The sequence below is a fragment of the Glycine max genome, chromosome 14 (genome assembly GCF_000004515.6).
Source record: "Glycine max cultivar Williams 82 chromosome 14, Glycine_max_v4.0, whole genome shotgun sequence".
NCBI lineage: Eukaryota > Viridiplantae > Streptophyta > Magnoliopsida > Fabales > Fabaceae > Glycine > Glycine max.
In genome coordinates, this window is record NC_038250.2 from 1202604 (window position 1) to 1323945 (window position 121342).

The window sequence follows — 121342 nt, forward strand, 5'->3', positions numbered from 1 at the left end:
GGTGAAAGTAGAGGGAGCACAAGAGTAATGCATGCTGTTGTTATAATTAAGTTTTAAAGTTGAGTGTGTGGATAAAGCTAGAAAGCTTAAGGGGCTAAGCTGGGTTTACATGCTGGTCTCAATGTGGCAACTGGAGCAATAGTCATCACAAAAAGTTAAGTGCGTCAAGAGGGATAACAGTCTCTATTGTCAACTCATGTTATCTGCAAATGCCTTAATTATGTGAGTGTGGAAGAGACCAAAATTTATTAGTATTGATTTTTTTTATATATATGAATATATTTTTCATATACTGTGGTTATTAATTCTTTTGGATATTGTAATGTGATAATAATTTTTTTTTATATATTTTTCATATAACTCATGACATGTATAAATTTTTTATACATAATATATATTTTTCATATATGAAAATTCTTAAAATATAAATTGATGAAATTAATTTATGTATTTATATCTGATTTTGACTTATTAGTAATTAATTTATTAACATCAATCTATTGAATAATTAATTTATTAACATGAATTTTTTATATTAATGTTAATTGATTGTATTTAATTGTTCATTATATTTATTTGAATTAAAAATAAAATAATTTTATTTAATATTTTTCAAAGAAAATAAATATAAGATCTTCACATCGAGCAAAATATATATATATATATATATATATATATATATATATATATATATATATATATATATATATATATATATATATATTAGATTTAATATTTACCTATTTAGCTCCTTACACCATTTACATGAAAAGATTAGAGTAATAATTTTCCCAACATAACAAGCCCTTTCTCATCTCGTCCTAAAAAATATTTATACTACGGAGTTCTTCTTTCAATTGCAACCCGATTTTATAATTGAGATGTTTTACCCTTATAATATCCAGAGGGAAAAAAAGAAAGAAGATAAAAAAACATAGGAATATAAAAATCATAGTCACAACAAAAGCTCAATTTAAATTAAATGTTTTTTTTTTTTAATTTCTTTGAAGCCATTATTTGTCTTTAGGAAAGAAAAAGGATAATTTGGTCATTTCATTGGCTATTGTCCTTTTTCCAACGGTCATCTAAATCTCCTCAATTCAAAAACTTGCTTCTCTTCTCTGTCTTCCCTCTATCAACATTTGAATCCAAAACTCTCATTCTTTCTGTGTTTATCACTCTCTCTCTCTGTGTATAGCTTCATTGCTAAATTTCTTCCAAAACTCTCTCTCTATCAACGTTTGCTTGCTCAGCGAAACCATAACCATGAGACAAAGCAGTAACTCAGAAACTGCAGAGACTCATTTCTCTGGCACCATTTCATCCTCATCCCTCAGAAAATTTCTTCCCAGATCACTCTCTTCCAAACACAAACCCATTTCAAACCCTAAAATCTCAAATTTAGATGCAGAGAACACTCCCCCCACCGATCCCAACATCCAGATCAACCATGAACAATCGTTGCCTTCCACAACCAAACAATCACAGTCCAAAACCTCAATTTCTCAGAACAACCTCAAACAATCGAAATTCCCTCTTCAATCCGACCCATCAGTCAAGGTAAGCGCCAATTTTTCTCTCTTTTTGGGCTTATTTTTTTTAACATTGAAGTTATTATCTGTGAGTCTGAAGATGGGTATGTCGTATAAAAAATTTCTGCTTCTTATTTTCTTACAATATGGTTCTGAAACAGGTTGTAGTACGGATCAGACCTACGAATAACAATGGAATAGAGGGAGATCGAACTGTTAAGAAGGTTTCTTCTGACACTTTGTGTGTTGGGGATAGGCAATTTACCTTTGATTCAGTTTTTGATTCGAACTCCAATCAGGTAAATAACTTCTCTTCATTGTGCTACTTGTGATTTATATTCTTTATCTTTCAATAATTTTCCATGATAGGATTAAGGTAATTTACTTACTACTTATATGACTTGCTTTTATAAATGAAACAAGTAGTATTTTTTTTAACTTTAAATAATTTTCTATGATAGGATTATGATACTTACTATTTATATGACTTGCTCACTTGCTTTTGTGAATGGAACAACTAATAGTTCATTTTATTTGCTTCCATATGCTGTTAAGAGAAGATAAGTGTGATTTAAATAAGCTGTTGTTTGTTCAGGAAGATATTTTTCAGTCAGTTGGTGTCCCTTTGGTTAAGAATGCTTTAGCTGGTTACAACACTTCAATTCTGTCATATGGCCAGGTACTTCTTGATGTTTGCTATATTATTTTAACCTTTTAGTGAGAAAAAGAATGGCATTCTTGATCGACAATTAATTGTTGGGGATTTTTTATTTATTTTCTTTTAATTCTTTGCTAGTCTGGAAGTGGAAAAACTTATACAATGTGGGGTCCCCCAAGTGCCATGTTTGAGGAGCCCTCGCCCAAAAGTCACAAGGGAATTGTTCCTCGGATCTTCCAAATGTTGTTTTCTGAGCTTGAGAGAGTACGTTTTACTTCCTGCTTTAACCACTGAATCTATTTTCTATAATGTTTTTGACTATTTATTTATTTATTTTTCAATTACTATATTAGGAGCAGCATGTGTCTGACGGGAAACAATTCAATTACCAATGTCGATGTTCTTTCCTTGAGGTAATTCTTCATAAAACTTCCCATTTTGGCTTCCTTATTTGTATGATAATGATCTTGTTTCTTTTTCATTTGTTGTTTGAAACAGATATACAACCAACAAATTGGGGATTTACTTGATCCAACCCAGCGGAACCTTGAGGCATGCATAAGCCATCCTTTTGTGCTGCAATTTATCATAAAACATTATCGACTAATACACTAGTTTTCCATTGCTGCATGCTTATTATGGCTGGTCTAAATTATTGCAGATGAAAGATGATTCCAAAAATGCATTGTATATAGAGAATCTGACCGAGGAATATGTCACTAGCTATGATGATGTAACACAAATTCTGATTAAGGTAGGGACTATTGATGCATCAAAGCAAATATATTGTTGAATATTAGATGTCTACATAGTATTTATACTTTATCAGCTTAGCTAATTAGGTCTTTATATGCTGTGTAGGGCCTTTCAAGCAGAAAAGTTGGAGCAACAAGCTTAAATTCTAAGAGCTCTAGATCACATATAATTTTCACTTTTGTGATTGAATCTTGGTGTAAGGTATTGCCCGCTATAAATGTATTTAAAGTGACTAGCTATGGAAGACTAATGTCTTTTTTTTTTTCTTATTTAAGATTGAAACAGATTTATATTGTTAATTTTCTCTTAGTTAATTGCTACCTCTGGTTTTCTTTGACTGGTGCTGCAGGGAATATCATCAAATGGTTTCAGTAGTTCAAAATCTAGCAGAATTAGCCTTATTGATCTTGCTGGACAGGACAGGAACAAAGTTGAGGATGCAGGCAAGCAATGTCTAAAGGAAGACAAGAATGTAAAGAAGTCCTTATCTCAGCTTGGGTAAGATGCCATGCCATGACTAGATACCAATGTCTAAAGTTGGTAGTTTTTCAGTTATCCCATTATTTATTAAAATTGTCCTGGCAACACATACGTGGCTTCTCTTGATTTCCATTCCTGCCTCATGCCATTTACTATTTTTTATTTTTTATTTGTGATTTTAATCGTTTATTGCATTTTTTTGTCTCTTCCGTGCAAAATGCACAGGACCGCATCTAGTGTTGGTTGAAAGCAATATCTTGGTCTTATTTATTTATTTAATTCTTTGTAACCACTATTTTATTTCACTGCTGTAGGCAATTAGTAGATGCCCTGACTAAAGAAACTCACTCAGGAAAAGCAGAAGAAATTTCAAACAGGAATTCCTGTTTAACTCGTTTACTACAAGATTCACTCGGTGGAAATGCCAAACTCTCATTAATCTGTTCCATCTCCCCTGATAACAAGTAATTTACCTGGACCGAGGAGCATTACTTATTCATATGTATGCCTGACATCTTGTATTTTGTTTCTAGTGGTAAAGATTGTATTTTTTGATTGTAGGAATAATGGTGAAACGCTGCGCACTCTCAGGTTTGGACAGCGAGTAAGAACCATTAGAAATGAACCTGTTATCAATGAAATAAAGGAGGAGGATGTTAATGATTTAAGTGATCAAATCCGGAAACTGAAGGTATTATTTATCTTCAGGACTTCAGTGACATAGTTTTTAATGGGTTGATACAGATCTGACATCAAAGAATTATTTGTGTTTGCTTTGGTGCAGGAAGAACTTATTAGAGCAAAGGCTGAGGTTCATAGCTCAGATGGGAGTAAAAATGGATACCTCCAAGTACGCAATGTACGGGACAGCCTTAATCAGTTGCGAGTCAGCTTAAACCGCTCTCTACTCCTACCTTGCATTGATAATGACACTGATGAAGAGGTAAATGTGGACGAGGAAGACATAAGACAATTACGCCAGCAGATTGATGAATTGTATCATTCGTGTGAAGAGAACCCTAAAAAGATATCAGTCAGTGAAGATTGTGTCCAGTATTATTCTGTTGCAGAAAATTGTGACACAGATATGACCAGTGGTGATGAAATTGAAAAAGAGGAAGTATGTTATGGAGACGCAATGAGTAAGCTATGTCCCGAGGAAAGTGAGGGATCAACTACCACCTTGTATGCATCAGCAGATGACTTTGCATGCACAGCTAATGCCTCATGGACAATTAAATCTGCATTCAGAGATAGCATTTCAGTTAGCTCATGTAGTCGGTCTCCAATACTTGGAGAACCACAGTTGTCTGAGTCTCCAAAAATCAAGAATGTCCAGAGGAAAAGTGTGGTTTATTCACCAAGTTGTCTTGGAAGTTGGAACAATGTGGCAGAGGAGAATATGAATTCCAGTAATGATATATTAAGGCAATCATTTAAAGAGGGTGAGCAGATGCGATCGTCACTACGGTCAAGCAAGGTTTTTCAAGGTCCTACCGAATCCTTGGCAGCAAGCCTTCAGAGGGGATTGCAGATAATTGATTATCACCAGCGAAACTCAGCATTAAACAAATCTTCAACTTCCTTCTCTTTTGAGTGCTTAACCTTGACACCTTGTCCAGAAGACAAGGATGATTCTTGTGATCAAATGATGCAACAGAAGAAATATTCTGTCGATGAAAGAACTGCTAGCTTGCTTTGCGAATCTTGCCTTAAAAGAATATACGACCAAGATTCTACTGAGGTTCAAGATAGCATAAAGTCAAGGGTTGAAACAGCTGAAGCAGAGAATCCGGATGGACTGACAGATAAGGTTCCAAAAGTATGTCTTATAGACGATTTCCAGAAAGTTCTGTGATTAATTTTCTTGTAAAACTGGTTTATCTTTGTTTTTTTTTTTTTTTTGCTTAAAGGATTTACAGAGTATAATGGATAAAGCAATCACGAGAGAAAAGGAACTAGAGAAAGTTTGCAAGAAGCAAGCTGCTAGAATTGAAGAACTAAATCAATTGGTATAAGGAGTCATGTCCCTCGTGAATTATGTCTGTGGTGAGAATTTTACATTATTGACAATTTAGTTTGGTTTGTCCAGGTGGAGAAATTTAAAGGAGAAATGGAAGCAAAATCTTCCATCATTGTGTATGATCCAGAAAGCAATAAACAGACTAGGCATGAAGAAGAGTATAACTCATTGAAAGATGAAGACAAGGTCAACTGTTAGTTTTGTACAAAATTTACAATATAAAGTCCTATCCATTTGAATGTTTTGAACTTGCCCTTTTAACGCACCTTCTATGTTGTTTGCAGCTTCCAAGGGGAACTTCCTTAGACAGGCATTTACCAGATATTATAGAGGAAAATTGTGAAATTAAAAAAGTCCAGGAAGAAGTAACTCAAAGAGACGGCTGTTTCAATGCAACTGAGAAGGAAGAACTTCTTAAGGAGATTCAGAATCTAAGAAGCAGGCTGCAATTATGTAGTGATGCACCAGTTAAAAAGTCCACCGACAAACTAAGATCATCTTTATCATTAATGTCAAGATCCATTCAACTCCAAAAAAGTGGTGTATTTTCTCTTGATAATGGTGGAGATGAGCTAGAGAAAGAGAGGGAGAGATGGACAGAAATGGAAAGTGAGTGGATTTGTCTTACTGATGAATTAAGAGTTGATCTTGAGTCCATTCGTCAGAGGGCAGAGAGGGTAGAGATGGAACTGAGTTTAGAGAAGAAGTGCACTGAAGAGTTAGACGATGCACTAAAAAGAGCGGTTCTCGGACATGGTAGAATGGTGGAACACTATGCTGACCTCCAAGAAAAGTATAATGATTTGGCTGCAAAGCACAATGCTATAATGGAAGGAATAGCCGAGGTGAAGAAAGCAGCTGCAAAGGCTGGAAAAAGGGGACATGCTCGCTTTGCCAAATCTCTTGCTGCTGAGCTTTCTGCACTGAGGGTGGAGAGAGAAAGGGAAGCAAAATTCTTGAAAAAGGAGAACATGAATCTCAAGATTCAACTTAGAGAAACTGCAGAGGCGGTTCATGCTGCTGGAGAACTACTTGTCAGACTAAGAGAAGCTGAGCATGCAGCGTCTGCTGCAGAGGTAAAAATCCCATCAATTTTTTCAAATGCATCTGATAAATGAACTAACTTGGTGCATTATCTCCCTAAAATCAATAGATATTAGATAGGACTTGTGGAAAACGATTTTGTGATGATCCATTTCGGACAATTCTAATTTTCTCTTGATTTTTATATTTCTTATACAGGAGAATTTCAGAAAAGTGCAACAAGATAATGAAAAGCTAAAAAAGCAAATGGATAAGCTGAAAAGAAAACACAAGATGGAGATTGTTACCATGAAACAGTACCTTGCAGAGAGCAAATTACCAGAGTCTGCACTGCAGCCACTATTTAGAGAGGATTCTGATGATGTTCACAAGGATGCAACTTCCCATGATGATCAGGCATGGAGAGTAGAGTTTGGAGCAATCTATCAACAGCATTATTAATTCGACATTAGTTGGATTGATTAACAATTGATGAGTTTAACAATCAAACTTCCAAAAGTTTGTCTAGCATCAGATCCTTCTTGGATCAATACACCCCATTTATATTCTTTGTATTGTTTTAAAATTCATTCTATTTTTTAAGCTGTGGGAGCACTTGGTTTGTGGAGTTCCAATTCTTTTCTGTTTGTACTGACAGTAGGTAAAAGTAATAACATCGAATTATTTGTTCTTTACCGCTTGAGTTTTGCTGGCAAATACAGAAGCTACAGAATTTTTGATGAAATATTTGAGGAAATATTGTTTAGAACGGATAGTCGGATACAAACCCAACTCACACAAATCTGTACTCAAAAAACAAGGCAACTCACAAATATGGTATACTTTTAAATATTGTGAAGGCTATGGTTAAGTTAAGGATACAAAAAAAAATAAATACTGTATTAATGTTTTTTGTTATATTGAGAATGAGTATATTTTAGGCAAGGGAATGAATTTTTTTTATGCTAATTAGTTTTATATTTTAAATAATTAATTGTTAAAGATAAAATGGGAAAATAAAAGTTTTTGGAAAAATAATTCAATAGCTTTCAGTCATAACTTAATTTTTATTTATAATAAAATATTTTCATATTAATCTCGTTTAAATACATTAGTTATAAATAAAAATCATTTCAAAAGCAGGAGGTAGCTTCCTAATATTATACATTTAAAAATTATTCATGTCTTCTATTATCAACGAAGAGACTTATTCGATATAAAATATTCATTTAATATCTAAATATTTTTAAATAATTAGTTGATGACATTGATTATGTCAAGCTTTCGATTCCAGACATAGGATTTCACAAATATCCTTCCAACAATTTGAATTGGTATTTTCAGTACATCTAAAAATAGGAATAAAAAAGAAGCTCTAAGCGATAGTATGGAGTGCTCTCTCTATCCCAAAATAATAATTATTTTAGTTTGCTTTACATAAACTAAAAAAATAATAATTTTGTAAATTAATCTTATATTATTATTAATTTATTTATAAATTTGATTGTCTATCATTAATATTATAAAAAATAAAATAAAAAATAATTAATATCATATTAAAAAATTAAAATAATAATTATTTTCTTTTAGATGATAATTATAAATATAACGAGGCAGCATTTGATTAAAATTACTTAATTTTTAAATATTTTTATCTCAAAATGTTACTTTATGGTTTAAACTTAAAAAGAGTGAAAAAGGTGGAAGGAAACGACGTCGTGGAGTACGTTGCAAATGGATAACATCACTCACAGAATCAAAAGACACAGAAGAGAGGTTCAATGTCTTCATCGTCTTCATCATCTATGGCGACGCCGAATTCTGACGCAACCACTCAGACTCAAGATTCCGACACTGTTCCCTATTCCAATTCTCCCAATGCCCTCGTCCCCGCCGCTCCCGCCGTTTGTCTCCTCCGCTTCGCCACCGACTCCGCCGCCGGCGCTCTCATGGGCTCCGTCTTTGGATACGGTTCTTCTCTTCTCTTCTCTCCTCTCCGTATTATCGCATTACGCTGTCGTTTCATAGACTAATTACCGTTTAAGCCTAATTTCTTCGTTCAACTATTTAATCGAAGATTTACTGTTTCTGTCGATAGTATGTTGTGGATACAGTGCTTGAATTCTTCTTCGTTGAGTGGATTGGCTTGTGAATTATCTGTTGATCCTTTTTAGCAATGATTTGTAGTGACAACACGATTGCTGCTTAGGTTAGTGTAACTGAGAAGTGAATGTGTTTGACTCGGTTTACAGGAGCACGTGTATGGCGTTAGGTTGAATTCAATTATGTATAGCTTTTTCAATTAATTAGTTTCGTTTTCTCATTAATGTAGGTTAGTCATGTCCAGTGTGTATTTGAGTGAAAAATAAGCTGGCACGAGGATTCTTTTGGTGAAAAAAATCTTTGAGAAATTTGTCTTTTGATGGCTTAATTACCACTTGTATTTTTCTGATTTTGCTTAAGGATGCATGTTCTGGTGTGTTTCAGGTGCTGGATTGTTTAAGAAGAAAGGTTTTAAAGGATCCTTTGTAGAAGCAGGATCTTATGCAAAGGTACATTGAGAATCTCGCTGCCTTTTTTTCCTGCTTGTTTTACATTGGCTACTTGGTTCATATGTCATTATTTTTTGCTTCAATTTAGTTTGTAAGTAATTTTGTAGTTCTTTATGTCATTAGACATTTGCAGTTTTGTCTGGAGTTCATAGTTTGGTTGTTTGCATCTTGAAAAGACTTAGAGGAAAAGATGATGGTATGAATATTTAATTATAAAATGTGTCACTTTTGCTTTTTAGTGATCTTCCTCTGGTAATGTGAATTCTTTTGCATCTGCAGTCATTAATGCAGGTGTAGCTGGATGTTGCACTGGTCTTGCTCTAAGTTTTCCAGGTATCTTTTATTTATTTATTTATTTAAATAAATTGATAAGTTTGTCCTTTTTTTGAAACTTGTAAGAAAAAATTAGGATAAAGCACTTGTCAATCTAACTATTCTGAATAGGTCCTATTGGCATTCTTGATCTCTCTTTAAAAGCATAATCATATGATCTAAATGCAAAGATAATTTTGTCAATATTCAGTATGGTGTAATTTTTTTTTTTTGAGATGTATTACTCTTGAATCCTCTGTCTCCATCCCTCAAACCATCACCTAATATGGAGGAGGGGGGACAAATTTGCTGATGCAGAATGCCTTCCAATAATTGCTATTGTTAAAATTCAATTCATTGTTTAGCTAAATACACGTGTGAATTTCATTTTGTGTACTTTTTTGTTATTAGGACTTATATTCTAGTATTTTACAGGTGCACCACAAGCTCTTCTGCAGAGCTGTCTCACTTTTGGGGCATTTTCTTTTATCATGGAAGGGCTAAACAAGCAGCAACCTGCACTTGCAGTTCCCATATCCTGGAAAAAACCTGTGCAACACAATGCAAGTCCGCCTTTGGTACTGCCCCTTCAACTCCCTCTTCCAGACAAACTAAAAGATGCCTTTTCCTTTTTTTCCTATTCTTTGAAGAAGCGCAGCAAGGGACCTTATCCTACATCTCGATAAGAAATTGGGGTATCATGATTTTCTAGCATCATGTAGATAAGATGTGCACTCTTTACCTTTTATTTTGTAGGTTCCTTGTAGCGTTTAACAACATTTCTTTTTTGATGAACTTAAGGGTAACAACATATTGTCCAAGGACATGATTGTTTACTTGTTCCTGAGTATCGGTGTGGCATCTTAATTGTCCAAGGACATGATTGTTTACATGTTCCTGAGTATCGATATGGCATCTTAATTCTACCACATTCTACCTTGGTGGTTTGTTGAACTTGGACTATGATGGTTGATTTAGCTTGACCCGTGCACTTACTAATATAATCACTGTTAGTAGGTGACGGCGATTTTTGTTTGAAAGCTAAACTCTGCAATTTTGGAATGTTTCTGGTTATACATGTTATATTTACAGATTTACCATTTTTAATTAGAAAATTATCTTCCTGGAAATCTAGTTCAAGAGCATTTAAGCACCGAATCCTTACTTGAATATCCATCTATTCGGACAACAGCCCATAGCTTATCAAACTTGGTACGAATGCAACATGCTAACGTGATTGAAATGTAGATAACTGAAATCTAATTAATAGTGTCAACTACATGTACTCAGCCGAATTGCAAATAATTAACCAGTCAAATTGATTCCTGGGTAAAACCTAACCTGTCACTAAATACGTATGAAGAAATCTCTATCCGAGCTATTATTTAATTTTAGCATACATTGCTATATGGTGTGTTTGTATTTATGACCGATAAAATTTTCATTTCAAATAACATGTATAAAAACAAATACATTATTAGACAATAATTTATAAACGAAAATTTAAAACTCTACGTTAATGTTCCCTCTTCACAATTGGTTAGAAATATTTTATAAATACAATTTTACTTTTAAAACATCACGTGACATTAATTGTTCTTATTTAACTAAGCTACAAGGTGTCGAATTTCAGTAAATGCACTTATAAATTATTTTTTATTGTTAATGATTAAAACTCCATAGTTTAACAGATTATAAATACATGATAAAATATTTACAATGCATAATATTTTAATAGATGATACTATATAATCAATAACACAAACAACCGAGTGCATAGATTATTTGATACTTATCTCTAGTTTGAATCTAAAAATGTAATTGCATTAAAATATGGTAAAGAAAATTTTGTAATCCTTGATCATTTTATTTAAGTCAATTCGAATAAAATATGGCGTTTATGTTTGGATTGGTGAGGAGTACAGGAACCATTGCAGTTGACAATCAAAGACCATTTTCTGCAGTTTGGGGGCTTTGGTGTTAAGTTATAGAAAATAGATTTGTATTTGGCGGATAATATGGTATGTGGTAACTGGTATGTTGGGTTTTATGGAAGAAGTCTGATGTTACAGAGCTGTTAGAGATGTTTGTTTGTTTGTAAACTTTTGCCCAAGTTGTCCACATCTTGTGGGGCTCTTGGTGTTTGTTTTTAAAATTATTATTAAATTGAAGAAGAGTAAACATTGGTGGATTGGTGGATCACGAGTTATATAAGGGAATTTGACATAATACTTTAACCCAAAATTTTAAGACTTAAATTTATGAATCTTCTCCTCACTTCATTACATTGAATAAAGTTAGTGTTTGGCACGTAACAAACAAATCCAATTTTTTTTTAGGGAACGAATTTTCATTTAGGAAAATGGACTAAATATATCATAACTTACTATAAACTATTTAAATGTATAGAGATGTACCGTCAACAAGTTGTAAGCAGTGTTAACAACACTACTCAGAATCAGTTCGAGTCTGGAGTTATAATTAGTCAGTTTATTTTGCAGTTTTTTACCAAATTATCAATTTTATTTTGTAAGGAGACAAACGAATTTTACAGCTCATTACCTTGTTAGGGTAGCAAATTCGTATGTTGATCCCCATATATGTGTTGATTTACCAATGGTTGTTGCTGAATAGATCCATTTGGAAATAATATAAGAATCTTTTCATAAAAAAAATTTAAATGTAATATCGTTTTCACTAATAATGCAGCGTTCCCCCCCCCCCCCCCCCTAATAATGCAACTTTATTTATTTAACATTAAATTACATGAACATATATCAAATTTAAATAATTAAAATGTTCGTAAGTTTTAATAGTGATTGTATATGGATAGAGAAAATATAAATTATAATACCAGGGGTACTTATCAAATTAACTCCATAAGCTTGTACTGTATTAGTCACTTAATGGATCAATTATATAGAAACAAGATTTTTTTTCCTTTTCGTTAACAATCACCTCAAATCATTATTAATAAAAGGGTGATATATTTGTAAAACTTTTTTATACCTAAAATAAAGTCACTTTATGTCATACTCGGCAGGTAATTTGTAATTTCATGGAAAATTATGTAAATGAGGTTGATGGTTTGTTCTATCTATAAGATTAGAAAAACTTTTATTCAACTTTTTTTTTTATGTCAATTCACCTATTTTTATTTTTCAAAAGGACCCGCGTCTTTTCTAGACATGTTTTTTTGCTATATGTCTTTTCTAAACATTAATATACATAATAATGGAAGTAGTAATATTATTTTTATAAACTCTATGATTTAGTAAAATCTTACGCTTACTTAATTAAATAAGAGTGAGACACATGAAATTTTATCTCGAAAGTTTTAAAAAATGTTAATTATCAAAGAATATGTTGGTATTATTCCTTTCCTAGCGCTACTTTTTCGATTTACTAAAATGGAAATGAATGGTTAGATATGGTATAAGAATAAAAAGGTTTTTATTAACACCTGTGGATTTAAATGGCAAGAAGTCTGGTTTATCTTGAGTAACGTATCAGGTTTTTTTAAAAGGATTATAACGAGAAATTAAAAAACAATAAAAAGTAAAAATAACAAGTTTAACTAACTAGAATTTTACTCTGCTTTTAACTTACTACACGTGGATTTTAATTTACGCGTACATATAATATTGACATAAATATAAAGATAAAAGGGATAGAAACTCTTCGCCTAATTCATACATTCCAATATACATTAGAACTTATTTTGCCTCCCATCTTTCCCAAATCAACCAACAAATGTGACATTAAATAAAATCAATAATCAAGGCTAATTGCACTTTCAGACCTCCAATGTCTAGCTTTCTCAAATCCGTTGGTATAGTTCTCAAAATCATCAATTGTTTGGTCAATCTCTTCCTGAGTATTCATCACAAAAGGTCCAAATTGCACCACAGGTTCACCCAATGGTTCACCTCCAACCAAAATGAACCTAAGGACCTTAGAAGATTTGTTCCATGCCTCTAGGCCATCCCCAGGACCAAGAAGAAGTATATGGTGAGAGGTTACAGGTTGAGACTTTTGGTTTCCAAATACACCCTCTCCTTCCAATATGTAGACGAAGGCATTCCAAGACTTTGGTATAAGTTGTTGCAAGTGAGCACCAGGTTTAAGAGTAAAATCCAAGTACATGGTTGGTGTCCTTGTGTAGATTGGAGACTTTATTCCAAGAGCTTCCCCTGCTATAACTCTAACTTTGATACCATCTATCATAGTTTCAGCTATGTCCTTGCTCAACATTTCTTGGTACCTTGGCTCAATCCTTTAAGATAATAGTACAAAGACATATTAAACCAAAGTTTTAGAGTCTAAATGAAGAAACTACTTTACCAATTTAACGTAAACTTCAAGGTAAACAATAAATGCTTCTTAAAGGATAACAAATAGTACTTCCAAGAAGGCACTAATGGAAAAGTTGAATTCATTTATAGTGGGGCATCCATAACCAGACAAATTTTGAACTAGCATTGGCAACATGTTATCGTTGCTCTTATTATTGAAGTTTACACCATCACTATAGGATATATGGGTGAGAGGCACATTCTTTATGCTGGCCATTTAAGGCCCTTTTGCACACTTGCATCTTTTGATGCCCTATTTAAGAGCACTTCTAGGAAATGGTACATGATGGCGAATCATGAGGAAAAAGTCACATGTGAAAGTGAGGAAGGCATATCTTAATTCAGAAAGTTTTAAAAGATTTGACTGTTTCTTTGTGAAGAGTGGAGTTCCTTTCGGTCTCCTTGATATTTGGTGATGAGCATTATCCAAAATTATCCCCCAAACCAATGATGATGATGATCTTCAGTGACGCAGAAAGTACGTCATCTAATATGGCTAAGATTGCGATTTGAGTATTTCATAAAATAAAAAAAACTCTTGGTCACTCTTATTTGGAACTTTTTACATTAAAAAATTAAAATACTAGGTATAAATGAATTATAGGATATCTATAAAATTTTATTTAATATATTTAGTTTTGTGCTCACTCTAAAAGTGCGTCATCCTGAAGCAACAAATAGTAACTTGTGTTTTTTCATTCATTTAAAATGATTTTTTCGATATATATATATATATATATATATATATATATATATATATTTGATGCTTATCCAAATACACTTATAAAAAAAGACTTATGACCTTTTGTAAGTTCAACAAGTACTTAATTAAGGTGTTTACTATTTATGAATTTTTGTAAGGGCAATTAGTATTTAATTAAGTTGTTTATTCAAAAGTGTCTCTAACATTGGTACAGAAGAATTGTCCCCTTACATTTTATGTTTTGAAGCAAGATTGATCCACAGCTGAAGACCCTTTTGGGTTCCTTGAGCTGCAGGCATTTCTGAGTGAACTAACCCTCTCCCTGCAGTCATCCATTGCAAGTCACCAGCTTCAATTGTTCCCTTATGTCCTTCAAAATCTTCGTGCGTTACAGCTCCCTGAATTGCGCAAAAAAGTTGCATTCAGGTGAGGCTAGCACATCAGCACAAGCATATGTGACCAATATAGCACGTACACAACTTTAGATACATTACATTACACTCAAGATGGTAGTTGGCATTCTAGAAAAACAAACAAGATATCAACATGTGGGGTCACTCTTGTCTTTGTGCTTATAACCAACTACTATTTACAATCAGGACACAATCTTAAATGGTTTGGTTTTAGTGGTCCTAATCTTAATTGGTAACGAATCATTAATTTGTGACTTACATGTTGCCACACCACCAGCACAAAGATTAACACCATATTGAGCTGATACTTAGCTCAATTAAAACTATGAGCTAATATAGAATAAAGAAATCATAAAGCGAAATAGTATTTAGTTTACTTTTAATTTTTCGTTTTTCAACTTTGTTGATTTGTATAATGGTCATTATTATATTATATGCCTTTGACTTTATAACACGGATTGCAACAAAAAATAAAATAACTCAAAACGTGGTTTCTCTAATGTTGGAACACAGTTTTATATTATAATCAGTGATCAAAGGAGGAAAAGCCATGAACTAAATCAATAAATATTTGCTCTACCTGCAACATGTATGTGACCGTCTCAAATCCTGTTTAAAAAAAAAACCACCACAAGGAAGGAACAAGTCAGAAACTAAGCAAATCAGATCATTGAAGAACATAAATGACACAGAAGATCCAATTGGCAAACCTCTATGTGGATGATCAGGAAACCCAGCAGGAGCAGTCACTGCAATATTTCAGAATTTCATATTCTTAGAATACAATACAAGATTCACCACAATATTTTTCGTAATCCAAATTAAAAAACAGAGGAAAATACAGAGATGCCCACCTGAGAATTCATCCAAGACAAGGAAAGGATCAAAGTACTTGAGTTCAAATCTGAACATATATACCCACAAAACCAATCAATTCAAAAAGCTCAACTTTTAAACAACTTGCAATGCTATACAAATATAAAGTTAATCTACACCTTTCAAGCTTAGGATCAAAATTAACCTTAGTTAAATATAATCATAACTATGCATAATGGCTAAGGCTAAGATTAACTGTGTTATCATTGATCTCTCTTTAAGTCTTACCTCCCTATGCTTCTTCTAACAACGGCTCCAACACCCTCATGCTGAGGTCTGGCCAAGAACTTTCTGGCTACAAGACGAGGTTCACTAATGCAACTGAAAATATCTTGGTCCGGCATTTTATGAAACAAGTGCAAAAGAGAAAGAAAAAATAAGTTTATGGAATGATGGAAATGTGAGGAGCAAGACAAAGATTGTTGAAGGTATATATAGGAAAGTGGGGGGTGTGGCGTGAGAAAGAGAGGAAGAGGTTCACTCTTGGAAAGTCAAACTCAAAACGTTGAGGTGTTGGCTGCCAATGAAGACCCACATAACATAGCATAGAATAGAATAAGAGTTTGCTTGAGCTGAAGGTTCTTTTTCTCTCCTTGTTCCTATGAACGTCAGCATAACGCACTCATGATGTGTGATGTGGTGTGCTATGTCTCATAGGACTTGGGAATTTTTTGAATTCATATAGTATCTTGCTTGTTACATGACTACCACCTGTCATGTTGAATTGTGTGGTTTTCTCTTCAAATCAAATTTAAGGCTCATAAATATTATATAAAGGCAGAAGAGAAAAAATAAAAAAAAAATCTTGGGTCCTAGCTGGATTTGTGCCTCTTCATCATCACTTGACAATTGACATCACCCACATTTCACAATCGGTTAATTAAAGTCTTGACTTGTTTTTAACAACCTTTGCTCTTCATCATTTTGTTCTACTTTACAATTTTCGGGGAAATGGGTATGGCCTCTTTTGTTTGTCTATTTACTCTTTCTTATAATTCTTTTTTAATTTTTTAATTAAATTTAAATGGTTCAAAAGTTGAGTACTTTTTTTCTTTTTCTTTTTTTGTAGTTTTATTCTTTGTCCTATACTCGGTGTCAAAGTATTAAAATTATTCTTTACGAATCTCTTTGTTCCATTATGGTTAAGGTTAAGGTTAAGACCTTAAGTTTGACAGAAACAAATAGGTAAATTAGTTGAACTACGCATAAAACACTTAATAATAACAAAAAGAAATTATGAGTTAAATTTAATACTCAAAATGAAAAATCTTCATTCAAAAATAAAAATGGAAACATCATTAGTTGATTTAATAATTAAGCTGCTATTAATTATAAATAAATATGTTGAACTTTGGAGCATAAATTTAATTTAATAATATTTCATATCATTTATACTAAACAATATCTGGAGACATTTTAAATGATTCGATTATACTTAAATGTGATTTGAGAATAAGATTTTTTTATGCGAGGAGCGACTTTATCATATAAATATATTTTAAAAAAACTGTTAAACCATATTTATAGAAAAAATATAATCGTAACTAATGTGAAATAATTTAAATTTCTGATGTATCCTTGTTCTATATGCAGTACAAAAAATGATGCAAAAAGTTACTTGTGTGGTTAAAATATAACTTTTGTTGGTATCGGTGATATTCATTTTCAAGTTGATCCTTATATTAAAAAGGTTCTCAAATCAATCCCCATGTGAAAAAAAAAGGTTGATTTATGACTAAATTAAGATGCAAGACGAAGTAAAGTGAGCTATGGGTCAAGAAATAGTGGTCCAAAGCGTGTTTGGTGTAGGCGATTACATATAGACCCATTTTTAAGGAGACACAAAAATAGTATAAATGATTATCGAAATAAAAATTTATATAATTATATTTTTAATTAATAGTTTTTAAATAATAATAATAGAATGATAGAAGATAATATGACAAGTGTATATGTGTATATTATAATATCTATACGTTTTAGAATATATTATACTCCTATTTTAGAATATATTTTTCTCCTCTTTCTCTCTCTTATTTATTTTTGTTGGAGTCAATAGTCAAATATAAACAGGGTTACAAGATGTGAAAACTGAAAACTACAACCTTCAAGCTCAAGGCTGAGAATAAAGAAGAGATCGATCAAGAGAAGAAGTACAGAGGGAAAATAACATGTCTATATGCTCAATGGTTTTATGCTAAATAACAACAATATGAGAGTGAACAAAACTATAATTTATATCACAATTGATGATTAAAAAATATTTTTTTATCAGTCGATTAAAAAATATATTTCAGTTTACTACATTAATCTCTTATATTTCAAACAACAATAAATTTCATGGTTATCTTCATAATCAAATTCAAATCTAGTACTTTAAAATTTTGGAACAAATTGAGTTTAAGTTTAAGGTTTAAAATAGCAATCATGTGCCATTGTTTCATACATTATATATTTAATTATTACAGACTCCTTGTTTGATTTATAGATTATAATTTTTTTTTCCTATACTTGATGTTTAATGTTCAAAACATGTTTTCTTTCCCAGAAAAAACATGTTGCTTAGAAACAACTTTTTGGTCATTTAGTAAAACGGAACAGAAAGAAAGAAATTGATATTCATACTGAATCTTAAAATGTTGCTCTTCATAATTGTTTTTTCAAACATTATACTATTTCTATTTAGAATTATGCAGATCTAGATAATTTAGACTTGAAAGTTCAAAATTTAGAGAATAAAAAACTAAATAGGAATGGTGAAGAAAAATATAATTTGGTTTAAAACAATTTAAATGGAGATGATCATTATAATGAATTTATATATTTTGATGACGTGAGTCTTAAAAAAATGAATTCTTTCTTCTTCTTTTTATGAAACCTAGCCAGCATATTTTATTAGACATTTTTTTACCTAAGAACATGAAATAATCTTATAAGTGACTTACGAGATTAATCACTAAAAATGGTCTAAGAAAATACATCAATTGTAAATGGTCTTAAGGATATTAAAAGAAAAATGCGCATGATTTTAAATAATTACGTGACCTCTAACTAACTTATAATTTTAGTCAAATGAGAAATTTTCTTATTATGAGAAATAAGAACTACAAATACAAATCACTAAATAATATTTAAATATTAAAAAATGTAAATGATTTTTTTTAAAATGGTCGTGTAACCGCTAACTAACATATAATCGATCCTAATTAAATAAGAACTATTGTTATTGTGAGAAATAAAAATTACAAATATAAGTCAATAGATCACATTAGAATAATCAATATTAAAAGAAAAATGAACATAATTTTTTTATGTGTATATTGACTTTTTTTAGTCTGAATCATCTATATAATTATATGAATTTATTTCTGACAACAAGAAAATTATTTTAGCTTATACATTACACACGATAAATTTTTATTTTTATATAATTAAAATTTATAGTTAATAAATATTCTTTAATATATAAATCGATCATATTATAAATAAAATTATTATAAACAAATCTTTTGAATATATTAACCATATCTTGGATTTAGATGAATCATTTAAAATTGATATAATTAAGGTTACGTTTAACTATATACACACATGTAATGACATATTGAGCCACATATCAATCTTTTTTTTTTTATAGGAATTATAAACTGAGAACATAGGTATAGGCCAAATTAAAAATAACATCACATATCATGAATGGAGAACAATAGGATGGACTTAATGAAGAACTATCTCACATGTAATTAAGGACATTTAAAAGCTAGTTTTAGTTGAAAACAAGTGTCTTGTACAGGGATAAAAGTTAAAATTTAGCATAATAAATATGAATAGAAAATATATAATTTTAAACATATATGTAAAATTGCTTTTAAAATTAATAAAGAAAAAAATAAAATAATAATCATGAAAAAAATAAACTTAAATATCTTTTTAATTCTTATAATTTAATTTTTTTATTATTTTGTTTTTGTAATTTTTTTTTATTTTTACTTATTATAAGTTATGTTTATTTTATTTCTCGTCTTTATAATATTTTAGATATCACTTTCTTCATTACCCAAAGCATTATCTAAAGTGATTTAAAGACTAAAAATAAAACAAACTTAATTTGAAAGAACTAAAAACATAAAAATAATTTTGTATGGACAAAAAACAAAAAATACTAAATTAAAAGGATTAAAAAAATATTTAAAATGAAAAAATATGGATAATCTCATTTGTTTCTGAATAAAAAAAATTCCAAACATTTAGCAAAACGCCATTAAGAGGAAAAAAGAGTACATGTAATCACGTTGAAATGTCTAAATATTATATAAATTTGTTAATGCTGGTACTTATCTAGAAAACACATGTTTATGGATTATATTTGGCTTTTTCTTTGAAAAACTCATGAAATTAAGTTTTAAGCAAAATAATACCTTCTGTTACTTTTGTTCGAATTATGATCTTGGAAGACTTAAGTGAATAAAAAATAGATTATACATTGTGTAAAACAATTTTACTTTTACATATCGTCACAATTATAACTTTATTAATTTTTATGGTAATTATCTTAAATAAAAATTTGTGATTAAATAATAATAATATAAAATTATTTTAGATTCTCGGCGTGTAACCATTAACTAAACATGTGTTTAAATGTTAGTTTGTGGTAAAGGATTTCACTGGTAATCTTAATTATTAACGAGATTTTAACATCATTCTCGCTTTAAAAACCAAATCACTGAATTTGTACACGCAATTATCACTTGTTAGAGGGATTTTTGTGTTTTGCTATTGGCAGAGACACCATTATTGGGGCATAAGCATGATAACAAATACTAATGTTTGAGTCACATCTTTCATCATCAACCGCTCAGCACCTCATGTGGGAGGAATTAATCAACACGTTGAAAAATGGTTTTTATGAAAAATATGGCAACTACGAAATTCGATGAAAACCACAATTGGAGATCAATGGAAAATCCCAGTCACCTTCAATTATGCTTCCATTCCATCCAAGGTAAGTACAACAAAATAAAGAAAAAGAGAGGAAACAAAATGTTGAATAAAGTGATCACTTGATCGCGGCGTGCGTGTATTGTTCATGATGACAAACACGGTCTAAGACTAAGTCCCACAGTCTACACTCTACACGCAAATAAGGGTTTATTCCAATGTTAAATATGCAAATTAAAAGAGTTTTAATTTGTTCAAAAACTCAATTGCGTTGAGTCAAGAGAGTTTGGGAGGTATGTTCCCACTGAATCAATTAATTTCAGTTTGTATTTAATCATTTGTTAATATAAATCTTAGAATATGAGTTTTTGGCCTAATTCAACCCCAAAGATTAGCTTGTCACCACCAATGGTGGGTGTTTCTGTGACTCTCAACACGTCCCTTCGAGTCAGGGCTTGTAACCACAAAGCGAGAACTAGCGGCTATCCACCACACCATCGGATAGAATCTGGATCTGATACCATCTTAGAATTTGAGTTTTTGACTTAATTCAACCCCAAAAATTAGCTCAAGAAGTGAGAGTTGTTCCTCACTTATAAAGTTTAATACGACTTTGTTAGCCGACATGGGACTTAGATTATTTCCAACAATAAATCTGTTTATTTAATCATTCAATGATATATTGACCCTTTATTGAAACAATTAAACTTGCTAAATAATTGTTGTGATAGTTAAAAAAGTTCCTCCGCATAAAATACCTGTAGTCTGAAAAGAATTAGTATTATCTGTTTTCTTTGCATCTCCTTAATTGGAACCTTCAGATTGCATTTATTAGTTGAAATTTGAAACTTGTTTCATTCTTCTTCTTTATGTGGCAGTGGCACCAGCCGTGACAAACTGGTAAGCAATGTTTTTGGGTGCGAGAAAAATGACATCATTAGAACAAAAGCATGACGCGTCCACAATCGAACTCATAAATTCAAAAATGCCATGGACTAGTAAAGTTCACATTCTGATGAGTAATTGAGAAAAATAGTTATACAATAAAGTGTAAAAAGAGAAAAATGTAATAGTAAAATCTCTCAAGGTAGAAAGCTGCAAAAGAGGAAAGTGTATATGTTGATATACGAAGAAACGATTAATGTAATATTTGCATCTATCAAAAAATGATAGTGTAAACAATATTTTAGTAATAAAAATTTCATAATGAAAATTAATAGAACTTTAAAAGAAAATTTTAAAATGAAATAAAATATCATATACTTGAAGTTGTAAAATATATATTAACATAAAAAAGAAACACCACATAACATTTTTATCTTAATCCATCACACCATTAAAATTAAGTAAAATTTACATATATTTATATGTTTAGTAAATAACTCGTGTTATTCATGCAGGTAATGTTACTTAGAATTTAATGTTTATGTACTGACCGTGAAGGTGTAACATTGTTTTACACTTCATTTCATCATAAATTATTATTTGAATTATTTTAAAAATCAATAAACTTATCATACATGATTAATTATGATTGAATGATTCTGTAAAACTTTTTACACTATTAATGCATAACTTATTTTCTCAATTACTCATCAGAATATAATATATTTTCATAATTTTTCAATCAATGCATATCTCTTTTCTCAATCCCATGTCATATATTATTATCATTGTTAGTGCATATATCAATTTTTCATAATTTTTTTTATAATATACTTTCAGTCCTATTTTTTTTTGTCCACTGCATGTTATTTTTAGCCTTTTATATATTACTACCAACGTTTTTTTTTATAATTCTTATAACAAATTTAGTTACACATTTTATCTCTCTCAAAGCTTTTACTTTGCTTGCAACTCCTTAAGAAGAGAAACAACCTTAATGTGTAGACAAGAGGTGAATGGTAACTTGGTAAATTAAAAATACTTTAGTATAATTTTAATCAAAAAATATATTTTAAAATCTTTTAAAGAATATTCTTTAATGATATTAAGTTAAATACACTAAAATTAACCTCATTAAACATTATCTACATATCATGTTCTTTTCAAATCCATACATTATTTATGAAATAATATTAACAATATCTATAACCGTTACTAATATTATTTTTTTCAATAGTAGCAGTTAATTATATCTTTTGATGCCTGAAATATTTTTTGCATATCTCAGCATGAGCTGAGAGTACCAGTTGGCACAAGTATCTGCAAAAATTAGACTATATTAAAATATCTATATAAAATGATAAGCACAAGTATTAGCTATCATTATCATGATTGCCCTACTAGGAATCAGTCACTAAGGAGAGCTGCAAGAAAAACGGAAAGAAAACATCTAACGTGATCCCTGACTATATGAATTATGAAGCTTGTGCCAACAAAATCATGCCCAACTCAAATTGAAAGTGCAATTTAGGAGTAATCCACACATACTTTATGTCTTCTTAATTGGGCATATATATGTTTCTCAAATCCACAATAGTTCATATAAAAGGAGAAACAATAGTGAATTATGCCACTTGTTTAACATAACCCATCACAATTGGCCATTATTGCTTCCAATGCTTTGTGGAAGCAGGGTTTGTAATAAGGAACACAATGATTATTGCTATGGTAACAAAGAGAGAGCGTAATGACACCCCTCAAGGAGACTCCTTTAAGTGGGTGTAAGATATACAATCTTCTTAGTTTCTGAGTTTATTAGTATAATTTAGAGAAATCTCAATAGAAATTGGCACAATTTTAAATTTACTCATTAATAGCAACTTCAATTAATCCGAAAAGATGATGCCAAATCTTCTACGGTAGTGTAGTTAGTGCCTGTTGAAATCACGAATTCAAAATCCAGCTAAAGATCCACCATTTTGTTTAGTATTGTCAAATCGGGGAGACCGACCCATTTTGTGCCACTCATTGTGAGTAAAGTCAAATATAATTTGTTAGGTGCATGTATCGTTACCTTACCATACGCATGTTACAAGTACTCGTTTGATAACCCAGGTTCAAACGTTACTAAATATGCTCTAAATTTAAATTATTTTTTAAAGACACATTTATTCTACATGAAAGATCATTTTTCTCGAATCAGATCATATTACTACGTGCTCTGAAAATCAAACTTTTTCAAAACTCAAACACAAGAGACACTGATTAAACAATAACAACTATGCACCACATTATCTATGGGCGTAGTGGTTCTCTAATTTTAACTTGTTGACATTCACATACATATTTTTAATAATTTATTTTATTTAATACACAACATAAACTAAATTGCAATATTAGATCTAATGTAAATTACTATTATTTAAGATTTTTTTTTTCAAAATGAGATTTAAGTAAAACTTAGTAGTTCTACAAACTTTTTCACATCTTCAAACTTACTAATCGAGCCAGCTCAAAATTGGTTCCGGTTGAATTGGATATTCGATATCGCTATTTGTTAATGACATTTAGAATCAGAAGGGAGAGTAAAAATTGTTTATATTGAAACAATCAAGCCATGTATATGCTCTGGATAGTTTTCGGGAAAATTGTTAATCTAATGCGAAATGCACCCCGACAAGTATTAAATATAAATATATCTTGCAGCAAAAGATACAAAATACACATCTAAAAAGAATTCATAGATATATACCACGCAGGCTTTTGTGCTCATAGTATCCAACCCGAGAAGCAATTGAGGAACTAAGAATGGACAAGCGTAGCTACAACAAATAAGATTGAAAGAATTTGCTCCTTCTAAGAAGAACAAAAAAAAATGTGGATTGTTCATCTAGTCTGAAGCCAAAAGCTTCATGCCACTCAAACCTAGAAGAGATGTGGAAAATAGAGGGTTGAGACCACCAAAAGCAACCTTTTCTCCATTTTTTTTTCTTAGAAGGAAGTTTAGAGATGATTTTACTCAAAGCAGAAGAAGAGAAGCTATAAACACAGCCAGAGTGGACAAGAAGAAGCAGACAGTGACCTTAGGCTGTGAATTTCCCTGTGGAAATTTGGTTCTGGCATTCGGGCTGGAAGCTGGGGCTATTTTAGCAACAGGAGGCAAAGGTGACTCTGCCACTTCAGATTCTGTCAAGGGTGGAAGCGGAGCCTCTGCTGGAGGCAAGAATTCTTTGGTAATGAGTCCAAAAAGACCACCTGGTTGAACAGGTTCCATGTAAGTAGGTTTGTTGTCACCCAAACCTAAGCATTTGTTCCCTGCAGTAGAACGGAGAAAAATTATTTCAGTAAAAACTGTTTATATTGAAACAATCAACCCATGGTACAGCAGAATTTGCTAGCACTTACTTCTGTATCTGTCAGCAGTTTTAGGGAAGTCTGTGATGATACCATCAATTTGTGCTCCCTCAATATACGAGTTGATCTCAACAGTTGGATCTGAGAAGAAATCCCATGCTTGAGACACAAACTCATTGCTGAATGTTTCTACAAAAACTGAGAGGTTAGCATTTTTTAGCTTTGGCACAATATTTGTATAGGCCGTCAGGAATTTATTATTATTAGGAATTACGGAGTCCTTGTTGACAACAACAGAACTAGCAAAGCTCTTTATATCCTCAACAGCTGCATTAGCTGCATCTCCAACAGTCTCGTCAATCTTGTACACTAGCTCATAACTGGTTTTCTCCTTGAATTTCAGCAGTACAGAACTATTAGTGGATTGAATATAAACCTTTTGGGATCCTGGTTTATCATAACCTGCTTTGCTTAAAGCACCAATGACAGCATCAATCACACTTAATCCTTGCTTGTCTGCAAGATAGGCTGCATTCTGATAAGAAGAACAACAACACAATATACATGTTAGTAAATACAAGATGAAAGAAAAGGAAAAAAAAATCATTTACACACAAGGAACATGCCAAATAATTCTTTACTTGGTTGAAATAAATCAGGGTGAATAGAGTCAGTGAAGAAATATTCGATGTGAAATTCACACGATTTTTGGCAGGTGAGTCATTTTGTTTTTGGTTTCAAAAGAGAAAGTTGTCAGCTGCATGAAGCACAAGTAGAACTCCAAAGAGTTTAAAACAGTATATTTCATAATTTTTGGCCAAGTTATACAGAAATTTAGAAGTAAAGTATGGCCAACAAAAACAAGTGAGAAACAGGTCTTGTAACAATTTGATAGAAATAATGCATGATAGTCTTAATATTTCTTATTTCTATTTCCCCTATTATTCCAAGGTGAAATCAATCATAGGAATTATTAAATAACTTAAGCGACCCTAAGCCATTCTCACAAAAATTTGTCCTAATTCTTCAAAAAAAATTATATGTTCAAATAACAGCCGGTAGAATGAATACTATAAAGAATGAATAGGCATGGAAGCACACACCTCAACAATGATAGCAACACCTGATAGAGAAGTCTGATTTTTTGTCAAGGACAAGAAATCTGATAATGCCAACAATGTCCCAGCATTCTTAGATCTTGGATTCCTGAACAATCTGTATTTTGCAAAAGGGTTCAATATTGAGGCTGCAGGGAAAATAGAGAACAGAAAAATATGTCAAATATTTGTTGTAACACTTATCATAGGCAGCCAAGTGAAAGGCACCAAAAGATATGAGGGAAAATTTTGCCATGGTAATTTATCAGTGAGACATTAATTGTCCTATAAAGTGAAATTGTAAGCTAATTTCCCCATTATTCCCAAAACACGACTTGTTTCAATGTTCATATATCTCATTCTGAATTTTGGCTACTTGAAGTATCAGTCAACTAAGCTTTGACAAAGTAGGGATACCAAATTATAGATTCCATTAGGCTTTTTGCTTCGTGGGTTTGGTTCATGTCCCCCCATGTGTTGTTTTTATGTTCCTCTTCTTTTTGGTTAATATATTTCCAGTGTGCCGTAAGCATGCTGTTTTGTTTAAAAAATAATAGGCTAAATTGTGATTTTAGTCCCCTTAGTTTCGCAAATCCATGATTTTGGTCCCCTCAATCTTAATTGTAACATTTGGTCTTCGTAGTCTTATGAATTGGTGATTTTAGTCCTGATAGATTATTAACAAATAATTATGATTAATTGAGTTATTAAGTTAATTATAAATTAATCAAAAACCATTAATTATTAAAAAAATTGAATAAAAAATTATTAATCCTAATTTTCTGCAACACGGTTCTTCCTCTTCTCTGCAAACACCTCTTCTACCTACTCCACCACCAGCAGTAACACCACATTAGGATTAATAGTCTTTTATTTAAGTTTTTTAATGATTAATAGTTTTTATTTAATTTATAATTAATTTAATATCTTTAATAATCATAATTATTAGTTAATAATCTTTCAGGGGACCAAAATCATGGATGTGAAAAACTAGGAGAACCAAAATTGCAATTCAGCCAAATAATAATTAAGCTTTGACAAGTCTGGATTAACTCCATGCAAATACAGAAATGTAGAAGAACAATAGACCTTATTGAATAGCTAACAACTACAGAACTATCTGACTTACGGGTCAAGATTTTTATATCATTCCATGTCAAGTTGAATGCAAATATGCCACTGCCAGATTTGATCTCAGGGATAGTCATGGCAAATTTGCTGAAGCTTGATTGGGCGACTGTTGTACTCTCTATAAGATCAATGGAGTTTAAGCAAAATGGTGTTCCGTCCTTAGACATTTGAACAGGACAGTCTAGAACATCCACACCATCAGATATGGCCTTATTATATGCTAAGTCGGTACAAGCAGGATAATCTCCACTTGCTCCATATTTTGAGATAACCAAAGTTTTATCTGAAACATGATAAAAAAAGTGAGAGAAACAGGTCAAACAATTATGCAAGCTATGCTTCCATCGAATGATAAAAATCATACAGTCAAACAACTAGAAATCGCTAAGAACAACATGAGAATACATATTCCAAAATCAAAACTAAAAGTTACCTTTTTTCGTAGCATTGGTGCCTAGGTGAGCAAAGCAACCTGCATTATAAGAAGACAACATAGTATCTACTTAAATAGAGAAAAAAAAGATCGTAAACACAAACATACAAACATGTTCTGAGATTACAATTTATAAGTATGCAGTAGAACCCATAAGCGACTAATATCAAGTACATGCTTATGTCTTATGCTTATATGATGTAAAAGCATTTTAAAATTGAGAAAGAAAATTCTAGTTAGGATAGCTAATAAGCATGCAATGCCTAGAAGGCAAACATCGCTATGTGCTTTCATGCAGTAAGGAAACTGAACACCATGACAAAATCTTTTACTATAGTTGATTAAAGAGTATATAACTGGACCATATGATCTGCCTAAAGGAGTCTGCCCTAAGCTGAATTTAGTTTACCGTGGAAGCTTGAAAGCGGGAGGTGGTGAGAGATTGGCTAAAAGTACATATTTTTAGTAACTTTATTCATGCACTTGGACCAGCGTTCGGACATGAGATCCTTTAGTCAAAGTCAACATAAATCCCATCATATCCTTCCATTGATTAAGGGTTGCATAACAATCTTAGTGGCATACTCATGCAAAGTGAAAGTATCTGCTTACTAAGATTGGATAGTAAGGATAAATTAGCTTCTAAATATATCAGTTTTGGGCAGATTGATCACTAAAGTCCAGGATTATGCAACATCTGGCATGTTGATTCACAAGATAAATCGTAGCTTTGAGGAGATTAAAACAATTTCACTGAAGATTAAAATTGAGGATTTTCCCCATGAAGTTTAAACAAGATATCCATGGCCACTCTAAAATTGAAAAGGCATGCAAATGCAAGAGGCACGGTTAAGGTAATTCACTCAAACACTATGAGCATGAGACTAGGAAGACATTAGGATAGTTTTATTTAATGGAACCTTACAGCTGCATCAACTCCATTCCGAGGGACAAATGCTGTATATAGTGAAAAACTGAAAATATATGTAAGGATATGTTTGGTTGGAAGAGTTTGAAGGGGAAGTGATGACAGCAGATTTTTCATTTATAAAATGTTTACAAAAACGAATAAGTGATGATTGGCAAGTTACACTGTAATCTGATTATATCCCCCAGTTCTATTATTTTAAGAAATTCTCAAATAATTAGAATGTTTACATAAAACAAATATTGTCTCCCTTCTAAACTCTTCCATTCACTTCTAAACTCTTCCATCCAAGCATACCCTACGTCTACGTAAACAAGATTTTGAGAAAATCAAATGCATTCTAATTGTGGCAGGCTATTCTGACATGGCGGAATAAACAAATAAACAGCTTACCTATAGCTTCAAATGGAGTTATGGGAAAATCAGACAGCACACCATCAACAGAGAAGTCACCATTGTCTACAAATTGGAGGTACTCGGCAAGAGGATCATAACTGTAATTGAAGCTAGATGGAACATCATTCACAAAATCTGATGCAAAAACTTCCAGCCCTGCTTTATGTGCATCTGAGACCAAAGATGTATGTGATTGTAGATAAAGAGTTGCATCTACGGGCCATATGTATCCCTTTGGAACAAGAATTCCAGAAGCAAATGTCTTGATAAATGTTAGATTTTTTAAAAGCGAACCATAAGTCTGATTGGTTGATGGATCTACGTCACTCTGTCTCATAAACCTGAAGACCAATTTTGTTGTTTTTGGGTTGAAACGTGATGCTATACTTCTCAGAAAACCAACCTCAGGTGATGAGATATAACTGAAAACTACGCTTCTAGAAACTGAAAGCACAAAGCTTCTCATACTCAAATTGTGTTGTGCGTAGAATGCATCATGCTTTAAAATATAAGAGAAAACAAGAGTTAGTTTTAAAACAAACAAGGAGACTGAATCATGAGAATGGATTATGCATTCATTCTATTTACCTGAATATTCAACCATATTCCTTTTGGTTTTTGATCTAATTTAACTAAATCATCAACAGTAAGAATTCCAAAACCGTTTCCATCAAACAGGGTGGATCGAGAGTATACTCCCTGAGTTACTGTCCAGAAACAAGAAACTGTCAGCAACTATATAAAGAAACAACTTCCCTATCCAAAAAGAAAAAAGAAACAGCTTCAAAGCTCATTCGCAAGCTGAGACAGAAAAGGGTTTAAAAAGATCCTGATTAGAAGCTAAACCTTAAATCAACAACACACATATACACCGTAGAAAAGAATCACTCAGTCCATCAAATACTGAAAGTTTATAACTATTAGCAATAGAACTACATGTTTGAAATAAACTAAACTCACAGATGACACTAGATAGGTCCTTCAGGGTATAATCCAGAGGAAAATAGCCACTGGTGGGCACACCATTAACTGAGTAACTTGTGGTTTTATTTGGGTAAATGGTTGCAATGTAAGTAGAATTTGCAAGATTTATATCTGGCTGGCAAATCCCAACTCCATCTTTTGTTAATTGCACATCACACCATATATAGACATCTGGCCCAGTCGATATTACTGCCAAATTATAGGCAGCACCACTGGAATCAGGAAGTATCCCCGAAAATCCACCACGTGCTACAACCAACGGCGCACCTCCTACAAAACAAGTATACAAGTAAGTTTCAAGACACCTAACACGGTGAAAGTGGCAACAGTCTCTGATATTATATCAAGAATCGTATTCAGTCAGAGATTGGCCTTTAGATTACATGGAAAAAATTGTTCATGTTGAAGATCCTAACTAATCAACTAATGATATGGCAAAAAAGAGTGTATAAATAGGGGACAACCCTCATTTCTTAAGCTAGCTGTTAAGATTGACTATGAGAAAACCCAAATTCTAAATTCTAAAACAGGTATCAGAATCCTAGCGATTACTGTTGAATCTATCGGGTCACCCGTTAAGTCATGCAAACTTCACATCGAAGATGTCTAGTCCTTAGCGTGGGGAAGGGTAGTTAGCTTTTGAGGTTGAGTTAGACTAAAACTCAAATTCTAAGAGTTGCATCCGCAAACAGTTCATTCAGCCAAACAACAAATAACAAATGTTTCCTTTTCACATATGATATTCTCAGACTAGACTCTCGAGAAACGTCAAACTCCTTCTAAGCACTGCATATAATATCTCCATAGACCATAAACTAGCTCGAAGCTAAGCTAAGCCATCCATCCAAATCCGAACTCAGCTCAAAGTAACAAACGAAAGCAAAGTTTACACAAAAAAGAAACGCATAGATAGTAGTAAAACACGAGACATTACCGCCGAGAGTGTTCCAGGTAGATCTCTGAGCAGAGACGAGAAAAAGGAGCGAGTGAAGAAGAAGCAGAGCGAGTGGCGCAGAGAGAGCGCGTGAGTTCGACATCCCGGCAACCTTGGCAGATTAAGAGCAGGAACAACCTCAAAACTTTTAGAGAGAGAGAAAGTGTGTGTGTGTGAGACAATGAGGTCTTAACTCAGGGGAAGAACTTTTTCTCAAGTGGCACCTTTCTTGCATTCTATCATTGTGATCTGTTGTGTATTTACATATATCTATAGACTATAGTATTCACTGATTAAATATTTTCATTAATAAAATTCGAAATCTAAGGGTAAATTCGTGGAAAGCAATGACTAATCAGTGTTGTTGGTGGTATTAATATTGTAGTGTTGTGTTGGTAGTATTATTTAATATTCTATAAATATATATGGGACCAAGTGGACAAGCTGGCTTGAGTGATGTGCGGAGTGGGGTCCACAACATGGTTGTCAAACTCTGGCAAGGGATACGTGGCGGGCTCTGATTGGTGCTGAGGAAACGCGCAAAACTGCAAGGTTCTGAGTGGGTCTCCACCCTCCACCGTGCCAGCGTGATTTGATGCTGCTTCTAACTGGGTCTCCACTTTCTCAAAGTCCACCATGTTTAGAATAGATAGAGTTACCCTTCACCACTTTTTATTGTTACATTCAAATCTAACCATAGATAACAACATATATCTCGTTTCTGGTCATTAATTTCAATTATGATGTCCAGTTGCATAAATTCAATTATCTGTTTTTTTTTTGCTTTAATAGAAAAGATCTCTATCCTTTTATGACATATTGACGTTGAAAACTGTTTTTGAGGCCATCAGTTTTTCAAAAGCCCAAATATTACTTAATTATTTTAGATTTGTCTCATTATTTTTTATTCAGCAGTGATATGCATATAATAATTTTTTATAATCTATTACATCATTTATTTTTCTTCTCTTCCGATTTTTCCCTTTGCATGCGCTGAATTAAATATATATATATATATATATATATATATATATATATATATATATATATATATATATATATATTTTAGTCCTTAAACTAAAGAAGAAGAAAAAAGAGCAAGGCACAAAGTATACGTAGCACCACTTTCTGAATTGTAATCCTCCCTGTCCACGTGGTTTCAATATATAAAATTGCTTTGAATTAAATAAAATTGTAACTAAACATAAATGAAATTGTTATTTTTCGAAATAATTCAAAACAAAAAAAAGAATACACTCTTTTATAAATTTAATTCAATTAATTGAATTATTTTTATAAAATCGGTTCATTTAACCAAATTAATTTTCAATTAAATATTTTTTATTTTAAAAAATAATTCAAAAATCTAATTGAGACTGGTCGACCTAATTTTTGTACACCCTACTATTATTGGAATTAGCAAACCTTTTATACTCTTTTTGATAAACTTTTCTCTTAACTAAATAAATTACAAATCTCAATAAAAAAAATTAATCAGTTTTTCTTAGTGGATTATACGCATAAATTGGATAAATAAGTTTAATCAAAATTAATTAATTTTATAATCTTTTTAATTTTGATTTATTATTTTAATTAGAATTTAAGCATTTTCTAAATAATTAGGACTTCGTAATAACCATTTTGCATGCTGCACTGTATGTGTTGATGATCATGAAAGTTTTTTAAATTTAAAATTTAAATAAACTTTTAAACTGATTAGAATAAATAAAGGAAAACTTTAAGGTCGTCAAAGAATTGATTGGTTGAGTGAAATAAGATAAAATCTTGCATTTGATATGTTGTATGTTTGAATCTCACTTATTTCCTCTTATAAACATGTAAATACCTCTTATAAACTTCGGAGACTTTCTCTATCTTAGATTGGGACTCTATTCCTCCAAAATTTCCTCTGCAAGAAAATAAAATAAAATATGAAAGTCTAAATAACAACCATTAATTTCGGATACACTTTCTTTCGAGTATTATTATTATACAAGTTTTAAATGTTAATGATAATAATTTTGGATGTATTTTCTTTTTTATTATTGTGGGAGCATTTTAAATAAAATATAAAAGTGCAAAATTAAAAAAATACCAACCCACAAACTTTTTTTATAAACAAACTATACGACTTTGTGTAAAAAGAGATACGTAAGAACAGACTGAGCATGTCAAGCTAAAAAGATAAATAAATAAAATAAGTTTAAGCCTTTTTCTTAATAAAATTTCCTTTGTAAGATGATTATTATCAAAATTAAAAATAACAATCATATTAAAATGTTAAAATAAATATGCCTTCTAAAAAATAAAAAATACATCAATAAATAAGATTAACAATTTTTATAGGAAAGCGAGCAAGACAGTTAAGGGTAATCATTTTTACAATGAATATTATAGGGTGCTAACATCTAGGTTTGAGGATTTTTTTCACACATACATACATACATATATATATATATATATATATATATATATATATATATATATATATATATATATATATATATATATATAAAATTATGGTGGCGATTTCCTATTTTATATATTTTTACGGATTCTACGTATAAATGAATGAATGCTGAATGTTTTTTCAGTTAAGCATTTGGAATTATGCTGAGGAAGCTGAAACCTCTGATGTTTCGGGTACGCACACAAGGACATAGTGGAATAGATATGAATGAAACTGTATAAACTTGTGTACTGTATCAGATAACAAGACTAAGACCTATTGGATCAAATAAAGCATATAGGAATGGGATTGATTTATGAAAATAAAAATTGAACAGTTGACTGAAAATAGAATGAAGTATACATGTATGCTATGCCCCTCGTAATAATTTGCTGAAGTCTAAAGAATGCTGATTACATTTGTAATACATTTTGAGTATGGCATAAATGCACCTAAGATGAAAAACATGGATTGTATAAGAAGGAAATTATTTAAGGGTAGGGAATTATCAGAAAAAGACATTGAGAATAAGGAATCTAATTCGATCCTTGTTACTTGTTAGTGTTCTAAGACAGAAACTTACAAGTTAAACAAACTAGAGTTATGGCAACTTAAAAGAGTATACTTTTCAATGAAATGCTGTCATTGAATTATTGATATTGCATACTGGGCCAGACTAGGAATTTTCCTTGTTCCTATGGACGAATTCTCTGCAACTCTTGGGGTACTTTTTGTACTCAAGTTATATTAATATATTCCTTTTGCTTTCCAAAAACAAATGTAGAAGTTTCAAGATGAAAAATCAAACCTAAATCCCATTGACTTCCAAGTCAATTCTACTAATGCTGTTAGAAACAATCTTAATATATATATATATATATATATAGCGTTATAGATGGGGTAGAAAATGGATGTTTATATGATATATAATAAAGAAAAAGAAACTCTAAAATAGATGAAAAATCAAACCATTCAAATACCTATATCTCATCTTTGCAGACAATAACCTCCAAGTCGATGTAACTTAGTGGCAGTATTGGGAATTAGTGACACATTATAGAGTAGAAAATGGGAAATATTAGCGCAGTGAAAGGATTGGAAAAATAAATAATGTTTGTTTGCGTGAGGGATGGGCTCTTGCATCTAGTGTTTTTAATCTGGCTATAAATATTCATCTTTGATTGCTTACCCTTTCAAATAAACTTTCCTTAAGTTAGAATGGAGTCAATGTCATGGATGGGGTGGTTGTTTCTGTGTTGGCATTTGTTACTCTTTCATTTTTCATCCTCCAATTCCTTATGCCATCCCCATGACAGTTTTGCCTTGCTCCACTATAAGATCTCCTTCACTAGTATAAATACTACTACTAGTTATTATAATTATGCTTGTAATCATGTTTATCAGAAGACTGCAACATGGGATTGTTGCTTATGGCTTGTAATCACTCAACCTTGCTTTCAATGACTTCTCCAACTCTCAATTCTCATTTATCTTTGCTGAGTTTGTGAGCCTCACACACCTCAACTTGTCCTCTTCTCACTTTAAAGGTGAAATTAGAATCACTTGATCTCTCTTTTAATTACACCAGTTAAAGTGGAAAGAAAGCAGTTGGATGAGTTTTAAGGCAGCTTGTCTTGGATGAAACAGATATGTCTTCAATTTCAATAGGGATCAGGCCACTAAATTTGTCTTCCTCTTTGGTTACTCTTAGTCTTGCAGGAACTGGACTAAGGGGAAGCTTGACAGATGACATCCTCTGTTTACCAAATCTTCAACACCTACACCTGTCGTTTAATGACTACCTTCAAGGGCAGCTTCTCTCAAAACCTGTTGACAACACCAATGGACCAATTCTCAAGGAACTACCAACTCTATTACCTTGATATTAGTTTCAACTCAAACATTGGTGGCATCTCTTGGTCAATTTGCAATGCAAGTTTGCTTCAGAGTCTCAGCTTGTCCCACAACAAATTGACAGGCATTATTCCCCGATGCCTTTCAAACTTATCATCCCTTCAAGTATTAGATTTACAGATGAACAAATTTTATGGCACTTTACCTTGTACCTTTTCGAAGAAAAGTTTGCTCGGTACTTTGAATTTCAATGGCAACCAATTTGAAGGTCTTTTGCCCAAATCTTTGTCCAATTGCACAGATCTGGAATTTTTAAATCTTGGCAACAATCAAATTGAGGATACATTTCCCCCTTGGCTTCAAACTCTACCATATTTGGAAATATTGGTTTTGCAAGCCAATAAGTTGCACGGTCCCATTCCCAGTTTAAAAGACCAAGCATCCATTTCGAAGTTTAGTTAGTTTTTATATCTCATCCAACAAATTCATTGGCCCAATACCAAAAGCCTACATACAAAATTTTGAAGCCATGAAGAATGTCGTCCAAGATGAAGTGGGTAACAGTTTTCAGGAATACATGGAAACACCTATAATGAATGCAACACATACTAATTCTGTGACTGTAACAATGAAAGCCATTAGTATGACACTCAACAAAATTCCAACAAACTTTGTAAGCATTGATTTATCAGGAAACAAATTTGAAGGAGAAATTCCGAATGTTATGGGAGAGCTTCATGCACTCAGAGGGCTCAACCTTTCCCATAACAGACTAAGCGGTCCTATTCCCCAATCCATGGGAAATTTGACAAACTTGGAATCATTGGATCTCTCCTAAAATATTCTCATTGGTAGGATTCCTACAGAATTAACCGATTTCAACTTTCTTGAAGTACTCAATCTTTCCCATAACCATCTTGTGGGAGAAATACCTCAAGGAAAACAGTTCAATACTTTTTTGAATGATTCTTATGAGGGAAATTTGGGGTTATGTGGAGTTCAATTGTCAATGAAATGCAACAATGACCGTGAACAACATTCTCCGTCTTCACCGACCTTGTGGAGAGAAGAGAAATTTGGATTTGGTTGGAAACCAGTGGCTAGAGGATATGGATGTGGAATGGTATTTGGAGGGGGCATGGGATGTTGTGTGTTATTAATAGGAAAGCCTCAATGGCTTGTAAGAATGGTTGGAGGTCAACTTAATAAAAAGGTGAAAAAGAAGACAAGGATGAGAACTCATGAAAATTGTAGCAGAATGAATTAGTGGATATCTGGCATGGCTGGAGAATGTCTTGTTGCTCACTTTCCTGTTCAATTCCATTTCTGCCTTCTTGGAAAACAAAAACTTAAGGGCAAAAAGCTTATCACATTGCATTGCAGGGGAGATCTGATTCAAATTTTTGTAATATGAATGTCATATTTTTCATTTGGTTTAATTTGTTTGCCTTCGATCTTGCAATTTTGTTCTATTTTATACATATAATTGTCGATATTGGTTATATATTACTAGTGGTTGTTGTATACTTTTAAAACTGCTTATACGTACCGATCATTGCTAGAATATTTGTGTCTTAACATTATGGGTTTGTCTCATTTTGTTCAAGTATTTCATTTCACATCTTCATCTTCTAATATAGTCTATTTGGTTTTCTATACTTGCTTCTAGTGTTGTTTTTCAGCTAAGTACATTATCTATGTACTCACCTTTTCTAATTGATTTTCTAGTTTTACATTAACAAAACCATTAACACAAAAGGCTTAGTAAAGATCTCCATGAAAATTATTTTGTGATCTAACAAGAAGAATTAGCTGCTAGAAGGCAGATAAGTGCTTAGACAAAAGAAAAGTTCGATGGACGGTTGGACTGTATAACATAGGTTGGAACTTAGAAGATCTGAGAGCACAGATTTTATCAAAACCAATCTACCTGCCAACGAGAACTTTGGATTTCCACGTATTCTAAGCTTTGATGTAGCTTTGTCCAGAATCCCTTTGAAGGAGTCTCTAGCCACCCTGTCATTGATGCATAAGAACTCCCAAATATTTTCCCTAAGTTATGCACCCTGCCAAAACTGAATTCAGTGCTAATCTGATCTCTAATTCTCCAGTAAACATACTTGGAGAAAAAAAGATCTTTATCTTATCCCTGCTAATCACTTGACCCCAGCTAGAGCAGAAACTGCTAAATCTCTCTAATGTGACTCCCAAGTTACTTGTTGCCTTGCTATTGATTCTTTTTTGTTCTTTTGGGGCCTTTAATGTTTGATAGTATGATGGAATTCTCTTGAACTCTTGTTTGAAACTTGAAATCTAAACCTGCCATTATGAGATTGTTAAGAACATATTTACTTCGGATGTTTTCATCCCACGTATAGCTTGTTGTCTTTGTTTAATGAAGTTAGATCATCAATTGCGTTTGAGTGTCTTAGAAAAACACACATTACTTCTACTCATCTCATACTAATTTGGAAATGTTGTGAAGGATGCATTACTATCTATATTTTTAAAAATTATTTATTACTATTACTATGGTGTCTCATTTGTTGAGTTTCACAGCACAGAACCAAGAACCAAACATTTTATTAAGCATATTTCAAGTTTCAGAAGTAAGGAATAATAGACGTCTGGATATTTTGTAGGCATGGAGGGAAAAGAGTAATGATATTTTGTATTCTTGTACATTAAACACCTTTGCAACATCTACAACATCAGACACTAATACACCACACTCGTCTACTTGCAAACTTTTGGGTAAAACACGTTGATTAAAATGAACTGCACCTTTATTTGAGGGACATCAGATGCTGTCTTAAAACTTGGAAGCTTCTTAAGTGTTAAAATGAAACGCCAGAAAGCAATTGAAGACTGAGAGGTTCTTAATTGAAATCTAACATATGACTCTCAGAGCCTCTTCATTTCACCCTCCCCATTCTGGCTTCTACCTCTGCCCACTTGATCCCTGCTACCTCCACTTCTTTTGTTTTCCTATGCTCTACGTGTGCCCAAATGAACCTTGCCTGCAAGATGCTTGATAGAATTCATGCTGTGAAGATGTTCCAACATTTGGAGGAATCAAATGATAGGCCCAATGAAATTGGCTTCCTCTCTCTTCTCTCAGCATGTGGGCATGCAGGGCTTGTTGAAGAAGGGAATTATGTGTTTGCTAGAATGCTGAGTTATTCTGTGAAACCTAATTTAAAGCACAGCAATTGTATGGTAGATCTTTTAGGAAGATCAGGTAATCTACAACAAGCAGAAGCTCTGGTCCTATCCATGCTCATTTCTCCATATGGCGGTGTCTGGGGAAATTTTTTTAGCCGTTGTAGAACTTACAATCAAGTTGAGAAGGGAATAAGAATTGCAATGTATGCTATTGACTCTGAACCAGAAAATGACGGCTATCATATAATACTGGCTAATATGTATAGGTCCATTGGGAGGTGGGAAGAAGAAGAAAATGTGAGAAGGACAATGAAAGAGAGGTGCTCGGTGGATAATAAAGTTGGTTGGAGTCTGCTCTGAGCTAAAACTTCCCTTCTCTCAAGCCTAAGCTTTCAAAAGGTTAAAGAAAACTATTGGAAGTTTATCAAATACCAGTAGACTTAATTCTCAAGTTTGCTCCTTTCATGAGCTTCTAATTGAGACATTGGGCTAAGGTGTGCCCAAATGAACCTTGTCTTCCTGCAAGAAGTTCAATGAAAATATACTGTTAGGGATGTGCAGCAATCTACTGTGGAGATATTCCAACATTTGGCAGTTTACCAAGTGCCAACAGGCTTAATGTTTTCAAGTTTGACCTTTTCATAAGCTACTCATGAGCTTGTTTTTGACAAATTGCACAAAGGAAGATGATGTATTCTTATCACGATATACTGTTTGCATTATACTAAAACCCCACAAAAACAACCCTATTAAGTGTTCATGGATGCTTTAATACTACAACTAATAAAAGTTTATGCCGCAGCTTGCAGATAGGAGAGAGAGGGTTGGCAGGAGGGAGAGGAGACCGTGGTATTTGCTGAAGTACATTTTTCGATTTCTTTGAAATTTGATGCTTTGTTGATTTAAGACCTATGCTCCAATCCAAAAGTATGAGGCAACCTGTATAAAGGATTTATAATTTTTTCTCAACAATCTGTTATTTCCCTCACAATGTTGACAACTCGTGAAAGCATTGAGACATTAAACAGTGTTAAATTGGTTGTGCTTAAAACACATCCTTGGATCATATTATTCTTTATCTTACACTCCAAGCTATTGGGATCCTGATTCATCATACTTCCACCCGTTACATTCATTAGTCACTTGTTCACTTTATCGAATACATGATAATGAGTAGTGCTGTACCATCACGAGGAGCTTCGCGAATACTACAATTCCAACGGTGACAAATATCACGGGCATGTTGGTGGTGTCAACAATCATGTCCTTTCTCGTTGTTCTTCTTATCTTCCTTTTTCTTCTACGTGATTCTGTTGTTTTCTCTGAAACTCAAAATAAAGGAATGAAGCTAGTGGACGAAATTCATGCAGGAAAGAATGAGTTTGGAGACTGTAATTTCTTATTGTTCTTTATCCAAATATTGAGTTCAATTCATAGGATGCAATAATGACAATAATACACTAATTGCGGAGAAGAGAGCTACAAAAGTTTTGATTAATGTCATTAATTGTAATGACAATAACATAAAAATTGCAAAAATGAGTGTCACGACATTTAAGCAGCTCGACCCAGAGTACATTTGGTTTTTTAGTGACAATTTCAATGAATATAGAGTGTAATGGCACCAATTATAGAAAGCTTTGATGTTAAATGAGAGTTATTGGAAGAATTGTAGAAAAGAATGACACGTAGCAAAACATGTGATGTAAAAAAAAAATTATATAAACATGTAAGCATATTATATTTTGCAACTCTAAATTTATATATGATAAATAGATAAATAGTCGAGTCTTAGAAATAAGTTACATATGTTTGGATAATAGTAATCAAAATCAAGTCTTATAATTATAACATGTGTTTTATTTTAATGCAATAAAATGTATAAGATATTAATTAAAAACTATATTTAAACTATTTAATAATTTAAAATCAATTATGTCTAACTTTTTTTTATAGAAATTATATGTAACTGTAAAACAAACATCATTCACCTTTTTTTTGTTTTCAGCAAAGTTAACAAAAGATTTCTGATAAGAAAAACAATGAGTTTTAATATTCTTAAGGTTTAATTTTTATGTATTATGAGTAAAAAAAATTGATACTATCCATCAATAAGAATTATTGTTAATTTAATTTTTAAAATAATTATTATAAAAGTTATTCCATTCAATTTTTTTAGGACTACGGTTCATCCACTATTTACTCTTTAATTTTTTTTTTATAAAAGTATAACAGAATTACGATAAAATTGGCGATGCTATAAATTGAAAAGGTAGTGATTTGCTTGAATAAAAAATTGGACACGAGATCTGATGGAATATAAATATAGCAAGAACCGTGACAAAAAGAAAATGTAATAATATAATGTTGCGTAATGCCTTGTTCACTTTGTCCCAAACCGAATCACAGCTGTGATGATGAACATGCCCGCCACAATGACGCTTGTTTTTTGCTGAGATCACAAAGTCGGTTCCACAAAACACCAAACAAGCTATACACCCAGAGAACGACGTGTGCGAAGCGTAGAGCGAGTTCAACATACTCTCGCGGTTAACCCACGCGCGCAATCTGAAACCAAACCAAAAATAAAAACAAGACAGTCATAACATAGGACTTGGGAGTCACACGGTCGGTTCTCTTCTCTGTCACTTTGCCTACCCACTAAGAAAAATCGATCCTTTCTTCTCTTCCTTGCGCATCTCTTCTCTTCATTCAATTCAATTTTGTTGTTAGTGAAATAATAATGAGGGGTAGTTGAGCATTCAAACAACCCATACCCTCATTTTTATGTGTGGGTATGTTCTCATTATTATTTTCATTCACTCATTAACTTCAACAAATGCATACAATTACTACAATGTTGTATCTGCTTCTGCGTGGTTCTCACTCAAGTTCTTCTCTTTCTTCCCTTCTTCCTCGATCTCAATCTTCCCAACCGGATTTTGCTCTGTGGGGGGAGGGGTAAATAACTCAATACCAATGAGACTTGCTATACTTTCGTTGAAAAACCATTGGATAGATGTGGAATGCGTCATACCCTTTTTCTGTGTTTGATGGAATTGAGTTTCTGGCCATTTTTTAATGATGGGATTTTTTTTCAATAACTTATCTAACGAACTCTCTTATTTTATTTTAATCTTTAGTGTATTATATCGTTGTTCTGTTTTTTTTTTTCCTTTTTAAGCTTATCTTTTGTTTGTGTTCTCTATCAGGATACCGTCGGACAGGTCGGTGACTCCGGGAGCTAAACCACTTCTTGTTTGGGATTTGTAGTAGATTTGGCCTAATATTTGAATTAGACCGTGTAGAATTGCATCTGGCAATAGGTTGTTGAGTAGTACGCATAACGCATTGTTTTGTGTTACAAATATTCTTAAGCTTTTCTGGGGAATTTTTTTAGTTTGGGGGATACAATACAATTTGTAGCTTTGGTTAGTGATTCTCCAAGATGTCAAAATTTGAGGGTGTTATTGTCTCCGATCAATGGCTTCAAAGCCAGTTCACGCAGGTTGAGCTTCGCAGCCTGAAATCCAAAGTAGGTTCATTTCATTGCTTCCTTGTAATCGACATTTTAGTCCAATTTCATTACTCTCTTAAATTTGTTGTCTTTCATGCTTTGTGTGTGTGTGTGTGTTTTTTTACCTTATATGACCCTTCTTTCTGTTGTTGTAGTTTGTCTCTTTAAAGAATCAGAATGGTAAAGTTACATTTGGAGATTTGCCGCCTTTAATGGTGAAGCTAAATGCATTCAGAGACATGTACGCTGAGGATGAGATTAGGGGGATCTTGGGTGAATCAGGCACTGATTTTACCAATGACATTGATTTTGAAGCTTTCTTAAAGGTTAGTAATTTGGTGTCTTTGACTCTTTCTTTTTTTAATGTTACTACATTAGGTAACTTTTTTCCATGTTGTGAACTTATAATAATGGGATATTATGTGTAAGTTTGTTGTATTAATGAAACAGCTTAAGCGCCATATGACAACATTAAATGTTATGTTATGTAGCCTTCCAATTTATTACATTTTTCATGCAGGCATATTTGAATTTGCAAAGCCAAGCTACCACAAAACAAGGTGGTAGGAGGCACTCCTCATCGTTCCTCAAGGAAACTGTGACCACCCTTCTTCACACGATCAGTGAATCAGAAAAGGCCTGCTATGTTGCCCACATAAACAGCTACCTTGGTGATGATCCATTTTTGAAGGAATATCTTCCTTTGGACCCAGCTACAAATGATATATTTGATCTTGCAAAAGATGGTGTTCTTCTGTGGTATATATGCAGGGTCTGCTTATTGTTGCATTTTACTTATGTCTGTATGAGCCTTTAATGTATATTGGCTTTGATATATGTCGTGTTTAATACAGTAAACTTATCAATGTTGCTGTGCCTGGGACTATAGATGAGCGAGCCATCAATTGCAAACGGAATCCTAGTCTTTGGGAGGTAAATGAGAACCATACTCTATGCCTCAATTCCGCCAAGGCTATTGGCTGCACAGTGGTTAACATTGGCGCACAGGACTTAGTTGAAGGAAGAGTGAGTTTTAGCAATACGCACTCCCCCTATTCCTCTATAGACATTTACTTAGGTTCTTAATTTTTATTCTTTGTGACATTATTGTTTGGGTGTTTATGTTGCAGCCTCATCTTGTTCTAGGGTTGATTTCCCAAATCATAAAGGTAAATATTTGAACTGGACATATCATTCATTTATTGTTAGTTTAGTGGTTGATTTTGCTAATATGTTTACTTCATTTTTCTTAATGGCCTAATATATCTTTTGGCTTCAGAAATGATTACTTAGTCATTGTTCTCCTTTCGTCTCAATCTCTTGGTAATTTCAGATTCAGCTGCTGGCTGATCTCAACCTTAAGAAGACACCTCAGCTTGTGGAATTGGTTGATGACAGCGAGGTAACAAGATATGCATTTTTTTCTTCTTTAATTTTTATTTCCAATTAAATCAAATTTTCATGTTTTATTCTTTGCACATTGTGTTTCAGGATAACTGATGTATTTTGCATTTCATTGTTGTCTTAGGAGATCGAAGAGCTTCTTAATTTGTCTCCTGAAAAGGTTCTACTAAAATGGATGAATTTTCATCTCCAGAGAGCAGGTTACGAGAAAACTGTCAGAAATTTTTCTTCTGATGTTAAGGTATATGAGTATTGATAAGTATAAATTTGTACAATGAGTATTGATAAGTAAAAATATATCTATTATATGAGGTACAAACATTGCATAAATGAGTATCATTGGGCCCCTATATTCAAAACAATCTGGGTAATTTTAGTGGATTTTTTATGTTCAAAGGGCTTTTACAAAAAATTCAGTTCCCTGTTGGAACTTGGGTGTCTCCCAGACCTACTTGTTAAAATTTGGATGCTAAAATTTGGTCTTGAAAATATTAATTACTACTGTTCTCCTCCCCCTAAAAAATCTGCATTGTAAATTTTGGATTTTTTACTTATTAACCTTAAACTGAACCTGCTAAGGCTTCTCTGCTCACAACAAATAATGGTTGTTTGTACCTTGTATAATACATATTTTTTGTAACAAATTGTTGGTGTATTCTTAAAAGGTAACTGTCACATATATTATTCTTATGATGGGTAAATGGGCAACTTGACCATAAATATATTCATGTCCATACATATACACACATGCACATGTACACCACACTTTGACAGCTAGTTGCTTTTAGTACATATATACTTGAATAACAATCCCATTTATCCCACTTCATGGAATGGGAGTATCTAAGGTGTAATGCATGACCTAGAGTGGAAATGTGACCTTCACCATGTCATATTGCTTAATATATTTTAAGAGGTTGTTCACTCAGGAAAAAATCCAATTCCAATTTTTCTTATGTTTGTTCCTGCAGAATTGCAATTTCTTTAACTCCCAACTTCTAAGCCAATAGTGTCATAACTCATGAGAGTTTTGCCTCTACAATTTGAAATTGAATCAAGCTATTAACAAACCATTATCCTAATGTGTTCACACCCATTTATTTACAGGATGGAGAGGCCTATGCTTATCTGCTTAATGTCCTTGCTCCTGAACATTGCAGTCCGGCCACCTTGGATACCAAGGATGCCAGTGAAAGGGCAAATCTGGTTCTTGATCACGCAGAGAGAATGGGCTGCAAAAGATACTTGACCCCAAGGGATGTTGCAGAGGGTACTTCAAATTTGAATCTTGCTTTTGTTGCACAATTGTTTCATCATAGGTATGAAATGAATTGCATAGTTAATTTTATGCAGACTATTTGATAATTTAAATAAATATTCATATGCATTTTAATTTCTGAATCTGTTTAAGTGCTGTAGTTATTCAATTAGTGCCCTACACAATGCAGGAGTGGTCTATCTACAGACACTAAAAAGATGTCCTATGCTGAGATGATGACTGATGATGTGCAAACATCTAGAGAAGAGAGATGCTTCCGACTGTGGATCAATAGTCTTGGAATTTCTACACATGTAAATAATCTGTTTGAGGATGTCAGAAATGGGTATGTGTTCCTTTTCTTAAACTGCATTTATTATTTTGGGCAAAATTTAAAGCCTTATATATCTGTAAAAGTGTAAGTTTTTAATTTTCTGGATCTCAAAACATAATGACCAAATGATCCACCTGGCTCATGTTTATCCACTGATTGGGAAAAATTAAATGAATGTGATATCAAAATTTAATTTATTAATTCACTAAGTTCTTATGTGTTTGATTTCTTTTACTTTATGCATGTAGATGGATACTTTTAGAAGTGTTAGACAAGATATTTCCAAGATCAGTTAACTGGAAACATGCAACAAGACCTCCAATTAGAATGCCATTCAGAAAAGTAGAGAACTGCAATCAGGTCATAAAAATTGGTAAACAACTGAGATTCTCACTAGTCAATCTAGCGGGTAATGACATTGTGCAAGGAAATAAGAAGCTCATTCTTGGTAATCTCGTCATCTCACTATAGCTTCCACACAAATGTTATGGATATGATTTGCTTTTTTTTCTAAATTTTTTATGACTGCTTTCCCACCTATTTGTTTTGGCTTTCAATTTTATCTAAAATATTTTTTTCAGCTTTATTGTGGCAGCTCATGCGATTCACAATGCTTCAACTGTTGAAAAATTTGAGATCTCATTCCCAAGGAAAGGAGATCACTGATGCTGATATCCTGAAATGGGTGAACAGAAAAGTGAAGAGCACTGGCAGAACTTCTCACATAGAGAGCTTCAAGGTTTTTTCCAAAAGAAATTCTCTGTTTTATTTGCTGTTAACAATTCCCAACAACTGTAAACTATAAAATAATGATTTATCCGTGACAAATTTTTGTATCAAATTTTTTGCACAGGATAAGAGCCTGTCATGTGGACTCTTTTTCCTTGAGCTTCTGAGTGCTGTTGAGCCTAGGATTGTCAATTGGAACCTTGTCACCAAGGGTGAAAGCAGTATGATTCTTTATAGGGATATTAAACAGATCCTTTGTATAACATGTAATAACTTGCTACTTTTTTCGTCCCTCCTAAATTGGCTTAATTTGTTGTTATTGTAGATGATGAGAAGAGGTTGAATGCCACTTATATAATCAGTGTTGCACGGAAGCTCGGTTGTTCCATATTTTTGTTACCTGAGGATATTATGGAGGTATGTTGCCTCTTGCCACCTGAGAGTTTCATTCATGTTTGCTACAAAACTGTATACACATTAGTCTTCTTTGAATAAACTTCATAAGTACTTATAAGAGAAACAAGCAAGGTAAAATAATTTAAATTTCTCCCGTAATTTAAAATCAAACTATACACTTCAACTTTTATAAAAAGTTTTTTTATTTAAGTTCTCCAAAAGCTAAGTGCATGAATTGATTTAAACTTATGGGTGAAATTTAATTCATTCTATCTTATTTTCTCATGTAAAATGGCAATGATACCAAAAAATTAAGTTGACACATTCTGGATATAGTTTGTTTATGATGTGATTGATTCTTTGTTGATCTCATGGCAGGTTAATCAGAAGATGATTCTCACTCTTGCAGCCAGTATAATGTATTGGAGCCTGCAACAACAGACTGAGGACATGGATTCATTCCCTTCACCTGCCGGCACTGCTACTACCACCACGCCTGAAGCATCCCCGGCACCTTCGGTATGTGGTGAAGATGAAAGTTCCTCTATTGGCGGCGAATTCTCCAACTTGAGTGTTGATGATGCCACCTCTGACACCACAGCAACTTCTTCGCAACCCGAGTCTGACAGTGTTTCTGCGGGAGATGAGCTGTTATGAGTCATCTAGTTGGCATGAGATGAGTGTTAAATGTTTTTGTTAGAGAATATAACGAGTAATGACCTTGCAAAGCTTAAGAAACGCCTTCAAAAAAGTTAGGGATGTAAACATACCTTTAGAATAGTATATGTGAATAGTCTGTACAAAAATATCTTGTTCTTTGGAGAGAAATGCTTATTCAGAGGGATCAGAATGAATAAAGCTTAGAGGGGAAGAAAGAAATGAATGTGATCAATTCACACTACTCCCTTATATTGCCTTTAAGTAGGTTCCACTACTGTATTTGTATTTTGTCATTCGTTACGTTATGATGGCCAACAATGGTGACCATTTACCGTCTCAGATAAACAGAAAATTTATAATTAGTTCTCATTCATTCTTACACGGAATTATAAGGTTTAGGCTGATAAAACCATGGGAAAAAGATTAAATGCTGTGTGAATGTCTCAAAGCCTTGACAACTTTTTTCTGTCGATAGATTCGTTAAACGAGGTGGATTTGTTGATTTTTTTTTTTATTTTTTTTGCGGTACAGGTTAGGTTTGTAATCTACCAATGTTTTGACTAATCCCAATTAATCTGTCAGAGAACACCTGTGAATATGTTTTTCTTTTTCTTTTGGGATTTATTAGTAATTATGATATAAATAGTCTTTCATGATTTTTGTGTTTGAATTGTATTAGAAATATTTTAGGATACGATGGTTATAAAGTAATATAAGTTTTAATTTTACAAAATTTTTTAGTATATCAGATAATATTATTGTCTTATCTTATTTTGTTTAATACAAACTAAATAAGCAATAATGGTAATAATAATAATGATATTAATATGGTGATATCGACTTGGACTGTGATAGTATTAATAATGATGGTTGTAGTAACAATAATGATGATGATAATGGAATGGTAATAATAGAAATGATGAAAGTAATATAATAATAACAATAATAATGAGGACAATAAAAATTATGATGAGGAGATGGTGGAGATCATGTGATGAAAATTACTAGTAAAAAGAATGATGAAATATATAAATTCATTTCAATAAATTGGGTTAAAAATTATAATCTATTTTCACAAATAACAAAAATTGAAAACAGATTAACAAAAGAACCTACTAAATATACATTATTCTCAATTTTACTTTTCCAATTTCAATGTCTCGTGCATTAATCAGAGAGCATCACGGTGCATCATATTATACCCCGTATTATTTGTACAAGACGTAAATTTTTTGTTTACAGTTTATTTTTTAATTTTATTTTTCGACAAGTAAACGATTGTTGCATATTCTTGCACGTTTTGCACTTACTAATTTTTTTTTTATGTATGAATATTTATCTATATAGAAAAACAAGTGAAATATAGTCACTACATTCTTTTGTTCTTAGTTTATTAATTTCTGTCTTACCTATGTGATTTCTTTTTAATCTCGTGACGTGCAGGAAAACTGACAAATGGTTAAACTTTTAAGTTAGAGGAATTATTTAGTAGTTTAATATTATCATAATTTTAACTACTGACTAATTTCTATATGACATACACCAATTCAAAACGTTGATGTCCTATTCCTATATCAAAATACACACACACCTTTCCTTCATTTCTATTTCTATACGAGGAATACTAATACTAATATCTGAAATTTTACCATAATCCTTTAGACTATTCGTGATCATAGTTTATTTTGGATTTGAGATTTAATTATTAATTGCTTAAAATTTCAGATATTGATTAAAGAATGTTTAATATAATACTGAGATATTAAATATTTTTCATTTTTAGTATAATAAATATTTTTTTCTAGATTTGTTGGCATTCTCATGATAAGGGAAGTTATATATTAACATAGAGTGCAGATCTTCTAAAGTAAAATAGTACAATATTTGATGAAGTAATTAAATTGTTGGCTAGTTTAATACTTAAACTATAAACCTGACCATACCAGATCCCCATTCTTTATACATACCTATATGTATTCCATTTTTATTGACCTTATTATTTCTTCTATTTTCCTATTGTTATTGAGCTTTTGTGAATAAACAATCAGTATGTGAATCACTTGTAATTTGCTATATAATTTAAAGGGTAATAATAATTGTGAAATATTTGTAAAGTGTATTTTTCTCTTCAACATGACCGTATCTTGCTACTTAACAATAGGAGAGGGAGGATTCACTTTTGATGCAAGCATTAATGAATTGCAAAAGAAAACCTATTCAACGCGTGCTAATTTCGGTTACAGTTTACTAAATAGAAGGCTTCTTTTTCATTTTTTTTTTACCATCTGTATGTATGTTGGCTCTTATGGAAAACATTATAACCGGAAATAAATAAATAAAAAATCCATGTGACGTCTCATAATTCATCCATCACGTTTCTTATAATTGGTAATGACCAGAGCTTCTTTCTTTTCTACAGGATCATACATAAGACCATGATTGCATGAAAAAACCCTCTCATCAATTTATTTTTTTTATAATATAGTAAAACCAAGATATAATTTTCTTGTATCAACTTATTTAACCAAAATACTTATGGAACGAACAAGGGTTGAATACAACAATTGTAACAACATGGGGTAATGCCCACAATGGAAGATGATCCAATTGAAACGTCATTATCCAACAACAATACATACAGATCCAGCCAGAGAAAATACTGAAAGATTTATGAGAGCTGAAATCATCTCCTCTCCAGCGTCCAACTAGTGATTCGCATTCTTAAGAGTTGCATCTGTTTATACAGAAAGTTATTCACCCTCACTCAATATAGGTACTATGAGCGGTTTCATCTGTGCTAGATATACAATCGCCCACCTGATATAGCAAATGAAGAACCAAAGTAAGCAAAAAAAGAAAGAAAGCTTAATGGAAAATAAAACAGGACATGGCTATTTACCAGTTAGAATTACTATTGAACCAAAGGAAAATGTAATCATAAATTAATGAACCAAAGTTAGTCAACTCAAGACAGGCGTGTTTAGAACTATGAAAATTACATCACCAGGCGAAATAAAATGAACTTAATTGATAAAGACTATAGAAGATTTTGGTACTCCCCCTTTTCCAAAAAATAAAATAATGTAATTCAGCAAAGCATGTGTTCATTCCATTAAAAGGCCATTTCCCCTCCTCCCTTAATTATGCTGGACATACTGTCAGAGAGCAAATAAGTAGTTATATCAGAGAAATGATAACTTTGCAAGCATTTGACATCTTGATTCAGAAACTACTCACAAGTTTTGATGCATTTCCACTTAACATCACTACAATTATATTACAGTCAATTTACGCATCAAGCACAAGCCAAAGCTTCCCATCATATATCCTTTGGTCTCCTTGTGAAATATGGCGGTAAACAGTCCTATCTTAGGACCAAAGTAAAGCACCAAAGGCATGGGTATGCCCAGGCATGATTGCTTAAACATATCCTGATTTTGAAAAGTTCATCTATTCCTCTTCAATTACTTTTGTATGGTACTGTTACACAGGACACATAATAATTCAACTAAAAGGTACTCCAAATTCATGCGGCAGTATCATGGTCATGGAGAGTAAAAGGACAGGTACACAAACAGCTTCAACAGAACTGATTATGGACACATTCAGCCAGAAAAGTTATTCATTTAGGAAATAAAATGAAAACTTTGATTTTAGTGTATTCCTTTTCTAATTAATTGATCAACAGCTTGCTGGGGCAACAAGCTCAGGAACAAAACTTGTACAGTGCAGCAATTCCGTATTCTAACTCCATGAAAATTAAAAGAACTTGCAAACCAAAGGTGTACTTACATCATCCAGCAGCATGTTGTTGCAGTAAGAACCAAAGTTAGGTGAAATCTGCAACAAAGTAATAAGATATTTAGTTCACACAGAGAACAATAATTTTGAGAGAGGAAACATTATCATGGAAAGAGATGGATGAGAGACACAACAAAATTCAAGGAAGTCATTATTCAAGAATACAAATAAACTTTGACACAAACTAAAATATAAATACATCACATCACATTGTAAAACTCATCAAGGCATTCATAGCAGAATCAACTATCAATTAAATAGAGCAGCACATCCACAAAGATGTTTGGCAATAACACATTTTTCCAGATCTATGAGTTATGTGAGATTATGAATTTCTTATTTGTAATCTGTGTAAGATTAGCAACAGCAATTATTAAATTACTTCATAAGTCCCAGAAAGAAATGAAGAAGCAAGCATAGCATACAGATTAGCGGAAGGTCCTCTGTTGAAACAAATTCTGGTACAAAGGGACGCCACAATTCCAATCACTGCGAAAATTAGCGTGGTTACAGAGAACCCCATAACGGATCCTAATTCCTGCGATACACAAACAAAATTTGAGAACGTGAGAGTGAAAACGAAACGACACAACACAACCCTTAGTTCCGTAATGCGTCGTCGTATTAGTGATCTGAAGCTTCTTAGCAATTTGGTTTCATTTGAATTTGATCACCTCGCATGGCCACTGATTTATTGAACATTATTTGGGTTTCTTGGGCCACGTTTATCAGCTTTTGCTATTTACACTCACCATTTACTATTAAATAAACAAAAGTTGCAAACGCGGGCAAATGAAGTACATCGATCATACATTCATACTCACTCTTGTATGTACCCAAAAAAAAGTATGACGCGCTCATACTACAATGTTGCCTAAGGTTGTGCTTTCCAAGAAGGAAGAATTGAAATTGCACATGAAGGTCTAAACCAAAACATTTTCCAGTTAAAAATTAAATTTTCTTGATTTAACTTACTATTCCAAATTTTCAAGAATAGAATCTAATGTTTCAAAAAATAGTTTTTACTCTACAAAAATTTGGATGAAATTTTTTTATCTGCATGAATTAAAAACATCTGACTTAAGTTTCTAGAACTTTTGGCATGTGTTAAGGATTTTCAACTTATGAATCCTAATCAATTGAGTTAAATTTTTTATTTTAAATCTCAATTCACTCTTATATATTAAAATACAGAATTTTTTTTATAAAATGAAATTTTTAGGTGCATTGAATCTCAATTAAGACTCTGCGTAGTTTGATTGATTTATTTTTTAAAAGAAAACTATATATCATAAAATAATACTCAACCCGATTTATTATACTAGTTAAGATTAACAATAGCATTTGAGGAAAAAAAAATTATATGTATAATACCAAGAACGTTAATTGACGCATTAAGAGATAATAGATTAATAGAAATTTTTAATATAAACAATTATATTCAAATTTTATATACTAATAAGTTTTCAATAATTTTTTCAAATACTTTAAATTTGACTAAAATTTAAAAATAAAATATAAAAATACCATCATTTTAAAACATTTAAAATCAAAGGAAATTTATAGAAAAAATATTTCAAGACACTTCATAACATCAATTAAATTGATATAGTGTGTATGTCTGTGTTTTTTTTATAGTAATTAAATTGATATAGTGTGTTAATAACTGATTTTATTAATGATTTTTTTTACTAGAATTTTTTATTATTAATGATTAATACTCTTTACTTTCTTTCTTCTTTATTGAAACATGCGAGCAAGAGACAAAAGTGGAGTGAAAAAACGACGTCGCCGTTTTCCGTAACGATGAACCGTTATTAAGCAACGACGTCCCTTCATGTGATTCGAATCCAACCAAGTAAACAAAATCCACTCAAAATTGGAGGGTAATCAGCTTCAATTTCTTTCCATTTTCATTTTGCCCTAATACCCTAATTAAAAATAAAAATAAAAAAACCCACAGTGAGTGAGAGAGAGAACAAAAAATAAAAATGGTGATGCTTCATCCCCTCACAAACCCCAACCCAAACGAGCTTCTCTCGCTCTCATGCTCTTCTATATTCCACCACCATGCATTCACAACTTCCGTTTCCTTCAAGCCCAGAACAACAAAAATTGCTCCTCAACGCCTAAGTCGTCGTTTCGGTTCGGTGAGATGCTCCTACGCTTACGTAGATAACGCCAAAATTAAGGTTGTCGGCATCGGCGGTGGCGGCAACAATGCCGTTAATCGCATGATCGGAAGTGGTTTGCAGGTGGGTCAATTGAGTATCGTCATTGCCACCCAATTTGGAACATCGATAATTAGTTATTATCAATATCATTTTTTTTCAATGGTTTCTATTTGTAGCGACTCCAATGCTTTGCTTCTTGTGTTTGGAGGTTATACTACTTTAAAATAGTTATTAGAATAACAGTTCTATTTACTCTTCTCTTTTTTTTTTTTTTTATCTTGACTGCGCATTTTGGATTCACTTATTTAATCCAATGTTAGTTTTTAGCCGTTGGCGTTATTCTCTAAGATACCATTTGTGTTTGGACAAAACTTAGATATAGTTATTTAGGAGATTTTGCCCAGTTAGAATTAGAGTTTCACCTCGATAGTTTGCATAATAAATGCTTATATTGGATGTCGGCATAGGTTGCCAAGGTGAAACTCCAATTCTGATTGGAGAACAACACAAAAGCACCTAAAGAAATGCATCTAGTTTTTCGCCTTTGTGTTTTGCTGCCACCGAGTGAATAATGCAGATGTTATTGTTGAATTCTGCTGCATTTTCATTTCAATCAGGGTGTAGACTTCTATGCGATAAATACCGATGCTCAGGCACTATTAAATTCTGCTGCTGAGAACCCTATTAAAATTGGAGAAGTTCTGACTCGTGGATTAGGTCAGGCACTCTACTTGCATAGTTTTTACTATGATGTGATTTGTTTTTGTGGCTACAGTCTTGTTTCTTTGCTGAATTTGTTGACAAATTGAGGGGTGGCCTTTGATTCAAATTACTTGATAGAGATGCAGGTACAGGTGGGAATCCACTTTTGGGGGAACAAGCTGCGGAGGAATCCAGAGATGCTATTGCTGATGCTCTTAAAGGATCAGATTTGGTATTTATAACGGCTGGGATGGGTGGGGGAACCGGGTCTGGTGCTGCCCCAGTTGTAGCCCAAATATCAAAAGAGGCAGGTTACTTGACTGTAGGTGTTGTTACCTATCCCTTCAGTTTTGAAGGACGTAAGAGATGCTTGCAGGCAGGTGTCCTTTTTCTCGTTATTTGGGAATGTGACTACTGAATTAGTTTTACTCTTAATTAATACTACCTTCTTTCTTTAATATGTTGAAAAATATCACTTATCTTCTTCCTTTGCAGTTTATTTTATCCTGGTTAAAAGTGTGTTTGGAAATTCATTTTTTGACATTGTGTTGATGAAATGAATGAATTTTCCAAAACACACCATATAGTTTGTTATCCAAGTTATGTGTCATGCAGTATATATAATTTATTGTCTGAAATTTATTTTATGTAGCAGATAAGAGTCTGTGGTTCATCTGAAACTTGTAGTTTGTCGTTTGAAATCTAGAAAATAAGTCTCTAGTTTGCATTTGGTTTTCTTCAGGCCTTTGAAGCCATCGAAAGGCTGCAGAAAAATGTTGACACACTTATAGTTATTCCAAATGATCGTCTGCTTGACATAGCTGATGAGCAGATGCCTCTTCAGGATGCTTTCCGTCTTGCAGATGATGTTCTACGGCAAGGCGTACAGGGAATATCAGACATTATAACAGTGAGTTGATTGGCAAACTGTGTATTCATATTTTTTTATTCAGACACTAGAACATGATTTAAGTTCCTTGTTGATCCCATAAGATCAGTAACTTGCAAAGGGAAAAGGGAAACATAAAAAGCTTGAACTATTCTCCCCCTGCTTGTTCTTTAGTGCTTTTGAGTGGTCACTGGCTCACTTCTCCTTCATAATTGGGCATTGTGGCTTTGCATTTATGTCAAGGGTATGTCCATGGATTTTTTTCTCAACACAGTAAACTGGTGTGCCTTCTTGCAGGTACCTGGACTTGTCAATGTAGATTTTGCTGATGTAAAAGCTGTGATGAAAGACTCTGGGACTGCAATGCTTGGTGTAGGTGTTTCATCCGGTAAAAACCGAGCAGAAGAAGCAGCAGAACAGGCTACTTTGGCTCCTTTAATTGGATCATCTATTCAGTCAGCTACTGGGGTAGTGTATAATATTACTGGAGGAAAGGACATAACCCTGCAGGAAGTGAACAGGGTTTCTCAGGTATTTAAAGATTGTCACCACTTTCTTAAGAAACATTTTGTTTTTCCTTTGATGTTGTAAATTTGTTGCAAACTAACCATATAATGTTTCTTGATTTTGTGTTTATGATTTCAAGTAGAGTGCTGCAGTTTTTTGTTATGTTGATATTTTTGCATTCATTTTACCTTAACATGTTAAAAAAATTATTAAGTATTCCTCTGGAATTCATCTAGTCACAAGAATTTCAGATAGCTACCCAACCTTTCACTGGAAGAGAAAGAAAAAAGGAAAATATCAATATTTCCCTCAGGGGTCTGTTTTTCTTTTCAGTTTGTGCTGTATTCCGCCTTTTGCTGTATGGTGGTATACTTACTGGGTTCACTCCTACCTTTTCTTCGTATTTGCCTTGTCCTTAACACGTGTAATTTTTATAGGTGGTGACTAGTTTGGCTGATCCTTCTGCTAATATTATATTTGGAGCTGTTGTTGATGATCGCTACACTGGGGAGATTCACGTGACTATAATTGCAACTGGCTTCTCACAGTCTTTTCAGAAGAAGTTGCTAACAGATCCAAGGGCTGCAAAGCTGCTTGACAAAGTGGCTGAGGGCCAAGAAAGCAAGGCAGTCCCTCCTCCCCCCAAGTCCTCAATCAAGGTTGAATCTAGACCATCCCCGCGAAAGCTCTTTTTGTAGTTGCATGGTTCTTTTACCCTTTTCTTTTTTCCAATTATTATATTGTAAGTCATTCTGTAGTACAATGATCTTGATGCTTAATTTAGTGAGATATCATTCTCTTGATGTTCTTTCCCCTCCAATGTGCACTATTATTTTCAAATTTAAAAGCAGCTTAGTTTGAGAATATGTTGTGATTTTATTTTCATTTTATTTTGTTTTTTCAAGGATTTGCATAACAAGTTGTAATAAAAAAAATTACCATTTTCTAGACATTTTTTAAAAAGTTTAATGTTTATGCACTAAATCACCGTTTAAATTACTTTAAAATAATTATTTTAAAAATCAATAAATTTATCATATATGGTAAATTGTAATTGAATGACTGTAATTTTTTTTTTTTACACTATCAATGTATAACATTTTTTCTCTTTTTTAAAACAAGAAATAAAGCAATCAAAATGGCATTTTTGTAATTGCAAATGAAAGAAAAATAAAAACAAAATGCATCCTTGAATCGTTTTTGCCAGATTAAGATAACAATGAATTATAAATTGAATTGAATATGAATACCCTCTTGTTCTCCCTTACTTTAGGATTTTCCCTTCTTCCCTTGGAAAAACACGAGGGAAGGTTATAAATATGTGATATTGCATGATGATCATGCATTGAGGAATTCTTATAGCTAATGTGTGAAGACCTGGTAATAGAATGCATTTAACTAAACTAGATGTCGTCGAAGGATAAAGTTATTATTTTTATAAAGAAAACGTTATATTGATTCTTTGAATTATCAATGATTCTTTGAATGATCAATGCATTTGAGAAAAATAATCTAGAAACCATTACAAATAAAGTTTTGAATAGTTGAAAGAAAATTTAATAAAATATTAAAAACAAAACTACAAATTTAAGTTAAATAATAAGATTAAAAGGAGTAGAGTAACTAGTAGGATTTATTTAGTGAATTTTTCGAAATTACATCATCAAAGAAAAAATTGCTTAAATTGTGTAAAATGAAAGGGAAAAAAAGAAATGTTATGATGGGATTTAAGAAATTTAACTTAAACCTCGTTGTGGTTGCACATTAAAGTTTTTATTTTATTTTTTATAACTGGGTTGCACATTAAAGTTGCACGATATTAATGCAAATCACGTACATAATACTTGAGCACAATCTAACAGAGAAATGTGTGAAAACTCAACCACATTGATACTCCAGCCAGTAGCATTCACTTTCATATTTGTAAAAGAGAAAAACACACGATATATAAAACACCAAGTATGCCAATTACAATACATCGCCTTTCACGACCTCAACAAATTCCATTGCATTGGAAAAGTACCAAGAGAAATGGGGAAACCTGATTATGATTCTTTAGTGCACACGGCAGAAACAAAGATGAAAAGCAGACTCAAGCCAAGTTGGGTATTTATACATTACAAATATTTGACCAATAGCCAAATAACAACAATCAAAGCCACTATACCAACCACTGATAATAGCATGCACATGCAGGAGCAACCACCCTTGGTTCGCTTATTTAAAACCGCTAAGTTCTTCTGCACCCGCTGTTTTCACAACAGAAACATAAAAGATAAGCAGCAAGTAAATGTCAATAATATTAACATGATTTAACCTCGATATGACCAAACAAGAGATTTGGTCCCAATAAAGTTTATGATAAGAGTGTTACCCTAAGCCGAGAATCTGTGACATCTACATGTTGGTCTAAGTCATCCTGGCAGACAAAGACAAAAAGAAAAGATTCAGTTTTAGAAGGGAGACAACAAAGCCTTGAACCACTAGCTGAGGTTGACTACATAGATTACACAACATCATTCAGCTCGGATCAAAACCAAAGCTTCAGGAAGAACAAAAATTAATGCACAAAGGGAACATACAATTAGTCTAGTGTGTAGATCCAGCTCTTCATTAACTGCCAATGCAATATGTTTGGTGCTTGCCACGGTCTCTTCCAATTGCTCAAGGCCATCGTCTTGTTCTGCTTGTATAGCAATGCACTATAAGATCCAAAGAACAGATTAAAAGCAATATATTTTCAAACAATCCAATCAAGTGACCTTTCATAATTTGCCGCTGAAGTCCAACAAGTCCATTGTTGTCCAGGCCAACCATTCTGGTCATTGCATCTGGTTTTCTTTCTGGCCCAAGCAAACTATCCCTATTTGCAAAGTTTGACATGTTCAACGTGGAAGCCATCTGATTAACTTTTGATCTCAAATTTGAAAGCATGTCCTTGCGCCGATTCATCTCCTTCTCAGATCTGCATCAAGTCAGCAAAATACACTTCATAAAACAATAGTGCAAACTTCATCATACACCTTCACAGCTGAATTGAAAACATTGCCTCTTTTATTTTAAACCACATAGCTTAATAAACAGCATGACCTTTTTCAATCAGCATAATCAACAATTACACACTCACATGGGCTGCTTGCCGGGAAGCTTTGACAAAAGGGACTGCAAGCTATCAAGCCTGGTCCCCAATATTGTAATCTTTCTCCTTATAGCAGATGAATGATGCTGGGTTTCTGGTCCAGATGCAGGAAATGAACTCTGCTCAGAAATCATGCCACTGATATCATCAGCAAGTTTCAGTGCTTCATTATATTCCTTCACCCATGAGTCTGAAGAAGATGCCATTGGCCTGAAAGAAAGAAGAAAGTGAAAAAAAAAAAAACAAACAAATATGATGTTTACATGGGAGAAATGAAGAAATAGCACAGCAATTAACAGGTGGACAAAACTTGGATGCAGTTTTTTAGGTACTTTTGGTGTTATTCTCCAATCATAATTGAATTTTTACCTTAGAAATCATAATGCACATGTTACCAAGGTGAAACTCTAATTTTAATAGAACACCGAAAGCATCTAAAGAATTGCCCGGTAATAAATAAAGTAGAAAGGCCTAGAAATCTTCAAAACGGTATGGGACATGATTATCGCAAGATAAATTCTAGTTGCTTAGTACAACCCAACCCATACACAAATTTACCAGTACCCCTGTTCAAATTAAACTACTTATCTCAACAAAGCTTTTCTCCATTTAAACCAGAATTGCTGTTAACAGCAAGTACGAAAAAAGAATTGATGGTGATTACTAATTTACAACAATTCAAGTATGAAAGAACAGCATGAAGAACCCTTAAAGCTCATGGTCGCACAGGGTAATAATAAACCATGGAGTCATCATGAGATGCTGAGAAAATCGACCATCTTTTTAACATGAGCTAATTTCAGAATCAGGCATACACAAAACGCACAATTCAAAGAAACGAAGAAGCAGAGTGCAGTTCAGAAGGAGAATTGTGTTGATCACTGAAAGTAATTGGAATTAGAGTAAAGAGGGGAAACGATCGGAGAAGAAATTACACTCTTTTTTGGGAAGCTACCACTGCTGTGACTGTGAGGAAGAGAAAAGGGGTGATGGACGCGATGTCGTTTAAGGAAGGTGCCGATGGCGATGGATGGGATGAGGCGTACGGCGCCACCCACCAATCGTCACCGTCGTTTACCTTGCGGGATTATGGAAGATGAAAGGTTTCGAATAATTCATTCACCACGACGTCATTTTCGGTGTCATTTTCTCGAGCATTTTCTTTATCTTAGGAACTAGAAACACATAAAAAAAATTAAAAATAAATGTTAACTTTTTCTGTACATCATCTTTTAGTGTTTTTGTTTTTCATTTTGTTACGTTAAATTTAAAAAAATATATATTTTGATTTTTAAGTTTTAAAAATCAAGTATTTAATTTAATTTATTACATTCAAATATATTTCAAATTTATAATTATAATTATCATCATCACCGGTAAATCATTATCATTACCATTAAACTTGTGACTTTTTTTCATTCACCATCTAATTCACTTTATATTTTTAAATTAATATGCATAATCCTTATCTAGCAGCAGTATTACGCAGAAGAGAAATGTAAAATATATATATATATATATATATATATATATATATATATATATATATATATATATAAATAACAGTTATAGATTTTTAGCTTTTCCGGGGTAGAATAATTTTGAGACTTGGGAGGCTTTGTAAGGGTGGGGATCTATATTGATCTTGAACACATATCCTGTGTCAAGTATGTCTTCTAATAAAATGTTTTGCATTCAAAAGAAAACAATTGTTGGATAATGTATGAATGTATTAAAAGATGTTATGATTTTAATTTGTTGGTTGAATTAAGAATTTAACTAAAATAGATTGAGTTTAATTCTTTGACAAGTAATCTCTTTAAATTAACATTAATGTTTGTTAAGGCAAATAATTTTAATTTGTGTCATTAATAATGTTTGTAGCAATATATTATAGAATAACACTTAAATTTAAAGTAATAAGACATGCGTAACTCTTAAATGCCCTAGTTAAAGCATGAGTGACTAGTTAAATTGGTCTGTCTTTTAACGAAACTAACTTAAAAGTTAGGTGTTGTAATTTGAAATGATAACGTGAAATTTAAAGATATGGCCAGAATGACTCCATACTGCATCCATTACTTGCTTGCAATGAGTCTCATGTTGAATATCCAGACAAGTTGATGCATGCATAACAATTGATTCTTCTTCACGGACAGGAAAATTAGTTGTCCAAAATTGTCTCTGAGGCATACCATACTTGAAGCCTCCTTGATCACCAAGGAACGTTGCGTTTGTATTGCATTTCAAGTTATCGCCCAAAAGGGAGGTTCCATTGAGTTGCTTTTGACTAAGTTCCTCTCCTTGCCATAGTGTGTTCTCCATTTGTAACTTTCTTCCAATCATGTAACATCTCTCTTCCCGTCTCCACAATCTGCCTCTAGATGTCCATCCCATCTTCATAGTTTTTCATTCCATCCTTGCTCGTTGCTCCAAACAATCATCGCAAAATCTTCAACCTGACGCTTTTCTAGCTTCATCATTATCGAGATTGTAACCTCGTATTAACATTAGTACTATGATTCCTTATATCCACTAAAATTAATCATAACATTATGTTCAAAATTCCACAAAAATACATGCATCAAGAAGTTCAAATTATAAATTCATCTTAATATAAGGCAATCAATCTCAGTTTCAAACACGTTTACAAGATTTCTCATTATAAACAACTTTAAATTATTCCACCTATGTCCAATAAGTAAAAAAGCATAAGAAAAAAAATGTTAAATAGTCATTTTTATTCCTAAATGTGTAATCCACTAACAAATTTGTCCCTAAAAGATTAAAATTCAAAATTTAGTCATCGAAACTGTAAAAAATGCAACAAATTTATTCGAGCCAGTAATATCTACAGTAGCCATAGTAGAACCGAAAGCGTCTTAAAATTGTTGTAACAATAATTTATGGCAAACTGAAAAAATTATTGGCTGAGTTACGGACAATGTCGCTTTCTTTAAGACGTTTCGTGGCACTGCCAAAAATTGTGCAAGCAGACTATCAACCACGACGTCCCCAGGATAAAACAGCCTATATCACTGTATAAGATTCTCACTGCACTTAGGAAACCTTTTTTAGAATTACACCCTCTTGTATGACTTGAAAAGTCACTCTAAAATATGGGAGGGAGAAAGAAAAGTTGAGGAAATGTTTTTCAACTGGGACAAGAAAAAAAGAATAAATAAGCTCTCTATAAGTGTTTATCCTAAGTAATATGGGACTTTAAGTTTTTTTTTTTTTTTTCAAACTTTCATTTGTTCTAACAATTACACACGCGTGTGTGTATTGAGTTACGGTTTCCTCACCACTTAAAATTACCATCTTTGAGTTACGGTTTCCTCACCACTTAAAATTACCATCTTCTAATTTCTTTTGCATTTTTTTATATTTCTTTTGTCTTTTTTATTGCATCACATTAATTACTCACGTCTCTTCTATTTTCTTTTCTGAATGCCTAAGAGATGACTACCATTTTCTCCCCATGTATTTGTTACTTGTACTCTACGTTTTGTACCTTGTATTGAAGCTAAATAGAAGAAAAGAAGAGTTTGTGTTTGGAACTATATACACACTTGGAAAGTAGTTATAGTTTTATTATGGGTGTTTTCTGATTTTTTCATTCATGTGCATGGTCAAGTCATTAATTAGTTCCGTATGGTTTGTTCAATTTTTCTATTAATATACAAGTACGAATGATATAGAAGTAAAGATTTTAGTGTATATTTTATGATCTTTTTTAATTACTGCAACTTAAACTATTAATCATTACTTATGTTCTTCATTCAATTATCAAAAGAAAAATTCAATTATTGTGTCATTATATATGCTCGTGTAGAAGTTGCTATAAAGGTTGGATAAACATTTGATCGTGTTGTCATTTTCTTTATACTAGTGCTTATACAGCGAGAGGGGCATGTCGACAGACAAAATCCCTGTATATAGTTCTATAATTTAATTCGATGATTGAGCTTATTTTATGTCAATTTATTGGTAACTTTGTCTTATTATTTTAGCGTTACTCATCCATAAGAAATTCAAATTTTATTAGATTCAATTTCAATTAGTTTGATATCTTTTTCAAATCATGGATACAAGCTAAGTACAGGCTATGTAATAAGGTTTGTGATTCATTTCACCTCTCATCTTCTTAATTTGGTTTAAATAATTCCAAACAATTCGTCAGTGATTTTTTTTCTTTATTACCATTTCGTAGTTTTGATGTTAATATTTTTTTACCACATCAATTAATAATTTTTTCTGATTAATATAAAAATAATTTGAATTTAACTGTCATGTATTATCAGTGTAATTTTTACACTTTTATATAATTAAAAAAACCAAAATATTTTATTTTTACACTATTATATAATTAAGAAATCAATATGTCTTTTAACGTAATTATTTTAAGGTCAAACTTAGCGTATATAATAATACGTAATTGAATGACAATTTTTTTTACACTTTCAGTATATTATAATAATTAAATTCTTAATATTATTGAATAATTTGTATTATCTTAATACTGTCCACTAACTTTTTTAGACTACCACACTAATTCTTTTAGTAATATAATAATAATATGATTTTTAAGGGATAATAACAATATAATTAAAAATCTATTTGTATGAGAATTTAAGTCAATTTGTTGTCAAATTAAATAGTTTTATTGTGATATATCTACATTTCTTAATTTTTCATCAATAAAACTTCACATAATTGTTTGATAATCATGTTTTAAAGCGTGTTTGGTTGTGCTTCCTTTACATGCCATTTTAATAATTTCACATCAAAATACATTAAAAAAAACATGAAAATTACTGCGTGTTAGAGGTCACTTTGGGATGGATCATAATTGTGATAAAAATCATCATGAATGTGAAACAACATTAAATTACTTCAATTTTTCACATTTTCACCCGGATAATGGTTGTCCATCGTGATTTTATCGTCAAAGCTCACTTATCAACATTTGATTCTTGGTTGCATTTCAAAAAAAAATTTGACAGCTGCTTTTTCAATTTCTAGTTGCATGTGTAAAAAGAAATTAAGTTTTTTTTTATTGTCAATTATTTTGATTAGAAATACAATTTTGAACAATGACTTTAATAACCTAAACATTTATTAATTATTACATCAAATTTTATAAATATTGGTTTACCTTATTTCAAACAATAAATATTGGTTTACCTTATTTCAAATATTTATTATTTATTTTAAAAAAGATATTATAATTTTTTTTTTTATTGTAATAGAAAAAAATATCATCAACATGGTGCAATATGACTAGCATCATTAGGGTTTCAATCTCATGTCACCAAAGAACATCTATTGAGAAATATCAACAATTAATCCTAATTCTTGGTCATAAATTGATTTTTTTTAAGTAGAGAAATTAATCTTGATTCTCGACCGAGAGGTATCCAAATTAAAAAAAAAAAAGGTAGAGAGGGAATTAAAAAGAGATCTGGTGCAGAACTCTATTAAAAAAAAGATGAAAAGTGAGTAATTTGGAAATATATTAGAAAATAAAGAGGGTGATTGTAAAAAGGGAAAAGATTGAAGCACAAGAGAAGAGAAGAGAAGAGAGGAGAGGGGGGGAGAAGGGGTTGCAGAGAGAGAGAGAGAGAGATGTCATCATCTTCAGACCTGGACAGGCAAATAGAGCAGTTGAAGAGGTGTGAGCCTCTTAAGGAGTCTGAAGTGAAGGCGCTTTGCCTCAAAGCCATGGAAATCCTTGTCGAAGAGAGCAACGTTCAAAGGGTCGACGCCCCTGTCACCGTTCGTCACTCTTTTCCCTTTTTCCTCTTTCTGGGTTTCGATTTACTTATGATTTCAGCTCTCACACTCAACAAAATTACCTCGTTGGATTTTAGTTCAATACGATTAGTTAGTTGATAACTACTTTACTTGGGACTTCAATCTATATAGGGCTTGCTATAAATGTCGTATATAGTGATGAGAGAAAGGTTAGGTGTCATTCTTTCATGGGGATTTGGTGTTTTTTGTGTCTCTTTATTTTGACCTATTTACAAAATTCGTTGTTTTGTGCTTTGTTCTGTGTTCAGAGTGTCATGGGGCACACAAAAAGTTTTTTTTTTCATTTTTTTTTTCTGTTACTGTGCATTTGGGGTCTACTCTGCTGTGTTCATTCTTCTTTATGATTCTGCTTCTGGTTTTTGTTGTTTTCAACTGATTAGTTTTGTTGGTTGTCTTGGTCTTTGTGTAGATATGTGGTGATATTCACGGTCAGTTTTATGACATGAAGGAGCTTTTCAAAGTAGGAGGGGATTGCCCCAAAACTAACTATTTGTTTCTGGGGGATTTTGTTGATAGAGGGTTTTACTCGGTTGAAACGTTTCTGCTTCTGCTCGCTCTTAAGGTGATAATTTATTCTTCTTCTCTTATAAAACTGCAAGTTAGAAGCATCTTCTGTGGTTTATGTGTTTATTTTATGCTCTTTTTTTTTTTCTGTATGTTAGATCTGTTTTGGCTGCCTTTTGACATTTTAAAAAAACGTCCCAGTCAGTTTAACCTATGATTATCACAGAAGTGTGGTTGGTCTCCGAGCCATGGGCTTGGTGGTCACTGCATTTATTGTTTTTGTGTTAACTTTTTCAATTTTTTTTCTTTTTTGAGAACACATTTTGCTACTGCTGGAATGAAATTCTACAAGTTTTTTCTATGGGATAGTGTGAGTAATGTAAGGATGCTTTGTTATTGGTGATGCTTTATTAATCTGTTCTGGTACTAAGGTTTTGTCAATAAAAAGTAGAATAAAATTTTGAATTTTGTTCTTTTGGCTGTTGTTTGGTGGATTTGAATACACTGAAATTTATTCAGCAGTTTTGTCCTTTCAATCTCGTCAGACAGGATTTTATTTGCTTGCTCTAGGGACTCGTTTGTTTATAATATGAAGGACTACTCTTTCCTTTTGAGCTTATGTTCTTTTGTCTATGCTGTTTTCTTTAATCTATTTTCTGAGAGGATTTACTGTCCTCATTCTTTCTACTTTGTCTCTTGATGAATTCTTTTTCTTATGATTTTTCTAAAAGAACTAAAGAAGAAAAACAAAAGATAAAGTTTTTTCTGACTTTTGACTACTAGGTTCTGTCAGATGTTGACTACTCATTCTTTTTGTGCTCTTAATGATGTTTCTTTCATTTTATTCGTTATTGTTGTAACTAATTAATGGCATACAATCAGGTGAGGTATCCGGATCGGATAACACTCATTAGGGGAAACCATGAAAGCCGTCAGATCACCCAGGTTAGTCTATCAGCTAAATTAGAAAAAAGAAATAAGTCCTTTTCGTAATCATGATCAAGAAAAGTGGGAAAGACACTAAAAATTTTCCCAACATTTTATGACTCCAGAATACTTATTCAATTTCCATCACTTGACAGGTGTATGGATTCTATGATGAGTGCCTTCGAAAATATGGTTCAGTCAATGTCTGGAGATATTGTACCGATATATTCGACTACTTAAGGTTTGCTAATATCTGATAGATCACCAGATTTGAGTCTTGCATCGGGAGCTACTTCTCCTTAAGAGTTTCTTGATTTGCTGTAAAAATTCTGAAATGGTTTTCTCACTGCAAATTGTGTTTTCCATGCCATGCCATTGCTAATTCCTCTTTCGTTACTTGTAGTGTCTGTTTGTTTTACGGGCACAGGGACTGCTTGTTTTGTTTTTCTTTGAAATTATTGTTCTGGAAAAAAAATTCTGGATTACTTTTCTTTATTATTCTTTCAAGTGTCTAATTCATGCTTGAAATTACTTGCAGAATGTAAACATTCCCTTTCTATTTTAAGAGGGAAAGGGGTTTGGGTGGACTTGAGCTGGGTTAAAATAGGAAGGATGCTTTATGTCTCTTGTCTTCATTTATTTTGAAAGGGAAAGAAGTTTGAGAGGGTGCTTTTAAAATCCATTGATTGGTTATTTTGACAACCTTGTCTAATAAATGTATAGACTGAAAATGCTAGCAAATATTTAATACTCTTTTCGAAACACTCCTTCCATTATTAAGTAAATTATGTGTATTATATAATGGGATTCAATTCAATAATAAAGAGAGCAGTGTTGTCAATCTTACCTGTAGGATCGTATGATCTAGTTTTGTGGCTATTCTGTGCTCTTGATTAGATGTAGAATTGTACGAGTGGGATTACAGTGCCAGGTCACAAGCTTTTGGAATGATCTATCCTCAACGAGTTGCAGAGTGTGCCGTGAAATTGTGGGCTAGGTTTTATGAACTGGTGGGGAAAAGATTATATATTTGCCCTAATCTCTCCCCCTTTTCTTCATGTGACACTCCAATCAAGCGATCTCCCTCTATTCGAACTTGTCTCTGCCATCTATTCTCTATTTGAAGCTCGTTTTGGCTTGGCTTACCTGAAATTGAGAATTTTCCCTGTTTTCTCTGTTTGTGTTCGACCTTGGTAACCATACTTATCTTCAGTCTCTGTTCTTGTTTGGAACCCATTTTGACTTGGGTTGGAGTGTTTCTCTGTTCTGATCTTTGTAGTGGCTAGTGATTCAGTGTTGAGTGGTTCTGTTCTCTGCTTCTCGTTAGAGCATTTCTGATTCAATCCGATCATCTTCCCTGTCCACAATTTTTTGGCTTATAAAAGTAGTGTGAATTGGGCTTGATTTGGGCCTTCATTTAATGTATGTCTTTTTAATCTTTGGACTGGCTTCTAAGTCCAGTACGCCATCTGCTCCCCCCTCCCCCGAAATCATTATCAAATATAAAACGAGATGCATTATTAATAAAAAATTACTACAAAATAAATATCTGAATTGTTATCTAAGTCTTGTGGTATTATTATGCGTCTTAATTAATTATGCATCTTGTGGTATTATTACGCTCTTATATTTTTGGTAGGATTTTTTAATCCGTATACAATCACATGGTTTATGATCTTTCATTGCTTCTCGATCCTCGATAGAATCTCTATTTTAACAACATTGAGGAGTGTCGAAAAAAGTGTTAAAATGCTAGTGTTTCTTGTGCATAGAAATAACCAAAAATTAAGAGACAAGAGGTATAAATGGAAACATTCTTGTGTCAAGTTGCTTGTAAGACAACCTAGCTGCATTTACAGATTTAATTGGTATAGCTTGACTCTTCCGCTAATAGTGTCGTATGTCGATAACGACAAACTGCAGCTTGTCCGCTCTAATTGAAAACAAGATTTTCAGTGTTCATGGTGGTCTTTCTCCTGCCATTTCAACACTGGATCAGGTCAGGAAATTTACCCTAATTTGTTTGTTTTTGTTTAGATTGTACACTAGCAATATTTTTTTATATGATTTATTGTTGATATCTAGATACGAACTATTGATCGGAAGCAAGAAGTACCTCATGATGGTGCCATGTGTGACCTTCTATGGTCAGATCCTGAAGATATTGTGGATAACTGGGGTCTTAGTCCCCGCGGTGCTGGTTACTTATTTGGTGGCAGTGTTGTTACTTCCTTTAACCACTCAAATAACATTGACTATATATGTCGTGCACATCAGTTGGTAATGGAAGGATATAAATGGATGTTCAATAACCAGATAGTTACTGTCTGGTCAGCTCCAAATTATTGCTACAGGTACCTGATCCACTAATTTATTAAAATGTTTTTTCTTATTTGTGTTCTATGTTTTTAGTAAGACACGTTTCATCTTTGTCATAGATGTGGCAATGTAGCTGCAATTCTGGAGTTGGATGGAAATCTTAATAAGCAGTTCCGGGTGTTTGAAGCTGCTCCACAGGTTTGTAGGCAAAGTCACCTGATATTTATTTCCATTATGAATTCCCTACGCAGAGTGTGCTATACCAATTTTCACAAGTTGTAGCAATATGAGCTTCAATCTCTCTATATTGTCAAATTCATTGATTCATGTGATTAAGAATATGCTTTCATGTGACCTTGGGTTCAGTACTATAAGAATGTGTTTTATCCTACTTTGTTTACTTATCAGTTTGTTTTCATTTGGATTGCACTATCTTTGCATGTTTAAGCTAACAATTGGTGTTCCTTGTTCTTCGTTAACATATGATCTCGTGGAAATTTAATTGTGAAATTTGTCAATTGATTTTCAATTTTTTTAATTTTAATGGAATGTAGGAATCAAGAGGAACACCTGCTAAGAAACCAGCACCAGATTACTTTTTATGAAGTGGATTTCTTTGTTTCTATAATCTACATGCTCAAATTGATGTGGGAAACTTGAATCAAGGAGATGATGATGTCTGACTTGGGAGGAATCAGTGAAGGACAAATCAGTTCTGGAGGCAGGAGTTCTGCATCCCATCCGTCTGCTTCAACCATCTTTAGTATCATAGCAGTATTGTGAATTTGTATGTGATTTGCAATATGTTGTTATTACCTTTGTTCATTCGAAAGCTGTGATGGACAGAGGGTTTAGAGGGAAAATGACGTTTGCATATATGAAAACTTGATTAGGACGGATTGGATTGGATTAGGGAATATTGGGAAATAACTTTCCAAATATATAATCTGTGGAAAAAACCCACTGGTTGAGTTTTGATTATAAAGTTTGGGCCATAAAATTTTATTTTCTTCAATTTATGTAGTTCGTGTAAATGTATTATTGCCCAAATTTTAAACCTGGTGGTTGGTACTGAAATATTGCCATGCCGGAATTTGAATTTGAAGGTTCACTTGTCAATGAAAAGGGTCCTCTTTCTAATAAAATATATCGGAATTGTTTCTTTCCATATTTTTTAAATTTTTCGTGAGCATTAGTGTTACTAATCCACAAAAAGAATATGGGGAACACAGGACTTAAAATTAATTTTTCCTATCAATTCTTAATTAATTTTTTAATTTTTAAAATTAATTTCCCCTTAATTTAAACAATTTGTTTTTATTTAAATTAATTTAGAAAAATTCTTAAAATATACACGGACAGAAACATATTTTTATTGTGTGAAAGGGTAGCAGTAATTTATTGAGCTTTTGCTGATGTGTAAAATGCTTGAAGCCTGAGAAGACAAGAAAGCGTGAGAAAACCTAGAATGCAAAGCTTATGACTAGGAAAGCCAACTTAACTAAATGATGATTTATCCCAGTTCAATCATGCAAAAAAGTTTAACTTTCATTAGATTACATTGGCATTGGAAATCCGAGTTATTGTATTTTTTTTAGCCAAAAGTCTGAGTTATTAAAGTGTGATAAGTTGAGTAATATTTAAAAAATAAATAAAAACTTAAAATATGATTTTGGTTTATCTTTTTTGTTTAATATGTAATTTTGATCATATATTTTAAAATAGATTAAGTTAATCAAAATATAAGAAATAAAAGAAATTAATGTAGACAAAATTGATGATTGGTCTAAAATTACACAATTTTTAAAATAAAAAATCAAATGTCTTTATTTAAAAATAAAAGATTAAAAATGTGAATTTAACAAAAGAAGAAATCCAAAATTAAAGCTATAACTAATTCATGCCCCTCTATATATGAGGTGCTCTCGGATGCCGTCGGCATGGATAAGAATGAGGTGCATGTGTATTTTCAATTACGAATGTTATATCCTTTTATTTTATCTTGTTATGCTAAGTTTAAATTTTTTTATATTTTCAAGACATTAAATATATTTAGTTTTATTCTATACTTACCGTATAAAGTAGCATCATGATAGAGTAGAAGGATACAACATTACTCTTTTCAATTACTATCTCACGTTAAAGAAAAATCAAGGCAAAACTATAAAACAACTTTTTATTTACTTAGTTGAGTTGTATGTACTTGTGCAAGAGTAAAGTTAAACCAAAGTTAAACCATGTAGGTTCAAGAATGGGAATATTGTGAAACAATGCATGTTCAAAAGTTAGAAATTAGAAGAGTTAAATATAATTTTGTTGTTATAAGTTAGTGTTTTTAATTTTGGTCTTTTTATTTTTTTTTTAATTTTAATTTTATTTTCTATAAGTTAATATTTTTATCAATTATGATCTATGTAAGATATTTTATTTATTTTCAATTCATCAAAACATGAATTTATAGAAATTATAAATTAAAAATTAAAATCTTAAAGTGACTAAAATTAAAAATCATAAACTTATTAGGACTAAAAATCAAAATAAAAACTTATAAACATTAAAATATAAAAATAACAACTTAGAATTATAAAAATAAATTCATAGGAAACAAAAATAAAAAAAAATACAAAAATTACAACTTAGAATTATAAAAATATACTCATAGCAAACAAAAATAAAAAATACTAACTTACAAAATCAAAAACATATTTAATTGAAAATGAAAACTTACAGGTCGCGTGGGTCTCGAGCTCACATGTCATTATATTAATCAATGATCACTACTATGCCATCTCAATGTCAATTTAATACTGATTTTTTTAACAAAAAATCCGAAACCAACCACTTCTTGCTACGTCTCCATTCACAGTTGCTGTTCCTGGTCGTTGTTTAAACAAACTCAGCTTCAATCCAATACGATATAATTCATTATTCCACGGATAAAATAGTAAGAAAACTTGTATAACTGTTTCCCTTGGTATGGTATTTCATCATATGGGTGTGTTTAAGTTTTCATCTTTCACTGGATAAACATGAAGAATTAACCATGCTCTAGTCAAAACTTGTTTTGCTCAAGATTCAATAACTTGGTCTGCTTAAAGATATTGGTTTGATCCCTCACACCTGCAAAATTGAATGGCACCCTCAATTTGTTTTCTTCTTCTATCCCTTCTGTTCCTTTCATCCTCCACAAGTGGTGATGAAGAGGGTTTCATCTCTGTGGTCATATCTGATAAGGGGCTTGATTTTGCCAAGGATATTCTGATAGACCAAGCTGTTGCCTCTATTGTTCAGTCTCAGCTGCCACAGATTGAGAAGACTGTGCAAGTCCCTCTTGTTGGAAAAGCCAAAGTGGTTCTTTCTGACATCACTATCAATGATATCCAAGTTAATTCTTCATCTGTTAATACTGGAGAGACAGGCATTGCTCTTGTCGTTTCAGGTGCCACTGCTGACTTGAGTTTGAAGTGGAGGTACTCTGTTAGCAGTTGGTTAGTTCCAATTGGAATTTCGGACAGTGGAACTGCTACTGTAAAGGTATGAATCTAGAATATTACTTTAATTTTATACTGCATACTATAACTTTTATCTTTGAGTAAATAGTTTACTGACTAATATTGTAAAGTGTTTTACATCATGTATAATAAATTTGTTGACTTTTATAATAACTACCTTAAAAATTATATTAACCATGATTTCTAATTGGTTGATTGTAAAAATTAAACTCTTCATCTTTTTGTTTGATGGCTTATAATTTGCTTTGTTGCATTGTGTTTTAATTAAGAAAGGTTGACCTTGAACTAAATAATAAATGTTTTCCTGAATTTGGTTATTTTTATAAAAAATTAGTTAGCCTTGTTGTAGTACTACGGAAGCTATAAAGAGGTTATGGTTGAAATTGCATTTTCCGCGTCTTGCAATTGGTGTAAGACCAACTTGTTAAGGCCTACCAATTCAGTATAATTGAAACTAGGGAATGGAGATATTAAAAAAAGAAAGAAAGAGACGTGGTCTTGAGATGGACAATAAAAGACATTTATTTCAGTATCTGATAGCCAAAACCCCGAGTGAGTAATGTACTTTTGTGCAAATAATTAATTTTTTATACCTGTTTAGTCAATTATATTCCTCATTCTATAGTGTTGTGCTATGTTGGAAGGTTAATGATTTGCAAGTGGGACTTACTGTGAATTTAAGGAACCAAGAAGGAACTCTTAAGTTGATTCTGCTGGATTCTGGATGTCATGTTAGAGATTTATCTATAAAGTTGCATGGTGGAGCAGCTTGGCTTTACCAAGTGTAAGGAACCTTCTTAAGCCATGGTTTTTGATAATTAGGAATTCTTACACATGCTCTATCTTAGACAATTATGTTCTTTTATTGCTGATTAAGGCTTCACAATTCCATGGGGAGACCTTTGGCCGACAGCTATAGTCCCAGAGCTATGTTTCAATTTTTCTGTAATACTTTAATCTTTAGTGTGGGACCTGAATCTGGGAGGCCAGATAAAAGTGTTTCCGTTATCTTTTGCAACAAAAACTATTCTGGGAATATAAAGCTATATTTCTATTTTTTTGCAGGCTAGTAGATGCTTTTGCAGGAAATATAGCATCTGCAGTTGAAGAGGCAATTTCTAAGAAAATAAATGAGGGGATATCAACTCTTGACCTTTTATTGCAATCTCTTCCAAAAACAATCCCATTAGACGAAACTGCTGCTCTAAATGTTTCTTTCGTGGACAATCCAGTGCTGAGTGATTCTGCTATTGAATTAGAAATTAATGGTTTATTCACAGGGAGAAATGAAGTTTTGGTACCTCAAGCTTACCGCAGAGGATCAGACCTTTCTGCTTCCTGTGGTGACAGTTCACCAAAGATGATAACAATTTCATTACACGAAAGTGTTTTCAAATCCGGTTCCTTGGTTTATTTCACTGTAAGTTTCTGAAGTTTTTACCCTTTTTTTTTCATTGCTTAGTCCAATAAATGGAGTTTTCTCTTTCCCCCCTTCCGCTTTTCAGTTTAAGCTATATCTGTGATGTATAATAGTATCATATTACTTGTTGCATTTCTTCCACCGTAATATATTTCAAGTGGATCGTAATGCATTAGCTTATTTCTTTAGGCTTTGGCATTATTTAGATTCTGCAGAAGAAACAATTTCTTTGTTGTTCCACAGTTTGCATGCTTTCTTGCATCATTTATTCATACATATTAGTGGACTGAGTTCTTTAATCATTAAGGTTGGTCATGGAACCTTTTGTTGGAATTGCTCTGAATTTGGAAAAAAGTATTACTTACTGACATCAAATAGACCTTGTGTTGCTGATGCAGATTAGACTTTATGTATTAATTGGGTTGATGCTTTATGAGAAAAAGATTAAAATAGTAGTGCTGATGCTGATTAGGCTATAAGCATTAATTGGGTTGCTCCAATTAACATTTTGCGCTTCGAGCTTTTACGTTGGATACTTTCATGTTATTATAAACTGAAATATAATTTCGATAGTTTGTTGTTCTTTTGCTCAGGCTGATAGTATGCAATGGATTGTTGATGAACTCCCTGATCAGGCCCTTTTGAACACTGCTGAATGGAGATTCCTTATTCCACAATTATACAAAAAATATCCAAATGACGACATGAATCTTAATATGTCTGTATCTTCTCCACCAGATATACAAGTGACAAACAAAGATGTCGGTGTCAACATTTTCATAGACATAACAATTGATGTTCTGGAAGATGGTGAAGTCATACCTGTTGCATGCATCTCGGTGGTATGCTTTAATGAAGTCAATATTGAAGTAGATAGTTTAAAATTTTATGAAGCTTGCACTGTTTAAATAGCCATCCCTCATAATATACTGTGTCTACATTCTGACCAAGCTATATGAAATTCAAGCTTTCCACCATTTTTGTCATCATGTTATCGCGTGCACACACACACATATAACCTTGTATTGATCTTCTGATTAAATTTTCAGAGTTGCCTACTTTTTTTTGTCCATGCCTAAGATTATACTATTTCTTAAAAGTTCTTTATTTTGTAGTGTTTAAAGAGGTAGCCATGACACATGATTATTATCTTGTCTAACAAGTCCATTAATCTTTGTTATTGGTACAGGATTTTAGTGCCTCTTGTGCTGTGGAAATCGTAGGAAACAATCTTGCCGGTTGGCTTAAATTGAGAAAGTTTTCCACGTACTTGAAATGGAGTAAAATAGGGAAACTGCACATGAATTTGATTCAGGTATATTGGAATAAATGTATTCAGCTTTTTATTTTGATATGAAATTGAACAACAACAAAAGCCTTATCCCACTAGTCAGCTATATGAATTATATGACACCATTCGGCCCAATTAAAGACCAAACTTCAGAGATATCATTCATCATGAGATCCTTTTGAACAACTTTCTCCAATGTCCATCTTGGTCTTCTCTCCCCCTTTTTCATAGGAATAAAAACCATGCAATCTACTCTCCTAACCAGTGCTTCTTCTAGTGGCCTTATTAGTATGTGTCCAAACTACCTTAACTACTAATTGGATGAAATTTAACAATACGAACAAATAATTCCTTCTTTTTTTAGGGACTATTCTAGATCAACCCATGAGTGTTTTCTGTTTCAATTAGAGAGACCACAGTGGTATACAAACGTGATTCATTGTCATGTGAACTGCAAAAGTGACACATTTGCCAACCATTTGTTAAACATATATGATATATTAAAGGTGCCAGGTTTATGTTTTGGTCTATTTCCAAAATATTACAAATGACAACACTGCCATAGTTTGAGGGAAAGACCCCAGGGGAGGGGGTAGACATGCAGTATCTTTTTTTCCTGGCAATAATTTAATAAGCGGATAACGTGTACCAACCATCAAGAACTTTTCAACCCATTTACAACCTTTAGCCTTTCATAAACCAAAATTCTGCACATGGTTTAGCACATATGTGATTCCATCTCCTGTACACAACCACTCCATTTATATTTTCACATATATGATTGTTAAACCTTAGTGATTGTATATCGAGGCTATTATGATGAATCTTACTCTTTAACTGTGTAAACATTTACAGTCAGTGACATCAACCGTCCTCAAGACTGTCCTCATACCATACCTAAACTCGCAGTTATTGAGAGGAATTCCACTGCCAATTCTTAATGGTTTTTCCATTAAGAATGCTCGTATATTGTATGCTCCCCCATGGATTACTGTGTGTAGTGATGTTTCTTTCTCAGGAGACTACTATCTCCAACAACTACCAGCTTATGTATCATAAACATGCTCTCAGAGATCTGTCTGCTTAGTGTACTAAGTGGTAATAAGGTAATGAGCAACTTGTCAAGATGGCTATGAAGAGTGAATGACATGAACATTGGTGTAGCTCTGGATTTTACCTATTGTAAATCATGCTGTCCTGAAGATTACATGGAAAAACTGCCAATAGTCAAACGTCCTTATTTGATTTGGAATGCTCTGCAGTTTTTTTAATCAGGGAATGGTATTTTTATATGTAAATTTGTGAAAATAATATATTAACTTTTGTTTGGATACATCATACATAGATTAATATTTTTGTTTTCCCAAGTATTAACAAAAACTATTTTTTAAAATAGAAACATTTATTTCTTCACTACTATCCAATGAGCGAAACAACTATAATAACAGTGTGTTGGAGCATAGATACATTTTTCTTTTATAGACCACATGTATATTTACAGAAAACAATCTTGTTCCAGCTTAATAAGAAATGCATCTTAGCATACACTTTATATTTACGATTTCATATTTTGTATGGCATCGTAGATTAGGTGTCTTAGCATGTGTGATGCCATTGTTTGCTCTGGATTATCTTTGATATCCAAGTCTGTTGGCTTAGAACTCCAAAACTTTACTTTTGAGTTATGTTATATGCAATCTCAAACCAATAAGAATTTTAGGTCTCAAATTCTCCAAAGAATATACGAATAAATTTTAATTTCATCTTTAACCAACTTTTTTTGAAGTGCATTAAGGATATCTCTTTTGCCTACTAATTAGAGATTGATTTTTTTTTAGAAAAATGCTAGATTATATGGAGATATTTGATAAAAAAATAAAAAATAAACATTGAGTGCATGAACTATAGTAACTTTATCATGGTCTTATATGAAATATCTTTAACTCGACTTCAATGAAAATAATTTTAACTTGAAGTAATTTCAACTTGACATTAATCAAATATCTTGAACTTGATGTTTATCTAAGTAATTTCATTGTTTTTACGTAGAGTATTTTTAACTTATCATCGGCTAGAGTATTTTACATGAATGGACAAGAAAAATCACAAATAAATAGATCTTTTTTATTTATTTCAATTTGCTTTCTTTTATTTCAATTTATCTGAATTAAATTTTAATAATTTTCAAATTAAATTACTATTGGTAAAAAAAATTATATCTGAATTTAAATTATTTGTTATATAAATCTAAATATAATTTATACATTTAACCTATACGAAATAAGATGCTAATTAAATGGTGATCTGGAAAGTGGAAACTCGGTGAGTCGCGTTACGAGTTGGGTGGGTAGGAGTTAAAATATAGGTAATTAGCCAAAAGCCCCTTTATTTTTGTATTCTGTGGGCGTCTCTCTCTCTCTTTCTCGCTAGGGATCGCTCTGGTCAGCCATCCGAACTCAACTCAACTCGTTCTATTTCTTTCAACTCACTACTATTAACCCATCCCAGCACCTAATTACTTACACTCACCTTCTTCCATCTCATTTCTCAAACACACACACTTACCCGCCAAAATTTTAATTAACCCTTTCAATTCAAACCTCTTTCTTTTCCTTTCCCTCTCTCTCTCTCTCTCTCTCTCTCTCTAGGGTTTCCCCTTCCATGGAGGAGGCCGTCTCCGATCCCCATCCGGAGATGGAGCAGCAGCAGCAGCCTCCGCCGCTTCAGAACGGGGACTCCGACGAGCGCTGCGCCAAGAAACCTAAATTCGACCAAGGCGCTGAATTCAAGAGAGTGGCGGAGATTGTGCTGGTTCTCTCCACCATGGCCACGGTGCGCGCGGGGAGAAAGCCCTCCGACGCCGAGGTCGAGCTCATGAGGGAGGCTCGCGCCAAGCTCGCCAGCCTCTGCGAGGGTTTGGCTCCGAAGGATATTGTCACCAGGGAAGCTATTGGCACCGTCATTGAGGATCTCGGATTGAACTTCAAGCTCAAGGACCAGAGATTAGGGTTTCGAACTCCCAAGATGTCCATTGCCGAGAGGTATTCCCATGCTAAGTGGAAGGTAACCAACCCTCTCTCTCTCGCTCTCTCTGCTCAATTAACACTCCCCATGCTTTTGACTTACTCATTTTGTTATTTAGTGAGCATATATGTAGAATTAAAAGAAATATCATCTCATTAAGCGGAACTGCTCAAGTTAAAATGTGTATTGGTTGTTTTGAATTATTTGTTATGATAGGTGCTTAAGGAATACTATTATGTCTATCTTGATTGTTGTGAATGTGTCCGAGTTAGGCAAATGAGGATAGCAGTGTGTTTGGATATGCATCCCGCACGTGTAATTTAGAAGCAACGACATGTGGCTTCTACAATTTTTTTTCCCTCAATATTGACCTGAAAACGAGGGTAATGTGTGTTGTCAACGCATTACCAAACACACACTAAGAATGTAGTGTTCCTAGCACTACGAAATTCACCTGATTCTTATGCAATTGTTTTGTATTTTTTTTTATGGAGGAAAAAGGAATCTTTGGCCAGATTATTGTATACCAATATGCATGTAATGCTAAGAAGGATGCTATGCCATTTCCTTTGGTTAGTTTTTTCTCCTTTATTTTCTCTTTATTTACTATCATTTTGGTTCCCAGATGGAAGAAGCAAAGAAAATTTCTGCACCTTCTACACCTTCTACAACTCACACCTCTCAGCCCTTGCAAACAAACATTGTTGGACCAGTTGACAATCGTGTGCCATCACATGTTCGAATTTTTCCTTCTGATAAATCAAGCCACCCATCAATCCCTTCTATGGGTGCCATAGTGTCTATTCCTGCCCATGTTTCTGTGGGATCTTCTGCAGCATTGCAGTATCAAGTGATCAGCAATGAAGTAAGACCACCAGTGGTTTCTGGTGTGATGCCTGGCAGTCACTTGGGGAGAAATGCATCTTCTTTAGCATTGCCTAAAGTTGAACACCCACAGTTCAAAGTTGATGGAGGATCAAATGGGTCTCCTTACATGCTGCAAGTCCAAGGTATTGTCCTCTGAAGCTCCTCACTGGATCCAACTTCCAAGGATTGCTGTAGTTACATTTGCGATTGATGAATGATTTACAGTGCAATATGTTTACATTGAATGATGGAATGTGAATTGAACACATTGACATGAATTTTATTTTACTGTGAAGCAATAAAACACATAACATTAAGTGAATGTTCAGAATAAAGTGCTGTAATTTTATGGATGAATACTTACAGGAGTTTCTTTAATGTTAACCATGGAGTGATGCATGATGAACTTTGAAAGTTGACTGAATTGGTGTATATCTAGGTGAATTGGTCTATTGTGAGGTTATTGAATGGATATAATCTCCTAGCAGATGTTGTTCCCTTTTCCTTGTCTTTAAAGAGTCTGGAATTAAACTACCTTCATTTGTCTTTTTTCTCCTTCAATCTCTATTATTTGTATGTAACTGTCATGGAAAGCTGGCATTAAGGTTTTAAATATCTATTGGCATTTTCTTCTCGTGTTTTTTTTTCCAGCTAAAGGTGGTAGTCTATCCTCTATTGTATCTTTATAATGTGTATGAGTGTATCTTAATGACATTTTAGTCATGAAATTGGAACTGGCAACTGAATGTTAGAACTTTTTAACTGTAGCAAATTCATCAGCAAACCAACCTTTGGTGAATGCTCCAACATGGTCTATACAGAGTCAAGCTGCTTCATTAGCTAGAAGTGCATCAGAAAACAAGGTGCCTGTTCAGAACTCTGTCAAGGTTGAAGGAACACCTGACATAACTGTATCAAGGGCAGGACCACAAATAACAACAGACCCGAGCTTTAAACCATTTATCACTCAAACAGCCCCTGGAACTTTACCTAGTGTGCACCAGCCATTGCAGGCCACAAACATTGTTCAGCCTCCTTTGATTCCTAGTCACACTGACATTGCTAAGATTGTCCAGAAAGTGTTACAACCAAAGCTTCCTGTCCATCCCACGTGGACTCCTCCATCAAGGGACTATATGAATAAGGCTTTCACTTGTCAGATGTGTGAGCTCAGTGTCAATGAGGTTGATACTGTACTTCTCTGTGATGCTTGTGAAAAGGGATTTCACTTGAAGTGCCTGCAGCCATCAGTCTTGAGAGGAATTCATAATAGAGTTGATTGGCACTGTATGAGGTGCTTGAGTTTAAGTGGTGGAAAGCCTTTGCCTCCAAAATATGGTCGTGTGATGAGATCCTCGAACACACCACCAAAATTGCCTTCTAATACAGGTGGCATTCTACCTTGTTCTGAGAAGAAAGTAGAGAACATAGATCCAAAGGTCATCCCACAAACGTTAGCAACAAATGGGAGCTCTGTTCAAACTGTTTGCGGTGGCAATCACAATGTTGAGCTGTCATCTGAATCAAGGATACCAGATACCAAAGATATGCAAGGGACTAACATTTCATCCACCATTGAAGCTATTGATAAGAAGCCTGATCCAAACAACTCTATGAAATCTCTTAGTGCAGCTTCTAGTCCTTCCCCTTGCTTGCTAGGTAAAAATTCTGTTCAACAAATAAATTCTAAGGTTTTGACTGGTAAAGAGACTTTGGAATCTGAGTCTCTTCCTAAATTATCTGAGCCAGCTAAGTGTGAAGATTTGCAATCATCACAAGATTTTCAAGTTGAACATACAATGTCACAAGACAATCCTGAAGTATCATCAGATAAACATGTCGACCATAATATTATGAATAATAAACAGAAGGAATTTCATGGAGGAAAAAGTTTAACTTATGATATTAAGCTTGATGACCAAGATGCTGCACTTGCAAATTTTGTTGGAACTTCTGGAACTAATACTGACGGTACACAGCACTCTGCATTATCTTCAGATAGTTCACATGCAGTAGAATGGATTGGTGATGTAGTACAACTAGTAGATGAGAAAAAGTATTACCAATCTTGTTGTATTGATGGAGTAACATATAGGCTGCAGGGTCATGCTCTTTTCCCCACCAGCCATGGGAAACTAACTCCTTCTAAACTCCAGGCAAGCAAATCATCATGCTTTCCACTATAGTCTAGCAGTTGATTATGTCATACCTGTAGAACTTTATCTGAAAAATTGTGAAGTAGATATGAATACCAAAAAAGTTGTTTTTGGTGTACTTAATTGCTTCTGTTTTGTTTTGATTGATTTGAACCCTTGTGTGGATTGTTATTTTTATAAATTTATAGAACTTTAACATAGGGATTTATTCCATTTTTATTTTCAGTCTATGTGGGAAGATTGCAAAACTGGGTTAAAGTGGGTTAAGGTGACAAACTGCTACTTTCCTGATGATTTGCCAGGGAATATTGGTCATCCGTGTATATCTGAAGTCAACGAGGTATTTTTTTTATACATACAGCTTTATATATAAAATTATAAATAAATGTGTCTTTTTTATTAGATGGATATAAATGCATTCATGCAAGTGTGGAAGTTTGTCATTGGTATGTTAACTATCAGTTTTTATCTAAAGCTAGATTGGCTTACATGCACTTATACTCCATAAACTGTTTATTGGTTTGAACTTGTAATCTATACAGTTAATTTCTATTTTGTTTGATATTCCAATCAAATGATAATGCTCCACATCTTGGACATGCTCACCATTCAGAACCATATATTGCATATGGATATTTTCTTATATGTTTTCTTTGTTGAAGGTTTATGAATCTAATGGTGATAGAACTGAAATGGCTAACTCTATTCGAGGGCCATGTGAAGTCCTCCCATCTGATAAATTTAAACAAGAAAATGACATGCGATGTCAGTTAGGAATTGAGGAAACTTCTAAAGTGCAGCCCATTTTCCTTTGCAGGTTTGTTTCTTTATATTCATCCATCATTCTAGAGAGTTTTTATTTCGTTTTGTTTTTCTTTGTGCCTGTTTCATTCAATTTATAGTTTTATACAATTTTCGTATTTGAGGGCGAGCCCTGGTGCAGCGGTAAAGTTGTGCCTTGGTGACTTGTTGGTCATGGGTTCGAATCCGGAAACAGCCTCTTTGCATATGCAAGGGTAAGGCTGCGTACAATATCCCTCCCCCATACCTTCGCATAGCGAAGAGCCTCTGGGCAATGGGGTACGAAGTTTTATACAATTTTCGTATTTGTAATGCAGCCATCAAGTAGAAAATATGATTATAATTTATCGCATGGTATTCTTGGTAGAAAATGATAGAAAACAGGGAAATGAAACAAATAGCTGAGTATGAAAAGGGAGATAAAATGCTTTTAATTATCGTTTAGGCTTGTCAATTGGTGGTGGAAAATTGGAAATTGAAACACATTTTCATGCTGCTTGCCAATATGACTGAGCATTAAGAATATGTCATGTTTTTCTATTTTGATTTCAATTTGATGAAATTTTGGTTCAAAAGGGAAAAATGGAAAAACTTCGTAATTTTGAGATAATTACCTTACCTGGAAAAGAATGAATACAAGAAAGCTTAATTGTCAATTTAACCTGGCAGACAATCACAAACAAGGACTTTCATGTATATGATGAAGCAAACTCCCTTCATTCTCATGCAAACCCTTGTAATCAACCTAGCGACCAACCCCAGATACGCCATAGTGGGTGGGATAGCACATTCTGGAAGCCAAAGACTGAAATGAAATTGCAAAGAAAGAATAGCAGGCTGAACTGTACTTGCAGTCACCTGAGAAGAGTTGTCCCTGCTGAGTGAGGGTTTGGGGGGGGGGGGGGGGGGAAGAAAAAATTCTACTCTTTGGAAGAAGGGAGGGGGTGGTGGGGTCCTGTCGGCTGATTTTTATTTTTTTTGGGGGGGGGGGGGGGGGGTGGGGTGTTAGTTTTATGTATGACTAGGGTAAGTGCCATTTGCACCCCAAAACAACACTACTGCAGGGGGCAAAAGTGGGTTTTGAAACACATCACAATTGTGCTGTGATTGCACGTGAAAAGCTTGCAATTTGGTTGTGACAGCTTTGACCCCCAAAATGCCATGCAAGGATGTGGCTGTGGGGCCCAGCGGCTGCTCTGAGGTGCTATGGTGTCATATTAATTACCTTGGAAACAGGTGGAATGTGGGGAAGAAAGAAGAGCAGCCTGCACTGTTATGGCAGTCGCCCGGAGAAAAGGTCATCTCTGGTGTGGGTGGGTGGGCAAGAGAAGAGGATGTCTTTTGACAAGAGAAAGAAAGAGGAGGGTGTTGGTGCGTTGCTGCTGGGGGGTAGTTTTTTTGTTTTTGTTTTATGCATGACCTGAGTAAATGTCCTTTTCACCCTTAACCCACCCTCCTCCTAAACGAAACTACTGCAGGGGCAAAATTGGGTTTTTGAAGCCCATAACAATCGTGCTGTGATTATGTCTGAAAATGTTGAGATTTGGCTGTGACCCCAAAAATGCCATACAACAATGTGGCCAGTGTTATCAATTGTGGATTGCAGAAAATGGCGGAAAGCTAATAATCTGCTATATCATATAGCAGATAGTGTCACAGGCAAATAACAAAAGTCACATAGCAGTTGAATTAAGATATATGCATAAAAATAAGTTGTATGCAAGTAAAAAAATGCCTAAAATTGACATATTATAAATTCAAAACTTAAATTGGCTGGAGACTTGCCGAAGATGACAAGAGGATGCAGGGTTCATGCCTCAACCACAACGCCCATAGCAGCCGCAATAGTGGATGAAGTCATGATTGTGGATCCAAGGAATTCCATAACGCAATAGCACTATAGCGCTGCTGTAGTGGCTATTTAACAACACTGGATGTGGCTGTAATGCCCAGTGGCCATTCTGCTCCTATTGCACACTATTAATTACCTTGGTAACGGCCTCTTTTGATAACAACATTGGTTAACCTACTCATCTCGGAAAACATTACAGGGCTAACAAGACCAACATAATCCATGAGTCTAATCTGAGTACTTTACTTTAACTGGCCATTGACAAAAAGAGATACATATGGGCTAACCCAATATTTGGCATTCAGTTAGTCCAAGTTTTAGGAAATATGTGGCTTTGCTAGTCTATTTATTTATGTTCTGATGAAGTTATTTCATAAGCTTGGAATGCAAATAAATGCTATTCTATTTCATTGCTGTTTCTTGCATCATTTTGTGTTTTAGATGCTTAACTCTACTGGTTTTGAAATCAAATATTGAATTCATTGTTTAAAGGTTCTTACCTTCACTATCCGACTACCAGTGTAGCTATTATAATCTACTGGTATATCCACACTATTATTAATCAAACTGGACAAAATCTGAATAAAATCAGAGTTAATATTTTGGCCTTTTCAATTTTTCTTCTCTTCTTTTTGTTTTGAGGTGTCTCAAGTGATTTGACTTGTTTTGCAGGTGGTTTTATGACGAATTCAAGAAGTTATTTCAACCTGTAATCAGTTGATTATGTCTTGGACGTATATGTTTTGTGATTCCTACATGGCGCAATTTTTGTGGTGAGTATTTGACCTACCTGTCCAAATTGTCGGCTGAAACTTTTTTATACCCCAATGTATCTACTGAATATTTCTATCCCCTTAGATCACTTGTGTGCCTTAGTAAAATCGTGGGAACATTGGGTTGGGGTTTATATTCCTGAATTTGGGTTGAATTTATTTCTGAAGCTTTGACTTGTAAACCTGCTAGTTTCTACTATTTCAAAAATAATAATAAAATTCATAGAATCCAAACATGATAATGTGATAATCACATTCTTCTTATCCATGATAAAGCAATTAAATTGGAACAAGGGAAAAATAATTGGAAATTTGGGACAACAAATTAACAATCATAACTAACAAATAGGACTTTCAGCTGATAAAAAAAAAACAAATAGGACTTTCAAGTCGTTTCAAACAGAAATTAGCCTACTACTGTCTTAAAGGTTTTGAACTTAACATTGAAGATATTTTTTAAGAGAAGATACCTGAATTGAACAGAAGTGAATTCTAGCTTGGAACCGAGCAAGAACAGATGAATATAGAGGAAGCAATAAACATGAGCCCACTTGATTAATTTATTGTAGGCATTTTAGCATCATGGACATTAAGTTGTGAATCTACTTTTCATTTATATATTTCCTTCTTTTCATTTATAAAGCCTGAAACAATAGTTAACTAGGTAAATTGAAAAATGCATAACATTTTGGTGTTATAGATAAACTTGGACGATGCAGTTTTTTAATATCTGGCTGCCTTTTTTTGCCTAAAATATGATGCATCCACACTTAATCCTTAATAATTTTGAAGACATATATGAAGGGATGTTAAAAGCGGTATTTGGTGGGTCTTGATTCTCTCCGTCCCAGTTCCTGTGTTGATCTTTGATGTGCTTCTGTTTGGATACAGGTATTTGGTGGGGTTTCGAACAGGATATTTATTGTATGGGTAATTGAGCATGCATTAAGATTCACTTGAGACCCATTATAAGGCACATTGCAGCAACATTGCCTCCTCGTACAAGAATGTTCTATCATTTCAGCATAAATTGCTTTTGATGTAAAATATGTAGCTGAGTCTGTGGACTGCTTAGTTTAGCTTTCGCTTTGGTAGTTTTTTTTTTTTCCGATAGATATTCATTCTGTATAATTCTTTTTTGGGCATTAGGCTCTTTAGGCCCAATAATTACATTATTATCTTTGAATTAGATCAGTGTAGTTCCCTTAGTTTGCTGAATTGTAAGATACTTCATTTGTACAAAAGCCATTTCTTCTAAAATGCATAACCTTGGCAATTTCGTTATCAATTTGGCGACCCGTGATTATTTTTCTAGCTATCGCCTAGGTGTTTCTAGATTCTGCTGGCTGAGCTTTAGTATTGGGTCATGGTTTGTTTACGGCAGGTGTTTTAATAAAATATGTTCAAATCGTCCACTTAATAATAAAATGATATTGATTGAGTCAAGTATATTCACTTCTCTTTTCAAACATGAAACTATTTTCTTAATGCTGAATTTTGGGTTAAGAATTTGAATCCTGCTAACTTCGCGTCCATCATTAGTCGTGCAAAAACTCTCTTGCAGTGGGTCGATCTCGAGATTCATTTCGTTTGCACTTTGTATTGTGTGTAATGCAACAGGGAGTTTTTGTACGACTAGACGGTACGACTACTAAATACTAATACTATTAAACATTGTTTCATCAGTCACTTCATCTTTGTATAGTAATACTCTTAAATTTTCTCAATAAAAAAAATTCTAAATCTGCTCTAGAATTAGTTTTTCGAATGAAAGACATGTCTTAAAATTTTCATTTTGGATAAGATTGGAAACATCAGATACTATTTTTTTTTTCTTTCAAATAAACATACTGACAGGCTTTGTTTATCTCGTTGTTATATTAGAAATATTTTTTATTTTAAATTTTGTCACTTTCTTTGGCAATTGTAGATGCCTATTTTTATACTCACACAAATTATACTGGATGAATAACATGAATTAAATATTACACTTCAATTTTAACATGTATTAATTTTATTGTGGTTTTACATACTTCAAATATATTCTTAGTAAATATTACTCAATTGTTCATTTCTATTAAATAAAGACTAATATTTAAAATAAAATTTAGGTGTTAGTTAGACAAAAAATAAAATTCAGGTAAAAATTTTCTTGACAATTATCTAGCCTATTTTCATAATTAGACAAATTACATTAGTGAATAGTTCAGGTTAGATAATACGCTTGATATATTGATCCTGTTATGATTTTCATATTTCAAATGTAGTTTTAGTAAAAATTGTCCAATAATTCATTGATAAACTTGCAAAATAAAGATATTCAAACCTTTTGTATATCTCATGCATCACACAGGTAAAAAAAAAAAAAAACTAGTTGTGTGTAACGCGACAGGGTGTTTTTGTACAACTTGACAGTACGACTACTAAATACTAATAGTATTAAACATTGTTTTATCAGTCGCTTCATCTTTTTACAGTAATACTTTTATACTTTCTTAAATAAAATAAAAAATCTAGCTCAGCTCCAGAATTAGTTTTTCGAATGAAAGACTGATGTCATAAATTGTTCATTTTGGATGGTTTTAACACTGATCATCTGAAGTCATAAATTGTTTATTTTGACTAAGATTGGATGTTCTTTAACCTTGATAATTGAGATGACCGTCGTCATGATAAAACAATGATGAAAAGGTGGGGGATGCGAAGATCAAACAGGGGGGTGTTGGGCCATATTCTTTGTGCTGAGGTTTGATTCACAAGGCCCAACAAAGATCTCTTCATGGGATTCATTTGCTATTATAAATAGTACAGTATAAAATGTGGGTGTGTGGGGTGGGGTTAATAGACTGATTCTCGTATTAAATTTTCATATATCTGAAAATATTGTGTTTATCTCTCGCTTGATTTTCATGAATTTTAATAGGGTTCCGCCTATTTAATGTTTATCAAGAGAAAAATATGACACTAGTTTTTCATATAATTTTTTTAACTAAAACAAAAAATTGATCTACTACTCTAAAAATGCGTTGTTAGTAGTACAGTATTTTCTTTTATCGATCCCTATAAGTAGCATTACCCTATCTCCATTTATTGATGCGTATTTGGTGGCCTAAGTTTGTTAGTATAGACAAATAATTAACGCCTTAACGAAAATAGAGACAAAGGAATTGAAGTAGCTTCGTGATATCAAGACGTTGACTAAAGCTTACATTGGAAAAGATAAACCATTTGCAGCATCGTGTTTGTTACCATTTTTATTTTTTGGGTCTAAAATTAATTAGATATACATAGGAGTATGATTAATCTAGATCGAGTCAAGTGGGACTATCATCGTAGACAAAAAAAATTTCCCCTCGAATTTAACTCGAGATTTACTCCTTGATTAAGTTAGAACCGAGATATATGTATGTTTAGCAGAAAAGTTGCAAGTCCTGAATTTCATGTACATCTCCTTCTTTCCCAATATCATTGAATTCGAGATACCATGCCGGGCCCTATATCATGGATGGTTCATCCAACCATATATACGAAGAACTTCAAATTAATTAACTTCGTCATAATATGAACTTAATTATACACTGTGTTGTAAATAGCCTATCAATTTTATATAACTGATAGGCATGTGGATGCTTACCTCAATTCTGGCAATTCTTCTAAGTTTAGACTCGATCCCTTCATTGGAGATGAAATTCTACGTTGTTAGCCAATCAGCATGGCAAGAAGTCTTGCTTGATATAGAAAAATCAATGCAATAAATGTAGATATGTAGAGATAATATATAGGCAAAGCCTAGTATATACTCCTATGTACCTAATAAATGTCCTTTTGTGAAAACAAAAACATATTTTACGCTCTTCTTTGTCGAGACAACCCGCTCTTATAGTGTATATTTTGCCTGAAAAGTTTGATACCAATAACTGCTATCGTTGAATAATTCTGGGGTCGTTGTTCCTTTCTAGAGTTACAGATCAATATATTTTAGATTAGTGTTCCTTTAGAATTTGCATGGGCATAAAGCTAGATGCCTATAGGCTAGATAGAGAATATACAGGAAAGACAAGTGTCATTTATAAATCAAGATGATATTGTTATTAGAATATTGGTTAAAAAATTTAAAAAATATTTATGGTAAATATTATAAAAAGACATAAAAAAGTTATGTTTAACACACTTTTATGTATCTTAATATAATTATTTTTTCTTTTAGATTGATTAATTATTTGTCAAATTAAAATGAGATATGATATATGTATAAAAGTTTTTACAACAATTTATACATTATTTTTATGTTTTTATCTCTTTACCATATCATATATTATATTTCAATTTTTTTTCTTTCTCACTTTTTTCTTTTGGTTGTAAGATTTGTTTTACAGATTTATCATTTCTCAATCAAAATTCCACAATTTTTTATTTTTTTTTTACATATAAGAGAGAGGTGAAAAAGAAGAAGTCGTGGGATGTAATAAAAAAGAGAATACTCCACGTATACAAATTAAAACCGCTTCAAAAAATGATCATAACTATGTGACATTACAAGAATAAATTATTAAATTAATATGCCACGTATACATATTTTAAAGGACCAATTTAATGTAATTATATGATAAATTCTCAGAGCTACTAGTACGCAAGATCAAAAGCACACAAGCTATTCTGTTGGATTTGAAAAATTATTTATAGTAACCTAAGTCTTTAAGACATCTAAAGAGAAATAGAGAGGGAAGTACCAGTATGAATATAATAGGTTATATGATGTAATATTAAAGGAGAGATGAAGAGAAAAAATAAATACTAAGGAAGTGTTTGATATATATATATATATATATATATATAACTCATTGGATTTGGACCTCAAAAGTTCTCCAAGCATGTGCTTTTCTACGTAACATGTTTTCTCCTTTTATCTTTCGTAGTGGTAGTAGACAAAAATAATGAAATTCATAGTGGACAAAAGGAAGCCAGAAGATTTTGGTCATAATTTTAGATCAAGTTGTGGTTCTAGCTAGTTAATAGGTGATTAACCACTAACCGTATTGGTTTTGAACTAAAATAATGTATGTGTGAGTAAAATTATACAACCACCCTGTTGGGAGAAAAGATCTTAAGCTAGTAACAAAGCACAAATTAACATCAAACCACGAGTAAGCATTCTCATTAAAACTTTTATTCTACTTTATTATAAGGCCTCATGCATCCACCTATCTCAAAAGTCCAAATCTGATGTTTTGAACCAGAAGGGCCACACACAAGAAAAACTTGGCAAAGAACCGTTGCACAAGCATATATGCAAAAGGAACAACTAACTTACTTTTGACCATCCCACCGTGTCGTTGACATCTCTCTTAGGGCTAAAAGTCTCCCATTCTCTTTGGTTGAATGACCTTATTAAGTAACTAAAGGTAGCCTACACAAACGTAATTATTTTGGTTTCACCAAAAATATGAGTAGTGATAATTCCTAATCCACTAATCTAAATAGATTTTGAATAAAAAGAATGAATGCGAAAAAAATAAATTATAAATATAGTTCTTGTATTTGACATTATTTGTTTTAATCTCTATATGAAAAAAATTTATATATTGATATTCATATGAAAAATTATTTACAAAGTAATATCTAACGTTGATGAACGTTATAACTGTGTTAGTATTTTTTCCATGTAGAAACTAAAACAAAATAAATGATGTAGAGTAAGGACTAAAATATAAATTTTTTTCATGCAGGAATTAAAAATATTTTTTTATGTAGAGACTAAAATGAAAAATAGTTATCAAATGTAGGGATCAAATCTATACCATTATAACTTTGGCAAATAATATATAGGTATGAATTTATATAAATTAATGTTTTTCTATATAAAGATTAAACTGTAGAATTTCTGTTATAGGAATTAAATTAAAGTATTACATGTAAAAAACTAAAACTTCAATTTATCCAAATGAAAATGAACCAATTGATTTTAAGTTTTAGGTTGTGTTTGAATTGGCGTGAGTTATGTCCAACACTGATCCTTTCCGAGAGAGTATCAGTGCTCCCGGCTGAACATGTATCAGAACGCGGGATTAAGGTAAAACAAACCCACAATTAAGAGATATAATTAGTAGATGCTAGATTATTATAATGTTCATACAATAACAATTAAAATATGCAGGAGATAACCAAATATGCTAAAAATAATATAAAATGTATAAAGTGTGGTCGGCATTGTTTCACACGTAAATGGCGACTATCACGGTGATTTGGATTTGGACTTTGAAGAAGGAGCTCAAAAAGAAGGAGGGGGCCATTAGCTAGTCAGATGACAAAGATTCCAAGTTTTTGGATTCGAGTGTAAATTAAATTTCAGATGATAGAATTAAGTGTCATATATATGATGCCTTTTTCACAACCTTTTGGGGCGTGTTATGCAAGGCTCTATATGTATGTCTTGTGTGTGTGTTTTTAGTAGGAATTGAATATATATATATATTCCTACTATATATAACTCAATTACAAATTTCTCTCTCTCTGTATCTATATATATATATATATACTCGAACAAAGAAAAATAGATTGAGAGAATCAAAATCACATCATTTATTTGTGCTGTTCAGATTTGAACTGTGGAAGTTAATCCTCTCTTTTCTTGTTCTTAAATATAATATAGTTTTGTGTCAAACCCTAGGAAACTGTTAACATAAAATAAGTATACATTGTGGGCCAATCACTGATACAGTTAGTTAATTACAATTTTGTAGGTATCATTTAAAATTCAGATTGCGTAATTTTACATGCACTTCTAGGATCATTCAACCTAGATGTGAAATTAAGCCTCAGAGTCTACTCCTATATATATAGTCCAATAATTAATGAAATTCTAAAAACAAAGTTCTTACGTTTCCTTGCATTAGATTGAATTGTACACAGGCAAAAACTTTTAAAAACCAGTTGATGGCAATGCCTGTATTTTTTTTCTAATTTTTATGAAGAATTATAATATAGTGGTAGTGAAAAGATACAGATAAATTTCTCAAACCTAGCTATAAGACATCTCTGAAGCCCCCACGCACCCCCACTCTCGATCGGTCTCTTTATATATTTCGTAATCTACGATTTTGACCCCTATAATGAAGAATTCGAGGATAGATATGCATGGCCTTTTCAACAGCTTTTTTTTTTTTTTTTACTTACTTATTTAATTTGCTTATATATGTGGTGAAATTACGTTTCGTAACTGCAACTTTAATTTTAACTTATTATAAAAAGTGTAACTTTTAGGAAGATTATTATAATTTTGTTTTAATCCCGACTTAATAAGCTTTTTTTTATATATATAAAAATGGTTTTGATAAAGTCATAAACACTAAACACAACTTATATATATGAAAACATTGATGTGATCTACTCACAACTTAATACAATTTTTTTATGACAAATGGAGAAGCCATGGATCAAAGACAAACGTTACCCTTAGCTAATTCATGATTTGACCATGATTTCATCATCACAACTTAATTCGTGGTTAGGCACCATGATTTTCATTTAAATTAATTCGTTGCCTATAGCATGAGTTTCCCTTGACCGCTTGGTATAATGAAATCATGCATGTACGGTAATGGAGTTGTGGCTAAAAACACCATTAACCTTTAAATTTATATAAAGAAAGCAATGGTTCGATGAATTTATTTTAAAAGAATCGTTTACTAAATTGTAGGTATATAAGTAATTGCATATTTGTAAAATAAATTTAAAATTCCATCAAATTCTCTAAAAAAGATAAAAAAAATAATTATGGCATAGGTGTGACAACTAAACATAATTAATGGCGTCAATGCAGTCCAAAGTCCAAACACAGCACAATAAAAATCATATTTACCATAAAACAAAAGCTATCCGCGTTGAGACCTAGCCTTATCATATCAACTAACCCCTTTTGAACGGTATTCAGGATTCTGTATACCCATTGAGATATATATGTGTGCTGTCCAAACTGAGAAAGAATATTACTGCATCATCCTTCTTCTTGACAGATCTATATATCTCTTCATATTAGCTAGGTTCTATTATTGATCAGTTTTATATTTACTTAGACAATTTTTTTTTTTGTTTCACTAAATGTCATATAGTTTTATTCGGTTATTTTCATATTTTTTGAAGTTTGAGGTGGTATGTGTACATGCATGTGCTTATATAGTAAATATTTCTTTAGCTCTATAAACAAGTTTATTTATATGATATAAAGTTGATAATAACCTTCTAAATATTTAATGTAAGGCTATGTATTTGGATATTTTTTTCTAATCATATATTTTTATTTATAAGATTTGAATTTCATATTTTACTTTAGGATATTGAATTCAATGTTACTCAAACTAATGAGAGACTGTAATTAATTTACTTTACTGCTTTATATATGTATGACCCAAGTATTTTTCTTAACTAATGTTTGAAGTCTAATTTTTTCAAAGATAAAAATTAGAATGAATAATTTGTGTAACGGTCATTCAATTACTAATTATTATATATAATAAGTTTATTATTATTTTTTTAAAAACTTAATAATCGTAATAAAAATAATTTATGTTTGATTGATGTAAAACATAGTGTAAAATTTTCGTTGATATTATATAAAAATCAAATTCCAAATATTAGCAAACTAATTTTATCACTCTTAATAAAATATTTTTATACTTACTAAAACCAAAAGTGGAAGTCTGGTCAATAATATATGCTTAAGATATTAAATTATATATGTAAATATTATGTTAGACTTATTAGCAATATGATTAATCGATGTTTCTTTATGGTGCTATTTTTTAGGGAAAACTACATAAAGTAGTAACTAATAAACAAAAGAAAGCGATAAAAACTCAATGGATTAATCATTCTAAAACCAAGTCATGAAGCTGAAGAATTTGTCATTTATTTTAACATATATGGAAATCCATTTGCAATTTGGACACTTTTTACCCTTTCTTTTGACCGATAAAACTCTAGAACGATTGCTTCTCTCAACTGTTTTTGAACGTCTTTATTATACGAGAGAATACGGTTTGATATTAAGATGTAAATGAACTTTATTGACCATATGTAAAAAAAGAATCAACACTATGACATGCAATGCATGCTATTGCTGAATTAATTTGTAGTTGTGAAGCAACTGAATTTTTGGGGCATCTGCTTTGAAGCCTCTTCTCTTGCATTTCTTTCCCCTTACCAACTAATTAAAGACCGATTCTGAGGACACATGAATGTGAATCGTGATTTCAGAAAAGTAATATACTCTTATGCTTTTAGCAAAACCTTCAATTTACCTTTTCTTCGAAAAGGTTATGTGAAAACTGTCTTTTTTTATCCATAAATTCAAGGTTTAAATTTTCTAAGCCTTTAATTAGGAAAAATAGGAAATGAAAGGAATATTAAGAAGAAGAAAAAAGTAGCAAACGAAAAAGAGATAAGAGTTATATTATATGAATATAAAATAAAGCGATCACAACCCAAAAAAAAAAAAAAAAAGAACAAGTAAATTGAGCCTTGGAGTAAATGCTTATGGTAGCTTGAAGTTGATTATAACTTAATTGATTACCATTTACATCGCCCAGAAAAGAAATACCATTCCATTTAATGAATTCGTTTTGGTAGGTACTAACTGATGAACCTTGATTTCTGGGGTGATGACTTAATTAATTAATAATGAAATAATTAATCATCATTTGGCTTTTAATGGATTACTTTGACTCTCCTTATTTTATAATAAAGCCCTTAACAGCCGACAAAAGTAATCAATCTCCTCACAAGAATAAACTTAATAAAGAATTGTAAAAGTTGCTTAGTAAAGAGTAATCAATTTATGTTGTTATTTACATGGAAAACTTTGGGCAAATGAAGGGAAACTTACGTAGCCTTAGGAACCATTATTGTCACCTTCTTTGTTTTTCACCATATAGGTAGATAGTTAATTGATTCCTTAAAATACGTATCATTACTCAATAATCTAACATTATATTTTAATCTAAACTGCTTAGTTAGCTGTATCATTATGCATCGAGCAATGTTTTATATATATACATATATAGAGTGAAAAAGGCCATGATGGAAAACTTTGCATAGCACTTACTGTCTTATGATTTAGTACTTTTTTTTCTGCAGATAATATAACCGTTATGGCATTCTGATATCAAATATATAGGGATTAATTAATGCAATAAGATATTTGTATCATTTATACACACTATAATAAATTTTAATTCAGAATATAGATCGTCTGCTCACAGTGAACTTCATAGCTCATAAACTATAGTGTTTAGTGTGTGATTAAGATCCTTCTACCTATTTCAAAAAAAATAAAAAATCCTTCTACCATTAAAAATAGCTATAGATGATCGAAACCTTAATCTTTTGTCGAATCTTACGACATATTCTCTATAAAAGAATTGGTATTAATAGTTGTTACAACAAGCGAATACAATATTATTTCTCTAAAAAACAAAATATATATAGACTCTTATTTTTTGGTTTTGGTCAGAAACAAAATCGATATCTCTATGTAGCTTATATGAATACAAAGATCCGGCGCCAGTTTTGGGCCTTCCGTATTGCACACGAGGCCCACACTTTAGCTTTTAACCTTTTTTCAAATTTCTTTTTAGTATTATTATTTTTCTTTTCACATTGAGTAGTATAGTTAACTATTGTTTTTATAATGATAACACCAACAAAAATAATAATGCCCGGTTGCTTGCCATTTGTATCTAGTAGTTAACATAATACATAGAAAAAAAAGAAGTAGCTACCCCCCCTTTGTCTATATATATCACCTCTCTAGCCTCTCAGTTTTCCAAAGTCTCAAACCTCCAAATACTCTTTCTCTTGTCCTTATTTTTCATATACAACAATTTCTCTTTCATTCATCCATCTCACAGCTATTGAAGATCATATATATATGGCTCCGATGGGAGACAATGTTGTTGTATCCAATATGGAACTGGAGAAGTTGCTTAGCATGAAAGGAGGTAAAGGAGAAGCCAGCTATGCCAACAATTCCCAAGCACAGGTACCATTCATTGTGTCTTAGTCATAAATACATATAATAATAATATGCATAGGGTAAGTGTACCCCATATATATCATGTTTGTTGGTTCAGTACATAAAATATGCATATGATACATTATTTTCTATCAATGTTAATTTTAGAGGGGTCGATTTTTTCTTAATGATCTAATCCAGCTTATATATTGCAGGCCATACATGCGAGGTCCATGCTTCATCTTCTGAGAGAGACACTAGACAGAGTTGAGGTTGTTGAGGGACGTGAGGTGGCATTTGTGGTGGCTGACTTGGGGTGTTCGTGTGGGAGCAACAGCATAAACGTGGTGGATGTGATGATAAAGCACATGATGAAAAGGTACGAGGCATTGGGGTGGCAGCCACCAGAGTTCTCGGCTTTCTTCTCAGACCTTCCCAGCAATGACTTCAACACTCTATTCCAGCTCCTTCCTCCTCTCGCCAACTACGGCGTTAGCATGGAGGAATGCCTCGCTGCCAACAACCACCGCTCCTACTTCGCCGCCGGAGTTCCCGGTTCCTTCTACCGGAGGCTTTTTCCGGCAAGGTCCGTTGATGTTTTTCACTCAGCCTTCTCTTTGCACTGGCTATCTCAGGTAAGACTTAATTTATTAGTACATACTATTTTCGGATTTTTTTTTTCAAGAATCTTGTTAGAATAAATTACACTGATCATGATATCCCCTCTTATTTCTTCCAAATTCACAAATACTTCTTTTGTCTTTAATTTTTCCAGGGTTACGTACCTTTATTATTTATTTAAAATATATTACACTATCACTTTTGTTATACTAAAGAAAACACATTATACCATGGATATATATATCCTGTAACTTGTAAGGGGGTTATGTAAAATTAAAAAGACAGGGTTGTACTTCAAAGAATGGTGTAATTTACTCTTATCTCTGTTTATAATTTTTTTAATTGTTAATATCAACTCTGACTTTTGGTTTGTGATTTTGTTTTTTCATGTTTTCATTAAACAGTTGTCAAATTGTCACTTCATTTAAATTTTCTTTCTTATTTTTAAATATTTTCATTTGTATAGAGAATAACAAACATAATAAAATTGTCTTGTATAAATATTTAAAATTAAAAATAAAGTGATATTTTATGTAATTGTTTCTAAAAATAAAAATTCTCAAGTTAAAGAGTTAATTATTTTAAGCAGTTTTTTCTTCTTTTTTGTGTGTGATGGGGAGGGGGAGTAAGTTCAATGGATACCTTCATTTTTACTTCTAAAATTTTCATTAATTGGTTTATTTCTCTTTGCAATTGAAGTGGTTAAATTATTACGAAAAGTCATAATTAATTTCATATCATTTGTGTATCTTTCATCATTTGTTTGCCCAAGATCTTTATAAACCTTTCAATTAGAAGTCCAACTTTAAGGTACCACACATTTCTTGGAAACTTTTGGTGGATCACGATTACACTAATTTCATAAATCCTTTAAAGCAATTCTTGTTAACAATATATTGCCATAGTCGTTTAATTCACTCCCTAACCTACCCATCAATAATAAAAGATTCTCTATTCCTGTAGTTTTTGTCGTCTAATCTGTTTATCTCCACGACAAAATGAAAGGAATATTTGCCTCTTCCCGAGGATAAGATAGTAAAGTCATCATTAATTTGAAGCTTAAGTCATAATTTATGGTCAAAAAGTGAATGCAGAAAACCCATGGTCTACAGGGTTGAAAAAAAGGACCATGTTTCAGGGAAACAAGTAACGTGTTTGGACAGTAATTTTCAATGCATGCATTAAGCACCCAATGTTCTTCTACTTTCATGCATCTTAAATTTCAATAATATATGGGGCCAGCACAAAGAATTTGATCACCAAAAGAGACACAATTGGAGTTGGGATTCCCCCTTTAAAAGTGTGTACTATTTGGTGCTTATTGGTCACACACAGTTACATAATGCTCTTTATCATACAAAATTCTGATTTCTTGCAATTAAAGTGTGCAGTGTTTTGTACCCTAAACGAGAATTGCATTAACCAACATGCTGTGACATAGTTAAAAGATAATTTTATTCCTTTTATATATATATATATATATATATATATATAGTTAGGACTTGATCCCATGCCAATGAATATAAAAAAATATCTTTGAAAGAGATTGACTCCTTAAACATATCTAAATACTTTGAGAAATTAGTTATGGACTCCCAACCAAGAGATAGTCTGATACCCCAACTTCAAAAAAACAAGTAGAACTGCATGGATTTGAATTTGCTAAGGTGAATGTTAGTTAATTGGATATGACCAATTAGTAGGTAGCTTATTGTTACATTAAGATGATAACTTTGTCACTCATAAAGATGTTACTGGATTCGAGCATTATTAATATACAGTCTTTAAAAAAAAATAATGCACTTTTTACTCTTAGTTTTGTTTCGATAATTTACTTTGGTGCAGGTGCCAGAAAGTGTAGAGGACAAGAGGTCAAGTGCATATAACAAAGGAAGGGTGTTTATCCATGGGGCTGGTGAGAGCACAGCAAATGCCTACAAGAAACAATTCCAAACAGACTTGGCAGGCTTTCTGAGGGCAAGGTCAGTGGAGATGAAGAGAGAGGGGTCCATGTTCTTAGTTTGCTTGGCCAGAACTTCAGTGGACCCCACAGACCAAGGTGGGGCTGGCCTTCTTTTTGGGACCCATTTTCAGGATGCTTGGGATGATCTTGTCCAAGAGGTAATTATCATAATCACAAACATTTTTATGCATGCTTGCTTGTGTCAACAGTGGCACATAGCCTCTATTTTCCATTGGCTGACCAAAAAGAAGTTTGAGACACTGTAGAGATTAAAAGACAAATATGCTCAAGTGTTGTAGGCATCACCACAACTTATCATGAGTTTTCTCTGGCCACGTTTAAAATAAATTGGTCCCAGCCGTTGATTAGCCACCCCTATATTGATCTAGCCGTCCATTTCTTGATCATCATGTCGGCATAAATAATAATTAATTGCCGGCTGGCAGTGTCTTGTGGTCCATAATGTTGACCAACAATTAGGCTTTGGATATCTTAAGAGCTTAGAACAAACACTGAATCACATCGATCATCATGTCTTAAAGCTATAGACAAAATGGATATGCATTCATCTGATCAATTTTCATACAATGATCATTGCCAATGGGACCCAACAATGTCTTTGAACAGGGTCAAAGGCATCTACTTATAAGAATCATCCTCTACCATGTTACGCATCCAAATTCCAAAACTGTAATCAATGAAGTACAGAATATAACGACACCTACATAGTAGGATGTGTTGAGTACTTTAGAACATTTTCAGTTACACAAACATATGTCATGGCAAATCTCACTTACCAACTTAACACTATAGATATAAGGATAATTTCACATTATAGTTGAGTATATATACATTATTAATAGAATGGTAGATCTAAATTGTCATATATTACTGATGTGAGAATTTATTTTTTTATGTTACCTTTTCAAAAGCAGAAGTCTTGATTTAGTTTAAAGACCAATTCACTATCTATCCTTTTATGCATTGATATGAACATGTTATTTTATAGTAAATCATATTCTTGATTTCAGGGATTGATTAGCCAAGAAAAACGAGACAATTTTAATATTCCAGTCTATGCAGCAAGCCTGCAAGACTTCAAGGAGGTGGTTGAGGCTAATGGTTCATTTGCCATAGACAAGCTTGAGGTATTCAAAGGAGGAAGTCCACTTGTGGTGAACCAACCAGATGATGCAAGTGAAGTAGGAAGGGCTCTAGCCAACAGCTGCAGGACTGTGTCTGGAGTCCTTGTTGATGCCCACATTGGTGACAAACTAAGTGAGGAACTTTTTCTAAGAGTGGAACGTCGAGCCACTAGTCATGCCAAAGAACTATTAGAGCAACTACAGTTCTTTCACATAGTTGCATCACTTTCTTTTGCTCAAATGATTAGAGACTGAGAGAAAAAGGGTCACTTGAAGATAACTAGACGACAAAGACTTTTTCTCTACCCCTACCCCTTTTTTTCTTTGTGTGTTGTGTTACTGCATAGGAGGAGTCAGAAAGAATACACAAAAGAAAGAGAAAAGAGAGGTTGAAAACACTTCCAACCTACTGTTTTTTCTCCCTCTTTTGCGTGTTGTTTGTGTGTCATATTGCTGACTCTAGTTACTTGCTGCGCATTATGCGCTTTCTGACTTGTGTTCCCTTGAATCTGAACTAATTTTGCTCTCTACATAGCATACATATTATAGTGTCCATATCTTGTGAGAGTTGTATGAATGGAACTTGTACCTAACAAGCTGGGTTGTTGGATATGCCACTTGATTTAGTCACATTTTGCTTTCTTCCTTGTCCTCCTCAATCGAACACCTTTTTTTTTTAGTATTTCATTAGCAAATCTAATTGGTAGATAAATGATTAATTCTGTTCTGTTATAATTTAAAGGTTGAAAGACGGCTTTTTCTGGCTTGTCCTATAACATTTTTAATAGTAGTTGGCTGCTACCATTATATTGAGCCATGCCAACCATGTATTGCTAAATTTGCTGACCAAGAACCAAACCTGATATACATATTTAGTTAATAGGAACAAAGGGAAAACTTCTCCAAAGAAATGATTAATGCAGAGAAGAAGGAAAAGCAATCCTATTAAAACAAACAGAAAACAGCAGGGAAGAAAAAAAAAAACAAAATAGGATATTATCAGCGTATGAAAAGTGTTCTTAGTATCTCTAAGCATCTGATATCGAAACCACCTTAAAGTGGAACCAACTGGAAGCAAGAAATGCTCAAACACCAATATACATATTATTTGACAGTTTAGAACCTTACAAATAGTCACAATGACATTGTAGGTGGATCACTAATTCGGATTCTTAGCTAAGTCTGAGATTTTGATCCGTTATTCTTTCACTCCAAATGTCTAGCACATACTTTCCAAAAACGATAGGAGAGAAACACATCATTCTAGTAAACTCACAATTCACATTAAACATATTGAGGATAGAAACTAATTAATGCACTGGCACTCATTAAAATCCATCTCTAATGGATACAAAATGATAGTCTCCGACACTTCTGGCAGTCTAAAGCTCACCCTTTTCTTCACCTTACTACTTTGGCTTCTAGTCAATGGATTAAACCCCATTTCTTTTATATCAAACTTTTCATCTTTCAAATCTGAATAATCATCACCATTTGAGAGTTGGTCCAAAGACAAACTATATTCCCCCCATTCAGAAAAATAGACACTTTCTCTAGCTACCGAGGGATAATCACAGTTAGAGCCATGCTTTAAATCACAATGATCACCGTTGCAGTTACCATGCTTTTCCATAATTGGTGATTTTAGAAGCCACTCCTCTAATGTAAGCTCCTTCCCCTTTTTCTGATGCTGCTCCTCTTTATTCTTCTTCTTTTGCATCCCCTTCTTCCTAAGAAAGTAAGTTTGCTTGATATTTTTGGCAATCCATACTACTGAACTGGCCTTTACAAAACCTGAGTCCTCCTTAGGTAATCTTTGACTCCGAAAATAAGCCTCAGAACAACAGAATGAAAAGTTACTTCCCATTCCGTTTGTTTAATTGGAAATGGGAAGGGTAATAAGGATCGTGGTATAGACTGCTAAGTCTATTATATAGGACACCTAAGACGTATTCTCCAAGAGTAAAGTTAAGCATATTACACTCCATGCCTTTGTTAATATCAAGAAAACTAAGGAACATAATTGATGAATGGATAACCTTAACTTCTCTTTTACAGATTAAATAAGCATGAATAAAACCTTTTGCAGTTTTTTTCTTCTTCTTTTCACTTTTGATAAATAGAATATCACGACCACAACTAGTAATTCTGAATATCTCAGCCACTTATTTATAATTATATGCATACATATTAGAGAGTACTAGTGATCGTTCAATGTATATATTTGTTGAAGCAAAATGTGAGGTGAAATCTTACATTAGTTAAAAATTGGAAGATTGAGTACCATTTAAGTGATAGAAAGATCCGTAAACATGAGGGTTTTGAGTTGAAATGTGGTGTAAGTTCAGTTATGTGGTGTGCTCAAGTTCTATTGGTATAAATTTTTTCGATGTTTGTCTCCTCCATTGCACAACAATTGATATGAGACTGATGAAAATGAAGACAAAATTCTTAGCTTATTTGTCAGGATAAGTCTTAGGCAGTGACATTTAGTTTGGCGGTGAAGACAAGGTTTCCCAATCAAACACATAAAGACATTATTAACTTGAAGGAAACACTGTTAACGTTGCTGCTGAGAACTATTTGCCTTGGTTGCATCTACCAAACTACCAAATTGCTCCTGTAAACGGTAGTCCTAAAATCAAGCTAGCAGTACCATTGGAGCAGGAATTTATAAAACAATATTCATGAATGAATATCCAAGTTGAAGACAGCATCCTAAACTAAACTATGTTGGAGTGAAGACAAAATTGCAAGACTGACAAACAGTGAAGCAAAAGCCTGAGACTCCAATTATATGATCGCTTTGTGTTCAACTGTTCCTCTATCATCACAACGAGCAGATAAAGTTGTCCCTATGCCATATCACATGAATCGACCAAGAAAGTACCTTTTAACTAAAATTCATTTATTGAAGGACATGCAACATATTACTTTAATGCTAATGTAGTTCAAATTAACTATCAATTGGATGGTTTGGACCGGTAACAGATTCAACATAACGGGTGTGGCTCTCAATTTCCCCCCCTAATAAACATTGAATCAGCTACATAGATTTTGATAATACTTAAAATTAAGATCTCGTCCTTGGAGCTTTGGATTTGTCTCTTTTAAAGTAAACAACTCATCTTAGAAGATAAAGTAATATCGGTCGTTGATAAATAAAAAAAATCAATTGTTGATATTATGTGTGCACGCATAACAAATTAAATGCGTTGAAATATCAACTGCGAAATTTATTATTAACAACTGAAATTACTTACTTTTCCCTAACTCATTTTAGAGGAGTCATGAAAATTCAGACTTGCATTTTACCGTGTTCAAAAATTACTCATAATTAAAATTTCATGGAGATTTGTTTTTAAAAAATATACATTTTTCGCTAAACAATAATCAAAGCCCTACAGAAGAGGTAAACGACGCTATCATCCTCAGAGTGGAAAAGACCCAAAAAGAAAAACAATGTGAGGTGAGAGTGAGATGCTTACTTGTGTCTAGTTGCTTTTCTTTACTATACCGTTGGACCACTCCTTTTTCTCTTGGGTCCACTTGTATTGAAGACCAATACTAAATGTTACGAATAGATTTCGTAACAAGCACACGAAAGGAGTTTTCTGCTTAACTTTCCTTTATATTTTTTAAATTATTTTAAGGAAAATAATATTTGTGCAAATTCGTACCGCACGGATTATCTATACAATTACTATATCCTCCTGAATTGAGTCAAAAGCATAGTTTTTTTAAAAAAAAATTCAATATCTATCCAAATATATTTAAACAAGGAGATTCGTAGTAAAAAAAAATCGCACTATATAGCATCTGTTATTTTAATCAACATTTATTTTCAAAAAAACTGCACCATAGATCTTATGCTTCGTGCGCCTATTTTCTCGTACAAGCAGCAGCATAGTTGTCCGATAACTGAATGGACTTCCCAAAGGCAAAAATCTTTTCATTCCAGTAGGGCAAAATAAATGATCCTCATGTAATGCAATGCAACTACGCTTCAAGGACCATAAAAAGGGTTACTTGTTTCTCTGTTAGGTTTGCTGCAGCTTTCTTTTGCAGATGCAGACACAGAAACAGTTTCTAAGCAATGTTCCCCAACAGAAATTTCAAGGATGAAAAAGTTAAGTAATAAGGTAGATTCAAGTTAAGGTGTGGAATCATTCTATGGATCTGTTTGTTTAAATGTTTCAATAAGATGATCAAGCGTTGAAGGTTCACTGTGACTGATATCGAAGGATAAGATGGTTTTTGGGTTTCTTGTCAAGTCTCTGTCAATGTCCCAGTGACGACAAAATCACGGTAGGTTAAAAGTTAAAACAGATCAGAATAACATTTCTTGGAATAGCCATAAGAAGATTCAACTGTTGGATCTTTTCAGATGATAACCCAAATACCCTAACTTAATCCACACTCCAGCTCCTTGCTTGAAAGGAAACGGGAGTTTAAGTATGATATGGTTAAACCTACCAAACTTATTCCAATTTAGTTTTCATGACAATTTCTGTGAATATAATGTGGCCCGGCTAGACAGCTGCCAAAACTCATCACTATCTTCTAAGAAAATCATTAAAAATGTAATAGATTTTTATGCCAAACCAAATTGTACTAATCTCTGAAATGGAACTTAAGCAACAAGTAATTATGATGTACTAAGGAATTTCACAGCTGAGATTCAAATCCTCAGGGTCAATGGGTTAATGAACGCGAACCTGAATTTGAGTGCAAGACCCAAACAAAAAGAAAAAGAGAATTGTCCCAGACAGACAACTGAAATTTATCTAGCAGACATCTCTTATATGTATCACATTTCCTTGACAAACAAGCCAATCTCAATAACTACCAGATAAACAAGAAAGATCGCAGTCCCAGCAGATTTTACAATTTCCGTTCATCTTCCCCAAATTTCTTCACACTTTAAATGCATGATGTATGTAATATACAAAACAAGACATGCAAATAATAGGTAGAAAAACCATAGAAATCCACATTTCAATTTACATAACATCTTACTGACCAGCTGATGGATTTGTCAACAACTCAAGGGATTTCTTCAAGTAGTCTACTGCAATTGAGACATCATCAAATGCCAGTGCCCCAACAGCAAATCTTGCAGCCTTGTGTGCTTCTGCTATTTTTTCAGGTGCTGGTTGGTAGCTACTGTCATACTGGTATGTCTGAGTAGTTGGCTTAGGTTCCACGACAGTTCCATTTCTGCTGCCTGAACTGTGTTGAGCACTTGATGAATGGTTTGTAGTTAGCGGAGCCGACTGGGAAGAATATGAAGCATCTGACCCTTGATAATAAGTATAATTGGATGGGACTGAGGGAAGGCTGCTTTCTGTAAAACTTGGATAAGACTGAAAATGGGGATAAGAAAAAGAGGAAGTTTCATGAGAAGGGTAATTAGGACCTAAATGCTGTGAATTCTCTGGTGAGTATTGCTGATGGTTGTAGGGCTCGGGATAAGAACTTTCTGATCTAGCAGGTGGAGGATGGTAATCTTGGGAAGGTGGAGCAGGATGGTAATCTTGGGAAGGTGGAGGAGGATGATAATCTTGGGAAGGTGGAGGATGATGATAGTCTTGGGAAGGTGGAGGATGGTGATAGTCTTGGGAAGGTGGAGGAGAATGATAATCTTGGGAAGGTGGAGGAGGATGATAGTCTTGGGAAGGTGGAGGAGAATGATAATCTTGGGAAGGATAAACTCCAAGTGTGTAAGAGTGAGATGATGGAGAAACAACGGAAGAATGCTTGTTATTATCTACTCTGTCATGAAAAGGCATAGATGGTGGAATATCTGCAGAATGTTGGTCGTTAACAGTATCATGAAATTTAGGAGTAGGCTGAATGCTTGGCAGATTCTGGTAGTTGACAGGGCTATGATAACTATGTGATGAATCAGATTCTGGTCCAGGACTGGAAACAGTAGTTTCGGTGGTCCCAAGGTCCTGCAAGAATCAACAGCTCAATGTTAATTGTTTATATTTATTAGTGAATTTATTTATATGTTTTTCTAACTGATAAAACCCAGAAGACACCAGGTTAAGTTTTGAATCATACATATCTATCACTTGAAGAACTCAAAGGAACTGAGAGGTCCTCATCACCGTCAGGGGGTCCAGCAGTGGGCTTCCTTCCTTCTTTCAAGGCTTTTCTTATTTCAGCTGCTTTCCACACTGCATATTTCTGTTTCTGCTCCAGCTGTAAAAGAAACTCAAAAAAGCATTAAACATACAGTTACAGGAAGTTGTATTCCTGCTGCAAATTGTTTCCAAATAAGAAAGGCTTTGTGGAAAACATGCAAATACAATGAGACATGCATAAAAAAGGAAGGTTCAATTCAATGCATGAAATACACACATCAGGCTGAACTGCTCCAAATTGATTAAGAATCTCAAAAAAGATGCTGGCAGCATAAAATGTTTTCGCTGTATTCCTGCAAAGTGTCAAAGAATATACGTTAAAAACTTATCACAGATGAAAAATTCTTACAAGCAAGATAGTTATGCAAAGGGAATATAGAAAATGTTTGGCAAAAAATAGATACTCGGTATGTAAAGAGAGTGAGCTACTATCTTGTTCAAGACAAAGGAACAAGAAGGTACAAAAATCCCTTGTAAACTTTACTGAGACCATAGGGATCACAGCTGATGCAACAGAACCAGCATACAAGCTTAAAGGCTTATTTATTTATTTATTTCAAGCTAGCATTAAAAAAAAAAAGTTATTTTATAATACAAATCTGCTCTTCCGGCACGATCTTGCTTGTCTGCTTTTCCAAACACATTCAAAGCAAATCCCTCGAGATATAAATTGTCTTCAGGCCCCAACTGGATTGACTTTTTATCCTGTAAAAACAACATATTTCGGATACATCAATTGAGTAAATAAAAATTCCATAATCATACCCAATCAAACATGCCAACCACTAACATCTTTCAAAGGAAAGAAAACTGCAGATTGCCACTGAAACATGCCATAGTATCATTAATTCATTATTATTCAGATTCAGACACTTTCATTTAACAAGAGTAGATTCCCTTCTTATTTTCAAAAAACAACACAAAGTTAGGGATTAATTAAAAATCACTTTTATATTTATTTATTTGCGGATCACCTTTGAGTTTCAGTTAATTGTGATTACAATCAGCACAAAAAAACAACAAGGTTTAATTTAGAACCTTTTCAAGCTGCTTCATGAGCGAAACCAGAAGAGCATTAGTGGTCTTCGTGCGCTCACTTTGCGGAATCTTCAGCCCCCGTTCCATAGCATATAATCGACCTAATTTTACCAAAAAAATACTTCATCATGATAATTTATAACAACGATTAGCGCATTTCAGATCAGTGAAACAACAAAAATTGCAATAATGAAAAATAGGTATCGATCTAAAATCAAAATAAAAGACAGAATTACAGTAATAAGCGACGAGTGGTTCGTGCTTTTGCAACTCATCGGCGCGTTGAAGGTATGGTAACAGCAGCTTCGCGGGTTCGTTCTCGTTCGCCATCTCAATTCTCGCAAAAATTCAAAACGTAGAAGGTATTGGAAACCACACGACGTCGTTTGTTGGCTTTATTCCAAGCTTATGCCTTCGACCGTCTTTCCCTGCCAAAGCAACTATTAAGAAGAAAAAAAAAACTTCTCAGCTAAGAAATTTAAAATTGCTGTGATAATTTAAAACTGAATAAGATATTATAAATTAATATATTATGCTATATTTAAAAATAATCAATTCATATGTTCCTGCTATTTTTTATTTTAAATTATCAATTTAATCATTTGCAAGATCATTGATGAAAAGGATGACTTTTAGAAGCATACAATTTAATTTAATGAATTTTGACATTCTTTCTCAAATACTTTTTGGGTTAGAATTTATTAAAAATCATTAATTTTAATATATTTTACTTATCATTTAATATAAATTATGAGAAAAAAATATTAAATGATAAATAAAACTTATCAAAAAATGTTGATTTCTAATACATTCTAACAAATTATAAAGAAAATCTTAAAAAGAAAGTGTACATAGAGAGTGTCTAGTATTAGTCTTCAAGTAATTAGATCTTCATAGACTATATGCTTCAGCTACTAGAATATGAGAAAAATAGATGAAACTTCTTCAAATACAAATGAATGGAACTCAATAAATAAATTTAGGGGCTAGAAAGGACAAGAACATTTTACGAATAAAGGTTTAATTGGATTATTTAGGAGTTAGTATTAAGAGGAAAATTAAAATAATTTATGCATTAACAATAAAAAAATTATATTATTATTTAATCATTGACATGTTTGAAAAGGTTTTTTACTTGTTCAATAATAATAAAAATGAGAAACATATATTTTAATCACTGTACTCTTAGTTAAATTTTATTTTAGTCTTTATACTTGATGAATTTATTCCTTCAACTTTAAAATATATGAAAATTTAATTCCTCTTGTTTAAATTTAACATTTAGTATTAATTTATATATTTTCCAAAGTTGAAGGGCTAATCAATTTAAATGTACAAGACCAAAACTAAGTTTAACCGGTACAAAGATAAAAACAAAATCCAAAAAAAAAAATAAACATACCATCCATACAAACTAAACTGTTATTAAATGTTTTAGAGGTTTTAAAGTATAAGTAAAATAAGTTCAAATACCACTAATATGTTGATGATTCCCAATGGGTAGTACAAAAATTACTCTTGATTGATAAGTAATTACCTACTTAACGAGAATGGTATTTAGGATTTAGATACAGGCAATACGAACAAATTTTGACGGGCAAGAACGCAGATACAAGTATCTTAGTATCAACCCTTCCATTTTCAATGCATTAAGCAGGTAAGCAAAAATAATGACTGTTACAAAGATTATTTTGTATCGTCAATTGAACTTTGCACATCATTCAAAACTCTAAATAGCCAAATCTCATCACCAAGAAAATGGTTTAACTAGTACAAAATTGTCTCATATTAACTATCGATCTTGAGTTTGAATCATTAGCATTCCCCATTTAATACTCAATTAAAGAATTTTATTATTTATAATAATTCTATCTTTAATTATTTATAATAATTCTATCAATCTCGAGCAAAATTGTCACATATGAAAGATACCATGGAGTTTCTAAGAGAAAAACCCTTTATACCCTTTTCAATTTTGTAGTTAATTAATTTTATACGACTTGAATTATAAGTAACATTTGATTAATAATACCCCATGCTTGAATAATACTACGTGATTTGGACCATTTTATTGCTTGCACCGTGACTTAAATATTTTATGAAAACCCAATTGCCAAGGACATGATGCTGAAACTGAAACATCTCACAAGGAGAAATTGTGTGTTCGGAAATTTGCATTTGACAGCATAAAGCCGGACAGCGTGAGGCAACTATTTGTTGCTACTGGCATTTTTTCCATTCTTTGACGTGAAACTGCAGGGTAGACTTGCATATGTAACATCATTTTTTTAAGAGTATGTAACACCATTTCAAACACACGGAAAGTGAACCAAACCAACGAATAGAAGCTAGGGTTTGGAAAAAGGCAAGACTAGCACTGAAGACTGTATATTTTCATATTATAGGGCATATGTATTCAGAAAACCTCCAAATGGCAAATTGAACATACACAGCTCAGAACAGTATCTCTCTAATTACTTGTCACTCCCATATTATAATTCCTAAAGCAGTAACTAGTAATTTGACAATGCTACAAAGATGAAATTATAGGGTTGAAAATGAAGATCTCGTTATTAGGGTGATGCCGGGATGGGTTCAGTACCAGAAACATGGGAAGCAGCATCTTCTTTTGATATGGCCACATAATTCACGGGAGCAGATAGTCTGTTTTCCCTTTTTCCATCTTTTGATGTGGACCTGTTTCCATTTTGATGTGCATTAAGCGATAGCCGTCGGTTAGGAGTAGCATTGGCTCCTCCGTTAGCACGAGGACCTCCTGACTTACTGGAACTAACTGGCCTAGCAGGGCTGGGTCTTGAACCAAAGATGGTTTCTTGTTCCGTGTTTCGCTGCTCGTGATGCTTTTTCTGATCCTACAAAGTGTAAAGTCCATATTTTATGACCTCTCAGTACCACAGTATGTATAACAAATATAGAATAGTAGTGAACAGAACTGAAATAGGCCACGCTGATAGCTTTAATTTCCTCAGAGTTGTGGTCTTATTATTATTAGCAAGTGCTCAAATCAAGCTGAAAACGAGTAATCCTAAATCCTAATCATCTTATTAGTGAAACTTACCCTCATCCTCCGTTTTTCCTCTTCCCGCTCATGTCTGAGCATGGCATATTCATCTAACATGGCAAGAAGAGGAACGCCATCATATGTAAATGACATACCATGATCTTCTTCCCATGCACGAGTTTTAGCAACCAATGTATCAACCAAAGCTGCATTTTCACCAACAGAAACAAAATTATTCCAATAATGTGGCATCATCTTGTTTTGATTACACTGCCAGCAGATTGAATTAATAATAACAGTATCTGATGGTGATTGTAATCTCATTTAACAAATACCTGGAATTTTGTTGACCAATATCCGTGCTTTCTCTGCACGTTTGAGGTTTATGTGTGCACCTCTGCTTGCATTATACCTGTTCTCATCCTGTTTTACAAGGTTGTGTCAGAGTGTAACATTATAATCCAAACGAGGAGGATTAGGCAACTATTTAAAGATCATAACTTGCAGCAAAGCTAATGCTAAAAATCTAAATATTTCCAGAAACAGGGCAAGAAACATTTCAATCATCTTGTCAAATAACAAATCACTTAAAGTGATAACTAGCAGACTATATAATAAAGATGGATACAGATTAACTCTGGTTAAAGGATTTAATGTTCTGATCATAATACTACTACTTCACCTCTCTATTCAAACTCAGAAAGAGAAATAAAGCAGAAGCGAGATTTTAAGTACCCGGTTATAGTCTTCAAGCCAACTCTCTTCATCACATGCTGACATCCATTTCTCAACCTTGTCCAATATATCTTTTTGGCTTACAGCTTCTTCTTTTGCTTTTGCTATCTGATTGTCCATGTTAGCCAGTAATTCAGTTAGTTCAATGTTTCCTGAATCAATCAATGCCATAATCTTCTCCCGGGCAGCATCTGGATCTACTTCTATATGAGCACGGGCAAATATCTCTTCGAGCTCTGCTTGCTTCTTGAAAGCAATTTCCTTCATCCTGCTGGCTTTCAGCTGATCAAGTCTCTCAACTTCCACTTCAGCCTTTATTATCAAATAAAAAGAAAAAGAAGTTAATATCATACTTGGAGCTCGAATCTGTAAATTTCAGAAGTTCTTTAGTACCTGCTCAATCAGATCCAGAGCAAGGGCACCAGGAACAGTGACTTCATCAACAGAAGCTGACATATTACAGGTAACATGGTCAAATAGTCTCCTTTCCTCGGGATGAGTATCCATTAGATTCCAAAGATCAATCAACTGAGAAGCTAATTCTTGGAGCTGCATGATATATCCATGTCAAAGTAAAGAAAATGGTATTAGATTAAAAGTCAAGCAAGTAATGAATGCAAAACATTTAGTAGGTAATATCACTCTGGGATGTCAAAGTCAGAATTGATGGTGATTTCTTGAAAACATACACACGATTAGCAAGACAAAAACCACAGTATATTAAAATTCCTAACATTTGAGAGCTTATACAGTTAACAACTATTGCATAAATAAAAATTAAGGAGAAGAAATCTTCTAAATGCATTACCTTGTGCAGCCTCTGTTTTTTATCTTCTTTCAGCGTTAAGACGGTCTTAGCCAGCCTTGCTAGGGTGTCATTACTTATGCTCTTTGATTGAACACCAGTAGAGTCATTTAGACTTGGATGAACCTCAGTTGCAGTACTGAAGAAGTCCATACCAAGGACAGCACATAGATCATGCACAGTACTCACAAATTCAAGAACCTTGTGCAACCTCTCACTCTGCCAAACAAGGCAATGCAACAAAACTCTCAATGAGCTGTTTAGTAAATGAAATCAAAAGGAATTTTCCAAAGTAGTGACAAACTGAACTGACTCATTATTGAACATTATAACAGAATTACCTTTTCCTTTTGAAGTTCTTGGAGCTCAGATTGATATTCATCCAACTTCTTCAGGGACAGGTCAGACTCATCAACTGCAGGTGAAACATCATTAAGGTTCAAGTTTCCAGCTATCTCTCCACATATTTGTTGGATCTGTGACTGTACATCCGAGAACTCCTTAATTCTTTCTTCCTTTTGTTGCCATAACTGTTCAAGTACTGGTGCTATAGCTGCAAGCTGTTCTTTGATAGTTCCAGAAGTATTCTCAGGCTGTGAAAGAATAAAAAATACGCATAGGAAATTAGTTTGCCACTTTACTAACAATATAAGACATAGTCAAGTAGTTACTAACAATTCCAGCAAAGCTCTTTTCTCCAAGTGCTGATAGAAGAGTGGAAAGCTCAAGCTTAGCATCAGACAGAGCTTGAAGTAGCTGCGCCCTTGACTTGGCAGCCTGCTCAACCTTTCTCTTGTACACATCCAAGCACTCCTGCTCTAACTGAAGAAGCATCTTGTCTCGTTGCTCGTCGCTCTCACCAACCTCATCCCATATTTCCTACAGCGAATAAAGAAAATGTAATTAATTTATCCCATTATTCTGTAGAGCATTCGCATCTTAAGTGACACAGATGAAAAGCTGAATGAAGTTAGTTACCTGAAGCTTTTTTAACAAGGAACCACATGTGTTTTCTCCAAGAAGAGGATTCTGAGCTTCAGTCACTGCCATTGAAGTCCCAGCGACACCTAGCCTGCACCTCAAAATATAAAAATGACTTGAAAATTCTTTCTGCTTCCACCAAACGCACAGAGAAACATTTCTTCTCTTCTACGAAGATCAAGAAAGTAGAAGACATCTGCTATAAGACAATGCAAATGCAATTAAAGCATAATTAAATGCAAAGCCGTTATCCATCGTGGGTAAATGTTGAATTCCGGTAACCCAAAATTACCCATCCCAACAGCTAAACTAACATAACGAATTCAAATAAGGATCTTTGAATAGATAAGCCAAAAAAAAAAAATCTTAATATTAATAACAATAATAATTAATTAATTATTGTTAAAAAGTAAAAAGTTTTTTAATTGCATCTGTAGAGAAGTCGAATTTTGTTGATTACATATGACATGATCATAATCCAATGCAGGGTAAGCTAATTAAGCTAACGATCACAACAGAATGAAATGAGTAGACGAAACGGAAGCTACAATAACCCAATGATCAGCAACAAGTAGCAAGAAAATGCGATTATCGAGAGAGAAAAAGGGAAATGTTCACAGTGAAGCTTAAGAAAAGAACGAAGCTTGAAAAGAATAGACGAAAGAAAGAGAGAAACGCAGCGTAAAACAAGAAGTTGAGACGGAGCTCACTTGCATTCACAGAGCAATGAGGAAGAAGCAGATCTAGGGGAATGCGGAGATCAGACGAAGAAGAAGAAGGATCGCTAGAGAGAAGAATGCGTACCGTTTGATGGTTAGGGTTATGTGGCTTCAGATCTGAAACAGAGCGTGAGTTCGTGAAAGAGAGAGTGAGGTTTTGTTGTGTTGTGTAGAGTGTGGATATAATAATGGGGTCATAAGAATAAGATTAGATGATGAGATTATTAGAAAGACACAGAGTACAGTGTTAGTGTAGGAAAACAAAATGGACCCACAATGACTATCTCTTCCAAGTCAATTCGTTTCTTGCCCCAACTCTTCCCCCTTATTTACGATCATGACACTGTGTCTAGTCTCCCTCACTCTCCATTTTTTTCAAATCTAACCATAAATATTTTGACTTTCACTCTCTGTCTGTCTCATATGTATTTTATTTAAGATTTAAATTTACTCTCAATTAAAAAAGTTGTGTATCCATGGAAAATTTATAGATAATTATTAGTATTTAACTTTTATCTGTTGTCGGTATTAAGATTTTTATGCAGTCTATATATTTTTAAGGATAGTTATTATAAGAAATAATAAATCCTTCATACAAACAGAACTAAAGCCTAGAAAAAGAAACTCTCATAGCATCAGCTAACAAGAAAGCTGTCAATGGATGAGGAGAAGAATCTAAAACAGTGAATATATCTGATGATGATGCTGATCCCATATGAGCTAATCAATCTACGCAATATTGCTCCTCTTCTCGATAGACATGGTTAAAACTTAGGACCCAAAGTCTATTCTTGAAAGATTTAATTGAGTTTATCAAAGCAGCATAAGAATGCCAAGGAGGTTGATCATGATTAATAAGATCCAAAGCCACAAGTTAGTATGATAATATGAGATTGAAAGATAATGTTTAAAAACTTACACTAATTTAATTTTAATTACTATTATTGTTATTTATAATCATTATCTTACTGTAATTTATTAAAGTCTTATTAATGAGTGTTGTTAAAATATTGGTTAGAAAACTAAAAGGAAAAATATTTTTTTTATAAAAATCATAGGAAAATATATAAAAAAAACATATAAATAATACAATTTTATGTATTATAATTTTAATAAAAATTTATTATTTTAATTTTTTAACCAATGCATCAAGTATACTAGATAACCTTTCTCAATTTATTACTACTATCTTTTGATACTTTTTCATATTAATAACATAGTACCTTCTTATAACTGCCAAAATCTAAGTGTGTATTTGCATATGCCGGCTGAAGTCAAAAAGTGCGGCCTCTCATATTCTGTGTTGTGAGAAAAAAACTATTTCTAAAGTTAGGAAAACGTCTGTTTGGGATATTCCCAACAGAAAAACAAACACAGGCTTAAACAAGAGAGAAATCGTTTATCTTCATCCACCTAAACACGTTACCAAAAGAATCCATCATTCACTTCTAAGTACAGTGTAAGTTGTTTACGGAAAAGCAAATGAGTACCTCAAATAGCCATTTTATCACATTACAAGGCAACTAAGTATTGCGCCATGCTCATGTCACAGCACCAGTTGTGGGGGGGTAAGCATTGAGCTGCAATTCAACTTACTTGGGTTATGACTTCAATGTCATCGGTGAGAAATAAAATGCAAAAAAATAATATGATATGCTTGTAAAAATTACTATCAAAGGCAATAAAATAGTTAGAAAACCATAGAAAACAGAATGGAATTGATAAAAAAAAAATTTGCAAACAATCAAATTAGAGACTATAAAAATGTAAACATAATTAATTTCAAGACATGATCAAATATTAAATATAATTTTTTTTTTAAAATAAAACATTGATTGATCATTTTATGAAAGACTTATCTCCCCCACTAGCCTCAATCTTCTTTGATACTCTACCTGCAATAATTATCTATTGATTTGTTTTGAAACCAAATTTTTTTTAGGGATTTTGAAACCATATGTTGGATGTGTGAGGATGGGTAGTCAAAGCATAAGAAGGTGGAATTGCAGGCTAGGATACGTCCATGGAGTGCAATAAAGGCCAATACCGTTATAAAACTTAAGGGCAGGGGCAATTGCTAGCAACAAATGGGGGAATGTTTCCCTTTTTCTCAAAAAAAAAAATCGTGAATAATTATTTAACCTAAAAAAAAAACAGATAGAAAAACTCCATACATGGGCGAAGGCAAAGGTCGCGGTCAGGGATAAGGTTGTCATCACGAATCCAACACGTCTCTCTCCAAATGAGTAATGACAGCATCACTGTGAACTACCTATATTTCTGTTTAGTGTATAATATATAACCCTTTTGCAACGTGACAACATTTTCATTTCATCACTTTCCTTGGACCATAACTTGCATTCTCATTCTACGTAAGCCATCCATTATAATAATAATTATAATTTTATCATCAATTGATCATGCGCGGGATAGCCTCCATATCCCTACATATAAATATAATTGCTGCATTTGGGGTGGCCTACGTTTCAGCCATTTTAATTTATTGAGTAATATATTATGTATCTATCATTGCATGTAGTGCATATGATATGGCCCCAGAACTACTACCCCTTGTGTAAAATTCGAATTGACCAATTAATTGGATGGTTTAAAACATGAATCCGTTTACTATTAACCGATTTGATCATAAGCTTATTTAATGTTACCAATATATCATTGGTTAGAGGAATATTAAACTCGATTTTATTATTATGTTTGAATCTTATAAATGAAAAAAATATGTCAAGTTTTTTAATAAGATCATTGATAAAGTCAATAAATATTAGTCTGTACTCGTGATTAAAAAAAATATCTAACACTAGTTCTTATATGTATGTGATATAACTAACTAAATTAAAGTTATGAGAAACTAACTAAATGAAAAGCTAAAAATAAAAATCAGGCAATGGTTCATTTATCATGCACAACGGTAGAGATGTCACACTTGGTCAATCATTTTTTCCACTTTTATATTTACTTTGATTTTCTTCCTTTTAATTTAAGACAAAATTAAAGAACAGAGACAGAGTGGCTTTCAAATTTCCTTTCATTTATAGAGCAGAAAAAACAAATTATTGCTTGTATATCAATAATAATACTATCCTTTTTCGATGTGGCAATCATGAAATTAAAAATTGGTTACATGAAAGTAACATAACTGAGGTAAGCCGTAAGCTTTTTAATTTGATAAACTGTGTGAATAAGTAGATGAGAGTACAGTTTTAGTTAGAAAAAATACGACCAATAAATAACTAGTTCTTTTATTATCCAACCTCCCACTCCCACCAATGCTGTCGGATCAGTTAGCTAATTAAATTGAATATGAACTAAAAAGATACAACAACTGTGTGGCAAATTCACCAAATGAAGTTAATTTTACAAACTATTTCCTAAAAGGGCCTCTTTTAAAACTAATTTTAGATGGTTTTTTTTAAAGGTATTCGGCTAATGAGGTTGGCGAAACACGACCGGGACGCGACACGTGGCGAACTCGCCAATGGCAGTAGCAAGACACGGTTCTGCTAGATTGATTGACGACACAGTTGACACGCGGCAGAGGCACAATATATTTTGCCATTCGTATGAAAAAAAAATTTTGAACTTGAAATGAGTATAATTTTTTATAGGAATGTCCGTTTGAGATCCATAATATGTCAAAATATTCGAAATTGAATGAGGAATCCCCGGACAAATTTTTGAAAGAGATTTGGTCAACTTATTTTTCCAAAAATAGGATTTAAGATTCAACCAACCGATTTTTTAATCTTAAATCTTATTTTTGAGCTACTTAGAGGCATTTTTTTGGAAAAATGACTTGACCATTTCTCCTTTGGGAATTACCAAGAAATTTCTCATTCAATTTCGAGCATTTTGACATATTATAGACCTCTCAAACAGACATTCCTATCAAAAGTTATATTCGTTTCAAGTTCAAAACTTTTTTTCGTACGAAAGCATTTCGCCATTACGAATGACGAAATACACTGTGTTTCTACCACATGTTAGTTGTGTCAACAGTCAACCTGGCGGAACCGTGCCTCGCTACTGCCATTGGCGAGTTCGCCATGTGTCGCGTCCCGACCGTGTTTCGTCAGTCTCATTGGCGGAATGCCGTTAAAAAAAAAGACCCCCTCTAAAATTAATTTCAAAAGAGACCCCTTTTAAAAAATAGTTTGTAAAATTAATCTCATTTTATCAATTTAGCTAACTGTGTCACTCGGTAAGGTCTCACGGGAATTAGTTCATAATTAAAGATTTACTTGATAAAGTACTCCTTCTATTCCTCATTTATGTTTAGTTTTAATTTAGTTTTATAAAGTATTTTTGTTAAATTAAATTAATATTTCCGACAATTTACCACATTAACATTATTAATCATGATTGATGTGGCAATTGTCGATCCCGTGTTAAATAGACGAAAAGACTAATTTAATCTAATAAATACACTTTAAGAAGCTAAAGTAAAACTTTTAAAATAAGATCAAACTAAAACTTAAAAAAAAAAGACGAGAGTCTTAAAAAGGATATTTTATCCTTTTGTTCTTCTTTATCCTAGATAATGATACTTAAGGATTCTTAAATTTAAGAATTAACTAATTATTATGTAGCTTCAACATTAGAATAGTTGATATTGCAATTCTTACACAAGAATCCTTATTTTTATAAGCAACGACTCATTCTTAACCGGTCTTAAGAATTGTGAGACAAATGTAGAACTAATTTTAAATTTTAAAAAATTGTATAAGTGAAATTGTTGAAATTCTTCAATCTCATGTAAATTTGTAAAACCCACTAAGGAGGTGTTTGGTACATATTCGTGTATATATATATATATATATATATATATATATATATATATATATATATATATATATATATATATATATATATATAAAATTTGTTTAATTAATGACAAATATTTATGAGAATCAAATAATAATATGATATTTTTAATATTAATTTTAATTATTTATCACACTAAATAATCTAATAAAAATAATGTAATATTTTTATCACGTTGATGTTTTTTTTAGCTGGAGTAAGTTAGATTTCTAATTCCCCGTGGAAACAACTTTGTGGAAAACTTAGTAAAAACTATTAACGAAAAACATTTTTTTTCTAGAAATGTTACGTAAGGTTCTAAAAAGCTAAAAACTTTTTCTTTATCAAGCGTCTTCTCCTAAAAAATTTAAGATTTAGTTCAACTAATCGTACACTCTCTAATTTTAGAGAAATCAATTTTTAAAAAATAAGTTAAAGAGTAAATTACAACCATACTCGTTGAGCTTATATCAAATTATATATAATCTTACCATTTTTTATTTTCCTACATTAATCCCTTTAAATTTAAAAATATTACACTAATATCATTTTATATATGTTTGACAATATTATTCTGATACTCTCCTAATATCTCCTTAAATCTTAAACTAACACCTTCTATTAGAAATATGAATGTAATAGTTAAAAATACAAAAAATATTTATATAATTACATGAAATCTTGTGAGGTATTATTTAAATTTGTTCCAAGTTAAACAACTCTATCGTAATTACAATATTTTAGATGGTGTTACAAACATATTTCCTTAATTACGTGTTTTATACAAATCCAGCTATCATTATTTATTTTTCTCTTTTTCACAAATTCTCTTTTTACTCTGCACAATACCCGGTTTAAATTTTCCGAGGTCTACGATAGTTTTCTGGTTAAGAATCATTATCATTTTACTCTCATATGTTATGAATTAAGGGTGTGGTATTTTATTTAGCTGCAGCCAAAAGTTTTTATTTTTTGTTTGACAGCACCAAAAGTTTCTATTTAGACCATGTATTTTACTTTATTTATTTTAAGGTGTTTATGACCTAATAGTTATAGTGGCGCTGTACAATTAGAAAAGGAAAAAAAAAAAAACTTCAGTGGGAAAAGTCGTCTTCCATTTCCCAAATAGACGACTTACACTACCTGGGTCATCACTTATTATAGCTAGAATGCTACCAACAATGGTCATCAAAATATAATAAAGCAAAATAAATAAATAAATAAATATTCAGCTGTTACTCATGGTTATAATTTATAAATAGTTGCTTAAATTAATGGTTAAACTCATTCTCTTTACTGAAGTCAAACTCCATCGCTTAACTTCATTAATTTCAAACAATTATAAAATATCATCACTCAAAGCAAAACCAAAATTAAATCCAGTAATAACTTTGTTGTGAAACAACTACTGATCTTATACTATTCTATTAACGGCAAAGACATTATATTACTCAATAAAAATACCAGCAAAGTTAAAAGTAAATATGAAACCCAAATTTGTTTGGTATGAAAAGTTTCCTTTCTTTTTGTAAACTAGTAAGATTTGATTATGGATATTAATTTTTCTAATTTTATATTTACTTTTTTTTAAGTATTAATTGTTTTATGCTTTAGTAATTGGTAAAGTTGTGCTTTAAATTTATCTAGAATAAAATATGAATAAATATATTTTATAAGTAAGAAAAGAGACTAAATGTAAATTTTATATAATTCATTTGTGGAAGTTAAGTATATATTAGTAACAACTAAGTAATTCGAAAGAGAATTAAAAGCTTGAGGGGACCATGACACTCTAAGTTCGTCCTCCTCCCTCCACCTAACAACTGTGTTTTTGGTACTTATCTACTAGTATTCTTTAGATAGCACAATTTCATGCTTGTTGCTCAATACATGGTGGGTTTAGATTTTTTCCAACACACGTTATGTCCTGTCCGAAAATCGATGATCAAGATGCCAACAATGGAAGACACATGTGGGTTGGGGCCATGCAACATGTGACCAAGGCAGGGAATATAATAAGATCTGTAACTTAAGAATTTGCATAGTTGCATTTGACCAGCCGAAAGCACCATTTGTAACGCAGTCACATGCATTTGTATTTTCCATTATTTGCTAATCATCGACCAAAATTAAACAGTGTGGTTTAATTATAATGGCATCATCTCTCTTGTGATTGTATTTTATTATAGGCACAAATCTTTGTAAGCCCTGTTCTGTTCTCTCTCGTATCATACCTACTTTCTTACTTGTCGAATTATACCTACTTCCTTGCTCATTAAATATATTGTCATCGTGGACCCAATTCTTCGGGTTGCCACTTGTGCCATTGTTGTTACGCCAACGCAATGGAATTAATGTTCGTTCTAATTATAGTTTAGTTAATTTGCTTAGAGGCTGAAGAACTTTTTATTAGTTAGGGTTTTTTTTTATTGCTTATTTTTTAATTTTAGTTTTAAATCCTCTAATTTTTAGAAATGATTCAATTAGATCTTTTTTTAAAAAAATTATTTAGGTTCTTTATTTTTTTAAAAAATTAATTTATCCTAATTTTCTTTCGCCTACTCCAATTTTTTTTAAAAAATAACATTAAATTTAGTTTTAAATGAAATTAAATTGAATTTATTTTAAAAAAAATAAGAGATTTAACTTCTAAAAAAATGACCTAATTAAAATATTTTAAAAATTAGATAACTTAATTGAAATTTTTAATAATAAAAAGATTAAATTAAATTTTAAAAATAAATTAAAGGATCAAAATAATAATTAACCCTTAATTTTACTTCTGGCAATTAATTGTAATATCTCTGCATCTTGGAAGAGGGATTCGAATAAGTTATTTCCAACCATTTAAAAAAAACAAAACTGTAACAATTAGGAAAAACGTGTGTTTAGACACACGTTACAAACACAGAAATTGATAAATTTTTCTTTTAAAGTACATTTTATGATATTAGTAATAGATTTATATCATAAAATTTTTATATTTATTAGTGTTTTCAGTAACCTTATGACGTCTGGACCCGTCACTTAGTATAATAAAGTAACCAACGATTAATTATTGATCAATGTACACCCATTACGTATCTCTCGTAGGTTGTTCTCTCTCCCATGTCTAGTCCTGTTATTCTCGTTTCCATCAAACATAGTGAAGCCACATCTAACATCATAACAAAATTTCCCAATTCGTGTTGATCCTTTTGTCATTTTTTACTTCTTAAATCCAAGTATGTACTCTTAAATTTGAATCTGCTGCTCCATTCTCCATTGTTATTTCTTTTTTCTTGTATATATAGTTTCCATTATTTCGTTGTTAGAGTCATTATCCCATTTCTGTTTTGAGCACATGAAACTTGTGCCTTACATGAAAATAGGGTTTCGATTTTGCGAGTGTGACAATCAATGATCTATTTTTATGTAACTTTAATAACTATATGTTGGGCACATGCTTATTGTTTCAAAACATCTTGAATCAACCGTCGAGGCTCAAGCTAATAGGTCACATTATTAAATTTTTTGTTGACGGACACATGCATACATACATCATCAATATCATTTTGTACTAGTGTCTACTAATTTCATTGCTTATTATACTATATTGTTGTGTATTGAACTTTCCCAATTCTGAAAGTGATTATGTATATTTAGTATGAGTGCTGAATTTTGAGGAGTCCTCCATACAACCATTTTGATACATCAATATGAATCCTATTAGGGATGTGTCCGTTTGCTTTTATAACTTTTGCCATCTAATATCTCAGGGTGATCTCAGTCCCTGCATATAGACATGATAAGAAATTCTATTTCGACTTTAACGGATAATATTCAAGTTAATTGGGTATGGATTTTTCCCGATAATCAAAAGTTGAATACGAGTATGAGATTATTACATCCGTCTCGATCCCATACTTGGACCCGTCCTGCCACTTAATTTTTTTTTGAATTTTTGCATAATTTAATCTATAAAATTTCCCTTTTGATTGTTGAGTTGAACCAAACTGTGAAATAAGGATAAAGGAAAAAAAAAGAACATACTCTGGAATTGGGTTCCGCTGTTTCAGTGACATTCAATTCTGATGGAAGACGGTCATGTTCTGTGCCAACTGCAACTGAAGAAGAAGAAAAAGAAGAAGAAGAAGAAGCAGCTGAGAGTGTGAAGGGAGATGAAGTGTGAGGAGAGAGAAAGGGTTGGAAGAGGTGAATATGAGGCCAAAAAGATGAGAGTTTAAGGGAATTGAAAATTGAAGGGTGTTTTAGCGTTGGCATTAGCACGAAGAAGAAGAGGGTTTGAAGAGGAAGAAGGTTGAAAAGAAGGAAACTTGTGAAGGTTCGAGTGCACAGCTCCATTGTCTCTCAGTACTTACAGCAGACAGACACAACAACACAGATAAATAGATATTGTCTTTTTAAGTATTTATTTTAAAATCAAAATGTAACAATTTCAGTAATTTTCGGGTGGCCCTAAGTTTCAGAGTTTACACGTTACCGTTATAGAATGTGTCAACTCTCATATAACCATGCGAGGAAGTTTTTTTAGAAGACAAAAAATCATTGAGTACATTTTCTAATGTATAATATAAAAATATTTAAGGTTCCGATAAAATATGGACAATATTAATTTTTTTCTCTTAATTTTTTTATGTTAATTTAGTCTCGATAAAAACAAAATATATTTTTAGTGTGCTTTAACTGTAACTTCAATAAACAGACAGTCATGAGACGTAGTTAACATGTTAATTGGTGTGATTAGATTATAATTGAATTAAACTTGTCGCGGTTAAATAATCTGAATTAAATCATTTTTAACAACTAATATATTTTAACAACTAATCTGAATTAAACTTGTCTCGTTAGTGCATTATTCAAATCATCAACATGCTTTGAGGACGAAGTCGCTTTCCATTTGGATTTGGAAGGGGCATATCTCCAATGAAATCAGCATTTAATAATCAAATTATTCCACAACTAATTTTTGCACAATCAACATCGACATATTAGTCAAGTTTCCAAAATCTTCTCCAGAGAGTAGAGGAAAATTCTTGATTTGCACTACTCCTAACTCAGTTAACTCCCATAGTTAATAGCATATATAACCTTAATATATTCCCACTTTTGTTAACAGTTTAGATTCTTTGATGTTTGTTTAGTGGGAGATAATAATGGTTCAAATGTTGAATGGACACGTTAGGGTGTGTTTTGTTAACACTTGCAAGTATCTTTGTCAGGGTGTTTTGCAAAACTAAGGAATAATATAAGTGGAACCCTATTATGAAAAAGGGCACATAATAATATGTAATCACAACTTTGGTTTTATTATTCCACGAGCTATAA

At 32.7% G+C, this 121342-nt stretch overlaps 14 protein-coding genes and 2 long non-coding RNA genes across 22 annotated transcripts; 9 read left to right on the top strand and 7 right to left on the bottom strand.

The window, feature by feature from the left end:
• The first annotated feature begins 1082 nt into the window (after positions 1–1082).
• LOC100782128 (kinesin-like protein KIN-12F) lies at positions 1083–7165 on the top strand. 2 transcript variants are annotated; one of them, XM_006595644.4, is made up of 16 exons: positions 1083–1560; positions 1694–1831; positions 2128–2211; positions 2329–2454; positions 2544–2603; positions 2689–2742; positions 2852–2944; positions 3052–3147; positions 3296–3444; positions 3741–3890; positions 3988–4117; positions 4211–5239; positions 5340–5438; positions 5519–5635; positions 5734–6525; positions 6692–7165. In XM_006595644.4, exons 1-16 carry the CDS (start codon positions 1267–1269, stop codon positions 6932–6934), a joined length of 3654 nt encoding a protein of 1217 aa, XP_006595707.2. In that variant the 5' UTR covers positions 1083–1266; the 3' UTR covers positions 6935–7165. The 2 variants fall into 2 exon arrangements, with proteins under 2 accessions (XP_006595707.2, XP_003545108.2); XM_003545060.5 differs by having other exon boundaries at positions 1085–1560; positions 4211–5248.
• On the bottom strand, positions 2280–7315 carry LOC121173471 (uncharacterized). Of its 2 annotated transcripts, none has more exons than XR_005888397.1 (3): positions 7169–7315; positions 6794–6915; positions 2280–2766 (listed from the first exon to the last, which is right to left on the bottom strand). It is a non-coding gene; the product is annotated as an uncharacterized lncRNA (long non-coding RNA). The 2 variants fall into 2 exon arrangements; XR_005888396.1 differs by lacking the exon at positions 2280–2766 and adding an exon at positions 3839–4052.
• A 924-nt stretch (positions 7316–8239) lies between these two features.
• LOC100305881 (putative mitochondrial import inner membrane translocase subunit TIM22) lies at positions 8240–10463 on the top strand. Its single transcript, NM_001251217.2, has 5 exons — positions 8240–8443; positions 8960–9024; positions 9148–9220; positions 9304–9357; positions 9772–10463. The coding sequence occupies exons 1-5, from the start codon at positions 8254–8256 to the stop codon at positions 10020–10022; spliced, it is 633 nt and encodes a 210-aa protein (NP_001238146.2). The 5' UTR covers positions 8240–8253; the 3' UTR covers positions 10023–10463.
• A 2451-nt stretch (positions 10464–12914) lies between these two features.
• On the bottom strand, positions 12915–16235 carry LOC100790637 (pirin-like protein). The gene is made up of 6 exons (XM_003544671.5): positions 15912–16235; positions 15662–15711; positions 15518–15556; positions 15388–15416; positions 14626–14792; positions 12915–13612 (listed from the first exon to the last, which is right to left on the bottom strand). Exons 1-6 carry the CDS (start codon positions 16025–16027, stop codon positions 13108–13110), a joined length of 906 nt encoding a protein of 301 aa, XP_003544719.1. The 5' UTR covers positions 16028–16235; the 3' UTR covers positions 12915–13107.
• A 7991-nt stretch (positions 16236–24226) lies between these two features.
• LOC100792750 (glycerophosphodiester phosphodiesterase GDPDL1) lies at positions 24227–31115 on the bottom strand. Its single transcript, XM_003544675.5, has 9 exons — positions 30764–31115; positions 29806–30099; positions 29434–29552; positions 28843–29344; positions 27522–27560; positions 27087–27371; positions 25964–26106; positions 24912–25395; positions 24227–24821 (listed from the first exon to the last, which is right to left on the bottom strand). The coding sequence occupies exons 1-9, from the start codon at positions 30864–30866 to the stop codon at positions 24526–24528; spliced, it is 2265 nt and encodes a 754-aa protein (XP_003544723.1). The 5' UTR covers positions 30867–31115; the 3' UTR covers positions 24227–24525.
• Positions 31116–34281: 3166 nt separating this feature from the next.
• Positions 34282–36606, top strand: LOC102662954 (uncharacterized). Its single transcript, XR_005888398.1, has 2 exons — positions 34282–34759; positions 34924–36606. It is a non-coding gene; the product is annotated as an uncharacterized lncRNA (long non-coding RNA).
• Positions 36607–40837: 4231 nt separating this feature from the next.
• Positions 40838–46770, top strand: LOC100794850 (fimbrin-1). Of its 3 annotated transcripts, none has more exons than XM_006595645.4 (15): positions 40838–41192; positions 41444–41766; positions 41904–42074; positions 42269–42507; positions 42603–42774; positions 42879–42917; positions 43082–43150; positions 43277–43393; positions 44260–44471; positions 44601–44756; positions 44993–45192; positions 45326–45483; positions 45598–45694; positions 45799–45890; positions 46248–46770. In XM_006595645.4, exons 2-15 carry the CDS (start codon positions 41680–41682, stop codon positions 46524–46526), a joined length of 2088 nt encoding a protein of 695 aa, XP_006595708.1. In that variant the 5' UTR covers positions 40838–41192; positions 41444–41679; the 3' UTR covers positions 46527–46770. The 3 variants fall into 3 exon arrangements, with proteins under 3 accessions (XP_006595708.1, XP_003544727.1, XP_025981212.1); XM_003544679.5 differs by having other exon boundaries at positions 40838–41026; XM_026125427.2 differs by lacking the exons at positions 40838–41192; positions 41444–41766; positions 41904–42074 and having other exon boundaries at positions 42380–42520.
• A 2260-nt stretch (positions 46771–49030) lies between these two features.
• Positions 49031–51131, bottom strand: LOC100798558 (V-type proton ATPase subunit e2). Its single transcript, XM_003544686.5, has 3 exons — positions 50756–51131; positions 50322–50369; positions 49031–49346 (listed from the first exon to the last, which is right to left on the bottom strand). The coding sequence occupies exons 1-3, from the start codon at positions 50851–50853 to the stop codon at positions 49280–49282; spliced, it is 213 nt and encodes a 70-aa protein (XP_003544734.1). The 5' UTR covers positions 50854–51131; the 3' UTR covers positions 49031–49279.
• A 1010-nt stretch (positions 51132–52141) lies between these two features.
• On the top strand, positions 52142–55410 carry LOC100801208 (cell division protein FtsZ homolog 1, chloroplastic). The gene is made up of 6 exons (XM_003544691.5): positions 52142–52585; positions 53122–53221; positions 53353–53582; positions 53949–54116; positions 54393–54626; positions 55040–55410. Exons 1-6 carry the CDS (start codon positions 52322–52324, stop codon positions 55298–55300), a joined length of 1257 nt encoding a protein of 418 aa, XP_003544739.1. The 5' UTR covers positions 52142–52321; the 3' UTR covers positions 55301–55410.
• A 1112-nt stretch (positions 55411–56522) lies between these two features.
• Positions 56523–58942, bottom strand: LOC100782666 (syntaxin-51). Its single transcript, XM_006595646.3, has 6 exons — positions 58677–58942; positions 57730–57951; positions 57365–57567; positions 57185–57285; positions 56977–57021; positions 56523–56851 (listed from the first exon to the last, which is right to left on the bottom strand). Exons 2-6 carry the CDS (start codon positions 57945–57947, stop codon positions 56720–56722), a joined length of 699 nt encoding a protein of 232 aa, XP_006595709.1. The 5' UTR covers positions 57948–57951; positions 58677–58942; the 3' UTR covers positions 56523–56719.
• Positions 58943–63315: 4373 nt separating this feature from the next.
• LOC100802639 (serine/threonine-protein phosphatase PP-X isozyme 2-like) lies at positions 63316–68428 on the top strand. Its single transcript, NM_001255273.2, is given in 8 exon segments — positions 63316–63519; positions 63968–64120; positions 64945–65007; positions 65145–65230; positions 66913–66988; positions 67075–67343; positions 67428–67506; positions 67863–68428. Coding segments are annotated over 8 exon segments (927 nt in total). The 5' UTR covers positions 63316–63369; the 3' UTR covers positions 67914–68428.
• Positions 68429–70105: 1677 nt separating this feature from the next.
• LOC100804747 (putative BPI/LBP family protein At1g04970) lies at positions 70106–74864 on the top strand. The gene is made up of 6 exons (XM_014767207.3): positions 70106–70842; positions 71465–71604; positions 71886–72240; positions 72834–73082; positions 73430–73555; positions 74387–74864. The coding sequence occupies exons 1-6, from the start codon at positions 70441–70443 to the stop codon at positions 74588–74590; spliced, it is 1476 nt and encodes a 491-aa protein (XP_014622693.1). The 5' UTR covers positions 70106–70440; the 3' UTR covers positions 74591–74864.
• A 509-nt stretch (positions 74865–75373) lies between these two features.
• Positions 75374–84264, top strand: LOC100783208 (uncharacterized). Its single transcript, XM_041009185.1, has 7 exons — positions 75374–76594; positions 77181–77565; positions 78191–79578; positions 79805–79918; positions 80241–80395; positions 82904–83004; positions 83896–84264. The coding sequence occupies exons 1-6, from the start codon at positions 76193–76195 to the stop codon at positions 82950–82952; spliced, it is 2493 nt and encodes an 830-aa protein (XP_040865119.1). The 5' UTR covers positions 75374–76192; the 3' UTR covers positions 82953–83004; positions 83896–84264.
• A 9497-nt stretch (positions 84265–93761) lies between these two features.
• Positions 93762–98368, top strand: LOC100807953 (indole-3-acetate O-methyltransferase 1). The gene is made up of 4 exons (XM_003544702.5): positions 93762–94039; positions 94228–94647; positions 96479–96754; positions 97628–98368. The coding sequence occupies exons 1-4, from the start codon at positions 93929–93931 to the stop codon at positions 97994–97996; spliced, it is 1176 nt and encodes a 391-aa protein (XP_003544750.2). The 5' UTR covers positions 93762–93928; the 3' UTR covers positions 97997–98368.
• A 4193-nt stretch (positions 98369–102561) lies between these two features.
• Positions 102562–105383, bottom strand: LOC100783739 (protein HOMOLOG OF MAMMALIAN LYST-INTERACTING PROTEIN 5). Its single transcript, XM_003545063.5, has 6 exons — positions 105168–105383; positions 104932–105032; positions 104489–104598; positions 104111–104186; positions 103811–103951; positions 102562–103698 (listed from the first exon to the last, which is right to left on the bottom strand). The coding sequence occupies exons 1-6, from the start codon at positions 105259–105261 to the stop codon at positions 102757–102759; spliced, it is 1464 nt and encodes a 487-aa protein (XP_003545111.1). The 5' UTR covers positions 105262–105383; the 3' UTR covers positions 102562–102756.
• Positions 105384–107303: 1920 nt separating this feature from the next.
• Positions 107304–111426, bottom strand: LOC100810629 (65-kDa microtubule-associated protein 1). Of its 3 annotated transcripts, none has more exons than XM_041009186.1 (10): positions 111279–111426; positions 110472–110565; positions 110169–110372; positions 109835–110086; positions 109497–109712; positions 109082–109237; positions 108689–109000; positions 108289–108376; positions 108011–108159; positions 107304–107804 (listed from the first exon to the last, which is right to left on the bottom strand). In XM_041009186.1, exons 2-10 carry the CDS (start codon positions 110541–110543, stop codon positions 107505–107507), a joined length of 1749 nt encoding a protein of 582 aa, XP_040865120.1. In that variant the 5' UTR covers positions 110544–110565; positions 111279–111426; the 3' UTR covers positions 107304–107504. The 3 variants fall into 3 exon arrangements, with proteins under 3 accessions (XP_040865120.1, XP_040865121.1, XP_025981234.1); XM_041009187.1 differs by having other exon boundaries at positions 111185–111386; XM_026125449.2 differs by having other exon boundaries at positions 111189–111342.
• Positions 111427–121342: the final 9916 nt, after the last annotated feature.

Bases quoted from the DNA above. Each gene is read 5' to 3' on its own strand.
- LOC100798558 (XM_003544686.5), bottom strand. From the start codon at position 50,853: ATGGGGTTCTCTGTAACCACGCTAATTTTCGCAGTGATTGGAATTGTG. The intron at 50,370-50,755 runs GTATGCTATGCT...ACTTTGTTGCAG, and splicing joins AGAGGACCTTCCGCTAATCT to ATTTCACCTAACTTTGGTTC. The intron at 49,347-50,321 runs GTAAGTACACCT...TTGCTATATCAG, and splicing joins ACAACATGCTGCTGGATGAT to GTGGGCGATTGTATATCTAG.
- LOC100794850 (XM_006595645.4), top strand. From the start codon at position 41,680: ATGTCAAAATTTGAGGGTGTTATTGTCTCCGATCAATGGCTTCAAAGC. The intron at 42,075-42,268 runs GTTAGTAATTTG...TTTTTCATGCAG, and splicing joins ATTTTGAAGCTTTCTTAAAG to GCATATTTGAATTTGCAAAG. The intron at 43,151-43,276 runs GTAACAAGATAT...TTGTTGTCTTAG, and splicing joins AATTGGTTGATGACAGCGAG to GAGATCGAAGAGCTTCTTAA.
- LOC100810629 (XM_026125449.2), bottom strand. The intron at 110,087-110,168 runs GTTAGTAACTAC...ATTCTTTCACAG, and splicing joins AAAAGAGCTTTGCTGGAATT to CCTGAGAATACTTCTGGAAC. The intron at 109,713-109,834 runs GTAATTCTGTTA...CTTGTTTGGCAG, and splicing joins AAGAACTTCAAAAGGAAAAG to AGTGAGAGGTTGCACAAGGT.
- LOC100801208 (XM_003544691.5), top strand. From the start codon at position 52,322: ATGGTGATGCTTCATCCCCTCACAAACCCCAACCCAAACGAGCTTCTC. The intron at 52,586-53,121 runs GTGGGTCAATTG...CATTTCAATCAG, and splicing joins TGATCGGAAGTGGTTTGCAG to GGTGTAGACTTCTATGCGAT. The intron at 53,222-53,352 runs GTCAGGCACTCT...ATAGAGATGCAG, and splicing joins AGTTCTGACTCGTGGATTAG to GTACAGGTGGGAATCCACTT.
- LOC100807953 (XM_003544702.5), top strand. From the start codon at position 93,929: ATGGCTCCGATGGGAGACAATGTTGTTGTATCCAATATGGAACTGGAG. The intron at 94,040-94,227 runs GTACCATTCATT...TATATATTGCAG, and splicing joins CCAACAATTCCCAAGCACAG to GCCATACATGCGAGGTCCAT. The intron at 96,755-97,627 runs GTAATTATCATA...TCTTGATTTCAG, and splicing joins GGGATGATCTTGTCCAAGAG to GGATTGATTAGCCAAGAAAA.
- LOC100792750 (XM_003544675.5), bottom strand. From the start codon at position 30,866: ATGTCGAACTCACGCGCTCTCTCTGCGCCACTCGCTCTGCTTCTTCTT. The intron at 25,396-25,963 runs GTGTGTGCTTCC...TCTTCTTATCAG, and splicing joins GTGTTGCTATCATTGTTGAG to AATGCAGCCTATCTTGCAGA. The intron at 24,822-24,911 runs GTAAGTGCTAGC...GTTCTACTGCAG, and splicing joins AACTGCTGACAGATACAGAA to GGAACAAATGCTTAGGTTTG.
- LOC100305881 (NM_001251217.2), top strand. From the start codon at position 8,254: ATGTCTTCATCGTCTTCATCATCTATGGCGACGCCGAATTCTGACGCA. The intron at 9,221-9,303 runs GTATGAATATTT...TTGCATCTGCAG, and splicing joins ACTTAGAGGAAAAGATGATG to TCATTAATGCAGGTGTAGCT. The intron at 9,358-9,771 runs GTATCTTTTATT...AGTATTTTACAG, and splicing joins TCTTGCTCTAAGTTTTCCAG to GTGCACCACAAGCTCTTCTG.
- LOC100783208 (XM_041009185.1), top strand. From the start codon at position 76,193: ATGGAGGAGGCCGTCTCCGATCCCCATCCGGAGATGGAGCAGCAGCAG. The intron at 77,566-78,190 runs GTATTGTCCTCT...TTTTAACTGTAG, and splicing joins TTACATGCTGCAAGTCCAAG to CAAATTCATCAGCAAACCAA. The intron at 79,919-80,240 runs GTATTTTTTTTA...TCTTTGTTGAAG, and splicing joins GTATATCTGAAGTCAACGAG to GTTTATGAATCTAATGGTGA.
- LOC100804747 (XM_014767207.3), top strand. From the start codon at position 70,441: ATGGCACCCTCAATTTGTTTTCTTCTTCTATCCCTTCTGTTCCTTTCA. The intron at 70,843-71,464 runs GTATGAATCTAG...CTATGTTGGAAG, and splicing joins GTGGAACTGCTACTGTAAAG to GTTAATGATTTGCAAGTGGG. The intron at 72,241-72,833 runs GTAAGTTTCTGA...TCTTTTGCTCAG, and splicing joins GTTCCTTGGTTTATTTCACT to GCTGATAGTATGCAATGGAT.
- LOC100782666 (XM_006595646.3), bottom strand. From the start codon at position 57,947: ATGGCATCTTCTTCAGACTCATGGGTGAAGGAATATAATGAAGCACTG. The intron at 57,286-57,364 runs GTCACTTGATTG...CTATACAAGCAG, and splicing joins TCAGCGGCAAATTATGAAAG to AACAAGACGATGGCCTTGAG. The intron at 56,852-56,976 runs GTAACACTCTTA...TTGTGAAAACAG, and splicing joins TCACAGATTCTCGGCTTAGG to CGGGTGCAGAAGAACTTAGC.
- LOC100783739 (XM_003545063.5), bottom strand. From the start codon at position 105,261: ATGGCGAACGAGAACGAACCCGCGAAGCTGCTGTTACCATACCTTCAA. The intron at 105,033-105,167 runs GTAATTCTGTCT...TGGTAAAATTAG, and splicing joins ACCACTCGTCGCTTATTACT to GTCGATTATATGCTATGGAA. The intron at 103,952-104,110 runs GTGTGTATTTCA...TTTCTTTTACAG, and splicing joins TTGGAGCAGTTCAGCCTGAT to CTGGAGCAGAAACAGAAATA.
- LOC100782128 (XM_003545060.5), top strand. From the start codon at position 1,267: ATGAGACAAAGCAGTAACTCAGAAACTGCAGAGACTCATTTCTCTGGC. The intron at 2,212-2,328 runs GTACTTCTTGAT...ATTCTTTGCTAG, and splicing joins CAATTCTGTCATATGGCCAG to TCTGGAAGTGGAAAAACTTA. The intron at 2,455-2,543 runs GTACGTTTTACT...TTACTATATTAG, and splicing joins TGTTTTCTGAGCTTGAGAGA to GAGCAGCATGTGTCTGACGG.
- LOC100790637 (XM_003544671.5), bottom strand. From the start codon at position 16,027: ATGCCGGACCAAGATATTTTCAGTTGCATTAGTGAACCTCGTCTTGTA. The intron at 15,557-15,661 runs GTGGGCATCTCT...GAAATATTGCAG, and splicing joins TGTCTTGGATGAATTCTCAG to TGACTGCTCCTGCTGGGTTT. The intron at 15,417-15,517 runs GTTTGCCAATTG...TTTTTTAAACAG, and splicing joins TCCTGATCATCCACATAGAG to GATTTGAGACGGTCACATAC.